The following is a 144,179-nucleotide window of genomic DNA, read 5'->3' on the forward strand; positions in this document are numbered from 1 at the left end:
TGAAAGTCTAATATGAGAGAAGTTCTTTCTCCTTGTTATATAATGTGAAAGAGCAGATTTCAGGGCTCATGTACCTGGATGGATTCCCAGACCCTGGAAGAGCTCTGAAATATGGTTTCTTGCACTCTCCTGTCAAACTTTTTCTGCCCAGAATGTATAAGATGCAGAAAACACCATGTTATCCTGCCCTGTAGCAGTTTCTAACTACCGCAGTAGGGAAAGAGACAATGAAACCAAGTGCTTTCCCCTGGTGATAATGGTGTCAGATTCAGCTTCCAGAATCTGATTAGACTGGTCCGTTCCTTTGCTGTGGAAATCTCTGTGTCCTGGATAACACAGTGCCCAGGGCTGCAGACCAACTCAGCCTCCTCTTTCTTCCTGCACATGAATGCCCCAGTTCTCCCCCAAAAGAGCAGCTTCACTACTTCCAATTCAAAACTGAAATGCTTCTCCAAACTAGTTCAATGAAGGATAAGCTAGGAACTCAGGAAAAGAAATAGCACTTAAGATAGAGGGTCGCAATCTTTTGGGGATATGTTTAACGATAGAGCCTGTGAGCTGTCTAACAATTGCCCAGTAACCCTCACAGCAGGGAAATTTTTAAAGAAGAATTCAAGAGAAAATAATATTGTGTTTGATACAGTGTCTTCAGAATTGGTAATCATTTTCCTAGCATGAGATTTGCTTCAGATGAAAGTTGTTTCTCTCTCTTCTGTTCTGATAAGGTCACTTGTGTGAAGTTAAGCTTTCTGGTGATCACACACACCAGCTGCACTCTGTCACAGGGCTTCTCATGAAGAAAATTTCTGACATTTCACCTCTGCAGCAACCAGCTGGGATATGACTTATGGCTTCAGGTTTGGCATGGACTAAAAGAACAAAAGTTATTGTTCACACTCTTTATTTTGCTTTACTGAAAATATTCCTTGTACAAAATAGAGAATAGATTGTGTATAGTCGCAAACATGAATGGAAGATTTGCATCAGTCACTAGAGCTTTAAGCAAGTTTTAAAATACAATTTTTCAATTGCAAAATATTTTTTGTTATAGACATTGGAGAAATCTGTGCTATAGTAATTTATCTGGCTGAATTTGGTGGGTAAAAATAATCAAACCACCCAGACATGATGGCTTTTTCTTCCTAGGAAGAAGAATTCTTAAGGGCAGGAACGCTGCAGGCTGTTCTGAGTCTCTAGTATGGTGATTAAAATAATTGTCTGTGACAAAGGTAATGCTGTGCAGGCACACAGCAAGGAGAGATCATTTTGTGTAATGTTCCTATTTGCACTGGCAGTAAAATTTTGGACCATGACTGTACAGAGGCAAACAAGTGCCAGTGGCTCAGAATACCTTTGCTGCCAATTATCCCTAACTACTTAAATGGTCTATATTTTTTTCTCTAGTGTCTTGAATTATGGTTGTTCAATGCATTCCTCTTTGTGCAGATACACACACTAATTTTGCTGTAGTTCCCTTAGGTGCAGTGCCCGTACCCATGTGGGTCTGGTTTGGTTATGCCATCTTAGGTATAGCTTTGTGAAAAGGCTTTGTTTAAATCACAGACAGAAGAGGTGAGTTACTCCAAAGCAGATATCCTGACTTCTCTCTGAAACACAGATAGGACAACTTTCAAAGCTCTTATCTGTTAACGTCCTATCTTTGGATCTCATCTTCTCTGATGGTCCTTTTCCCTCAGACATGACCTCCTTTATGACCTAGTAAAACTCTCCATAAATCAGAGATGTAGCGAAGCATTTGAAGCTGCTGCAAACCAACTCTTAAGATGGAAAAGCACACATTTGATTAAAAGAAATGGAACAGTTAGATCTAGCTGTGATAAACCATCACAACCCAGTTTTCAGATACAGTCTGTGTAAATACCCCTCATCTACAGAACAAAGACAGTGTTAGTGACAGTAACATGTGCCTGAAATTCAACACTGTCAAGTTTTTTTTCTCCTTATTCTCCCCAGCTCTGCTTAGTTGGTGTGCATTCCTGTAGAATCTATTTGGAAGATTTAAATTACACGGTGTTTGCTAAACCTGACACTTGGCCAAAGAAGTACTTAACAGAACTAATACAAGGACTAGTGATCAAATGACAGTCTTGCCAAAGTGTCATTATCTATTTGATGAGTGACAATTTAAGCCTCAGTTTGCTGCTGGTTCCTTTTGAAGAACTGAGGCTCCAAAAACATAGTTCATAACTTGACCATATCCTAAAGACCTGTTAATTAGTTGTTCATGTAGGCATGGGATTGTTAAATATCACTCCCCTTCAAGTTAAGTGCAAAAAAAGGCTCCATTCCTTTGATGCAAGGAAGTGTGTGACTCACAGAGAAAGATAATGTTGCAATTATATGGTGATAAGGAAAGGTCACCAGTGCAGACTCCATATAATGTGTAGGAATCTTTACTGGAAGTAAACATTTTGATCCTGAAGAAAAGATTGGCTATGGGTGGCAAATGTGGCACTATAATACTGCCCTTTGTTATCTCTTCAAGAACAGAAAAAGGATTGGTTTATGATCAGTCAAGGTGTAGGAAGAATCTGTAATTCTCTGCCATTCCTTCTCGGTGATTAGTGCCTGCCTTTGGCAGCTGACTTCCAGTCATAGGGTATTGCTGTATGTATGGAAGCAAGGACTATTCCTCTGTAAACTCCAGCCATTCAAATGTTTTCTAGCCTAAAATCACATGCAACACTAGAACTAAGCCAGAGTAGGCATAGTTGGGTCTTGACAGCAGGTTTCCTGCTAAGCTGCAGCAGGAACAAAACCTGGCTGTTCAAAAAGCAGTACCCTCCCTTCTGAGTTGCTATTAAAACTAAAACTGGAGTTGTGGTTAATAGGTTTTTTGGTAGCCTGACTGTCATTTCAAAACAGCAATTAGGAGTCTTGGAAAAACATTTGTCAAGTTAGAGATAATACTCCGGCCAAATTTCAGCTACTTCCCCTTTTGTGTGGAGGTTCAAGAACAGTGAGCTAGGAGAAGAGGTAGAGAAAAGCTCCAATTAAAATCAACATACATCTTTCTTAAGGCCCTACAAATGCTGGCATGACAAATTTGCAGTTGAGGAGCCTCTTATATCTGCAGTACTACATCTGTGCCCTCCTTTATCTCAGTTGCTGAAATTTACCATTGCTCTGATCCTTCTGGAAACGTTGAAAACAGGCTGAGGGGTTGCCTCCACCACCTCTTGTCATCAATACTGTTTTGTAGACTCCCATCTGCCTATCAAGGAGCTGTCTCCATTTTATACCCTGTCTTTATGCCCCTGCAGTGCCAAACCTAACTGGGTCCCAGCCTACGAGCAGTGCTTCCAAGTAATGCTGGTGGTGAGAGGAAGAGGGGCCTTGCCCCTCCGAACCCAATCCACAGCAAAGTTTCCATTCCTTCTAACAGACCTCTGCAGACAGGCCATGAAGTTCACGCCCAGCTTGCCTGAGGAAGGCAAATGCCATGGCCAAGGCTAAGAAGACACAACCACATGAATGTATGGCCTCAGCCTGAGGAACAGTTTTTCCTTCCCCTCCGTCACTCTCTTCCAGCATCTCTCCCGTCCAAAGAAATGCAGTGGCACAAGCCAGATGCATTTTGCTTTTTTCTCATTGTCCCACGCAGCTATTTGAGTGAGCTGCTCAAAACACAAGGTAGCCATCAGGTTTATTATTTGACTTTATAACCTTTTTTTTTCCCCTCTAGAAAATATTTCCACGCTGCTATTTTGTGACATTTTAAAGATGGCACATGCGAACCTAAAATAATATAAACAATGTCCTGTCTCCAAAGTGACCCATTGCAGAGCGTAGGCAAACACTATCGAAGCTCTTTCAGCTTGTTTTCTTAAACTAATTGCACTTCAGTGGTGCAGCACCTTTTTTTAAGAGCATGAGCGCACATGATCCCTACTTGGTCAGAGGCCACGACTTCAAAACATAGAGAGATACTTCCCTCTGCTGGCCACGTTTATAAAATGGTGTCCTCTTCAGCAAAACAGATGTTAAAAAATAAACAAGTGGTCATCTTCTGTGTTTGACCCTGCAGGGTTCAGGTAAATAATCACAGCATTTAGCTTTGTGCATCTAAATTTAGATGCTCCCAAGTGCCTCTGGAAGCATCTACCTTTCTCCAATGGCCATATAAGGAACCAGGCTCCCTAACATTAGCTATTGTAGTTGGATGCCTCATGTAGGTAGTGCAAGCACCATCCTGTAGCTCCCAAATACTTTAGCAGGTAGTCAGCTTCATCAGATATTTCAGGCCCATATGAATATCACTGAACTATTCCATTGGTTTACATCATTATTTGCAAATGTAAGGTGGACATTGAGTTTACCTCAGAAACACAATCCTCTGTGCTCAAGATTACTATATTGAGGGAAATACTGGGAAACTGGGCCGTGATTTCTAGGACATGTCACCAGGTTATGAGGAAGATGTGTTGGTAGGTTGTATTTTGGACTATTTGCAACTCATTGTTGGGAAACTATACCAAAGTGTTCTTTCTGGACCTCCAGTTTATTTAGTAAGCAATCGTTTCACAGGTATGTTAGGAAGGGCTAGGCCAGCATTTTAGTCAGGTGGATATGGATATGGATATTTTCTTGAATGGCAGTTATTCTCATGCTGAGGGAAAACAGTGAAGAGAGACAAAAAGTGTTTGCAAACAAGCAATGGGTTAAGAACTGAAAGAGTTTTCAGATGGCTGTATAATTTTGCATATTTTTTCAGTAGAATAATTTGCCTTGCTGTTCATGTAAGAAGAGTTTAGATGATCAAGCAGTTTAGCAGCTAGGATTCACTGTGTTTCTCCATACTCAATGCATATTTTTTGATTTTTTTTGTTCATGTTGTCAGTTTATTTCATAAAGGTTGTGTTATGTAGGCTGACTGGGGATTTTGATGTAGTATAAGGATTTACATTTTTATGAGTGCTCAAGAACTTTTATTGCTAAACATTTTGTAAAGAAGCTGAGTTTATGGTGTGCTTCAGCAATTTATATTATGGTCCACAGATGGAAGAAATATTCAGGCAATAGAAGAGAATCAGACTCCCCATTTGATGTTGATTATTCAGATAGGCCTATGTCCCAACAATCTCCTGCTATCCAGGTTGATTAATTTATGATAATTTCTTCACAAATTAAAGCACTATCTTAAACTAGCATAGCTGTGTTTTTCATCTCTATTCCTTTTGCATTTATTGCAATATCATCTAGGAGTTCTTCCAAGGAAAAATTGTGCTTCTGTTTTATTGTGTTACACCTACAATTCAGGCTTTGTTTCATTATGCTACATCCAGAAGAAGCATTATCCCCAGTGTTTTTAGAAAGCTATTTCTCATTTCAATATCAACCCCAGTTCTCAGGTTCCTAAAAAGATTGACTGCAGTTCTGCTAGATCATTGTTGGTTTTCTTTCCCACAGATTGCTTCAGTCCATGAACCCCAATTCTTTAACATAATCACATTAAAAATCAGGTTCCCTCTTTATCTTGGACACTAGTACATTGACCTTGTTCTTTTGTGTCTGTTTATTGACAACTGTAGAGTTTCCCACCTTTGGCTTTCTATAACCACAATCAAATTGACATAAATTTATAAATTTCTCTAATTTTATAAACTCTTAATCATTCTTATTTACTTGTTATATGATAACATCAGATAGCAACAAGGTGGCTAGAAGTCTTATTTAATGAAATGCTACTTAAGTAGAGGGAGTAATTAAATAGTCTAGTCGGCTTACCTAGTAGCTCTTGTGTGGTCTTGACATATCCTCTATGAATATCAGAAGAGTTAAGACATATGATACCTTAACTATTGGAAAAAGTGTGTCTCCTGAGCACATGATCGGGTAGAAGAGGAGATCAGTTCACACAAAGGATCTTCACAACAGGCGAAAGAAGCTTGTGGGGTAATGTTTGGAGTTAGCTTTAGAAGAAAAACTGCTGCAGATTAAGGAATTGTGACTACAAGTTGCTATTAATTCTCTCTTACTTTATCTCCAACAAAATCTCTTAGCAATCCCCACTACTCCAGCTAATCATTTTATTCCTGTCATCTTTGTAATAGACTATCTGGCCGTAAGACTGTTCAGCATTATATGCAACTGAACACTACACCAGAATAAAATCAAATCCACCTGCTAATGCTTGACTTGTTAGTTTCAACATCCTATCACACCCTTTGACTTTTCTTAGCAAGTAATATTGGATTTTGTATTAATTATAAACATTTTTTCATGTGTTGTTAAGGTACCTTCACTCAGTTGCAGTCTTCCACTTTTCAGCTCTTGCTGTTTTCAGGTGAGTCATAGTGGGGGCATTTAATTCTGACCAGACTCTGCTCAGCACATTAGAAACAAGCATAGGAAAGCAACCTCTTTTAAATCCTCCACAGCTTCCCCATACCCTTGCACATAACAGATCCTCATCATAAACTTTTAAAAGATATTCTCTATTAATGTGCTGTATTGAGACCTAGGAGTCTGTAAAAGATAAAAAGACAAGAAGTGAAGCTTTACTGAGAGGTACCCAGAAGTATTGTAATTTTCATTTCAGCCATAGCTCCAAACTGCAGATCAGAAATTACCTACCATCATACATTGCAAAAAAGGCGGATTCTCTCTCTTGCCGAACAGGAATAATCTCTCTCTGCTCTTGCAAAGTTTATCAAATTAGATTCAGTTAAACTCCTTACCTTCACTTTCCAAACTATTCAGAAGGATAATTACTTTAGCTAAAGCACAACGTAAGTGCCCAGGAACAAATACAAAGTGGTAGAAAGAATGAATTGAATTAGTCCTCAGAGTTCAGGTATATTCTATGGCATTCTATTGAAGACCTTATAGAAGACCTATCAAGACCTTAAAAGAAATTAGAGATGTTCAAAGCATTTTACACCAGTAATGAATTTAACAACACTTTAGAATTCTGTACAAAAATTAGAAGACTTGTAGAAGGTTCATTTCTGTGAAGTTTTTCAAATTAATTTATTGGTAATATCATAAAATTCCTGTGGTTCATTCCACTGATTAACTCCTGTTCAGTCTGGCAGATCTTTCCTAGGAAGGCAAAGTTTTGGTTGCATCGTTTGAGTGATGTCATTACACAAGATTAGATTAAAATTTAGATGCCAGCACCCTATTCTTACAACATGGAGCGTTGCATTAAGCAGATTTCAGTTCCTTCACAGGGTTATCTAGTATGTCTCATGTCAGCATACAATGCATATGCATGTATTCTGGTCCCCTCCATAGATACAAACCAGTTTCACAGCACATTAAGCAGAAAAACAGACTTTTAAAAAATCACATCATAAACTCTATCTAAATTAAATATCTAGAAAGACACTGAGCCATTACTTGAAATAATAACTTTAAGGTGAGGCATGGATACCAGTTAAAATTGGATGGTTACAATGCAGGAAGATAGGCTTGTTCAGATTTGTTGCTTGTTCAGTAACTTTAGCTCAGCTCAGCCAGACTAATGTTTGCTGTCTGATGAATAACAACACTAGAATATTTATACATACCTGTCACTTTTCAAGAAAAGGAAACTTATTTTTAATATAAATAAAGATATAACTGAGAGGTCTCCAGGTAATGAAGTTCCAGATGGGGGAAAAAGTAAAAAGGGTTTTTGTTTTAAACACACTAATACCTAATAAAATTTTGTTTCCTGACACAAAGCCCTAGCTCTGAACTTGAAGATTGTTGACCCAGCCCACATGGCCTCAGGATAGCACCAAACAGTGTCAGAAACACTAATTCTCTGGGAAGACCTAACCCATGGTACACAGCCAGAGCCTGCCTAGCACACCTTGACAAGATTAGACCTTTTTGCAAAAAAGCCAGCTGGAGGACTTTCCACACCTTCCTGTTCCACCTCCTCTTAGTCTTGGCAGTAGTCTACAGGATTTTGGGGTGGCTTCAGATCCCCTACAAATAGAAAATGCATGCACACAGAGATATTCTCCTCCTCATGCAAGGAGTACTGGAGACAGAAAATCAATTGTCACCATCACTTTTTTCTTTAACATTGAGCTGTCTGCTTTGCAGTGCACTGTGGAGGCACTTTTAAGTCTCAAAAGACTTTGGAGCTCTTCAAAAAGTTGAGATTTATGGAGTTATGTGATGTGGAGTCATTGACTGATGTAGAAAACTGAGGATGTAAACAATAGGAAGTCCTATGGTATGGAATCATTTACATTGGAAAAGACCTTTAAGATCATCAAGTCCAACCATAAACCTAGCACTGCCAAGTCCACCTAAACCATGTCCCTAAGCACCACATCTACACGTCCTTTAAATACCTCCAGGGATGGTGACTCCACCACTTTCCTGTTCCAATGCTTGACAACCCTTTCAGTGAAGAATTTTTTCCTAATATCCAATCTGAACCTCCCCTGGCACAACTTGAGGCCGTTTCCTCTTGTCCTATTGCTTGTTATTTGGGAGAAGAGACCTACGCCCACCTCGCTACAACCTCCTTTCAGGTAGTTGTAGAGAGCGAGAAGGTCTCCCCTCAGCCTCCTTTTCTCCAGGCTAAACTACCCCAGTTCCCTCAACCGCTCCTCATAGGACTTGTGCTCTAGACCCTTCACCAGCCTCGTTGCCCTTCTTTGGACATGCTCCAGCACCTTGACGTCTTTCTTGTAGTGAGGGGCCCAAAACTGAACCCAGTATTCGAGGTGCGGCCTCACCAGTGCCGAGTACAGGGGGACGATCACTTCCCTACTCCTGCTGGCCACACTATTTCTGATAGAAGCCAGGATGCCATTGGCCTTCTTGGCCGCCTGGGCACACTGCCTGTATGTCACAACTGAAATTAATGCAACTCTGTCAATATTAACTGTGGATTGGTGAGGACATTTACCAGTTTAGCTGCCAGATTCAGCAAGCTTGTTGCTAAATGATCTCAATTCATTCCTATTACTACTGAGTCAATCATTCTGAGATATTGTGCTGTGCAGAAGAAATCTCCAACTCTGATACAGGAAAAGAAAAATATCTCTTTGTTTGACTGAAAACAAATATAATACTCCAGCAGACAGATATCTATTGGTTGCTTTTGTTTTACACATTGAATAATAACCTGTTTCATTTTTAAAAATCATACCTGATTCAAACTGAGGAGACTAATATGATCTCAGTAAAAGTGTTCGTCCTCAGAAGGCAAATGGAAGTATTTTACTACCTGTTATTAAAGATTACATCGATTCCTAAGACACAGAATAAAATTTTACTGTTGAAAAGGCTTAGGTTCATGCTTTACATGTTATTGTAATATTTTGGATAAAAGTCCAAGTCTGCAATTTGCTAGAATGTAGCTTTAGTTGTATTTCTTTAAAACACACAATACAGAAAATTGTACGTCCATCTTTAAAAAAATACACTGAAATTTCAGTTTCAGGAACTTTTTTTGGTTAATGAAAGCAAAAAGGCATCACAGAACAAGACAAGGCAATGTTGAAAATAAATAAAGATTGCACATGACAAGAACAATGCTAGAAACTGAATCTGCAAATTAACTAGCACATATTATCACACTTCATTAAAGCATATCGAGACCACTCTGTGCCTTTGTTTTTTTTATGTCTTGGGAAGAATATAAAAAGAAAGCAGAGATCAGGTTTAATTATCACCTTTTCATGTTAGAACTGATTAACTTTTGCCCATTTCCACATAGATTCTGTTTTGTAACAGAAACATTTGAGCTATGATAACATCATAGCGGTCAAAGTGCCTTTAAACAAGTCCAAATGAAAATTAAATTGTAATTGCCTTTCTTCTGGTTTAAGCTGTTGACAGTAATAGGCTTGGAAATTGGTATTGAATATTCAAATTATTAAAGCACATCTATATTGTTATTAATTTAGAACTTAACACTTCAAAAATACTACTGAGTAGTAATTGTGGGTGAATGATGAGAGCTTTTAAAGAATTTTATTTCTCAATAGTGAAGAAGTAGTCCTGAATTCCCCCTAGAGCTTGTCAGGGAGCTGCAGCTGAGGGGCTGCTCTGCAAGGGAAAGTGAGCCTGGAGCCAAGGGACAACAAGGCAGGCAGGGCAAAGACCCTCAGACGAGGACCCTGTCCCATGGTGCTCAAGAAAGTGGAGCAAAGAAGGTCTGGGGATCGCAACCAGGAACAGCCAATGGCCCTGATTGCCAGACAAGTCCACGGTGATGAGATAGGTCCAAGGCCAAGCCAGGAAGGCAAGTCAGCAGGTCAACATGGCACAAGACCGGGCACAGGCACCCTTACAATACAGTTCAGACAAGGACCATGGGCCAGGACTGAGCCCAAATGCAGCTCCTGAGCCCAGGGGAGGCCCCAGTGAGGCTTCTCCTGGCTCTTTCTCACACAGCTCTTTCCCAGTAGTGCCTTCCTCTATCTAAGGGTTAGGAGTCCCTTTCAGCATTTCACAGTGGCCAGTTAAGGTATCTCCCTGAACAAAAACGTTTTTGTGAATCCTATGATCAGTTCTCCTGAGAGAATAGTAAAATACGGTATATAGGGGCAATAACTTGGCCTGTGGTGGCTGAATTGTATGTGACTTGGCATCAGTGCATGCAGAAGAGGTTCAGCATCAAAGGCTGGGGGAGAAGTTTCTGCATTCATCTATTACTGTTCTACCAGGAGTAGACGTTGCAATGCTGGGTCAAAATCACCTTTGTGGATTTATCTTCCAGTTTATCAATTCATAGAAAAATAGTATTAAATCATCCTGGTTTTGAATGGTAATCTCGATCTTCCACTGACTTAATACCATTTGATTTCAGGAAATATCTTCATGCTGAGTATCAACATAATTTTTCAAACATTAATAAAGACAAGCATGAACTCGTAAACCTTGAATATCTCTGTAGTCAGTATCTTTCAGAATTGAAATGTTTGATCCCCTGAGGCTTCATTCTGTCTGCAAATGCAAATCCTGCTAATTGTATCTGGGGATACAGGCTCCCCATTTAGTGGTAATTTCACAGCCTTACTGATTATAGAAGTCATTAGCTCATGCATATACTCTGTGGCCTGTGAATGTGCATTAATGTTTTGGGTAATGATAACAGCCATGTTTTCATCCCAACAGCAGCTTTTCTCATATTAAAATTTGTGCTTGGGGTTTAATTTTATGTCAATTCCAGATGCAGAATCCTAATCTGTGGATATAGAGACTTCAGTGATGACATCTTACTGTAGTAAGATACGGGAACAGTTTCATTAAGGAAATAGTTATAAGGGCCAAGATTTTCTAGCATGAATCATAATTTTACAATCTACTTTTTAGATGCTCTATACAAGGTTTATCCAAAAGGGCTTGATTTTCAAAGGGGAGGAAGGAAGACTGCTGAAGTCCTCTTGAAAGAAGTCTTTGAAAACCTTGGCAGACTTGTAAATATATGAAGTAAAAGGGAAGAAATGTTAAAACTGCGTAGACAAATGTATCAGCAGTCAGTCAACACCTTCCTTTTTCCTTACAATTGCTTCTACTGGCATAGTAAATTTAAACCAGAATCGCATGAAAATGAGTCTAAATACAAACAGAATAAAATGTTTACTATTAGATGAATATTGCAGTAGGCACATGGTTTAAAAACTGCTTTCTAAAAATAAAAAAAAAATAATTTTCATTTAAACATAGTCTGAGAAATCCTGAAAGGTAACAGCATGAAAAGGGAACATCAACAGATCTCTGTACCTTCCAGATTAACAATATGCATTTAAAGATTAGTCCCACAGAACTCAGGATTTTCAGCATTATTAACTGCTGCACATATTTTCTCACATTTTCTTTTGTGAGTCCCAGCTACACTTTCTACTTCTATCACATGTTTTCGTTAATATTCAGGAATACTCAGCCTCATCTGCTACCCAGTTTGACTTGTCAAATGCTTCCCAGAATTATCCTGCTTTATTATTTATTCTTCTGCTCAAGCCATACATTACTGTTTGCTCTCTACATATATTCTGAAGGGCTCCTCCCCTACAGGCTTAAATCTCTCATCCACAAAGTCATAGAATCATAGAATCATTAAGGTTGGAAAAAACCTCTAAGATCATAGAGTCCAACCGTCAACCCAACACCACCATGTCCACTAAACCATGTCCCTAAGCACTGCATCTACACGTCTTTTAAAGACTTCCAGGGATGGGGACTCAACCACTTCCCTGGGCAGCCTGGTCCAATGTTTAACCACTCTTTCAGTCAAGAAATTTTTCCTCATGTCCAATCTAAACCTCCCCTGGCACAACTTGAGGCCATTTCCTCTCGTCCTATCGCTTGTTACTTGGGAGAAGAGACTGACACCCACCTCACTACAACCTCCTTCCAGGTAGTTGTAGAGAGCGATGAGGTCTCCCCTCAGCCTCCTTTTCTCCAGGCTGAACAACCCCAGTTCCCTCAGCCGCTCCTCATAAGACTTGTTCTCCAGACCCCTCACCAGCCTCGTTGCCCTTCTCTGGACACGCTCCAGCACCTCGACGTCCTTCTTGTAGTGAGGGGCCCAAAACTGAACACAGTATTTGAGGTGCGGCCTCACCAGTGCCGAGTACAGGGGCACGATCACTTCCCTACTCCTGCTGGCCACACTATTGCTGATACAGAAGTCTCGAAACTCTGGATTGTGCTACGGTTGCATATTAGACTTTTTTTTTGGCACACTTGTAATTTATTTCAGCTTTCAAAACACAGTAATTCACCCATCCTTTTCTGTATCATGTCTTGTTTATTTGATGGTCTTTTATCATCTTACTGTACACCACCAGAACAAGGTGATGTCTTACCTGAATTGTATTTTATTACAGCATTGGGGAGCAGCCCTTGTCATCATGAGTGGTGTATAAAAGCATCCATTATTAAAATGAAAAGAATTCTTAGGGTGACATTTCCTGCACTGAACAAAGACACAAAGTTTTTGTCAGTGCTGCAGGTAAAGCGAACCCGTGTGCATAAGCATATAGACACTTTAGATGAATACTCTGTCATGATGATTTCCCAGAAAAGTTATGCAAGCTTCTCCCATAACACTGTCCTCTTGGCACTTCCTTGTTGTTATGCATAGGAGGCACTGTGAGGCAAAAATTTAGCCCCATTTGAAGATTACATTACTCTCTCACAGTTTCCAATAAAAAGGAAAGGCTAATTTCCCTTAATTAACATTTTTGCTTCTAGATATTTCTTCTTGGAAATATCTTTTAAAAAGTTTTTTGAGGTATTTCCAAGTCAATATACTTTCTCCCATGTGTTAGGAATTTCCAAAGAGGTATATTGTATAAATCAAAATGAATTTAAAAATGCTCACATGCCACTGTGCTTTCATGTAGTCTATAGTAATTCAATAATTTTTACAAAACTCAGAATATTTTACAAGAAGAATCTTGCCACTGAATAAAAACAATAGCCTTTTTAAAACTTTGTAAGTCTCTGTACTTGTTTTACTGATTTTGTATCTTTTCATGGAGTCATGAAGTCTTTTCATGAAGTCAATATGTAAATAAGAAGCTGTATAATTTCTGAAAAAAATGTAAGTTATTTAGTAGACTTTTCTTACTGTGTTTCAATAAAAACACCATTTTTAATCTTGACATTTTTTACCCCACGAACGGATGAATTCAGAAAACTCCATAAATGCTTAGAAATGAGAGGTAATTATAAGCTGCAAATTTCATTTCTGATGTTCAAGAGTGCTCAGATATAAGACTGACTTGGATCAGACTACAATAGCTACCATGTTTCAGACAGTCACATTGCCTTCCATGGCTAATGAGGTGAAGAAGGGCAACATTTATCAGTACTGGGCTTTACGGTCAGATACGCTCCGAAAAGGATGAGAAGAAGGTTTGCCACTTCTATGGTGAATACAACAGAGCCATGACCTTCAATTGCTTAAGAAAGGCTCAGGTTATACCATCAAAAAGGACACTGCAATGAAGCATTATGCTAGCTTCCCAGGGAGGTTAGGGAACATTAGTCACCAGAGGTCTGAAAAGCAGGTGGGAGATATATTGCCAGGTACAGTATAATTATGGTTAGTCTTGTCTTGGGATAGACGAGTGGACTAGATGATGTTTGATATTCCCTCTAGTCTGATTTTTCTAAAATTTTTTCAAGTTATACATAATGCTTATCATTTTTTACTGCTACATCAAAGCATTTTGATCCATTGTATTTTGCAAGTCTCCATACAGCTTCACTTAGATAATCACACTCTTGAATTAAAAAAAAAAAAAGATGTTTTGCTTACTGTAATTAAAAAGTCAAATTTTTACTGCATTATTGCATTAGGACTACATCCACACAAAAAGATAACATACATCCATGTGACAGGAGTGAGAAATAAGAGATAAACATCAAGACTTGAAAGCAGACTTCCATCCTTCATCAGTCAAATTCACTTACAATTCACCCCAGAATTAATGTGTACATTGATTGTGTACACATTAATGTGTACAATAGATTTTGCTTACCAAAATCTAGCATTGTTAAAATCTAAAAACATGATCAAAACTGTGCTGACATGACTTTGTGTGGATAAATCTCCTGAAAAGTCCCACTCAGTTGCTAGATCCCTTGAGCTGCCCATACTTCAGAGCATCTTGGTCTCCCTCCTTAAATTACTCAGGAATATGGGAAGTCTGCTTTTGGTCATACTTAGAAATGGTGTACCCTTCACAGCGCTGAGCAGCTCAGCATCTCTCCAGCACCATAATCTGCAAATGGTAGGATCCATCACTCCAAATTTAGAGATTTTTCAAACAAACATCCACAACTGAGCTATTCATCTCAATATTGGGGGACATCCCAAAGCAGATTTGCAAAAGATGGGGAGCACCCTAGAAAATTCCCGTTTCTCCTCCCTTAGTATAAAAGAAGTCTAAGCTGATCAGTTCGGATGTGAAAATGCCACTCCAAATTTTACCGCTACCTGTGGAGAGCTTCAAACTTCTTACATTTTATAGGCCAGATTCCACGCAGAATGAAGTGGCAACTGCTGCTTCCAACACCCCCACGCCACCCCAATGAACACACTCCTCTATAGCTACTTTGTTAGTAGAGCATTCATTCAGGATGTGGGAAAACCTGGTTCAGTGCTCTACAATATGCCTGCGAGCCTCTCTCTGGTGAGTACCCATGTCACCAGGCTGTGGACTATGCTGTGATATCACTTTGAGGTCGTGTGTCAATGATTACAATGGCAGGGGTGCTCCTCTTTTAAAGCCACCATGATATGTAAAAAAAATATCAAAAAAACCCAAACCCAATATTTGTTGAGTCAACAGATGAGAGGAACAAGAAAAGAGGCTCTAGGCCATTGTTAGGAGTAAAGAATCCTGGGCTCTCAGTCCTCAAGGGTTTTTTCTTACATGAATACCTAAAAAACCCTTCAACCAAAATTAGAAACCACGGCTCCCTTTCCCCAGTCAGTGCCCTAAGCATTAGGAGTCATCTTTTAACCAGGCCCTTTCTCCCACCGTAGCCTCATAAAATCTTCAGCAATGGAGAAGACTCTGACTCTGTATTCCAGATAGGCTGGAGCCACCTGATGGGTTGAACTCTTCCACGAGACAAGAGATATGCATTTTAATAGTATTCAGTGGAAGAAGGCATTAAACTGAGGTCCCCTTTGAGTGGTAAGTGGTTGAAAGGAGGGTCATGAGCTGCTCTGCTTGTGAGAGAAAAGGCAAAGGCACCTTCAGAGTTTCTAGGTTGAATCTCAGAAAGAAGGAGAAATTTCCTTAAATCACTGAATAAATGTAGAGGTTTAAAGACATTTGCCATCATCAGTTCCCTGTTAGCTAGTTATAGACAGCTGCTTGCTCAGCATGTTGATGCTTCTGGACCAATGCAGAGGGACTATCCTCTTCCAGTATACCAAACTTTCACTTTATCTGAGATATCTAACACAAGGTCTTCTTGATTCAAGGATCAAGAATACAATTCAGTCATCTGGCTTTAGACATTGACAGTTAAATGTATACATTTTAATTAGGTATCTCAGAGTCCCGTTGTAGTCAAAGAATGAGATACATGTCACTTCAAGGTACAGATGCTAGCTCAAATGAACTGAGCTCTGGAGATGCCTGCTTCTCTCCACTGATTATAGGGAGAGTCTAGATGTCCTCCTCAGACATAGATATATACATTGTAGACATCTGAAGTTACATAAAATGAACAAAAAGATAAGTAATGCTATATATAAAGGTAAGTATGCATGGCTGGATGAAAACAGACATCCCAAATACACTTCCTGCGTTCTGCTGCTGGTCTAAGCTGGCTGGAGATAAGGCAGCTCCAGACTGGAAACCTTCTCGTTTATGGGTGTGATCCTGAGCTTGAGCACATGTATTTAATTCATCTGCTATAGAAATTGCTCCCTGAATGGAAATGACTTGCAGCTGGTCAGTTTTCATGACAGCAAAAAGATTAAAGGTCTGTTTTTATCCTTCCATGCAAACATGCACTTGGTCCCATCCTAGGTTTATCTGACAGCTCTGAAGTGAGACAAATTATAGAATCATAGAATCATAGAATTGTTTAGGTTGGAAAAGGCCTTTAAGTTCATCGAGTCCAACTGTTAACCTAGCACTGCCAAGTCCACCACTAAACCATGTCCCTAAGCACCACATCTACACGTCTTTTAAACACCTCCAGGGATGGTGACTCCACCACTTCTCTGGGCAGCCTGTTGCAATGCTTGACAACCCTTTCGATGAAGAAATTTTTCCTAATAGCCAACCTAAACCTCCCCTGGCACAACTTGAGGCCGTTTCCTCTTGTCCTATTGCTTGTTATTTGGGAGAAGAGACCTACGCCCACCTCGCTACAACCTCCTTTCAGGTAGTTGTAGAGGGCAATAAGGTCTCCCCTCAGCCTCCTTTTCTCCAGGCTAAACTACCCCAGTTCCCTCAGCCACTCCTCAGAAGACGTTCTCCAGACCCTTCACCGGCTTCATTGTCCTTCTCTGGACACACTCCAGCACCTCGACGTCTTTCTTGGAGTGAGGGGCCCAAAACTGAACACAGTATTCGAGGTGCGGCCTCACCAGTGCTGAGTACAGGGGCACGGTCACTTCCCTACTCCTGCTGGCCACACTATTGCTGATACAGGCCAGGATGCCATTGGCCTTCTTGGCCGCCTGGGCACACTGCTGGCTTATGTTCAGCCGGCTGTCGACCAACAACCCCAGGTCCTTTTCTGCCACTCTTCTCCAAGCCTGTAGCGTTGCATGGGATTGTTGTGACCCAAGTGCAGGACCCGGCACTTGTACATTATATACATTATCTATATTTATACATTCCACTTATACGGAACCTCATACAATTGGCCTCAGCCCATTGATCCAGCCTGTCCAGGTCCCTCTGTAGAACCTTTCTACCCTCGAGCAGATCAACACTCTGCCCAACTTGATGTCGTCTGCAAACTTACTGAGGGTGCACTCGATCCCCTCATCCAGATCATCGATAAAGATGTTGAACAAGACCGGCCCCAAAACTGAGCCCTGGGGAACACTGCTCGTGACTGGCCGCCAACTGGATTGAACTCCATTCACCACAACTCTCTGGGCCCGGCCGTCCAGCCAGTTTTTTACCCAGCGAAGAGTACGCCTGTCCAAGCCATGAGCCGCCAGTTTCTCCAGGAGAATGCTGTGGGAAATGGTGTCAAAGGCTTTACTAAAGTCTAGGTAGACCACATCCACAGTCTTTCCCTTATCCACTAAGAGGGACTAAGAAGGAGATCAGGTTGGTCAAGCAGGACCTGCCTTTCCTAAACCCATGCTGACTGGGCCTGATCACCTGGATGTCCTGTATGTCCCATGTGATGGCACCCAAGATGATCTGCTCCATAATCTTCCCTGGCACCGAGGTCAGGCTGACAGGCCTGTAGTTCCCCGGATCCTCCTTCTAGCCCTTCTTGTAGATGGGCATCACATTTGCTAACCTCCAGTCCACTGGGACCTCCCCAGTTAGCCAGGACTGCTGATAAATGATGGAAAGTGGCTTGGTGAGCACTTCTACCAGCTCCCTCAGTACCCTTGGATGGATCCCATCCAGCCCCATAGACTTGTGTGTGTCTAAGTGGTGTAGCAGGTCGCTAACCATTTCCCCTTGGATTATGGGGACTTCATTCTGCTCCCTGTCCCTGTCTTCCAGCTCAGGGGGCTGGGTACCCAGAGAACAACTGGTCTTACTATTAAAGACTGAGGCAAAGAAGGCATTAAGTACCTCAGCCTTTTCCTCATCCTTTGTCACTATCTGTTCCCCCCATCCAATAAAGGATAGAGATTCTCCTTAGCCCTCCTTTTCTTGCTAATCTATTTATAGAAACTTTTTTAATTGTCTTTTATGGCAGTAGCCAGATTAAGTTCTAGTTGGGCTTTGGTCCTTCTAATTTTCTCCCTGTATAACCTCACGACATCCTTGTAGTCCTCCTGAGTTGCCTGCCCCTTCTTCCAAAGGTCATAATCTCTCTTTTTTTCCCTGAGTTCCAGCCAAAGCTCTCTGTTCAGCCAGGTCAGTCTTCTCTGCCAGCTCGTCTTTCAGCACATGGGGACAGCCTGCTCCTGCGCCTTTAAGATTTCCTTCTTGCAGAATGTCCAGACTTCCTGGACCCCTTTGCCCTTCAGGACTGCCTCCCAAGGGACTCTGTCAACCAGTCTCCTAAACAGGCCAAAGTCTGCCCTCCGGAAGTCCAAGGTAGCAGTTCTGCTGACCCCCCTCCTTGCTTCTCCAAGAATCAAAAACTCTATCATTTCGTGATTGCTATGCCCAAGACAGCCTCCATCACATCACCCACAAGTCCTTCTCTGTTCACAAACAACAGGTCCAGTGGGACGCCTTCCCTAGTTGGCTCATTGACCAAGTATGTCAGGAAGTTATCTTCCACACACTGCAGGAACCTCCTAGACTGTTTCCTCTCCGCTGTATTGTATTTCCAGCAGACATCTGGTAAGTTGAATTCCCCCACAAGAACAAGGGCTAGCAATTGTGAGACTTCTCCCAGCTGCATACAGAATATTTCGTCTGCCTCTTCATCCTGGTTGTGTGGTCTATAACAGACTCCCACCATGAGATCTGCCTTGTTGGCCTTCCCCCTGATTCTCACCCATAAACACTCAACCCTATCATCACCATCATTAAGCTCTAGACAATCAAAACACTCCCTAACGTACAGGGCTACCCCACCACCTCTCCTTCCTTGCCTATCCCTTCTGAAGAGCTTATAGCCATCCATTGCAGCACATAATGAAATTCAAGGATTTCATTATGTACTTATGAGGGAAAGGAGGTACACTGGTGAAGATTACCCATGGTTAAGTATCCTTAAATTCTTTGATGAACTGCACTTTGCCTATGCTATTAATTACACATGACAAGTTTCAAAGCGCTTCACTAGTAAATACAAAGTTAAGGTATCTGTATATAGATAACAAACTGACATAAATGGCCTTAGCTGGGGGATAAAACTAGAGGAGCAGGTTGTTAAGGAAATGTGCTTTTTTTTTTTTTTCATAGAATTTGAGCACTGAATTTTGATATTCTAATAAAACACCATGCTTTTCTGATAAACCCACCATATGCATTGAAAAGTGACCGTATATTGGCGGTAGTCCCCTCTTGGTCTAAAAATCCCAATTGACTTTAAAATGAGTAGACATATGCTCCTTTGGTCTTTTGAAAGTCCCTGATTCCTCCTGATAATTTATCAAGGTCAGGCATAAGCAAAGATGCTTTTTTATTTTTACTGACAGATTAATATTTCCTGTCCCTGAGAAAAGAATTAAAGTTACTGATTTTTGTTTTTCCAAGACAGACTATATTTAGCTTTAATCCATCCTCTCAGGTGAATATGTGAAATGTTTCTTTTTTTGCAAGCCCATGAAAATTGTACTTGTCACTAGTTTTGTCAGCAATGAGAATTCACCCAGCTGTGGTTAGAAAGATAGATGAATCCAATTTCTTCCTTAGTACATAACATACATGAATTAAAGATCAGCCTGTAGTAGTGGATATTAAGTAAACAATATGTATAATTATAATTGCTTTGTAATGATTAGTAAAAGAAAATGCACTCATAATGAAGTACTTCTCATTTAAAAATGACTGAATTTAACAAGAATTTTAATTCCACTACTGTCAATCGAAATTGAAATGACTGATATCTGTCAGAACTGGCTGATATATTCACCATCATTGCAGAAAGGAAGTCAAATGACAGACTGTGAGGCTATGGCAGACAAGTGCATACTTAGGAAAGATAGACATCGCAAACATTGGTTTTATGTATTTGTGTCTTATAAAGAGTAATATGTGATTGATTATTTGCTGTTTAAAATTAAAACAAACACAAAACAATGACAGTTCAGATTTCTACATTGTCCACTTAGGAGTGGGTCCAATTCCTACTAAAGTAAGCGTTGAAAACATTTACTGAGTGAACTAAGAAATGAACCTATGCCTTTTAAAGAACAGTTTGAACTGTTGTACATCTCTCCTAAGACACCAAGCTTAGCACAGGCAGTAATTTCCGTAACAGTTTCTCTTTCAGAAGAAAAATGTGAATCCTTCTTTTCCTTTTTTATTTAAGAGAAAATGACCAGCACTATGAATGTGCATATATATTCCACATTAAGAATGAATGAAAATGTTAATTTTCCAAAGAAAAAGATAATACAAATTCTTAAGCAGTATGTCATGACTTTGGAAAACACTAATGCATTTCAAAAAAAAATCTGTGAAAACTAATTTCTGTTTGAACTGAATAGAAAGTGTGGGGGTTTTTAAATAAAAACAGAATTGCTGGAGATCACAAATCCTTATCTAAATATATATGTGGTTGTACAAGCTTAGAAAAGAAATATGTTTTGAATAATATCTGAAAGAGCTTTCCTGTGTTTTTCCCTAGAACCGTATATTTTCAGGCAAAATTACTGTTTTTTTTAGATTAAGGAAAACAAAACTAAAGTGTCCATGACAGGGAGATAGAGACAACAGCATATGCTGTGTTTTTGATTCTGACTCACAGCATCACAGGGAGGCAGACTCTGCAAACATTTTAAAATGGAGTGAGCCTACAGCAAAACTTTACCAGTCCCTCTGTGTAAAAGAGCCTCAATCTCAGAAAACGCAGGAAGACCTGAAGGCAAGACTAATTTCCCACCTTGTAAAAACCCCTGTTTGTAGAAACGGGATTGTTAGTCTCTATCAAGACACAGTTCACAGAGACAGCTCTAGTCTGTCTGTCTCAGGCGGTGGATTGTAAGAGTTGGGAGTTCACATGTGGCAGAGGATAAACTAGTTTTAAATTACATTCAGTACTGGTTTATAACATATAAGAAGTCCTGTAATTATTGACTTTGTTGTTAAATGTGCAGTGGTGACCATTGTAATTGATCCCACTGAACACCTGCTATAACAGGAATAAGCATCTCTAGACTAAACCAAAATAAAGTTACTGAGCACTCCACTTTCTTCCAGCCTAAAAGTACCTCACAGTCTAACCAGTCATCACATCTTGCACTGTGTTTTTCTGCATCTCCGTTTTATGTCTCTTTTTACTCTTTTCAATGTTTTTAAACTGTGAGCCGTCTTCTGCAAAGGCAGCCATGCTTGAACCTTGGGGAGAAGAGGGAGATGTCCCTCTGCTATGTGCCATCTCTGCTGAGAAGCATGTTGACCTCTGTATCTATGGCACTAAAAGGCAAAAATGCCCTTTTGAGTTTGTTTTCTGTGCTTCCTCCTCAGGAGTCTGAGTTGAGGTTTTTGCCTTTCCTGGAAAACAAGGAAGTTTGGATGCCTGATGGGGGCCTGGTTCCTCCCAAGTGTCCTGACTAGAGCACAAGTATGCAATCATTATGTGTTAAATCTCACAGTTCACTCTGTCTTTGACAGAGCGCAGTGTGCTCCATTAACTGTTTATCATCTGAAGGCTGGACAAGGTCAGGGTACTTGAAGCTGGGGAAGCCCTTTCTTTATGATAGGGAGTAGACCAGCCAACTTTGTGAAATAAAATATTGTTTAAGAGTTCAAATAAAACAGGAGAGAATAAATGAAGTTTGAAATGAACTGCCAGTAAACATTTATTCTTACCAGCTGTAATAAGACCAGGGAGTAGCTGAGTGATACTCAGGTCCTGTCTGGCCCACACAGACTGGATTTGATTCTTTCACTCCAGGTCCACAAAAATATGAGTTAACCACTAATACAGAAAATGTTTATGAATTATCTCAGCAGAGATGCATAGCTCTATTGCAGCAAGGCTGTGCTGGGTCATATAGGTTAAAGTCCTATCTGACAATAGTATATCATCTGCAATACAGTATTCAAATTCAATTAGATACATTGTATTTGACCTTAAATTAATTAAATAATCATAATTTAAATATTTGAAGAAGAAACGAAAAACAGAAAGAAAAAATATAGGTCTCTACTGATTACTAGTTCCTAACTGTATTAATTACTGAGGCTAAAGTGCTTAAGAAAAATGCATGTTGGAAAATTTTCTCAAACTGGCTTATGCTTGATTCAAGTAAACATAGTGATCATCAAAGGCACTGCAATTACAGTGTGCGAAGCACATTCAAAACTACACTGTACTGCAATATCAGTGTCTAATTGAGTATGATTCTAGGTGTTGCTTGTTGCCTATCATTCTACTAAGGCCTTCTAAGTGCTTAAGCACATGATGAACATTAATTCTGTCGTTATTCAGCAAAACATTTGCATTTGCAATGATATAGCTGCTAACCGAGAGGGGCTGTTCTCTGAAGTCTGAATGGTCCCACAGAACCAGTCTTGAAATGCATTCAAAAGAATCATGTGAAACCTGAAAGCTGGGCATGACCTCACTGGGACCACTCGTAAATTCACCAGGATGAACTGGGATTTCACAGTCTGGCCTTTTGTATCCGAACATTCCCTGTTCCCATTTCCCTCTATCAGGGAAAGATAAGGAAGGTACTAGGATGAATTAGATCAGTGGTCTGCCTCTGTAACATACACATTTCAACAGTCCTCAGCCCTCCAGAAAAAGGAAATGTTTGTTATGGCAAACCTTTTCCATCATCTTAGAGCACCTATTGTGAAAACCATTTGTCATTTTATAGAAACTAAGAGAGAATTTGAAATGAAACAATTCATTCTTTCTCCTGACATTGTCCTTCTGACATTCACAGCAACATGACTTTTGGCTGCTACTAAAAATATTCTTTTTTTTTTTTATGTCTTTGCTGCAAATAATAATCTACATATCATTTCTGCATTTAATATTTTAAGAACTTGGTTTCAGAATCTTGGAATATATTTAATCTGAGGACTAGTCTAGACTGGTCTGAAGGAAACTGTTAGATTTTTCATGTGAACAGAAGTTTCAAGTCTTTTAAACAATATGACCATTTCATGTGCACGGTCACTACCAGAACGGTCCAACAGAGTGCACTCATGTACTGTAAGAGCTGAAGCTGCATATAGTTAAAAGTCGTTTTTTGTATCTGAAGTTATTCTTCCTCTTTAAAAATAACTAACTGTAAAAGCTCCATTCCCTGTCAAGTTTTACAATGACATATAATATCTCCAGAAGAAACAAGCATCATCTTACATAATTAAATGAAGGAAGAGAGGGAATTCTAGATGAGAACAGTGGGAGTAAAACATTCATACAGAAAGTTAGGATTTAACAGCAATAGCACAGGGATCCACCAAGCTTTTTCTGTGTTAGTGAAAGTATTGAACTATGCCCTGGTGATTAATCCCACAGCCAGCCTGTGCATAGCACTGTATTTGTAGGGAAGTGATCTGGCGTGAGGCTGGAGGGACTGTAGGAGCCTTGGGGAATGGCAGAGCTGAAATGGATTCTCCTGCTGGGGGACACTTGCAAGAAGTTCTGCTGGATAAATGCTGTGATGTTCAGATATGCGGAAGCTGTTGTAGCATTGATCATTTTTTTGCCAATAAAAACTGTATTTGTGTAAATGTGGGATGGATCCCCAAAGACCACAGCCAATATTCAGCATTGGAGACAGCACAAGAACTGGGTGCAAATGTATAGCCTTCCTCGTAATGAATCTTCTTCTGACAAAGTTGGAGCCATTTCACATCATTAGAAAATCCCATTCTGTTTATAGAAACACTTCAAAATCCTGACATTGAAATCTGTTCTCTGAATAAAAATTGTGAAATAAAGATCTGCTCAATATAGGCAGGAATATGGCATGTTTTGATGTGATGCATCACATGTCTGGATCCACGGGGCCTGAATATTTTATACAGGAAAATGGAGACACAGGTATTTGAAAGCCAGTGTTACACAGCAGGGAAGAGGGACCCTGTGGTGGTAAGGTCACAGAATTTGGACTTTCTTTGCTAACTCAGTTGTCTAGTGTGAAAGTATAACTCAGACCAAGGATACCATTGGATGGCAAGTTAATTCACATTTTCAAAGTTTGGTTCCTTAGCCCACAGCAAATGCAAGGGGCTTAGATGAATCTGAAGTGCATGAAACAGCTCAGAGAGCTGATTTTGTGAAGGGCTGTTGTACAGTTATTCCCTCAGGGAAGTAATTTATTCTGTGCCTCAAAGCCCAAACTCTAAAATAAGCGTATTACTGTTGCTCTGAAGGTTGTCAATGGATAAAGTTTATTACTGATTAAAATTAGCAGTCATGTCATTACTGTCGTTAGTATTGCAATGATATGTACTTAGCTACCTAGATGAATGCTATCTACGTCATAGTACCACAGCAGTACTATTTAAGAAAACCACGTTTGAGAGGAATTGGGTACCTAGATCTGAAAAGGTAATCCCAAAATCTCCCCAGCTGGCAGCTGCTCGGTTCTGCTTAAAACATAGACAGACCCATTCTGTTTCACCTGAAGAATCCCCAAAGACCTAAATCTAAGTGTTCCTGCAAAAAGCATTCTGCACACCAAGCTCCTGCCAATGATTACACTGTGCTACATCCCTGCAGGTGAGGTCTTTCTCTCTCTGGCAAAACGCTTGCAGCGTTCTGGGACCTCTCTCGTGCACATACCATGTAAGGCTCAACCCTGAGGATTAGCCTGCTTTGCCTTTCTCTTCTTTTCCACAGTCACAATCTTTCTTCCCTGCTGTAGGCCTTAGGCCACTTTACTGCATTTTAATTTGGTAAAACTGAGCAATTTATAATAACTGAAAATGATACTCAAGAGTTTAGAAATGTATTCTAGTGCAAAGACTAGAGATCTTGCAAGATCTTACTACCTGATGTGGTTAATTTTGGAATCCATCAGCATTAAAAACAAATTCCTGCTATAAATATTACCATTCTGCATCAATTATAATCAAATATCTTTAGACATTCCTTGCTATAAATCAGAGAAGACGTCTGGTGCAGTACTAGAATAAATATCTTTGGGAAAAAAAAATTAAAGTCTGTGAACACTGAAAGATTTCATCAAACTTTATTTGAGAATCCCCCATTGTTCCCATATTAGTATGATTACAAGAATGTAGTGGATGGGTTACATTCCTCAGTTTGTGAGTCTTCAATCCTTTGTCAGCACAGCTTCCAATTCAGCTTACATTCTTAAAATGAACAGTGATTTTGTATGTCTTGGTGTTTGCTTAGTTTTAGATGTATTTGAAAAGCAGGCCACTTAGAAACTGCCTATTGCCTCCCTTAGAAAAAAACAGTTCAAAAAATGAAAAGATATTGCAAAAGGCCTATGACTTGTGAGGATGTAGGCCTTTCACTGTTTTATTTCATTCAAGTCACATTCTCAGTGATGAGGAAATTCTTTCATATTTTGAACTCAGGGTTAAAAACTATGTGGGAGCTGATTTGCTAGAAGAATTAATGGTCTCCTGTACCTATGCACACATTTACAGGTGAAATACAAATAAGCAAACCCCATGAAGCACAATTTCCTGGGATCCCCATCTTAAGGTTGCATTCCTGTGTGGCTTCCGTAACAACAGGAGCTCAGCAAATGCCACATTCATGTAGTCTGATGTTTAATTTCCCCAGCTGTCTTTTTTCTTCACGACTCTGTATTTAAGCTTGTGTAGACTCAACAAACAGGAAAAAACTGTGTAACAGTAACATTCAGTTAGTCATAAGCTTTTTGTATGTGGAAGCATCTTTAGTTCTATAACCGGACAGGGAGTGAGTTGGTGTGTTAACACTGTTGTCACTGCTGGACAAAAAAAATAATAGCTGGAACAGTTTCTGCTGCAACAGGTTATGTCTCGAGGATCAATTTGTAATGCAGGCTGCAAACCTGTCTGATTTATGAAGCAGCTGCTATCTTCAGGAGCAGATCCTGTCAGACACATTCATCTGGCCATACTGTGAAAAAAAGAGCAGATTACGCCCTTTAGACTAGCAATCAAGTATGAAACTCTCCAGTTTCTCACCAGAAATGACAATGATGTGAGGGAAGGAGAGGCCATTTGCTTTCATTGGTCTCACAAATGACAGTTCATATTTAGACACTGGGACAATTGTTTCCAAAATTAAGACACTCAAAATAGCACTTGTTTGTCTAAAATCAGCTCGCTCTTCAATATTTCATTCAATACTGGCAGTATTTCTGATATTCTTAGTTCAAATGGTAGGAAAATTCAGTTCTCACTAAAATGTTCCAAAGTTATTACTGCCAAAAAAAGTTTAGAATTAATTTTCAGGCAAATTTAAAGAAAAATATGGCATGAAGCTGAAAATGAATACAAGAAATTGTAGCTACAAGGGATGGGTTCTTCAAAGATGCAGGATACAGAAAAATGCAAGAGGCACTTATTTTCCCGCTGAAGGTCAAATAAAACTGAACTGAACTAAGAGAAATGAGGTCTGCAGAGAGCTTGGCAAACATGCAGGAAGTATCTTTGTTCCTGTGAGATCATGAAAAATATATCAAAGGACAACAATTACTCCCTGAGAGAGACAAGCAGTCTGAATTGGTAGTAATTATTGATTAAGAATCTCAGTCTTACTAATCAGTAATTAGTAAGACTTTGGAAATTGTAAAATGTACAGTATCTTCTTTTATCTAATTGTACTAAAAATGATTAGATCCGATTCTCTGAGCACTGCAGAAGTTCTCATCTGCACGAGTTGTACAGGCAAGTTCTACTTAAAATGAGATAAACTGAAAAGCTTTTTAATTTCAATTTCCTTTTGCAAAGGCTGGTTGCCAAAAAGCTCTTCTCACTATTGCTCAGTCGTTGGTGGGCAATTTTTTCCAGGCTCTTCTATCTTCCGTGGAAGGAATCTTCATGCCAGCTGTTTCCCCAGCCAGTTTTAAATCTTCTCCATTTCTGTGGGAAAAAAAAAGGAAAAAAAAAGATAGCAAGAAATGCTTCCTTTCAGTCCAAAGGCCCATATAATTCTCTGAGGCACAGGAGATCCCACACATATAGGATGGGCAAACACGTTAGAAAAGGCAGATGCATGACAGTCTCTTCCCATGTAGTTCCTCATATCTTCCCTGTGACTGCGTTATGCACTGGCGGGTCCACATAAATAGAAGAGAGACAGAGTGGAGAAATAACCTCTTATTTCACGCTTTTTCAATATCTAGGACTCAGACTGCATAAATATCATAAGCTACTGCTGCTGTCCTCATTAACATCTCTGCCTGCAAAGTTAAGTATTTGAGGAGGTGGCTAGTAGCCGGTTTTGCCAGAACTCTGGACCAAACTTTCTGTCCATGTTGCAGGGTTACTGAGACATGTCTTAATTTGTGCTGATGAATACAGAAATGTACCTTACCAGTTTCAGGGGATACTGAAAAATCACCCCCACCAGATGTGGATCGCTTCTTCACCACCAGCCCTTGAAAAAAATCAACATTAGGGTCTTGGCTAGACACCACCCTGTCCTCCCAGTCACAGTCATACAGCACTGCTGTACCAGCCGTTGGGATAGACCTTGTCTCCCACACTTGGCTGGTAAGTGCCTTTAAATGCTCACAAAAAGTACAAAACCACACCAAGACCTATGAGACCAGCTCTCCATCAGTAAGGCCAGCAGGTCTCTCTGATGACAGCAAAAATAGCCTGGCCAACAGCACAGCAGCAATTTTAACTGCATAAAAATATTTTAGCAGATGCTCGTAAAAATATATAGAATGCATCCCAGCCACACTCAGGAAATTGAACTAAAGGAGCAGAAAAATAATCAACAACTACTGTGAGATAGCACAGCCTTCAGCCCCCCTGGATCCTGACTCATCCTGCCCCTGTCTGAGAAATGCTGCTTCACTCTGCGGCTCCACTGGCCACGACAGCTGGTTCGGCCCAGAGTAAGAGCCAAGCGAGGTTCCCAGCGCGGCTTAAATCACCTTCCCAAATGCAATGTGGATAAGCCTGCAGCGGTGTCAGGGCCCTGAGGGCACCACCAGCCCTGCCTGCCCAGCCACCCCCAGGGATCCCCACATGGCCCAGGACCCCATGGCCCCCCGGGGCCACCAGCCCTTGCCACAGCAACGCCACACCAGGGCCAGTCTCCAGCTCCCCACAGCCCTGACCTGCCCAGTCATGGGACCCAATGGGACAGGCCCACCCACAGGCCCATGTCCCAGCCTGGCCTCATCCCCAGGGAGGTGCCCGATGCCTGGGTCTGCCCCCAGTGCCCCCCGGCCTGCCCTGCTCCTAGCTGGGGCAGTGGGACAGGCCCCAGTTGCCAGGCCCTGCCCTGCCGCCCCCACAGGGAACCGCCAGTCCTTGCTGTGCCCTGCAACTAGGCCGGGTGCTCCTTGCCTGGCAGAATCTGCTCAGATTGCGCCGTGAGTCCTGGCCTCCCGAAACACTCACACACACTGGGATGGCACAGACCAGGGCAGGAGCCATAAATCATACACTTTGTGCTATAAAAGTGTCACTTCGGTGAGCTGCAGCATACCTTTCATATTGTATGAGATGTTCTGAGCAAAATGCATGCACATAAATAGTTATAGCTTCGGGACACAGGAGCACCAGCTGGGACCCAGCGGAAACCCAAAGCCAAGTCCTTTGTAAAGCAGGCATGGCTAGTCTGCTCCAGAAAAGGCACAGCCACCCCCAGCACTTATGCCCAGAAATCCTTTATTAAAAGCGGATTAATTAATTTAGCATCATGAATGCAGCCATAACGTCTGGGGTCCTACTCCTTCCCTTGGCTTTGGATGTTGCATTCAGCAGGTGGGCAGACCACGGCCCTCCTCCCCTAACGCTGCGTGAACAGTCAGCTAGGGCACACCGAGATCCTTGTCACTGGCCACCATAAGTACTTGGCAGGCGGAGGTAAAACGTCAGCTGCTCCTCTCCAGGGCCTGCAGAAAACTACCTCCCTGCAGCAAAAGGGAGCATGCGAGATGGAGATACGTGGCCCAAGCTGCACTTCACCAGACAAGGACAAAAAGCACAATTCAGATTTAAATACTTCTTAGGAACTCCGCTCTGCATTTGGTAGACAGGCACAATTCTTCAGCTGGTCGGTAATGAGCTATGCCTGAGCAATGCGTGAGCAGTGGTCCAAAATAGCTGTGTCGCTTTGCTCTGCCATTACCCGATTCTGCAGCCCAGGCCTGATATCTATTTTCTACCCTCCCAGGTGCTGATAGTTTCTGAACTCTGAACTGGTATTTGCTGGGGCAGAGCGACTGCCTGTGGTTTTGTGTTCAGGCTCGATGCCAGACACAAATCTCTAATCACATTAAATCCTGCTGCGCTCTCTGCAGAGGAACTGACACCAGCGACACATTCAAAGGCCCTTCTTTTGTTTGGCAGCATTGCTCTGCCCACAGTCTCATCAATAGCAACATTAAAGCCCATTTATATGCACAGCTGGACACTCTGAAATACTGATTGGGTCTAATAGTCAACAGATGAGCGCTCTAATCATTTAACACTATTAGACATTAGAGCCCATCGGTATTTTTAATCCATAAAAAACCTTCCCTGTGCTCAAACCTCATCTCTTTACAGAATATGCATTTTACACTAATACTGTTCCTTGGGGGAAAAAAGAGAGCCTTTTTTTTTTTTCCCCCCCTTATGTAGGCGGAGTCCTATTTCCTGAGACTGTGAATCGTTGCTGACACAGGGGACAGATGAAGTATAGATGGTCAAGACCAATGTTGGTTTACATTGTAAAGCGTTTAGAAGAACTTCATACAAGACCAGAGAAACCAATTAACTCATGGGAAGAGCACGTTCCTAGGTGCATGGTACAACAGATGCACATTTTGGTGATGAAAAACAAAAAAAATGGGGTGATATGTCTAATTTAAAAGTAGCTATTTCAGCAATTATATGAAAAAGCCAATAAAGAACAAACCAACCAACCAACCAACCAATCAGTGATGTTAAAAAACAAGCAAAACTGCACTTTGTGTGGCACTGTCTTTGTGTCTCTCTGGCACCCAAAGGTCCCAGTCAGAATCAGGCTTTTTGCTATCATACAGAAGGATATACCTTTTGGGAGTCTTAAATTCAATGTGTTTTGAGGAATTAGAATATACCAATCTGCTGAAAACCATGCTTACATGGCAGTCCGCTTAGACTGTGTTCACTGCAGATCAAAATCTCTGACAACATTTATGTGTAACTAACAGTAATCATAATGAAGGACCAGGACAGGTTGCACTGGAGTGTTATCAGACACCAAATGACTCAGAAAGAAATATCTGACACGTTTTGGAAACCTGAGAGTTTTCACTGTAATGATTGTATTCACTAGCAAGAATATAGAAATATTTTATATAATGAACTGACAGTTACATTTCTTTGGCCGTAAACAAATTCTTTATAGATAGACATTCAGACAGGTAGACACAAACAGGTAGATAATGTTGAGTGATGCAAGTGTGAACTGTAGTCAGCAACTGGTTTTCAGATATAATCTATCAGCATCTAGAACATGAATACTGTAAAGACATTTCTTTGGAACAGTTTGTAAATGCTTCCAACTGCAGTTATATAAAATACGCAGTAAACAAAAAGTATGTTAAGAGACCTAACAAATGTAATGCTGAACCAGTCTGTTTAAAGATTCTTGATGGCATTAGGAAACAATACCTGTTAGAAGGCAGCTGTTCGTAGGTATGCCAGCTTCATCACTGTGTAGTATCACAGGCTGTCACTTACCTGCATGTAAACCGTACAGCCCAATGTGTGGAACTGGAAATAATGATCTCAATTTCTTAATATTTTACAGCCACTTCAAACACATATAAAGGACTATTCAAGCTGCAAGGTAGAAGAGAAACAGGCCCAGATTCTGTTTTATAAATAAAATATCTAATGCGTCAGATTGACTTTTACATTCCAGTAACTTCACTATAGCTGTGGGGCTTTTTGTTACCTGTTAAAGTAGAAATTTGCTTCATATGTGCGGTAGATGGTAATTCTATAACAAGGAATCTGGCAGAAAAAACGTATTTACTTTTAGTATTGTCATAACAGCTTGGAATATTATCATTTGTTGCATACATTAATTTAACAGAATATACCGACTGTATAAATACTAGATTGTATATCATAGCTTCAGATGTTACAGATTTTCAGCATTTGTCAGAAAAGGAGTCTAGCAAGTTAAACAGCATAATAAAAATTTAATCCATATGTGGAACTTCTATAAAATATGCTCCAATAGATTTATATATTAGAAGTACTTTGCTTTGCTTCAGTTAGTTTTCTTTCTTTTGTCTTCCTCATACCACATTTCTTCTTTTTCTCATGCAGTTCCATAGAGTTATAATACAGATTAAATTTATCATTATTTTAAAGTCAGATTTGACCTTTATATTCTAACATAATAAAAGATAATTTTATGGTGCTTAAGATTTAGTAACACTTTGTTATACTTTGATGGCTAAGCCCCTTCCCCCCAGCCTGTCACAGACATAAATAATGAAATGTTCACATGGCGATTTTCACTGGAATCATATGTAATGTCTAATTTCAATCAGAAGATATTAAACATTCGCAAAGAGAGACTGTGTAACTGATTTGCTAAATGTGCAGTATTTTGTAAAGAAAATAGTATAATTCTACCATACTTTCTATTCAAGCGTATAATCGTACCATTTTAAATTAAACAAGACACCATTTTATTAAAAAAACCCAAAATGTAAATATCTGTAATAAGGAAAAGAATCTGGAGGTCCAGGAGATCAGACATGACTTTACATGTGATATAATCACAAATGATACACATTTCCAAATATTTTGTCATGCAGCACTTTGAATTTCTGTATAAGGCTTCACTTTGAAGCATTCCCCCTCCTCTAATGTAATTTTAAGTGAAATTTCAACAGTTTTGTCCCTAATTTCTATTAGGATGTGATTTCGATCATTAGTGAAAACTGAGGCCTTATGATTCACCAGCAGAAAAAAGCATAGTTGCCCTGAAACCAAGATTAGTTAATGTCAGCTGATGTTCTGAGCAGTTGTTTTCATTCTTAGCATTGACAAGGTACTGGGATTTCAGGCAGTGAAGGGGAAAATAAAGTGTCAAGTACAGGTAGCTAGGATAAACAGTAACTATGGGACATATATTTGAAGTGCAGTCATGAAAAGGAGAGGAAGTATCTTCCTTGCACAGTGCTGTAACCAAGAGCAAAAAGAAAAATTCAGAAAATACAGTTTAAAAAAAAGTAGGAAAAATAACTTGTCAGATCTTGAAGGATATGGAAAACAGTCAATAGATATCTTTTCACCTCATGGTTTTAAAATTAATTTGATAAATAATGAGATTAGAAAGTGTACTTTAAGAAAATATTGGAGCTATAAGGCACATTTTTTGACTTAAGAGATTCTTTGTTCTTCCAGTGTCTGTAAATGATGTCCCATCTCCTTTGAAGTCAAGGGAAAACTACCTACCAAGGTCAAGAATTCACCTCATATTCCTAGGATTTAAAACACTCCTCTGCAGAGCTGTTAGAAAACCTGCTTCTGAAACCTTTTAATTTGATACAGAAAAATATCTATAAATAAATCCCTTTGTCTTTATGAAAACTGACTCTCCTGATTGAAATCCCATTGTTTTATTTCAATACCCTTGCACACACATACACACACTTAAACACTTTTTCTTTCAAAAGCTTCATTAATCTAGTCTAGCAGATTGTATATGTATTCTGAGGTGATTCAGCCTATATGGGCCATACGTAAGCCTCCTATCTTAAAACAGGCTTCAACTAAAATGTCACTGGCTTTATCAAATGCAAATAGATCCATATTCCATATAGGTTGTCACGGTTCTCCACTTATTTGGAGGGAAAACTGCAACAAAAGCACTAGGTTTATGGGTAGTACTGGAGTAACACTGCATGTGACAAAGCCCACACCGTCTCTTGCAGAAATCCAGACTTTTTTGCTTTTGTGTCAGCAGTCTTGGTGTCAGGCGGCCACCTGGTGAGGGGATGGTGCTTGTGTTGGGATGTCACAGCCTTAGGACTGCCTAACAGTGAGAGAAAGGTAAATGTGCCATCCCCACGGTGTGGGTGACAGAAGACGGATAGACACTCGTCTCATACCTTTTTTTCTGGCATGCTGACAAGTTTCTGAGAATGGGCAGCTTTTCCCAGTGTTATCCCAGAGTGTGTGTGCTCTCACCTTCTCCCCAAAAAGATAAAGTCCCAAATTTTGGCTTCCTTTTTCATAGACCCTACAGCACAATACATTCTGCTGGTTTTCCTCCGAGTACAAAACAAGTTAGGGTAGTTTTATTTCCTGGGGTCCTCGCACCCAAACAAAACAGAACATGTATAAGAACAGAGCAGCAGAGAACACAGTGAATATTTATTTTGCTCATGGAAACCAGGGGTCCGTGAAGGATATACGTAGGTATTGCTTTGTTTGATTTGTCCTGATTATGACAGCCTGCGGGAAGAAAGTGCCAAGACACAGACCATTTTGCCTATACAGGACAGAAAGACAGTGTAATACTTTTGCTTCCAAGATGAAAAAGTGTGCATCAGACCTGACAGTTACCATGAGATAGTGGCAGGTAAGGCCTTGCCTTTCTCTAACTTATCTGGCCGTGGTCCGTTAGCTGACAAAGCACTGATCAGATTACTACCCAGCCAGCCTCCAACCTGGCACTCAAGGAACGCAGCTGCAAAATCTGGGAAGAGCTCATTCCCAGCAAATACCACCCAGATAGGCCAAAACCGATTATGGCTGACAGATATTAATGCACTTTAACATGAAAGAAGTTTTACTGGTGTAAGATTATGTAATGCATAATATATGCCCAAACATATGTCCACAGACCAGTTATGATGTATTTCAGTTTGGGCAAAAGCCTATAGTTGTTTGAATTAAGTAATAAAAAGGTTTTTAAACCTTTATGAAAACCACAGAGGATGCCAAACAGATGGAACTGAAAGTCCTTCTTTGTTCACAGCACATTCGGGATAAATTCTATCAATTTTGCAGAATTCACCCAGTCTTTTACTGTTATCTGACATGATACAGCTGACCCAAGTATCTCATGCATTGTCTGTGCTGTGGCATAAGAAATGTGCATAACATACTTTCCGTGAGCACTGGCTTAAGGAAGCAAATTGCTTGACCATCAATACAAGGTATCAACCTATCATTAAAAAAAATACTACTACTAAAATGTTAAAAAAAATGAGCATGTTAAGATGAAGGCAATGTCAACCTAATATTAGGAAATCCCTCCCAGTAAATTCCCCTGAATTTAGTAAGAGCAACTGAAAACATCTGATTGCTAGCAGGTCACCTAACTTGCAAGGGAAATAAAATTTGTAAATAGGATCTTCGATGCCACAGTGTAAAAATGCATATTCTGCAGCAGTGTTATTCTTACTAAGGTAAGAATATCTTACTATTTTACAGGTAAGATTTAAAAAAAAAAAAAAAAAAAAAAAAAAAGAATGTCTATGCATCTGATTCTCTTATGGAAAGATCTAGGTACTCATCAGCTTTCGTTGTCAAGTCCCATGTTCAATGATTTTTCTACTGTGCTGTACTGCAGAATGCTAATGGCAGTTGTTGTCATTGTCCAGTTGCTGGATATGGTGCTAAGGCTGTCCAGGAGATTAAAAGATTTATCCGTGACAGCCGACTGAAGTGTCACAGGGTGGTCCTACACATTAAGCTTAGTGGAATAAAGTGTCGGTCATTTTTGTTTCCATTTATCCCTCAGCCTGCATAAAATACCTAATGGAGGAATTGCCGAGTAAGAAATCACATTTTGGTGATGTGATCATGAAATTGATTTTTAAAAGAAGTATTTTAATTATGATTTAAATTCTTCCAGTCCAAGGCTAGATGGAACCACTGCGGTATGCTGTTACTATTACCACATTGTCATATGCTGTTGATCGAATCCAGATTTGATTTGCTATTATCTTATTGTATATGTTGCTATTAGTGCAAATGTAACAACTAGCCTACTTTTGGGGAGAGAAATTTTATTCTTATGGTCAGGAGTGTGCTACGTTACTCTCCTGCAAGGCCAAAAAGCAGCCCTGTTAGTAGTACAGGCAAAGCTAAAAAAATAAGGACCTTGGGTGTGACTAACACCTGAATTACAGTATCACAGAGCTTTTGAGGTGACCCTTGCAGCTACGCTGTGCTGCTGAAGGAACACCGGCAAACACAATTTGGCACGGCTGGCAGATGAAGGCATTCAAAATAGGCAGGAGGGGAGCAATACTTCTTATTTCAGCCTTGTGGGAAATAGGGGGGGGTCCTGTATTTTTCTAATGGTGTTTTCTTGGCTGCAGGACAGAAGGGAAAAAATTAGATAGAAAAAGTATTTATTAATTCAGATTTATGTAGTATTCCCTCATCAGAAGAACTTTATAAATATGAATTATTTAATTTGATGGCATAATGAAGAGTGAGGGAATCCTCTGTAGTCTCCATAGGAACATTACCAGACTCTCCAGGGAAACGAGCACTCCATTTTCCAGTCCTCCTGTGCTGGTTTTGACTGGGATAGAGTTAATTTTCTTCACAGTAGCTAGTATGGGGCCATGTTTTGCATTTGTGCTGAAAACAGTGTTGATAATACAGGGATGTTTTTGTTACCGCTGAGCAGTGCTTACACACAGTCAAGGCCTTTTCTGCTGCTCACACCACCCCACCAGCAAGTAGGCTGGGGGTGCACAAGAAGTTGGGAGGGGACACAGCCAGGACAGCTGATCCCAACTGACCAAAGGGATATTCCATACCATATGATGTCATGCTCAGCATATAAAGCTGGGGGAAGAAGAAGGAAGGGGGGGACGTTTGGAGTGATGGCGTTTGTCTTCCCAAGTAACTGTTAGGTGTGGTGGAGCCCTGCTTTCCTGGAGATGGCTGAACACCTGCCTGCCGATGGGAAGGAGTGAATGAATTCCCTGTTTTGCTTTGCTTGCGTGCGCGGCTTTTGCTTTACCTATTAAACTGTCTTTATCTCAACCCATGAGTCTTCTCATTTTTACTCTTCAATTCTCTCCCCCATCCCACCGGGGGGAGTGAGCTGTGTGGTGCTTAGCTGCTGGTTGGGGTTAAACCACGACACCTCCAGAAACAAAAGCAATGGTTTATAGAGGGGTACCTTGGGGTGGTGAGTATCACTTCCAATGATAGTGGGTAAGGGCTTACCTACAGCTAATTTGATCAATGGGGGTCTTACTGGGTCAAGGCCCAAAAAGGAACATAACCCCAGTCCCCTCTCGGGGAATGCAAATGTGAGACAACAAAGCTTCACATCATCTTGGGGAAGGCCGTGTGTGAGGCACAGGTGCCTTCCTCAACAGGGATGCCATGTGGACATCTCCCCAGAGGGCAGCAAGACTTTCGTCACGGTGCACTGCTCTCCTATTTATCAGCAGAAAACTGCAATTCTTCCTCCTCCTTTCTCTGGCATGTTTGAAATCACTCTACTCTTCTGGTTCAGAGCTGATCTCCTAATATTTTCTGTCCTCTCTCTTTTAATGGGGAAAGGTTAGACAGTTTTTCAAGGATTTTTGCCCCTATGCTTATGTCCCTTGAACGATGGCAAATGAGAACCTTAGTCCTGTAACGCCAGGGTACAAAGCTACACAGATCTCTTTGTGCTTTAGAGAGGGTTATTATGTTCACTAGAGAGGCTTTTGTGTTTGAAACAACAGTGAATGCAGTTTGGAAATTGTTTTTCCACCCCAAAGCTAAGTTAGGAAGTGCTAGTGCAGTCATTGAAACCCTGGTCTGTATTACAGGAAGACTCTCAAATGCCACCCTTTCCACAAGGTTCGAAAGTGCATTTCAGCTCACTTGTAATGAGCCTTTGCTGCTTGTTCTAGGCTGTGTTTTATATTCCTACAGTAATTTTAACAGTACGAAGGTACAGAGCAGCAGAAACTTGGCTGCCTCCTGAACTGTATTCCTGTGATCTGACAGATCTTTCATTCTATTGATTTCACAAGCCACAAGGACTATTTCAGTTAGAGTACAAGTTTTCATTTTATTTCCTACCTAAAGTCTCTACAGATCTTCCCAAATATAAATGTGACAACCTAAGTGAGTGGAACCAAAAAGATTTTGTAAAATCCATTTTTCATTTTAAAAGTATATATAGCTTATTAAAAGACACTATATTACTACAAGGGGGCAATGGGTTCTTTTCTTTAAAGACAAGATTTTAAACTGAAGAGAGAAAGTAACAATGCTGCTCTTGAGGTGTAACACAAGAAGCATCTTTAGATTTTAAGCCAGATCCCCTGCTACCATAAAGCAGAGTGATTCCAGTGAAGGCAGTGGAGTTCTGCAGATTTATGCCTGCTAAGATCTGTCTGACAGTGGCAAGTGACTGAAGAGACAGCCATCTCTCAGCAAAAAGAAAATGCGAGGATCAAAAAGCATCTAATATGTATTCAAGAGGGATTGCTCAAAAGTAAAAGGGCAATAATAAATGCCCTGTACTGGAAACAGGGAAGAATGATGCAAGCCAGAGAAAGGAAGAAGAAAAAAAATTACAGTCAATCAGAAGTTGCAGAGAAAAGATGATAAGGGCAGCAAAATATCAAGCTGGGCTGAAGGCAGCTGAACGATGCAGCAAGAATAAGAATGTAACCCGCTTATAAAGCAAGGAAAAATTACAATAGTGAGAATAAACTCATTAATTGAAGCTGGTTGTGTGAGGCTCCAAATACTTTGTGTGCAATTTTGAGACCCACTTTGACCTCAGACAAAGTTGCTTTGAACAACTCCTCTGTTAGGGACAATTTTTTACTGCAGTTGATTGACATTTGTAGTTAGCCAGAAGTACTGCACTTGATAAAAATGGTTTTCCGTAGGAACAATTTTGTTCTACTTCTCCATGGAAGTTAATAGTTTTCTGGTTTTTTTCCCAGTGAGAGCTCTGAAGCTTTTTACATTTCATATTACACCTAACCCAATAGGTACCTATACCTATAAAATCCAAGGGAAGACAGAAAGAAAAAAAGAGGTTTTAAATGAACCAAGAAATGAGAAAAGAAACATTTTTTTCAGAATCAGCCCTTAACATAGAGTACAGAGCTCAAGACAAGGAGGTATTAGTACCTCCTAGTTATGTGTATTGTAGAACTTATTACCTGCTAGTTTTGCTTAAATCACTAGCAATAATCATTGGCAGAAAAAGTGAGTTACTCAGATGAGCTCACAGCCCGACCTGTAGGTAAATATCAGATACTGGACCGGACCTAAAATGCCTCAGCGTAAATAGAATAGGTGTCAATATGGAAGCCTTGAGCCAAAGTGACAAAATTTCTCTCACCTTTGAAGAATGAACCTATAACGTTCCTAATGTCAGACCTTTGCTGACATCTCACCAAATGCAAGACTTGTCAAAATTAGTAATTATGTCTATTACCATCTTCCCAAGGGTTAGAGGGTTTACAGTGCAGCCTGTGTATTACAGACCAGATGTGGTTTGGGTGGTAGATACGGTAGCCTCTGTTGCGGTCCTCTTCTTTCCCCCAGGGTTATGAAGGGATTCATTTTCTTATTCCAGCTCACTGTATTTATCACACTTCACATTTTGAAAAGTAGAGTGAAAATCCCCCTTGATTCCTGCTTTCCCCTCTTTGAAGCACTGATTACAAATTCAGCCCTCCAAGGGTTCTCCTTGTGATTGCTCTCGCAATTTCTGTCTTCCCTCTCAGCTCTGATTCTTTGGCATATTCAGAAGTCAGCCTGTTATTTTTATATGTTGCTGCAAGCCAGACTGAAACCTCCGTGCCACGATCTTTATCAATCCATTTCACTGGTTTTGCTATATTTATCTTCTAGGCCAGTTGCTCTTCTTTTGGGTTTTGTTTAATATTGTGAACACTATGGGGAGCATGTATAAAGGGCATGGATGGTAGATACACTTAAATATAGCACAAGAAATTGTAGCCTACCTAACACATTGCAGTTCTGACCTGGGCTCTCAGCCTCAGAGCTTTCATACATGTATATATGCCTTTAATTAGTCCTAGAAACTGAGAAAACTGACTGAGGAGAATTTGTTCTAGTCCTGATCCTCAGAGAACACAGACAGCATCTGTGTGTTCCTACGGAACTGGCCTGAATGCAAAAGTATTTTATTAGATCTTTTGTCTTATAAAACAGCATTGGTGTCAGGACCTACATTTTATTTCAATATTAGATTGTGAATTACAATGACTAATGAATTTTATTTTTGCAAGTTTCAAGTGAAATCTGAATATTCCAAGTCTTACTGTGTTTCTTTTTGAATGCAAGAAAAGATGGTTTTTTCTAAGAGTTTTCTAAAAGAGTTTTCTAAAAGATCTATCTCAAACTTCCTCATTCGGTTGGTGCAAGGAAAAATATAGTTATGTATATGTAACTTGAGCTGGTGCATAGCATGTACATGGAATATGCTGGATAATTTAAGTGCACTCTTTTCAAAGTCTGATAAAATATGGTTAGCTGGAGAGTTTCTTTGTAATACTGCACCTATTATCTGTCCTGACAGACCATATTTATTTCAGTTTGTTAAATCAACCTATTTCACCATGTCTGGATTGTTTCCACTGCATGTGCACTCTGACATGGGACCTGGGAAATCCTGTGTCTTTCAGGTAGCAATCTTTTGGGGAAGCCAACTTTGCAATCCATGGAAAAATATACCTTTTTAGAGGAGTTATAGGCTGCAGATTTTCATACCATTGTTTTAAACCTATAGAATATTGTTTGAAACATCATCTTTTCTTTCATGTTTATGCCTTCTTTTTATTTTATATAACTCTACTGAACTAGTAAAGTAACATGACCATCAAACTTGAGCCAAGCAGCACAGAATAAAAATGCAAAATCTGTATTTGGACCAGGCTAGTTAAAAAAGCTTTTAAAATTTCATGCAAAGCTGGAACCAGCCCTGGGAAAACCTGGGCAGATGGTACTTATTTACTGAAACCAGCTCTGCAGCCGTATACTGGAGCTGGCTGGGAAACTTGAAATGCAAAACGGTTGAAAATAAAATTCTTCCCAGGGATGTATCCATCACAGTGAAAGATAACTATTCTGCACTAGATTGGTTGAGTGGGACACTGTGATGGGAAGTTAGAGACCCAGGGTAAAATCCCCCTGCCTGAATTTGGAGTAAAGGTTTAACCTTTTCACTTCCATATTCCATACGAATAACTGACCTTAGTGGTTGCCAGCCACAGTTAGGGAGGTCTCAGTGCTTCTGCCTCCTCCTACTTTCCTCTAACCACTGCCAGAGTCTCCTCCTTTGTCCCACGCTGCCCTCCCACACTGAGCTCCCTGCACGCTCCGGTAAGCCTGCTGCCATGCCTTGCTCAAGCCATGGCACTTCCTTTGTGTGCTGATCTTCCCACATCCCAAGCTCTGCTTCCTCTCAGTGTTGCCTCCTCACCTTTCTCTGACCTCTGCCACTTTTGCACCTCCCTGGGCTACACCATGGGCCACCAGTGCTGCCTTCTCGCAGGAACCCTGGCTTTGGTTGGGGGTAGAACTAAGGAGCCTGGCAAAGCTGGGTAAACTGAGCTTTGCTCCTTATCTCCCCTTCATCACTGGTGTGACTCCTTAGCAGAGTGTCACCCACAGGTTGGCAAACAGTGCTCTAACCAGCAGCACATCAAAAGTATCTTCCTCTCTCCCTCTCTGAAGTGAAAACAAATGCCAAAGCTGTTTGAGATGATGTCAGGAGGAAGACGAGAAGAATGAACTCCACGCAATTTTTGGGTTCATTTCAATTGACAGTGAAATGCAGAACTGACACATCTAACTCCAGGCAGTCAGTGGCATCAATCTCTGCGGAACCGAAGCATCCACATTTTCAACAGGTTTTTCCATAAACTTTCTGCTGTGTATTATTTAAAAGGGTATCTGGACAGGTATTCACTTTTGCTAAACCAAAGCACAGTGCTGCCATTAATAACGCACACACACAAAAAGGCAAAAATAAGTTATTCTGAGTCTGGAAGCCGAGAAAGTTCAGGATTTTTTTTGTGCTTCCAACTTGAAAGCTGGATGGATCCTGGTCCTAATTAATCTATGCAGATAAGGATTGGTGAAATTAAGGAACTGAAGACTTTAAATATGGAAAAAAATTCTTACATGATGTAAATGGACACTGTCTGGTGATATCCAGAATGCTACAACAGTTTACATTTAATCTAGGTAGATCTTTCCCTGGAATAATAACAATTAAATGATGTGTCAGTAGTGACACTCACAAAGCTCAAGGAGGGAAGGTGAAACAATATGAGAATCACTTGTTTGTCTCTCCTCTGATGTTAATTCTCTGAACTAAAAGTTCTTACATACACTTGTTAAAGGGAGAGCTACAAGAAGAAAACAAAGCAGCTGGAAATCATTGCGATGTATAAATGCCTCTTGCCCTGGTCATTTTAAAGATTTTGATTGTGTAAGTCAGAACTATTCCATCAGTATAAGAAGAATACATAATAATATTTACAATTATCTAGCATAAATGGATAACTCTATGAGACCTTATCAAGTTTGCTTTTGCTCAGTATTTAACAGTATCTCAGTCATCAGAAGTTTGGCCTGCTGATCCATGGGTCATACAAAACAAATCTGCATTAAAAAAAAATATCCCTATTTTTTAATACTGCATGCTAAAAGGAAGGAAACAATTACATTGTGTTTGGGAACAGGAAGGAGTTATTTTTTTCCTTCTAGTCAAACATTCACATTTAGCAGGAAAGAAATAGCACTTCATAAAAGAGTCTATAAATAAAGAGAACTACACTTTTTAAAACAAATCTGATATTGTGGGAAAGACATGATTTTTGAGAGTCTTTTAGCATTCCTTCCTATTATTCCTTAAAGGCTGTACTGGAGACAAATTCCTGCACAGCTTAATTATATGTATAATGCAATTGCTGCAGGGGAAGTGTCTGAAAGTGGTACAGAACCTCACCTCCCCTTTACTCTAGCTAAAGAGTTGGCTGATCACTCTTCCTGTGCAATGCTCTGCTGGTCTTAGGAAGAAAAGAAATGCTGCTGGCATCGTGAAGATTTATAAGAAAATTCAGTAATCGCTGTGGATAATCACGCTGTTCATGCAGCCTTGAGGATCTGAAGTCTCTTGCTCACCAATATTTATTTTCTTGTTCAGTATTATTCATCATTATTTTCTGCCCTTCAGACTTAAGCTTTTTGTTACTTTTTAGCATAGCATGTTATTTTCTGTGGATTTTATATTCTTGCCCCACTGTCACCACACTATTCTGTTTTACTTATTAAATGTAACTCTTCCATTATTGTATTTATAAGTCATCTTGGGCAACTATGGCTATTTTTGTGTGTTTGTTATTTTCCATCTCATGCATGTTTAATTACCGTAACAGCAAGGGTATCTTTTAAATATTTTTAGCAGACACATAGCACACTTGGCTTAAATTGGACAGTTGTTTATAAATCATTATGGGAACGGCGCCTTGAGAAGCATTCTCCTCATAGCACATTTATTTGTTTTTGTTTTCGGTTTAGAGTAAAAGGAAATTTTTTAAGTTGGGCCATGTTTGCCCATCTTTGCACAGAGATGAATTTCACTGAAATGAAGGAGAGCCAGTGGCAGGTCTGGGCCCCACTGATGCTCTTGGAAAAGATCTGAAGTGGAACATGGATTGTGCATGGGTCTGCACATATCTCCCCCCATCAATAAGCCAAGGTATGTCTTTTAGCAGCGACTGTGAAATCCTCACCCAGACAAACCAGGCACTGAAAAGTGAATGGAGCTCAAAGGTCTCTCTTGCCCTCTCCCTCAGTCACAAAAGGGTTTTTTTATTTTATTATTTTTCCTACTCTGAAATAGAAGTGGCTTGCTTTGCCTTAACCACAATGGACCACCATGGACCACCATGGACATGTACACCTCTAACAAGAAGGGAATCTGTGCACAAATGTGGCACTGGTGAGTAAAAGAAGAAAGCAAAGAAACCTTGGAGAGCCATTTAAAATCTCTGTTTTTCACTCTAGCTTTTTATATTGCCTTTTATAATACCTTCCAGTGAGTGCAAATATCTCGTTCTTTCCTAATTTCAATATGATTTTGAAATAATCCCCTGCTTTTGAAGCAACATACCCATTTTCTTTGCAGGTAGCAGTCACAATGTGTTGAGTACCTGGGCAAGCCACTTATTATCAACTCCTGTATTGCACAGAGGCTCTTATTCCATAGAGCTGGTCAGCTCTAAATGAACGTTGCAGACCTTTATCAGATAGTAGATCTGGACAGGTCTTCATAGTCCTTTCCAGCATGTCTGTGTTCCTTAATAGAATTGCCTATGCTCATGTGAACTAACATTAGCATCTGAGTTTGTCTGCTCTTTATTTTATATTTCTCCATTACCTATTAAGTTCTAAACTGTGAATCTAATGTTCATATTAAGGAGCACTTAATTTTTTCCCAAGAGGGGTGCTCAGGCTGTCTTTAATGATCTGAAACGCAGGCCACAGGGAAGACTAGGCTCTGCACATTTATACTGCCCTGTGAGCATTCTAAACTTATTGCAAGATGAAATCCCATCTGCTCCTGCGGCAGTTAACAGTGAGGAGCTGCTAGGCAGCACTCTGCCCCCATAATCATGGATGCTAAGTGCCCAGAGCATTTTATTAGTCTGGAGGGGCTAGACAGAGGCTCCTTGCCCAGCAGCAGGGTGTAACATGTAGCCCATGATGCTGAGATGCACCTTTCCTTGTGTGTACTGTGGCACAATCAGCGCTGGAGGTTTCCTCACAGTGTTTCTCAGAGCCAGCCCCGAGGCTGCTGCTACAGCCAGAGATAAAACAGAAAATTCATCCCTGGTCCCTGGTCAGGGCCACTCCATAACAGCATTGTAGGAATAATCAGTGACTCCAGTTTTGCTACCAGTGGGGAGTAGCAGCTGTCTGAAATGAGCATTTCACAGCTTTACCCTCTCTTACTGGGCACCTACATGCGTTGTCTGCTTGTAATAAGATGCTATTATTCTCACTATAATTCTGCGCTACATTTTGGTTTGCGTTCTGCAAAACAGACCAACTATTTTTGTTCAAACCCAGTTCTAACCATTGTGACTCCAAATGAAGTCTTGTTTAAAAGAACGATGGTAAAGCTGTAGCCACAGATCACCAGTCATACCTTTTTTAAAAGTCAGAGAAAAAGCTTAAAAAATTTAACCTCAGATTGAGTTGTTAATCATGAATACAGGAGGTTGTTTTAGAAAGAAGAGGTTTGCTAATGCAAGCAGCATGAAAGACCAGCATGAATGCCATGTGAACAGCGGCAAACTCAAAGTAATTGAATGCAATATTCAGGGTTGATGCAGTTATTTATAGATTTGAGATCCATTTAAATTCAATGAGAAATGCAGATTTAGAGACGCAGAGAATTCCAAAGTTGTCATTTACTAATGAGATTAAATGATGGAGAAATTGTATGTGCGTGATAAATCTACGTGTGGGCCTAATTTGTGTCAATATGGATGCACATCAGTAATTGTTTGCATGCAGCCAGGAAAATGTAAGCTGTTATGGCAGTGCTAAGTATTGCTATTATGAAAATGTATGAGGAGCCGGACAATACACTAAAATAGAGTTCTGAAAAACACAGTGGAAAATTCACCATTTTCAAAAGCTTTAAAAACATATACGCTAGTGTTTTTGTGGGTTTTTTCCCTGTTAATTTTATTAATTTAGGTGTTTGGCAACAAGTTGTTAAAGCTTGCTATATAGACCCATCATTCCAATTCAATCTCATCAGCTAGTAATGACCAGATCTAACCTTCGATATACATCTCTTCAGGTTAATACAAAGAGTAAAGCATAGTGTAAAATGCAGGACTTGCTTAATATGCCCATGAAGGCTCAGAAACCCTGTTTTTGCTAAATGTGTTTTACCTTGAAATTTGTTATGCAAACATGCCAAAGATATATTCCTTGTTTAGGGACTGGAATTAGACAGACCACATCTGTCTAACGTGTCTGTAACAAACACATTCCCCTCCTACCCCCAATCCCTTTTCTTTTTTACTGCTAAACCAGCATATCTAAATTGAGCCTACATATCCTATAATTTAGGAAGGAATATGGCTTTGTCATCACTAAATGCAGATTCTGCAACTGAAGTTGAGGTCTTGCTTCTGCAGAATATTTAAGTACCTGGTTAGCAATGAAATGTCATTAAATTGCACTGAAGCCCGTACAAGAGGACTTGGGACAAGCCAGTAAGTGGGGTTGAATATTCACTAGTGTGCCTTTAAATTTGCTTCTAATTAAGTCCATGATGATACAGAGAAGTAGCATTTTCTTTAGTGCCTTAGCAGTGAGCTCAATTTTAAGATTGAGAGCTAATTTTAGAAATAAATTCTCCACTATCTCTTAGTTAAATTCTACTCTTTTTGCACTGGAGCAGGAAGCAGTATTTTATTTAGGCACGCTCTAGTTGCATGTTGTATAAGATAAATGAGGATGACCAGGAAGAGATACAGTCTAAGACTGTGACCTCAGGACATTATGTGGGAGGACGCAGCAGGCTGGCTGTTGATGGGAAGGCTGAAGTCCTCTGGCTCTTCTGGGAAATCTTAGCCAAAGTAATTGTTGCATTAAAAATAAAAAATAAAAATCGGGGGTTTAGGTTTATAAAGATTCACAGGTCTGCATACCTGAGAGCTTATCTTTTCTTCCTATTGTATTAAGTTTTAAAAATAAATTGCAGCTCCTGCTAAACATTGCCTTAGGCAAATATCAGTAAAGCCTCTCTGGAAAGACAGGTAAGAGCAAGGAAAGGCAAGGGAGTGACAACGCTTCACAAGGATGGTTGTAGAGATTACAGATGTTCAATTCTTACACATGTACCCAATGCTCTTGCTTTTGCATATTTTTTTCTGGACATATTATTGTCTTATTCAAAAGAGGATACACCACACCTTCTAGGTAGAAACTACAAGTACATTTTGCCTGTGCTTTTCTTCTCTCTCTCTGGCCTGCTGCATAGCCTGCGTGGCACAGCAGGCAGTGTCCTGCAGAACCCCAATATGCAGGAGTATCTCCCACTTCCTTCTAACTCCTGATTCTTCTGCACAGCCCTAGGAAATCTCAGTGGTTGTGATATTTAGAACAGTAATGGAGTTCTAATTTCTTAAGTATAATCAGGAGTGTAATTTGGGGAACTATCAAGTGGGTTTTTTAAGCACTCTGTTTCCCTGACTTCTAGTAACCTGTAGTCCAAAACATTGAGGGGAGGATGATGTTTTGATGAACTGAGCTGAGTGTTTTTTCTAAAACTGCTGGATGGAGTGCAAGTGCCTGGAATTCCAAGGTGGGGATTAAAGCAGCCTCTTTGGAAAGTGGCAGGGGAGTTTTCAGCCCTGAGTTTTCATCTCCCTGAAGCCATCAGGGTTGTAAATATGTAATTTGGGGCAGGAGCTGACTGAAGAGTGTAAGAACATTGAGCATCTTGAAGATAGCTGACAGAGTGCACATAAACAATGCCTGGGCTCTGGTGCAGTGCACAGCAGCACTGCATACACTTCCAAAAATAATGAAGAAATCGCTTGTTTATGCAGGAAACTTATACCCTATAGAAGCAAAGCTGATGTGGCTTGTAGACTGCAGGGAGAGTATCTCCATGGCACTTCTTAAAAGAATACCTCTATAATTTTCTGTTTATAGAAGAGTAAATTCTGATGAGTTTTAAAATTGAAGACTTTTTTCCTACCTACTTGTAGATTGGGCTGTGTCAATCTGTAGAAATACAGTTGGAGATCGATTTTCTGTTAAAGAACATTTGAGGCCAATGATCCCCAAAGATCCATACTGACCTTCACTGCACATACACACTACAGAACTTCTTATTCCAAGGGTTGCAATTCTTTCTTTGCAGTATATATGAGCAGTTATTTGTAAGAAACACTGAATTCCTCATCAGCCTCCACACTCTGGAGTCAAAAGATTTTACAATAACTAAGTAGCACATTCGTAGTGTGTGAGTTGAGCAAACCAAGCAGGCACCCCAAGGAGAAAACAGCATCGCAAACCAATAATTTAACTACCTGACCATCCTCTCTTCAAAGATGATTGCTGGGTGAAAATCAAAATCTTCTGCAGTACCTCATAGTAGGCACCCAAAATCAAAATTTCCACTTGTTTTGTAGCTCATAGCCAAATACTGATCTCTTTGATCATTGTAGAGTAATAATTGAGTAGAACAGCAGCTGGTCCAAAGAATTTTAGTGGACTTTAGATCTCGCCCTAAAATTGTGCGAAAGTTACTGAATCTAAATGAAAACAAATGGTAAGGCTCTGACACCATGCTAAGCAATGGTTACACTAGGGAAGTATTTGTGGGTTTGTTTTTTTTTCTCTTTAAATACTGCAGTGTTCTGGAAGATTTCAGAGTTCGCTGGAGTAATGCTTCTTTTTCTCCATCAGCTGCATTTATAATTCTGTTGTTTCTCTGAGCCAAAATAGGCAGCCAAGCTTACTCTTGTTACAATTACTGTAACAACAATACAGAAGTTAGGGCATTTTTCAAAATGAAGCCCATTGGAAATAAACCATTTTTGCAAGACGAGAATGATAAGAACAGGATCAGGCTGGCTGCAACCATGTAGTCAATTCACAGTCCTTAGAAAGCTCCCAGAATAAGCAGCAGTTGTCAATTAAGTTCTTTCTTAGAAGTCATAGAATCATCAGTCAGTCTCCTTTTAGGGTGTGGTTAATAAACAGAGTGGCCTGATTAAAAAACTTTAAACTAACATCTAGAACTCCTGGTATACCCACCATCTCCAGTAAACAGATTAATGTGACCCAAAGTCCCTTTGCTGATATCTTTCTATGTATTGAAGACAGTGCTGCGTTCAGCAAAATGCACAGTATTTCTTCTTGATTCAGAACACAATTTTATGAAAACTGAATTCAAATTTCCAACTAAGTAGGTGCCTACAGACGCAGGCATCTGTCAATTTTTTCAAAAACATCCAGATACTTATGCACATCTTTTGAATATCTTGCCCCAAGTTCTTTTTGTGATTTTTTTTTTTTTTCCCAATATGGAAGTTGATAGCTACTGAAAGAGTCTGTAATGAGACAAATAAGGAGCATTTACCCCAGACCTTCTTTATACCTTACTAAGTGCTGTTTTATCATTATGCTGTTTACCAGAGCTTTAAACAGAGAAAGGCACAGGGAAAGAAGCAGTTTGAAGGTGCATTCACAGAGCCTAATATTAGCTTCCAGAAGCTAATCTACCTATATTTCTTCCAAAATGAAGAAATAGGGAAGAGAGAAGAGGGAAAGAGGATTGCCAGAGCACAGGTCAGAAATGGAGTTGAAATTCAGTTGGTTTGACTTACCCTCTGGAGTAAGCGTATCTTACTACAGTAATCAGAATTTAGGGAGATTAGCTCAGGTCTCTGAATCCAGTTACATATTAATTTAAACCCTGAAAAAGCAAAGTAGGAAGACACAAGGTTAAATCCATGCCTCTTTGTAATTTTTGCTTAGCTTGGGCAATTCACACCTAATATCACTTATTAGCAAAAAATCATACAAACACCTTTGAACACTGTCCTGAGTTAGATCCTGCCAGATCCTGAGACAGTGCTCAGTAGTTATGAGCAAAACCTGTGCATGTCCTACATCGGTTGAACTGTGGATGGAATTAGTCATGCTGGTTGACAGACTTAACTGAAATTCAGTCTTTTTCTCTTTCAGCAAGTTACTGATTCACTTTGCTTTTACAAGTCTCAATTATTCATGGAAGAACCTATGAAAATGAATTTCAGCCTCTTGGTTATTTATTAAATGTCCACTGTGACAGTGTGCAGCTTGTGATTAATTACTGGAATAACTTTTGTTACTTCTCTTCTCAAAATGACCATTGCAAACTTTTCAAGCAGGAGGATAATACCATATACACTGCATTTTCAAACATCACTTGGGGCTGGGAGAGGGAAGAAATAATCTGATTTTCACTGACAGGATAGCGTACATTTATATGTACACCAAAAAATCACTGCATTTCTAGTGGAGATGCATGTACACAGATTTGAGCTTATTAACCAGATCTTAGGTGAGACCTGTTGAAAATTTGATTCACTGTGGACTGAGAAGCCAGAGGAATTTATAAACAAATATAAAAAGAATGAAGGATGAGTCTCTCCTTAACACAGCAAGCAGCACAAAAATATTCAGCTGTAATTAAGAACCAATTTGAAACTCAGAACAATTGCTGATTAAATAAAGAAAACAAAGAAATCATCTTTGAGTTCAGACAAGTGGACTGTTACCACATGCCCCAAATTCAGGCTGCTACAAAAGCTTGCCTTAATCCATGCAGCCCGTCTTGTTCATTGTAAAAGAATTATTCACATGCTTGAGAAGCATTTCTAGATATGGAAATTGAAGTCAATTAAAAAAAATATTAGCCAACACATATCAGCTTACTTTTTCTTAAACATAATAGTGTTTAATAAATTTAGGCTGCTTTATCAGAGGCAACCTGACAGAGGGTAAAAATCTTGATGCTGGTATCCAGCCCTTGAGCTGTGCACGTACATAAACCAACTTAAACCTTAAGCACCTCTACCATCCTCTTATTTGAGACAGTTAGGTACCTGCCTACCTTTCAGTGATACCATTTACACTTAATGATGTGGGTAAATGCAGTGTTTATAGCTCCTCGTGTACTGGGGCTATGGATTTTGTGTTGTGATATTGTAGGGCATAAAAGACTGAAAAGTACCCAGGATGGACCAAGAATTTACAGATATCCTAGCAAGAATGAATTGCCAAATGCTTTTTAGCCTTAGCTGCTTTTCAGTAGGTGGCACTGTAAGAGCATTTGAACTGAATTCCCAAATATGTTTCATGTATTATATTGTAGACATAAATTAGTCCTTAACATTGAAATTTGACATTTCAAGATAAAAGTCTCTTTTTTTAATGTTTTTTTGAATCAGTGGGAGAGAGGATGGCAACTAAAAAATAAAGTAATATATCACTGGTTTGGGATACTTCATTTTGGATTACTCCATATCTATCTAATAACAACATGGTTATTTTAAATTAAACTAAAATGTAATCCAGCCTTTTTTCATGTATCCATAACATTTATATTTTAAAGTAATTTGTCCTGATGCTTAAATGTATTTTATGCACTTCATGGGAAGAGATAATGTCAAACTGGGGATTACATTTTCTCTCTGGATATTTGACCAGTCTCATGTGAAAGTGAGAACAGAATTGAGCCAGCCTATCTATCATTCTCTATGAAACATTTCTCGAAAGCCTGTTGCTATACTATCTAAAGCCTTTACGCATTGATAAACACTGTGGATACGGACATTTGGCTTTGATTTCAATCTTTCAAATATTAATTTAAAGCTAAATACAAGGGCATTTAACTCCATCCTCCGAACACCGACTCAGCGGCCAGCTCATCCACTTCCTATCCCTCCTTCATGCCAGTGTCTGATCCCCTTCCCGATTCATCCCTTACACCTCTTCTTCCTTTCTCAACCATCAGTTTTCCAATTGCTTTGCCTTAAACTAGGTGCTTCCTCCACAACTCTTCCATTGTTAATTCTCAGCGAGCCCCTCATTGCCACCTCCCATCAGCTGTCACTTTGCTCTTTGCTCATTACAAGGTAGACGGGAACTACAGCACTGAGCACTGTTGTGGGATCCTAGCCCACTCTGACACTCCTCAGGGAACCAAAGATGCTAAGTGGAAAGCAGACATGTCAGGGTTAAAGGCGAAGTGAAAGAACCATCAGGCACAGTATTATAGTCACAGAACAACTGAGTATGGGTCGTTTGAAAGAAATACAAGTTCTGAGAAAAGCTGAGAAGATGTATGGTCTTTCTGAATCTTTAGCTGATGCAATTGTTACAATTTGTTAATTCGGAGTGGGTTAGTTAATTTTCTGTTCTAGAGGACAGGGACAAATCAACGTTTGAAAACACTTTTTTTCCAGGAAAAAACCCCCTCTTTTCAAATGTTCAGAGTAATTTTTCTTTCAAACCTCAAAAACACTCTTAACCTTTCAAAGTTCTCCCTCCCTCTCTCCTCATTCCCACTTCTTCTTCCAGAAAAAAAGGAAAAAAAAACTTGAAGCAGCTCAGAATTCAATACCAGCATCTTTAGGGTTACAATTCTGTATAGCATATTAGAAACAGCTACTGAGAAAGAGGGCAGGTTATGGTTACTGCTTTGAGTTAGGTTTGTCTGACACCTTCACTGACTTGTGGACTGTGAAAATAATGCTAGCTCCAGCTGGCAGAATAATGGGAACTCTTTAAATAGGAAAGCAGGCAGATAATGAGAAGAAAGAGTGACTGTCGAAGACCTGTGTGCACCTTCAACTAGTCCCCCGAGGAATATGGGAATTAAATACTTTGTTATAAAGCATTTTGGTTTTCATTTAATTGACATACTATCTATGGCTCTGATTCAGCACCGCATGCGGCTACTTTCTGTGTATTTTTACTGAGATCAGTAAAACAATAAAGATGCTTGAAGTTCATGAATCACATCAATGCTGAATTGCCTTCTGTTCTGCAAGGAGCCCACCACAACTCAGAATTCAGTGCCTGAATGGTGAAGCCTGAGTCCGAGTTCGATGGAGTATGAGGCTGAGACCTAGACATTTGTGAAGAAAGAAGAAAGACAGCTGAATATCTTCAAAGTCAAGGGACAAACCACGCAACCAAATGGCTGGACCGTACATTGGGGGATGGGGATAGGAGAGTTAGTAGAAGACTCTGTGAAGTGCCAGAAAAATTATTGCTGGTAACAGTTATGTAAACCTAGTTGCTTGGTGGGTAGATGACATGACAGGGACAGACCAGCTAATTGTCCAGCATAGGGCATAGCTGAATACAGAATGTTGAACGGAGAGTGTACGGAAATGCCTAAGAGCTCTTCGTGTGAAAAACCAAAAAATGGGAACATGTGCTCCTTACAGAGGAGTCATATTTTGAAGATTGATCACCAACATTTTTCAGTTTGGCTATGTAAAGATGCATAAAACAGTTATAGTGGCATATTATACCAAATAAATTACTTATCATTTCATTCGGCTTCTATGAGGCATCTATCAAACCTCTTAAGCATCTAAGAAAATCTGGGAATTATCTCACTAAGTGTGCTTGAATAAGCCTCTTTATAATGCAAAGAAATAAACTACCTTTAAGCTCAGATTTGTGTAACTTTCATAATTTATCTATCCCTATGTCAGGGAAAAGATGCCACCCCTCCCCCTGTCAAAGAAAATTATTATTTTTTATTAAAAATCTATCCACTTATTTCATATAAATGCATTCAGCTTAATGTTAGGAACACCAGAAGTACAACAACAGATCAGTCCAGAATTCTATCTCAGGTCAGGTATCCAAACCTACTTTTGAGAAAAAGTCCCCTTAGATGTAAGTAAATCGGATACGGTTTTGTGCTGGGCTAAAAAAGGATGAATCATATAGAAATTATAAAGGCCATATTACATTGCTTTTCCAGAAGTCATTAAATGTACAGCATTGCTTTGGCTTTTTCCCAAGGAAATAGTATATGTGCATTCATGCTATGTAATTGTCTACTGGTCTCCAACCAATAATTCCTGAAATTGTTGGTTAATTTCAGCCAAATTTGAGCACTATGAAGGGTGGTATGGGGCACAGAGTTCACATGTTTTGTGAGATAAATAGAGGAGTAGAAGACAACGACTTTGCCTTGCTGAAGAAAGTCTGCAGGGTCAGATCAGCTACGTTATTAGACTTCAGATACCTCAGGAAAGAGACCTTGCAACACACACAGTGCCAGGAATAGACTTGCTTGGAATTTGCACTTAATTGGGTATAGGCTGTTACAACCGCAGGCCACAAAAACTCAGGAAACCAAGCTTCAGTCCCCCTGCCCACAGGACTAGCTGCTTTTCAGAAGTCTTCCCCTCTCCCCCCAGCTCAGTATCTGTCCTCCTTTGAAGATACACACTTTCTTACACATTTTAGAAGCCCAGGCCTTTGTAACTAAAGTGATCTAAATATACAATTAGAATGAAAAAATCTGTTTGTAAGGTTCAAAACTGGTCTCATCTCATTGGTTTTTTTGCAAACAGATTATATTGCTTTGGCACATAATTGTGTACCAACAGATTTAAGACTGAAGACCTGTACTCGATTTAGTTATCTCTATGAAGCTGTGCAATGAGTTGTTAACAGTGGCAAATGGCTTATTAGTTACTTCATGTAGGTGAGTGAGAGGCTATTACTTGCCCAGATGTTTGTGCACATTTCCTTAAAATTTTCATCAAAAAAAATGTGAAAGAATAACTGTGCTGCAGCTCTTATGCAAAGATCTCTGTTCCAGAGCAAGGCTGCTGTGGGATTATGTGGCGGAAGGAATCTCTAGAGACACTGTGACTGACTCACACCAGCAGCGGCTGAAGAGACTGCATATTTCCCTCTAAACAAAAGAATTCAATTCAGATTAATAAGAAAAGTAGATGCATTTTTTTGCTTGGGAGAATTTCTATGCAAGCAGAGACACTGTCTCAAGACAGCTGTCAAAGTTTTAAATTTTATCATCTGTGCAGCATTTTACTGACAAAAGAAATCCCCCCAAAACAGTTCTTTTCCTCTCTGTTACTTATTCCTGCCTCCAGAATATCTTTTGAAGGTAATGCCCATTCTTCTTTCTCTGCCTTTAATGTTGCATCCTTATCTGGGAATATAAACCTTTCTTCGGCTATTTTAAATTGCTTGTCCTGAGAATAGAATCACCCACAAACACACTGCCCAAACTAGTAGATGTAACTCTAGTAGCAGTAACTTAAATAATTTTATTATTTCCAGTGCATTTTAGACACATTGAGGTCAGTTCTTATTGATCACGTGCTTTGCGGACATTCTCGCATTCAATAGGGACATGAACAAAGTTAAGTACATCATCATCCTGAAAATGTATTAAGTGATTCTGACATTTATGTGAGGAAAGATGGGGACAACTGGAAAAAAACCCCAGGTATCAGAACATGTCAGAGCAGGGGCCTTGGAATATGAGCCGCATTTAGACTTGCAGCAAAGTGTAGCTGTGGAGGGGGGATCAATGTGGCTTCTAAGCCACTTTGACACCTTATTAAACCTCCACTGTTAAATGTCCCAGGGTAGTCTTTGACCCTCGATCCTGCTTCTTTCCAATACTGTTTAGCTGGTGGTAGAGTCTTATGTAGGTCAATCTACACCAATTAGACATTAATGAATTAAGCTTCACATTTGTCCAGCATCCACCCCTTTGCAAATGCAGGAAGGATTTTGGCATCAGCAGTTCTCAGCTCCCTTCTATCTGCCAGCAGATCTCCCGTGCAGAAGCAGAGGGGTTAAATATGGACAAATACATATCACACTGTAAGAAAACATACGCACAGGAGGAAAAAAAAATTTAAAGAGCCCTGTAATGTTCTGGCAGAGCAGTGATTCACCACTGGAAAACTGTGCTACTTGCAGGAATCCTCACCCACTGCAAGCAAGAGGGAGACCAGCGTGGTGGGAAGCTCAGGAGGGCTTGGGGAGGGGAGCACAACCGGCAAGCACTGGCTCACTGCTTGGCTATGTCCCAAGCTCTGCACTAAGAAAAGTGGGAGGAAGGGAGGGGGAAAACCACCTGGTCTCCTGGCCGGCTTAGGTGTGAACAGCCAGGTTACTAGCAGTGCTGCAATGGAGCTGCTTGCACTGCTGCTGTGATTGCTGCCCGGAGGCTGGAAATCAAACATTGCAATTGATTTTTAGGCCAGCTAGAGACCTTTGCCTGTGAGGATATGGCATTTTGAGGAAGGATGTGAAGTCTGACAGAAGGTCAGGCTACCTGTATTTATGTAACCTATAAATTATAGCAGTTTCCTTCATGCATGGCCTGGGATCTTGTCTCCAAAATGCCTCTCTTCCTCATCCAGTCTGTGTCTTCAAGACATTTTGTAAGTCACGTATGCGTATGAGACCTTTGAAGATTTCTCTTACAGCTGTCTCCTATAATGTCTAGTAATTCTTGTCCCCAGCTAAACAGATACCATAAATACTGCTTTAATCCCTTTACCCACAAACAGTAAAAGGACCACCTTTTACCCTACCTACGACAGGGAATAGAGACCTCATCCAAGATCTGCAAAACTCTGCAGTTTCAGTTCATAGGAATTTAGGTGACAATTTCCTTTTATTTCAAACTGTATGGATATGCAGACAGGTATCTTCGAACATTCAAAATTTCAGAGTAAAACTCAGTTTCACATATGTCCCTTTTAAACCCATTTAAAACCCCTGTTCAAACCTCCACCTCTTATTTCTTTAAGAAGTAAGAGAATAGTCTGAAAAAATAAACGTTTTGATATAACAAAGTCTTTATACATGTGCTTAACTATACACACAGCATTTAATCTCAATTTCAGTGGAATGCACAGTGGTGTGTAAAGATATACATAAATCTGCAGGCTTGAGGCTTGTTTAAATTTCAGTTTTGTAAGAAAACTGTAAACTAGATAATTTCTATGAGTCACAACCTTTTTGAAGCTCTTTTTAGAAGAAGGGAGTGGGCTTTATGTCTGTATATGGGGGGGAGCTCTGTAAAGAACAGGTAGAATTTTTATTACCAATATGCTTGTAGAAGGCAGGGTCAATTATCTTTGGTGTATACAGGGGTTTTACTTCCCTTACGCCTGCTAACACCACCTGCTGCAGTGTCTGGTCCTGTAATGGCAGAGAAGTTGCATCGTTACAGAGCCGTCGCATGCTTTTCATAGCTTGCAGACCTGGCAAACCAGTGTGGGTCATTGCAAATAGTTTCTTCCTTGACCCAGAATCATATGGAAGTGCAGCTTTTCATCTGGTGTTTCTTTGAGAGAAATGCCCAAAAGCTATTTTTATCGGTTGAAGACAAATTTGATCTGAATGTGAGCTGGAATGCTAACTCCAAGTACCTTTCAATTTTTGTGAGGATCTGGATTCAATGCCATTTGGGGCATTGACATGAGACAAATTTGTCAAAGGCTTCTAAGGCTGATCCCAGCTTAAGAATACCTAAAACTGTGCTCTTAAAATTAAACATGGACTGTTTAGCAAGCTCGTCCTTTCTTTAATAAAAGCAGGCTACTGACTTCTTAGGGGCAATCTCTTTCAGCACATATTCAGTAATAGCTTGCTTCAGGACTTCTTTTTTTACTCCTTCTCTCTACTTTGGCCTGTTCCCAAGTGCCTGGACCTCTCCCTCTCAGGCTCTACTGTCAAATATCTCTGATTACTGCCAGAAACTTGTGGCTCACTTTTATTTTAACAAGGTAATTTTATCTTGCAGTCACTGATGCTTTTCTTGACCTTTTCTTCTTTCCTTAGGATGGATTAACACGTTGCTCTAAAAAAAAAAGAGTGAATGGAAGATGGGTACAAATAACTGTAAAGTGTGTAATGCGTCATATGATTTAGTCAGCACTGTGCACTTTCAAAATTAATTATACCTAACAAGGAACTAAGACTGATGGGGTTCATGTGTGGGACTGAAGCTAACAGATATAAAAGCAATGGTTTCTCAATGACGTGAAATTTTAGTACTATGACTTATTTGAGAGTAAGGTCTAAACACCCCCACCCCCCTGCAAGGAACAAAAGTGAATGCCGTTAATTTGAAGAAATTATGCCTTTGGCTGCTTTTTCTGGAACGTTTTTATCAGAGTGCCATTATATCACTATTTTCTTTCTGAAATGGGCCTGGGGAATATAGGATTTTTATTTGCTATTTGTGTGGGTTTTATATGGAAAGATTCAATATGAACTGAGATTGACATCATTAAGCCCCTTTTGTATCTAGGATACCAGTACATCCTGAATATTTGTGATTGAAAGTACTCACTACCCTGAACAAAATTCAGTTAATAATTTATGTGGGTATACAAATTGATTCTTACTGGCTACATTGAACTCCTCTAAATCCAGCCTGTGAGTCATGAGGGTAGTGTTTTACATGATATGTAGGAAGGATGGGCCAAAAACATTACTACCAGATGCAAAATAACACGTTTCTTCAGAGCTGCAAGCAGTTGTAACAGACTCAGTAAGATTTAAAGATGTATCTATCTCAGCAATGGTTAATTTGTGTGCTGTTTGCTAAAGACCACTGTAAAGTAGTGAAGAGAAATACTTTTTAAAGTAAGCAGCCTAAACTGTTATACTGCTGGACTGAGAAAAGCCAGCTGTACCTACTCTGTAAACTATAGTGACTTAGACTAGATGAGACCAACCAACAAGAATTAAGTTAATACAGAGATAGCATTCTTTGCTTACAGGCTGTGACAAGCACCCCCGGCTCCTAGATTCACGGTCCACTCTCCAGCTTGCCTAGGTTAGTGGAGCCAATGAAGTCAGAAGAGGTTGCTGAAGATCTGATGTTTTGTCTCCAGCCAACTTGACCTACAGCTGACAAGCCTGGGAAATTTTACCCACCCGCAACACTGCAAATTCATGGCACGAAATAGAGTACAATAAACCCAAAACAGATTGAAAGAGAAAAGTTGGGGATGAATTTAAATATCTGAGCCCAGATAAAACCTTATTTATATCTTAAATTTGTGTCTCAGCTGAATGCTAGAGGCATCTGTGCTCTGCTTCCATGTTCCTGTGAGGCTACAAGTCTGTTCAGAACTGCCCCATCTGAGCACCTCAGTCCTAGCTCACTTTCAAACCAAAACCTCCTTGTTTATTTAATGTCTTAATCCACCAGATGATTTCCAAGGACTCTTTATATGGAGTGGCAGGATCAAGGTCTGCAGTGAAAATGGCAGCAGATTCTTTTTTCTTTTAAAACTGATGGAAGACATAAGACTCATAATTTATATCACAGCCCTGACCCAAGCAGTGGGGTACTTGAGTTGAAATCATAATTTAGTTCATAAATTCAAAACTATCCTTTTGAACTTCAAAATAAATGAAAGGTAGCTTGAGCAGCACCCTAATGGTTTGAACACTCACCTGGGAGAGAAAAGCACCAGATTTTGTTTTTCTGATCACATTATACATTACAAATTATAGCACGACATTGTTTAAAAACAGAGAATGAGTGGTAAGTTCCATGCTCACAAGTTTGTGCATATGCTCGAACTAAGAGGAAAAACCAAAACCAACCAAACAAAAAAACCCCAACCAGCAATGTTCTTGAACTTCCATTTACCAGAGGTTTAACCACGTGGGGAACAAACACTTGTCCCGTGAGGACAGAACCGTATTCCCCCAAAGAATCGCCCACTCATTTGGACAACACAGAGGAGATGATCCGGTCTGCAGGAGTGCTAAAGAAAGGGACCCCTTTTTCTCTCTTTGTCTCTTACTAAAACCATGTCCTAAGATGACATAGAATTCCTGCATGTCATCATATGAAAACGGAGGCTTCATACTAAGTAGGGTCTATTGTCTTAGCAGCTGAAACTGCAGAACAAAAAAAAAACCCAACCCCCACATCAAAAGAACAAGATTAGACTCACAAAGCCGAGTATTCAAAAGCAGGGAAGTGACAGAATGAAGACTGCCAGAATTTTCTTTTTAACAATTTTGTCTGTAAGTATATGACTGCATATTATTGAAAGGTCACCAGCCTTCATTTCTTGCACAAGAGTGAATTGTTACTGTATTCAAATTAACGAGTAGTTATGCTTATTTTCTTCTTATTGTTGCGTAGATAGCTCCATGCCCTAATACAATACATTTTGAAAAATTCAGAGCAGTAAGTGGTGATCTTAACCTCAGTTTTATGGCTCTGGAACTAAGGTATGAAGAAAATGAGATGCAATGTTTTCACTAATTTCGAATGACAGTTTGGAAATAATTAGAAGCTCATTTTTCAGAGCATATGAGCTTGTACGACACATTATATATGCAACATGACTTCATTTGCAGTTGCCATTGACTTACTCTATCTGAAAATCAGACCTTAGTGTCTCACATTAGATATACAGAAAATGAAAATCATGCAGTTTGTAGTTTTCCATTAAAAGTTTAGGTGAAATGACTTGCTCAGAAATTCTCATGCACATTATGGAAAAGCCAAGGATGATACTACATTTCAAGGGTAGCACCAGGAAGGTCTGGTTAATGCTGGGAGTAATTAAGCTAGAGGATGGATCCTTTGGAGATTTAACTACTAAAATCAGTTTCTCTTGATCAGGTATGAACTGTGATTTTCAAACACCCAATCAGGGGAAAAAAAAATCTTAATGAATGATATATATCAAAGTATTCTGGTAACATTTTCATTTTATGCACGTAGTGTGTGAATTTATGCTAATTATACACAGAGAAAGCTGCATCTAACAGAAAAGATTGGCTACAAATTTTCTTTTTTCTTAAAAAGGGAAACACCCTTCCCATTACTTTTCTAATACTGAAAGTAACCTTTAAAATAATGTTTTGTTACATAAAGTAGAAATTGCCTTTCTCTCTTTTTTTTTTTTTTTTTTTTTTAATGACGGTGTTGCATTTACAGATTCCATCTCAAGACAGGAAGCTGGAATCCTTTATGACAAAGCACGCGTGAGAGATACAGAAAGCAAATGAACACTGAGCTGGACACTTCTGGCCTCCTTATATTGTTCCCATTTTGTACTGTTGCAGCTGCACTTGAGTTGAATATGGAGCTATTCCATGATGACATATATGAAAGTAAGAGGAGAACTGGGCTCCTCCTCCATGGTTTCATTCCGTGCTGCCGAATATAATGGATGCGGACATCAGAAGCACATTAACTGTAAAAGTCAGTTTACTGAGAAAATATTAAATAATTTAAAAATCAAGACTTTTTTTGTCACAACAAAACAGCTAGTAGTGTAGTTAGATCACTCATGCAGACCTGAGAGAGTGCATGTGCTATCTGGTAATGGTAAATGTATTATTAATGCATACAACTTGCCTGAGTACATAATAGCTGTCACCTTATATTTAATCTGTGTCATCGGTAGACAAAAACACACACTGCTTTTGAAACAGCTAATTCACGTTAGCTATCACTATGGAAAACTGTAGCCAAGGCAAAAGAAAATCAATTTTACCTCCATGTCAATAAACATAGTAAAGCTTAGACTTTTCCCTGACATGTTTCCACAGCTCCTTGACCAGCCCGTGATGCAGAACTACCCAGTGTGCTAGTTTCATCTCCAGACTTATGGTAATTCAAGAGCACCTGCTACATATCTTGGTTTAGCTAAAAGAAATGACCTTTTGTCTTGACAGGCGAGCACCTTGGTCCTGAAACAACGTCAGGAAATCACGTATATGTGGAATGAATTCCTGACACACCACATTTTCTTCCAACACGCTGAGGTTTCCCTAAAGGCATTTCATTCTAATCCTGGTGGGAATGTGCCTTGTTAGCAATGAAGATCTTAGATGGTTACCATGTAGATGACTATATCTGAGCTAGTCACTACAAAGTCCCTCTATAATTAAAGAAAATAAAAACGCACTTCCATAAGTGTCGATTTTTTCCTCCACTGACAGAGGTAACCTAGGGAAAATAACTCAGATGTTATATGTTGTAGATGGCTGAAGTTAGAGAAGATGAATCCCACCCACAGTGATGAGATTCTGAACAAATCATTTATATCTGACAGAAGTTTTTTGTTCCAATTACCTGAAAAACACAGGAAAGGATTTACTCTGTTAATAAAGTTATCCAAGATGAGAAAAAGCACCATTAAAAGTCAGCTGTAGATTTAATGAGCGTGCAACTTCCTATTTTCCCAACACATATATATTGAAAATAAAATGGGAAATTTATTGATCATTTCAATCATGAGCTTCTTTCCTAATACAAAAAGAGATAATAGCATTTTATTACACTGACAACTCCTACGGTTACATAATCTTGCAAAGAGTGTCTACCTGGACAGTATTATGACATAGTTTCGATCTTGAAAGCAGTGACGTCCTTCTTCATTTTCTCAAAATATCTGAGACTGCTGGTCATTTGGGTTTGAAGGTACAGAATATTGCCAGAATTTTCTAAAACTAAGATTTCTGTTGGTATAGCCCTGAGCTCTGACTACAGATATACTGGTCATCAAGCTTTTCATGTACCACCTTTCTTAGTACCTTCTTCTGGTGCATTTGTATAACTAAAGGTGGATACCCACAATTTAAGCATAGTGTCCATATGGGAGCACCTACAATAATCAGTGGAGATCTAGGGCAGAATTTAACTGCACGAGTATAGGCATCTGGCATCATTTGAGGTGCTACAAGGTATTTTATCAAGCTTCCAGCTGCAAAAGGTCTCCCATACTCCTAAATATCTAACTCATAGAGTCAGCAGAGCTCAGAAAGTGACTAAACTCATCTTAAAGTGACCTATATTTAGGGAGCTGACATGCTCCCCAGGCTACTACAGGCATAAGTATTCGACAGGGAGCTAAGGCAAATCTGGGTAACGGGTAAGAGGAGGCTGAGGTACAACCTCCTACAATGGTATGGCTCACCACTGTGACCACTAACCGTGAAGCCAAATTCCAGGCTTTCACATGAGTAGTTTTTCATTGGCATCTGAGTTAGACACATGATGCACTTAGAGCTAGGTTAAACTACCACTGTATAGATGTGTAATGGAACGGCTTGTGATTTGAATCAGTAGACAGACGAATGAATCAAAACGCCTGCTGTCTTTGGCAGCCAGATACTAGCTATCCGTACCATCGCTGGATAAAACGGTGACTATGTTGTCAAAGTTAGGATCTTAGAACAGTGGAAAGGTTAAAAGCTTTCAGACTCCTCTGAAAAACCCATAGTCCTCTGCTTATCAATAAAATGACAGAACAAATGATAAGATGAAGCAGGATAAAGTATTGACAGAAATATTCTATTAACTACAAAGAAATCCTATCTTGTAACATAACTATGTTTGATATATGAAAGTAAATGTATGAAAAGAAAAGCCTTACTGAATTCTGTGGGGTTTTGGACTAATAACTGTTAAGAATTCAGGATTTTTTTTTTCTACTAGCTGCTGTTTTATTGCATAATATAAATAAAGGAAATTATCTTTTAAATTCCATTCTTCTTTTTGTGTGGGCACAGAACAAAAAGTAGGTTGTAGGATGTGGGTGTGGAAATGCTTTGGGGAATGAGGCAAAATGATATAAAATGAGATTAGTTTGGTAGCAATACCTGTATTATGCAGTAAAATCGTTCTCTGGTTAAGACCTAGCTGTTCTATGTCCGAGATCTGAACCTTATAGATTGGTATCACCAAAAAAAAAAATTTAAAAAACTCGTTTAAGAGGAAATGGTGACTAGAATAACTCTTATAGAACTTACTTATCATTCTTCCTGTCTCCTCTAGAAATATAGTGGTGTCTCATGACAGTAACCAAGATCTTACTTATTATGGACATTATGGTCTATGGAACTATGCAGGGGTCTTTCCATCTCATTTCTGATATCCTGAGAAGTACAAGGAGACCTCTGTAAGCATGTATTCACTTTAGTACCTCCAAGCCCCAGAGTGGTCAGAGGAAACAGAAATGGATTTGGCACAAAAGCAGGGATATGGTGTTCCTTCGTCTTACCTTAGCCTTAATATGAAAATGCTTCTCATCTGTGGGATTTAAGCCAAACTTTGAAAAAGGTCGCCTCTGAGCCCAGCTGAGCGGGTCTATATCCATAGCTCATTATGAGCCACAGATCTATTTCTCTTTCCCATGTGCACACTGTCTCCTCTTCTGTGGTTGATATGCTTGTATGATACTTTTATCACACTTCAGAAATATCACTGGATGGGCGGCTGGAATCAGATTTCTGCTGTCATTATCTTATTTATGATGTTTCTGTTGAACCAAAAGTATAAAATAAGGAGTCCCAAATTAAGTAAACTAAAGCAGAAACCAAGTAATTCTGAATCACTAGAAGCGTCTGCAGAAGAAAGTCTAAATAACATTTCCTTGAAATTAGGTCTATCAGTCTATGGAACAATCTCCCAAACCAAATGATTAAAGTCTCCTCTCTTGCGCTATTTAATACCAGGTTAGGTGAAACCTCAAAATCCTGTAAAACCAATTCAACATTTGCAGAAGAATGAAACTGGTAATTTGACAAGTCTATACAAGACTCCTCCTCTGTACAAGTAAACACTGATCCTAGGTCTGACCCTTCAATGTTGAGTGCTTCTTTTATTACTTGGATTTTGCTCTGTCCACTTACATATTGCTTTTGTTTTACTTATGGCTAGATGTAACCTGACTTTTTTAAAGCAGGCTATGTTGATCATCATTCACTCTTTTCCTCTAATATCTAAAGCCTTCTGCAGTTCCCATTTGCAACTGCTTGAACTTCAGCCTTCATCCTGAACAGTAAGTGGTTTCATAATCAGACTGACTTTTCATTTTAAGGTTTATGATAATTAATTCTAAGGGGAACTTCACTCTCCCTATTTTTTCCTCTCAGGAGTAAATAATGCAAGACAAATTATTGGTAACACGACAGCAGCTCTGACAGCTTGTTCCAAAAGGTGTGCTTTATAGTTGAATATAAGATAGTGGTTACGTACACAATTCTTACCTACTGATCTCAAAGCACTTTACAAAGAAAGCATAATTTCCATACTGTGTTTTAAAATACCCACTTATTTTTTCTCTTGCTTCTAAAACATTTTTGCCTCTTAAAGAAAATGCTTTTCCAGTTCTGACCTCCAGATCTCCTCTGATTCATAGATAAGGAACATTTTCTCTTTTGAGGGCACAGATATGTTTGGCCTCCCAGATATTTTTGGAAAGACTCTTACTAACATACATCATTGCAAAACTGCTCCAAGAGGACAATTGCACAGGATGCAGCATTCCCCCCAGCTGTCCCTAGAACATCACTTTCCCCATCCTCAGCACATTTACATTGCAGTACCTACTCAGTTTGCAACACCTTACAGGTTTTTCTTTGTAGTTCAATTCCCAGGATTTGATCCAGAGCTACCCCACATCCTCTGAAGACACAGGAAAACACTCTCAACCTCTGGCTCCTCCAAGAGCAGATGCAACCCCCTGGAAAGCCTACAGCTCTCTCTCCATCTCTCCATCCCTCTGCCTGGTACCTGAGTAAAGGAAAGCAAGAAGAGATGATGGAGAAGAGGGAAGGCAGAGCAAGGGGGGCAGGATGGGCAGTGTGGGCCAGGGGGGCCATGGGATGCAGGATGGAAAAGGGTGGGAGCTGGAGCAGGACCAGTAGAGAAAGCAGGAGGAAGAGGAGATGATGACAGAGGAGATATGAACAGCTGTGAATGATTTCACAGGACTAGCTAACCAGGCAACAAACTCCCCTCTTCATTTGTTCTTCAATAATTACAATATGAATTGTTCTTGTCAAGGACTTTTTTCTTATTCTTTTGGCCTCCTTCTGAGAGATTCAGCTGATCTGTCTTGTTTTTAATTTCTGTAGCAAAGTCTAGCAGTGACACTTTTATCATTTTAGTGATTTACTAATATTATATGTGAATATAAACTGCCTGGGTGTCAATTCTTCCTACAGCTCTTTTTCAATAACACAGAATTTCTCTTCTTTTTATCATATTCTTTCAATAATAGTGAAAAAATGTTTCTCTTTCATTCACTCATCTTTCACCTCTCTCCCAATATACATAAATAAATCAATCGCCCCCAAAATATAAATAGAACCCCTCAACAAAGCAGAATCCAAGAAAACTGTAATATTTTGGATAGCTTTTAAATCCTGTAAACCAGCACTTCTCAGAAGTGTCTTCAAATAGCCGGCTTGCACTTTCCATATGTTTTACTAAAAATGTGAGCTGGTAAGAGAGAAGAGGTTTTAGCAACTTGCAGTGCTTAATGTTATCTGCAGAGTATCTTGAAACATCTTCAGCCCTTTCCAACCTTTCTCTTGACAAGACATGTCGAGCCATGGCACAAGCACAGAGAACACTTAGCAGAAACACATTGACATAAAATGCAACATTTATAAGTACCTATAAAACCTAACACAGGACCTTGGATCAAAAATAACTTTTCTGTTTCAGGCCCTCAGACCGTGGAGGGGAAAACATGTACCTTGTAGTGGTGTACAGTGGAGACCAGTGCCTGTTTACACCGCAGTTTCTGCTTTCCCCATCTGCAGACATCTTCCTTTGCTGTGGTGCCATTTGAAACATGAAACAACCCATTGTCTATGGCACTGAAGACCATGGGGGTTCCTTCTTTGCTAATAGCTGAAATAGTGTTGATTTTTGGCTAAATTGATTGATGTCTTGAAGAAAGGTGCATGTGCATAGCTGGGAAGGTTTTGGCAGCAGGAGGCTGCAGGGGGCCCTTTGTAGGAGATGGCCATGAACAGCCCTGAGCCAATCACAGCCACTTCTACCCAGCTGCAAAACTGCTGTGAGCAACCTGTCACACCCCAAAACTGCAGCTGTTGCAGGAGCACAGGGTGCCTCTGTGCAAACATGTTAAAGAAAGGGCATCAGCTGCTGGGAGGAGAAGAAATGGAGGGGACACATAAGGAGCACAGAGGAGATGTGGAAAGAGACATTGTTGGGAACATGGCTGAAGGTCATGGCAGGAGGCGCTCCACAACGGAGGAGGTATGGGAGTCCATCCATGCTGAGGGGACAGTGGTTGTGGCAACATATGCCACGGCAGAGACACCCCTGAGGGGCTGCAGCCCTTGGGCAACCCACACAAAGGTGCGGAAATCCCCCAAAAAAGTGCAGCATATGGAGGAACCTATGCCAGAGCTGAGGAAAACAAATAAGAAGCAAGGAGCAGCAAGAGGATACTGTTATGCACATGATCCCAACCTCCTGTACTGCCTGCACCTCATCAAAGGGATTGAGAGGGTCTGGGTGAAACCTGCGGCAAAAATAAGGGCAGCTGAGACTAGAAAGAGGAGGAAGAAAAAGACTTGCCAGCAATTCTTGCCAGCAACAAGAGGAGAACAGGTGAGGACAGTAAAGAATGTAAAGGAAGCAGGAAAAAAAAGTGTCGCAGAACAGTTGCATTAAACTCTTGATCTTCTGTTGAAAATCCTTGTTTCTTCTTTCTTTTCTGAGGCAGCACAGAGTGGTACTGTCCTGGTACTTACTGAGCAGCAAGGACTAGAAAGGACTGAAGTTTTGACTCCAGCATAAATGAGTTCTTACCTGACCATCATACAAGTTTCCATGTATGTCACTATGCAGATAGATAAACTCCAAACATATAATACTAGATACTATAGCATCATAGTATCAGCATGGGTGTTTGATATACTGGATAGAACAAAACCATAAATTTGACCTCTCCCTTTTGAGATCACTTGCATGGAGGGAAGAAATAGTAACCGTGGATGGGAAGATGTGATGCTATCCCTTTTCCCAAATACTTTATTAATTCTAGGAACAAGTGTCGTAACAAACAAGAAGAAGAGAAAAGAAAATTGGCACCACTGATATGAGTCGTTTGGGAGACTAAAACCAAATAAGATATTAAAATTTTAGGTAAATGTTTCAATATAGTACGTCTTGCATGTTACACTGAGGATTGTCCAGTTCAGGCGCAGCAATGAATACAAACAGTCTGTGGACACACATACGTAGCCCAAAAGAATAAAAACTTCTATGAGTATCATAGAAATAAACCCAAGACATTTCCTAAGACCTTGGACTGTTGCAGAGGGCAAGAAATTGTTTGGGGAGAGTATGGTTGGGAATTGCAGTTCTTGCTTTGAAGCTTTAGAGCTACTGAGAGAGAAAAGAAAATTTCTCAGAATCTGTTTTGACTTCTAACCTGCATTTCCCTCTAACCAGATTTGCATTCCTTTTTCTTTCCTGATTGTAGAAATACATCAGGTGGTCATGGTGCTGCTCCTACAAATACCACAGTACAAAAAGAAATATAGGTATGTGGCTGAATTTAGTTTTGTGATTAAATAGACTTTCTTTCCAAAGAAAATTGAAGCGGGATATTAGAAGTATGATGTTATTTCTCCAGTTTATTGCCAAGCAGTCTGTGTGCAATATAAAACCCAATTGTGTGAGGAATGATATTTAACTACAATGATCAAGAAACATCCTCCATCTTAGAAGCAGTGCATCAAAACAGACTGCAGAAAGCGCGAGGCTCTACTCCCTCTTGTGTGACTATTATGCAAGCACTAACTGGTAATGATTTCCTAGCTCCAGGCCGTAACACGAAGAACACCAAAACACAAGAATTATTCTTGATTTTCTCCCTAATCATACAATTAGGTCACAACAGGAAATACATAGTGTTGTGCATGATCAGGTCTATGTTCTAGAAATTACAGCCCTCATACTGGGTATGTATGAGAGTAGAATAGCTGGTTTGGGACTGGTCTGCTGGTGTTCTGGATCAAAATATCCATGTGTGTGAGACTGTCCGTATTCTTTCTTTCAAAAAAATTTCGCACTTCTCGTTGAACTTCATGAGGTTCCTGTTGGCCTATTTCTCCAGCCTGTTGATGTCCTTCTGGATGGCAGCACAACCCTCTGGCATATCAGCCACTCCTCCCAGTTGGGTGTTGTCTGCAACCTTGCTGAGGGTACACTCTGCCCCATCATCCAGATCATTGATGAAGATGTTAAACAGGACCGGACCCAGTACTGACCCCTAGGGTACCCCACTAGTCGCTGGCCTCCAACTAGACTATGCCACTGATCACCACCCTCTGGGCACGGCCATTCAGCCAGTTTCCAATCCACCTCACTGTCTGCTCATCCAGCCCGTACTTCATCAGCTTCTCTATTAGGATCTTACGGGATATAATATAGAAAGCCTTGCTGAAATCAGGGTGGACAATATCCACTGCCCTCTCCTCATCTACGAAGCCAGTCACTTCATTGTAGAAGGTTATCAGGACTTCACAGATCCTAAAACGAAATGGAAGCTTTCTTTGCCCACCGTTACTGTTTTGGCACATTTCAAAAGCATTAGAGCCACTGAAAAACCAAAAATAACTAAAAAGAACACAAATCAAATGCTGGATCATTTTGCAAGAAAAATTTGTAAATATTTTAAACACTAATTAAAAAAAATGACCAGCATAACAAATCTAGTTGGATGTGGATTCATAATTAATTGTGGTACTTTCTGCACTGTCTAGATATCCAGCAAGAAATTAATTGAACTAATAATTACAATGAAACAATACACTGTATAACATTTAGAATTACTGTAGTGCTATATTAGAAATATTAAAGGTGTATTGATCTAAATCCCTTAATGTCAATAGCTTAAATTACAAATCTGCAGCCTGACCTAAGAATTATGTCAAGTCAATAGGATTCTATAGCAGTATAAACTAATTTAAGTATGAAAATTTTTTCAATAACACAAAAAAAATTGTAATATTTGACAGAAGCGTCAGTCTGTGGAGTAGACTCGATCCTGTGCAGATTTTGTCAGGGAGCAGCGAGGGCCAGTGTCTCCCTCAGGGACGGGGAGCCAGGAACTGGGGAGGGCTCCCCTGGGGCAGCAGGGCAAGGCCTGGCAGCCGGGGCCCATCCCACCGCCCCGGCCAGGAGCAGGGCAGGCCCCAGCCCTGAGCATCGGGCACCTCCCTGGGGACGGGCCAAGACTGGGCTGGGATGTGGGCCCGTGGGTGGGCCCAGCTCAGCGGGGCCCATGGCCAGGCAAGGCTGTGGGGAGCTGGAGACCAGCCCTGCTGCGGTGTCGCTGGGGCAGGGACTGATGGCCCTGGGGGGCTGACATGGGGTCCTGGGCCATGGGCAGGGTGGAAGGAGGCCCAGGAGGACTGGGCAGGGACAGGCAGGGCTGGCAGTGCCTCGGGGCCCTGACAGATTTTGTGATACGTGCAATCCTAAATCACAAATGAAATTCCATTTTGTGAAGGGATTGCTCATGGGAGTAAGGCATAAAATTTTATGGGGTAGGAACTGGAGTTTAAAAGCAACAATCCAGAAATATTAGCTCCCCAAAGATTCCCTAGTCTTTAACATGCAAGGTACACACTTCCACGCACGCCACAAGGACAGGATAACCCCTTCTTTGACGATGGACAACGGGAGACATACAGCATACTGCACAGAAACTTGGGATGGACAAAGCTATGCTGGCAAAAACTGAGCCTCAAGCAAACTTTTATGAAACTTTAAGGACCAGAAGAATGTTTTAAGGTTTCATCCCAAAGAGTTTATTTTCAAAAAATATTGTCTGTCTGGAAGTTTGAAGCATCCTATCATCTCCACTGCAAACACACAGGACGTTTCATCTGCATTAAGTTAGTCAAAATATGTTTGAGATGAACGTAGTAGAGTCAAAGTAGGGAATGCCAGAAGTAAGACTGTTTATGCAACCTGTTTCTGCTCACACATGTGTTACAAGATAGCCTTTACAGGAAGGGAAACCATTTCCCTCACATATCTCTGTTTCATTTACTGCATGGGTGAGGGGATCCAGATTACTGAAAGTCATCTTCAAATTGGGATGGGAATTCAGACAGAAACGTAATCACTCTGCCCCAGTTACAGGAAAGCATTTAATTAACAAGCCAAACATCTATAGCAGTTGCAGATAATGGTCAGGACTGAGTACAGATGTCATAGGTGCCTTCTGAATCTTCAGCAATTATGTTGGTTTGAGTGTTTATTCAGAAACATGGGAAAGCATCAGCTTGTGTTCTTACTGCCACATTCCCAACTGCAGTGGACAGAGACCTCCGGCATCAGCATGCCTGCTTCTCTGTTTTTACAGACAGACGTATTTCATTTTCTACTTCATAAATGATCTGACTCTATCTTTAAATTACAGAGGTACTTTGTTGTCACTTCTTTCAGACGTGCAGTGGATGGTATCCATTGCACTTACGTCTTTCCAGCTGAATATTACGTTCCTTTAAATGCTGACTGGGAAACTGTAACCTGGAAGGAGGGGAAGCTTGCACTTTCCCAGGAGACCTACTGCTTGGGTAGAGGGAGATGCTCCGGGGTGGGAGAGGCAAGAGCTGGCAGACTGCAGTGAGGAACAGGAAGACGCCAGGCCAGCCCCAGAAGGGAGTAAAAAGCCTCCCTGAGACCAGAGGGATGGAACGGAGGTTTCTGCAACTCAGAATGTCATTGAGCTGGCTGGAAACAAGGACCTGCCTCACTAGGATACAGCAGACAAGCAAGACAATTATGTACAAAGCCTTTTTTATTTTTCGTTGGTTTACTTAGTGTCTTTGTGTTTTCAATATTTCAAAAATAAACTATTCTAGTTTATAAAAATAAATTATTCTAGCCTTTTGAGTTTAAAAGCTTTTCAGTCTTACTTGGGAAGCTCCCAGTAAAAGAAGGTCTAGGCAGATCTATCCGAGAGCTCCAGCTACTTTGGTTCCTGTCACACACGGTTGTCGGAGACCTTCTTATTCCTCTCAAGATTAGAAGCCACCTTCTAAATTCTAACCTACGTTTATTCGTGGCAATTTTGTATCCATTTGTTCTTGTACCAATACTGACTTTTAGCTTAAATAGCTCATTTCCTCCTTAGTGTTTGTTGCTTTCATATATTTATAAAAAGAAATTATATCCACTCTTAGCCTTCATTTTGCAAGAATGAACAAGCCCAGCTTTTAACATTTCTGTTCATAAAACAAGCTAGCCATTTCCCTTATCACTTTAACAGTTGTCTTTACATTCTTCCCATTAAGATTCATCTTCTACAATTGCCAAAACCTGCAGTTGTAGGGAGTGTTCTCAGGCAAGGTCTCAGCAGTGCCCTGTATTAATTCTACATTGTCAGATGCTACACGGCAGATGACATTTGTTTTCTCCTATGATGGTCCATGATCCAGATGTTTTGTGGTGGACTGCTAAATTAATGTCTGTCTTTGTAGCATTTCACCTTTTCTACAATGCATGTCTTGTATAGGAAACAGGAGTCTGAAATCTGCCTTGGGGTCAGATGCCCAAACTGCTGCGGTGATGTCCCAAGTCTTTTATCAGATTGTGTCCTGGGGATACCCTTTTTATTAGCCCTGGGTGACTTAGTAAGTCCCTTAAATTCAGTCTTTCACAACCAAATGCAGGTATTCAAACAAGTAATATGTTACTTTTTTTGATCTGTACACTTTGTTGAATGCATGATGAATTTGTAAACACAGTTTTGTTCGAAAGAAATGGGTGTAGCGGGAAAAAAAATACAATTTAGTCAAAAAGGGTGGGATCCACATTCCCCAAAGTGGAGATACTTGTACCTGAACTAGTCATTCAGGCCCACTCTGTTGACAATGGAGACGAATCATTCCTATTCCTCACTCCTGTTCCTCATCCTAAACCTTTGCCATCCTGGATGATGTCTCATCACAAACAGAGGACTTACTTTTTCCTTACTTTCTCTATTTTTGTCTGGATTCCACTATATATCTGGGACAGACTGATCTGTTTAGGGCAGTTCCTCAGAAGGGAAGGATAGCAGGGAGGTCTCGTGGCCTGCATGAATGCATCATGTGATGTAACAAATATGACAGAAGAAGTTTGCCATTGCTTATCTCATGGATTATCACATAGCAGACATACAAGATGAGGCCTTGGTCAAACAATGATGCCACCCTGTTGCCCATGGATGCTGGCAGAGAGCTCCGTCCACAGTTTTAAGAAAACTCTTTTCCATGTTTAATGCTTCTGCCAGCAAGAGTCCGTAGCAAGCCCTGTGCTTTTAACAACTTCAGGGATTAATTTCTGTTAACAGAAATTTATTCTGGATTTCTAGATAATAATCAAATTTCCCAGGCATATATAACTAATAATAACATACTGTATCAGAAAGTTTTGCCTAGTCCTTACATACACACATTTTGTAATTCTTGCTATGTCTGTCTCACTTAGAATTGCTATTTTACATAGTGCCAAAATGTAAAATTTATGTTTTTAAGAGACAGATGAAGCAGCAGAGGTATACTGAGTTTGTAGCCATTTAAGGCATTTTCCTTCACAGAGAGCTACAGCATGAAGCATTCGTTTAAACTCTCACCTGCCCTCTGCCACATGAAGAACTGTACTGAGAAAGCAGGCTTAATAAATCAATAAAGTTTGATTAATTAAATTCTTCTGTCTTGCTTTTTCTTAGGAACGTAGTGAATGCACTTTTATCCCCTTCTGGAGTCACAGATCTGTACAAATAAATCCTAGTATTTCCAGAGGAATAAAATAAGTTCTTCCTCGACTACTTTCCATCTTACAATAACATGCCATACCTTCCATACACAAGTGCAGACACACCAGTTTTTGTCATTTGAAGCATTTTGTTCTGTGCGGTGATTTTATCCCCCCCCCCCCCCCCCCCCCGAGATTTTAAGGAAAAGGTCTTTCCATTTCATCAACTTTGTGCTTTTTCTGATGGAAAAAAAAAAAATATCAAAACCAAAACTGCTCCCAAATCTTACCTTAAAAATGTATGAGCCAACAGGAAGTGCTCACTGAGGAATTAGAAACTGAATATTACTGTCGTCTTGTTGACTGATGTGCATATTGCACTAGAAAGGCAATTTGTATCGGCTTCATACGTATACTGTTCTGTTTGGTTTCTCACCTGTATATAAAGTACATCTATGCTTCCATTATTGCAGGCTCTCCTATTTTATATTATTACCTACTTTCTACAATTATGTCTCCTGATATAACACGTTCCTAGGCCTTCCACTACTGGCATAGACATTTTGCCAAAATAATCTAGCTCTCATTTCTAGAACGAAAGTGTCTGGTGGTAGCTCAGTTCAGTCCTTGAAGGGAAACATGCCAAGAAAGAACAGAGGAAATCTTCCAGTGTTACCACATCTTTGGAGTCAGAGAGCCCTTATATCACATTTACCCCATTTTCTGGGGAAGCACTTATTCTCTTGGGGGCGGGGGGAAGTTTTACAGTTTACAGTCCCTCCTCTGTGATGCGCAGAAGGGGCCTGCACTGGGAATGTTAGAGATGAAAGGAACAGAGCTGGAAAAGAACCAGCTGTAACGCGTCCTTCTCTCTCTTTCCTTATCCCACCTTATGCATGTTGGTTTATGCATGAGACAAGGGCGGGTATTCTACGTGCGGCAGATGGGAAGAACCATAACTAAAGAGAAGACTTGTGTATTAATTCACTTTCCTGTAAGCTGGATCAAAATGTTAAGTTAGCATTTCCTAGTGGCAGACAGTTTAATTGCTAGAGAGTTTTCCTGCAACAAATCAGTCACTCTCAGTTTGAGCTAGTCAGCCACAAAGCTAAAAGTTAATACTGTCACAAGTTGCTTTCCACAATCCACTAACAACAGGAATGCTGCTATTCAACAAACTACACAGATTTGCAAATGGTTTTGTTTAACGATAACGTGAGTGTGTTGCAAAGTGGCAAGATCCAACATAGTAAGAATCCAGCAATTTGTGCAGCCCTGCAAGGTGCACACTGGATGAAATACATGGGCTTGTACCCTCCAACAATGCAAACCCTGTATTAACTTCCACAGTCCTGTGCATCTCCCAAGAGAAGCACCTCAGCGCTTGAGAAGAGATTTTTAATAGCCTCCATTAACAAAAAATCCTGTTACTTAACTGAGTAAAGACTATTTTTTACCTGAACTAATTCTCCCAACCAACATAATTTTTATAGTCTCTTACTGCAGTTAGGCTTATTTTAAAATGCCTGAAACATTTTCTCATGCTCTGTTTATTGTGTTTTCATCTCTCTGCATGCGACCTGGCCATACTGATTACCAGCTGCTGTAGTTAGCAAGGAAATAATGGTGTATGGTGGATTTGTAGGATAATGGGATTAAAGTATGAACTATTCCAGGAAAAAAAAAAAAAAAGAAAAAATAGAAGATAACCAGACCAAAAAGTTAAAAACAAGGACCCAAAAGAAAACTAGAGGAAAAATAAGGCACAAAAGCAATTTATGGCTTGCTCAAAGTCACTCAAAGTAGCTTTGGCTTGCCAAATTGCATGCCAGATTTTTTCTTCTTTTTCTTTTTTTGGTGAACCTGTATTTGGTGTAGAGGAGACTTTTCCAGCTATATACATTAACATTCCAGCACCTCCTCACACACCAAATTAGCCCTGGGGCCAGGAAGAGAAAAAAAATACAGTCAAGGCATCAGCTAGACTGGGGATTAAGAAAGCAAAACAGGCAGGAGGGTTGTTCAGCAATTCAGAACAAGCCAGCAACATAGACCACTTTAATTGTGCTACATTAAATAACAGAAATGAAGACTGTGGAAAGGTCTCAGGAAAAGAAGAAGAGAAAAATGGAATTCAAAGAGCTGGGATGGAACAAGACTCAAGCTAATGATAGACAATCTGAATTGGATTAAAACAAAGGAAGAAGGAAATTATAAAACGGTAGCTGGGAAGAGAATTCTGAGGAAAAAAGAAGAATGAAGTGTGAAAATGGCAGCATTAACTAAAGTGAAAAAAGCACCTTAGTGAAGAAAGATTAACATCTTTAAATGTATGATGCAAGAAATTAATTGAATTGACAGAGCTATTTATAAGATTGCAAATTAATTTATTGCCTTAGCACCTCTGACAGGAGTTTAATTAAAGCAGAATCCACAGGGTTTTTTTCAGCTTAGTTTCAAACAGCTTTTTAAGCTGCCTAAGTTTATGACCAGTAATACTGTGGGTAGCTAGGAAGCTAATAAAACCAATGATCTCCGGAGAACAGGAAGCATCAACTCCCACATCTGCGCTGTTCATTAGATGCATTAAGGACGTGTTTGTTTTCTGTAAAAGCCTCTCTGACTGGAATCCATCTTACCTGTGCTAGTAGTCCCCTTAGCCTAAATTTATTGACTAGGCTTCTCCTACACTCTGTAGAACTAGGCACCTGTCATTGGTCCCAGCAGTTGTTCTAAATATACAGCAGGAAAAGAGGATAAACCAGGCTTAATTTTCACAAATTAAAACGGAGTTTGGGAAAAACTTTCTAAATATAAGTGTAGTAAAACACTGGACTAGAAAACCTCCAGAAAGCGTAGCATCTTTTTTACCCGTATTTTAAAAGAAGAACACGTTTGCGGAAACACTTTGTAGTACAGTTAAGACTTATTCTTGCCTTATTCTTTAACTATTCCGGGACCAATAGTTAAACCAGATCAATTGCATTCAGCCTTCTTCAATTTTAGACCCCTAACAGTTTTCCAGAACAGCTGTAGATTCCTTTGGAAATTCCACATGTTGATTGCATGTAATTCATGTGAGCCTGTTGACAACAAAAATAGTTGAAGAATTATTGTATTAAAAAAGTTACAATTCTTTGTACTTTCAGTTTTCTGCATTAAATCAAATAGAATGGTGCTGACACTGGTTTTGGCAACCAAAATGAAGAAGAGACAGTGCATTTCAGTTGCAGATCTTCCCTATCCAACTTATAACAATATTTCACTTTTTCATACTAAAAGTTCACATGAACTTAGGTAGATGATCATACATATTGATACCATAACTACTTATTTGTCACCTCACAGTTGTTGTTCTTTCTTTTTTTGGACAGAATTGATGTTTCAATCCACCACCATTGGATAATGGAAGTAATTATTTGTCTTCATTTAGCTTTTACACTGGAACGTGAATTGCAGTACAATGCAGAAGATTTAGTATGCAGTGATATACCTTGCTCATATCAGGGGAGCGTTACTAAAACTAATATTTGAGCACTAATAAGCAGGAATTTATTTTGCATTTATCATCATCAAATGTCAACTCTTCAGACAAAAGCTGTCAAGGGTTTCATTAAAATCATTTCCACTAACTAGATAAACCCTGAGTTAAAATATCTTTGCAAACATCGTGATTTTGTGATGAACACTGGAAGCTGTTACAGCCTTTCCTTGCCATTCTAATTTGACGTCATCAAGCAATGCAAGCGTATCAGAGCAGCAATTTAATGAAGCTTTGCTTTCCAGGTGATCTCACTGTTCAAACTGAAAATAAAATTTGCTTTTAAGGCACAATATGAAAAACTGAATGCATACTTTCCTTTGATAGCTGCCACTTTCAGTAAAAAGTGGTAAAGTTACAGGTTTTCTTCTCATTTTATTTCAGAGAGCTAAAAATAGCTGATAACTTTAACTATTTTTAGAGTAGGGCCCAAGACACTTTATGTAGAACCATAGAACAGAATCATGGAATCACTTAGGTTGGAAAAGACCTTTAAGATCATCAAGTCCAACCGTAAAATGTATTTGCTATGTTTCCTTAGCTGTGAGGGCTTCCCAGTGTAAACTGCATTACTTTAATAATTTAGAGATAAGATAGTCTACACTACTTTGATGACAAAACACATGTTGTCTCCTATGGAAGCATCACTGATATCAGACAGATGACCGTCCTGAATGGTCAGAAGTGAAAGACGTAGAGTGTTTTTTTAGAAATGCCTAGAGACAATTGCCTCTTCAGTTCATATTTGGAAGAGTTTGGAATCAGGGCAATGGAATAACCACAGGGCAGTGGTCACCAATGAAAGTTTGGAGAGAACTGCAACAAAGAAATGGGATATCAAGCCTCATCAGTCCCTGCAACACTCAAGTGCTCTTGTTTTTAAGACCTTATAGAGATTTTTTTTTAACGCCCCCCTTTCTGTGGCTGCAAATTTTTCTGGCATTGTAAGTTCCTCTGGCATTTCAGTAGGACAGAAGAAATTTAAAAGTCACAGGCTAATTCACAAAAACACATGGTTAAAATTGCTTTCTGCTGTCATTTGCAGATGTTTAGATATGGTACATAAATCTTCAGCAATCCCTGACCCTAAAGGTTGAAAACCAATGGAAGATCTCCATCCTAAGTTTCTATGGCCACAAGATTACAAATAAAAATGAAATGGGTAAACTTCAGACCAGCTTTTAAACAACATAATCCTGAACCTGAGGCCACATGGCACTGACTGTCCTGCAATCCCTCTCTGGAACAGGTCTGTCTTGGAGAGAGTTGGAGTTGTCCAAAACAGAGCCATGAAATAAAAATAATCAGTACCTGAGCTCACTCCATCCACTCTTACTTTGTGCAGTATTTAGGCAAGAAGTGGGAATTAAATGAATCTGACAAAAATAATTGGACCATTTTGATTTCCTTGTCACCCATAATGGATAACATCGACTGCTGTACAGTTGGCAAGACGTGCTGTGCCCTTGTTCATGTACTAATAATCTGCTCTGCATGGGTGGTGCTTATTGACACTGAGTGCTTGTACGATCTTTCACTATTCATGCCGGGGGTAAAGACGCCTAGCTGCTGTTATTGTTAGCCGGTATTATTTGTAACCTACTCAAGAGCCCATAGCAATAGAACAGAACCCTGTCACAAGTTAATGGGTCTCTACTGCTAAATCACTACTGCTAACTGGAAATGTCAATGTAAAAATGAATTGAAAGATGTTAATTTTTCAAGCAACATGGATCCTCTGACAGCATTTTATTACAGTAATGCTATTTACATTCCCTCCCCCACCCACGTGAGGAAAATGTGGTTTAGAAAGTTACTGCAATAAACATTAGCTGATTAGCTACATCCAACATTGTCTTTTTGTTTTCAATTTAAACATAAAAAAACGTAATTTACAAAATGGCTGATATTAACATCATAATGAATACACATGCATTTATATTTCATCTGTCAGACTCCAAACTTCTCATGCAACTGTCACAGCATCACAGCTTCTCCACAACAGTAGAGGATACTAAGATTTTGACCGTTCCCTCTGGTCAAACTTTGACTGCCATGCCAGCAAGAGGCCAAAGGCTGTAATCCTTTATAGGTATTCTGAGAAAGTACAGGTGTGCGGAGAGCAAAAAGTGGTCAAGTAGGAAGAGCTGTGGCTCTGCCATGTCTCCACTATCTGGGCAGATACCTAAGGTAAAGCAAGATGTAGCTCCTTCTCTATCAAGAAAAAGTTGGGAGAGAGGGATTAAGGAAAGAAATGGCCAGGGACTAGCTCAGGTTGGAAAGGACCTCTGGGGTTTATCTGGTTCAAGCCCTGCTCAGACCTGGGCCAGCCTCAGTTACATCAGTTCTCAGGGCCTTATCCCATCATTTTTTAAGTATCACCAAAGATAGAGACTCCACAGCCTCTCTTAGCAACCAGTTCCAGTGTCCAAGCACTCTATGAATTCTTCTTTCCTTATAATTAATCAGAAATTTCCATGCTGCAATCTACATCCACTGCTTTCACTGCCCACCTCTAACTCAGTTTTGTCTTCATCTTCTATACAACCACCCCTTAGATGTTTGAAAGATTCCCCCTTACCTTTCTCTGCTTCAGGCTGAATAAAGCCAGCTCCGTCACGCTCTCCTCCTACATTATGTGCTTCAGTTCCCTAACTATCCTGGTAGTCCTCTAGTGGACTTGCTCCAGTTTGTCAATACCCTTCTTTTGTACTGTAAGCCCTGCAAAACTCTGCTAACCACAAAGACCTCACTCTGATGCTGCCAGCTGGGAGTCGGGGCATTCCCCCTTACCTCCTAGGAGTTTGGTTGCCTGGGCTCACCTACAGTATTAAGATGAAGATCCAATTTTCTCCTTATCCTGAAGAACAACCTCTCTCTCATTTCTCAGGAGAATACTGAAAACAGTAGGCTACGCGCTATCCTGACCTGAGGGCAGTCTGCACACATACATAGGCAGCTGTAAAGAAAGGTGTGTACCACCAGAGAGAAAATGAACAGATACATATCAGTATTTGGAGCTGTCTCTCTGGATTTGCCTTAGAAGGCCAGTGTTGTTCTCCCTCTACTCATGACCTCTTCCTTGTTTTAACTGCTGGCTGTTGGATGGACAATACAGACACCATTCCCAGAACAAGGGCTGGAATCCCCCTCTGTCTGGTTCAAGGCACTGGGTTGTCAACCCAGATGTCGTTCTGGATTCCCTCCTTATCATGCAAGAAGCCATACAGAGAGCACAGAAAAAAATTACTTTCATAAGGAATTCACATGTTTAGCAAAAAAGCCCCACAAATCAAATTGGAGGTGTGAATCTGGTCCCATATGCAAAACTGTCTAATTGTTAGGACCAGTCCCTTCCACTGCAACAGCAGTCCCCTTCATTTCAGCAGCATTTTTCCTGTGATACGGTTCTATGTCATACATATTAGAGCAGCAGGCCACATTTCCTAGATTTTATTTTAATGCTTTCTAAAGAATTATCAACTGAAGAGTTGGTAACTTACTAGCGGGCAACATCCAAACGTGTCTCAATAGACTCCACATAGGGGAACCTCACTTTTCTGGAAGTCACTAACCTGAACAGGTCAGTCAGTTCAATGCTGACTGCTTCTACTGAAATTGTAGCAGCTGTAAGAATATGTGCTTAACATAGCCATGCGACAGTAACAGTAACCTGGTCAGGTAAAAGCAATGGATTTGGGGCAAGAAATTACCACGCTTACGTGACAGAGCTTTGAAACAGCTCTTGTGCCTAGCTCTACACAATAAAAATTTCAAGAAATAGAAAACTAAATTAGCAGCGGACACATTTGAGTGGCTACAAGAACCGTTCAAGCCACTCTTGAACAGCAACCTGCTGACAGTTATTTGCTTACTTTGCACAGTTAGCACTGTAAGTTTGCAGAATCCTCACTATTCATTCCCCAAGACAGACAGTGAACAACCTCATTGCTTTTTTCATTGGCTTGTAGTAATTGGCTAATAGTCAATGATATTTTGAAACAGCCATTAAAAATTATTTTGTGCCGTGACATAAAATCAAGTCTACATTATCAGAAGATATGACAACCGCTTAATGCCTACACCTTTGATCTCGTTTTGGTAAATAAGCAGGAAACGGGTACTGCACTTCTAGTTACGGTACTGCAAAGGTTTCTTTTGCAAATAGGGGCAAATTGTTGGGAAAAAATACCAACAACTCTGTATGCAATTAGTTTTAATTCAAAATAACTAACATTTGCTCCTTTCTTGACTCCTGTAACTAGACCTGGAGTCCTATATAAAAAAGTACCCAGGAAACAAACCTATATCTTTTAGAGCAGCACCCAACAAGAACTGATACAATGGCTGAAACCAGCAGGTAATTCTAATAGCTATTTCAGGAAAGTAAATTGGTCAGCATGGTGCCTGTGAAAATTCCAAGAGCCTGATCATACCACTTATACCTGGGTGACAAGTCCCTCCATACCAACAGTATTTCCAAAATAACTTGTGTAAAAGTGAGAAGCATGACAAGGCCCTTAAGATCAGACTTGACTTTAGCTCTGCCTTGAACAAAAGGCGGGACAACAACTTTGTTGCCCAGAGAAAATCACAAAGACTCCATGTATGTATGTATGGAATTATTCTTCTTTATAGTTTCTCCATATTTAAAGGAGGCTGCCATTATTATTGGCATTCATCAGGCATGACTTACCACTCCATACTCCACTGCAGCTCACTTATTCTGGTCAACTATTAAAGGTAACAATGTCATGCTTCCTGAGGGAAGGAATCAGAGAGCTGCACAGGCCAGTTACTTACACAGGCATATATATTTAAGGTCTGCATAAACCCAGCTCGGTGCGGAAGAAGCATTTCTATTTCTATACTCTACAAAAGTCATAGCAGTAAGTTTGGCCCATAGTAAAACCTAACAGCACTTTGGCAAAGCTAGCATGCAATCTACAGTATTAGAACCATAGAATCGTTTAGGTTGGAAAAGACCTTTAAGATCATCAAGTCCAACCGCTAACCTAGCACTGCCAAGTCCACCACTAAACCATGTCCCTAAGCACCACATCTACGCATCTTTTAAATACCTCCAGGGATGGTGACTCCACCACTTCCCTGGGCAGCCTGGTCCAATGCTTGACAACCCTTTTGATGAAGAAATTTTTCCTCACGTCTAATCTAAACCTTCCCTGGTGCAAGCTGAGACCATTTCCTCTCATCCTATCGCTTGTTGCTTGGGAGAAGACAGCAACACCCACCTCACTACAACCTCCTTTCAGGTGGTTGTAGAGAGTGATGAGGTCTCCCCTCAGCCTCCTTTTCTCCAGGCTGAACAGTCCCAGTTCCCTCAGCCGCTCCTCAGAAGACTTGTGTTCTAGACCCTCCACCAGCTTCGTTGCCCTTCTTTGGACACGCTCCAGCACCTCAATGTCCTTCTTGTAGTGAGGGGCCCAAAACTGAACACAGTAGTCGAGGTGCGGCCTCACCAGGGCCGAGTACAGGGGCACGATCACTTCCCTACTCCTGCTGGCCACACTTGTTCTGATACAGGCCAGGATGCCATTGGCCTTCTTGGCCGCCTGGGCACACTGCCGGCTCATGTTCAGCCGGCTGTCGACCAGCACCCCCAGGTCCTTTTCCGACAGGCAGCTTTCCAGCCACTCTTTCCCAAGCCTGTAGCGCTGCATGGGGTTGTTGTGGCCGAAGTGCAGGGCCCGGCACTTGGCCTTGTTGAATCTCAGACAGTTGGCCTGGGCCCATCGATGCAGCCTGTCCAGGTCCCTCTGCAGAGCCTTCCTACCCTCGAGCAGATCAACACTCCTGCCCCACTTGCTGTCATCTGCAAACTTACTGAGGGTCCACTCGATCCCCTCATCCAGATCATTGATAAAGATATTAAACAGAACTACTTCAGAAAAAAGAGACATGAAAAGCAGTTCAAAGTAATGCCTGATGCTTACAAAGCATCAGGAGCATGAATCAGCGCTAATACCAAGCTATTTCTGATCATCCATAGCAAGAATGTTCACTAGATGTGGATGATATGCTTCAGATATACATTTCCCTCATGTTTACTGTCTTATAAATAGCCCACAGCTCTTTAGTTGAATTTCTAAGATGTTTATGATAGCCCACAGAATAGCCCACATCTACTAAAATCTTGTGGCTTTTGCTATGAGAAGACATACGGTGCAAGCCAGGAATTGCAAAATGACCACGTACCACAACAGGTAAGACAAAGCATATCCTCCACTTTTTTTTTTTTAAACTTTTCATCAGACAGCAATGAATCTTTATCACAGCCAAGTCTTCTGAAGATAAAGATGTTGCACTTTTCAGCTGGCACTTCACTTGAGGCAGAATTCCATAGGGACAAATCCTGAACCTTTTTTAATGCTCAGACTGTCCCAGACTTATTTCTTGTCAAGTCTCATAAGCAGTGAAAGGGATTGTGGATAGTGATCTTCCCACTCGCACTACACAAAGATTCCTTTCAAGGTCTATTAATAGAACTCGATTATAGGACAAACTTATCTATTGTTCAAAATCAAAGAGTGATTTTCTCCATTAAAATGATCAAAAGCCTCTAAGGTTGGTATAGTTCTTACATGCAACATCTGGTATTTCTCATCAGTGAAAAGACACTGACAGTTCCCACTCATAGCCTCAGGATTTTCTTCATAGTAATAAACAGGAACACCTGCACCTGGTCTTTCTATTAGTGGCTATCTGTAAGCATTCCAAACCCTTTAAAACCTGTTTTCCAGAAACATTGAACCTCTTCAGGGAGATAAAGGAGACCAATTCTATTCTTTGAAAAAATGAAGTAGTATTTTGCTTTCTTCTTCAGTATTCACATTTTCTTCTTTGTTTGTAGACATGTATTGGGTTTGTGTGGCAAGGTTTTGGTAGTGGGGGAGCTGCAGGGGTGGCTTCTGTGAGAAGCTGCTAGAAGCTTCCCCCATGTCCGATGGAGCCGATGCCAGACAGCTCCAAGACAGACCTGCCTCTGGCCAAGGCCGAGCCAGTCAGCAACGGTGGTAGCGCCTCTGTGATAACATATTTAAGAAGGGGAAAAAAAACCTTGTGCAACTGCAGCCAAAGAGAGGAGTGGGAAAATGTGAGAGAAACAGCTCTGCAGACACCATGGTCAGCGAAGAAGGAGGGGGAAGAGTGTGAGGAGGAAGGAACAGCAGAAACAATGTGTGACGAACTTACCGCAACCCCCACTCCCTGTCCCCCTGCGCTGCTGGAGGGGGAGGAGGTAGAGAAAATCGGGAGTGAAGTTGAGCCTGGGAAGAATGGAGGGGTGGGGGGAAGGTGTTTTAAGATTTGGTTTTATTTCTCATTACCCTACTATGATTTAATTGGCACTAAATTAAATTAATTTCCCCGAGTCGAGTCTGTTTTGCCCGTGACGGTAATTGCTGAGTGATCTCTCCCTGTCCTTATCTCGACCCAGGAGCATTTCATTGTATTTTTCTCTCCCCTGTCCAGCTGAGGAGGGGGAGTGATAGAGCAGCTTTGGTAGGCACCTGGCATCAAACTAATTTTAACCTGACAAAGCTTTCTGTAAAGAACAACAAGCCTTCCCGACACTCCCACCAAGGCTGCTGAACCTGCTGTAAGAAGAAAGAAAAAAAAAAAAAAAAGATGCATTCAACTAATTATATCACATAAAAAAGCAGGTTTGTTTTCATGCAAACAAGTTCTTGTAATTTTGGTTTTGAACAAGTCCCTGGGAGCTTTGTACCATGTGCTAAACATCGAGATCAAACAGCAGCGAGTAGGTAGTACAATGCTATAACATACAATATTGACAGGAGAGGGAAGTGCCTGTTGGGGAAGGTATTCACAGAGGTTAACATTAGCCCCTGCAGGCTAATGCCTGAATGGCTTTCTCTAGTCAGTAAAGAGAGAAAGGCTCCTCCAGAGGGCGATTCAGAACTGAAGATTCATTTAGCTACTCTGAATCTCTCTCTAGAGGAACCTCACTTCCATTAACTTCAAGAAACAGCCTGCAGAGATTAGCCTCAAAAAGATCATGCTAGCCTTTGTGAATACTCCCCGGTATTTGCCTTCCATCAGTAGGAACAGTGGCTGAAATTCACCACTGAGATGTATAGTTGGGTATACTGTATTTAAATCTGAACACCATGTATTGTACATGGACTGAGTTTTACCCAGCTGGAGCTTAGTGCTCCTGCCAAAATCACTGAAACAGTCTCCAGAGCACTACTAGGATGACTGCAGGATTTAGTTTTTTTCCACTGCCCTATTAAAGTGCTCCATTTGACGGCTACCCGCATGCTGCTGTACAAAGGACTGCTGTGCCCCCAGCACCTTCAGAATCCACTAACATTCTGCAGTCGTACTGGCACAGCTCCTTCTCTTGCTCCAGCTGCTCATTGTATCGCTGGAGCAGCAGCAGGAGCTGGGTTTTCACCATCAACCTAAACACAAAGAAGAAAAATTCTCAACTTTTGAGACCTGATGTCAACAATTTTTATGGTTATTATTTAGTAGCAACAAGAGAGGAAAATGGTCTTTTAATCTCAAACACAGAATAAAGTCGGATTTTGTGGCTTGGGAACACAAGGAAGAAAGCCATAGCACTGCCAGAACCATTATCAGGGCCATTTCCTAAGTCTTCCAGTTCTTCTATACTTCATCAGGTCATTGTGCTTCCCTCCCTGAAAAACTTCCATGACATCTTCAAATTCTATCAAATAATACATTTGAGAAAAGTAAGACTACTATAATATTGTATAAACCAAAAGAATGATTACAGCTCTTAAAAAGTTTTGGTGGAACTTTTCACATCAACGCTTTATGATTCTGCCAAAAATTCTCTTCACAGAGTATCTTTGTAATATAAACCAGCCATCCTTTTTCAAATGTAAAATACAGGAAAAAAAGACCCTTTAAATTTACTTCAGCAAAGGCGTGACAAAGTTAATCACAAACAATGGAAGTCTTTCATTTAACATCAGTCAAGTCATAACCAGAGCCAAAGACAATACAAACTCCAGGCAGAGTTGATGTCCAAAGTACACCTTAAAGTATGGTTAGACAAACCAGTACCAGTCTGAGAGTACAGCCCTCTTTTCACAATCTCATGACAACTCCCAAGCCCTCGGAAGTCTGGTTCCAAACTTAAATTTTTCCTTTACAACCATGTCAAACATGAGTTGGACATAACAAAATGAACTTGTAAACTTCAAATCAACTTGCAAACATCTGCTAAGTACATCTTACCACTGAAATCAAGCCTCTTTACCAAACAGAAAAGTTGTGTTCAGATTTGAGACCATGTTGAGACAAAGGTGTAATGAATACAGGAAGTACTATAAAGACGAGTTATTGTGCCAAATGAACAGATCCTCTGCACGTCACATAAACTACTTGCAATGCAGTATGTCAAGCACTTTATGCTATCTGCGTTATTACCTAAGTAACAGCGTAAGAAATGTTAGCCCCCATCTGAAATGCGGCTGAGGGAACTGGAGTTGTTTAGCCTGGAGAAAAGGAGGCTGAGGGGAGACCTCATCGCTCTCTACAACTACCTGAAAGGAGGTTATAGCGAGGTGGGTGTCGGTCTCTTCTCCCAAGTAACAAGCGATAGGACGAGAGGAAACAGCCTCAAGTTGCACCAGGGGAGGTTTAGATTGGATGTGAGGAAAAAATTCTTTACTGAAAGAGTGGTTAAACATTGGAAGAGGCTGCCCAGGGAAGTGGTTGAGTCCCCATCCCTGGAGGTCTTTAAAAGACGTGTAGATGAGGCGCTTAGGGACATGGTTTAGTGGGCATGGTGGTGTTGGGTCGACGGTTGGACGCGATGATCTTAGAGGTCTTTTCCAACCTTAATGATTCTATGATTCTATTCTATGATTCTATGAAATTATTTTTACATAACTCTCCTTTACATAAACATCAAAGCATATTAGTTTCAAAATGCATTTAACCATGATGGCCTTTTGAAAACTATAGTGCACCTTTAGACGGCGGGGGGGAAGGTTCCTGTTTGTTATATTCCAGTATCAGGTTGTTTTTCAGGTATTCAGTCAAGAGATTTGCAGACAAAAATTACAAGCAATTAATTTGGCTCATCCTAATTATATTGTGGCATTAGATTAATAGAAACTATGCACTCTGCCCTTTAAGGGCAGTGTTCTGTAGAATTCTGCATAATAAGAATCTTTTGGCTTGAAATGAATCTCAAAGCATGTTGATTAGAAGGTTAAAGGGCAGAGATTTTAATTATTGTCAAAAATCTAATTAAGAATATGAGAGAGGAACAAAGTTTGTTCTTTTTTCATATAATTGTTTATTAAAATAAAGGAAAATCCAGAATTTTACAATTCATCTTAGAGTTGGAAAATGTTTATAGTCAAGTATCACTTTCAGAAGAGTTTTCCTCTATATACTCAATTTACACCCACTCAGAATGGCATTTTGTACTTCTGCACTGACACATTATCTGAACATCTTTCTAGAGCATGATTATTGCACGGGACAGTTGTATTTGTGACAATACTCATTTAACCAAGCACTACATTGCCCATTGTTCCTTCTGTTGAACTCAGCAGGACAGAAAAAAATGCAACAGGGTAAGATTTTGCCAGATATATTAAATCACAAAGTAGACTACCAGTTCAAGAAAAGCAGCAATTTCTCTAATTAAAATACACAACTGATAGTTTACCCCTGGCAATTTATAAACAAGAAGCATATAATCTGAACAGAAACATTTAAGTGAATTCTACGCTGTTTCCCATGTAACACGCAATAACAAAACAAGACATTTGGAAAGAACCAGTATTAGTTTACTGAAAAAGGAATGACATATTTGACCAGTACCTACACGTTCCCAAATTACGCTGCAGTCCTTCTCAGCTGATGGCACTTCACGCGAGATTAGGTCTCATAAATTAAATGCAGTTTCAGAGAATTTAACTTCACAATATGCCAAATGAAGTTTTAACACATAGAAACCTCTGTTTTCTCCTTTATCTAAAACATTTGCAGCAATTAAATCTTACAATTACTTTGGAACATTTGGCAGTTATTTACTTATTTGAGTAATAAACCCCTGAAATTTCCCTTCTATTTGAGCTTAATACTTGAACTATGTGAAAACTGTTCCTCTAAACATGGAATTTAGAAAAAAAAAAAGAAAAAAGTTTTAGCACTCAGTAGGAACAGTTTCTTTGTAACAAAATCATAACACAGTTCCCCCTTCCACAAAGTAGGTTCAACAATATCCAATAATTTAAATATCTATTGATCGTGGCTGTGTGTTTACCCTTGCAGTGTCAGTAACACTTATAGAGAAATCCATCTTTCTTTCAGGAACATAACATGGAATCAGCCCGTTCTTCTACCAGTCAAGGAAGAATCAGTGCATGAGTTAATATGTTTTAACAAGAAAATGAAACCTTATCTTTGTTTTAAAAAAAAAAAAATCCTGGGAAGTCATTTTTGCTAGCTTTAAAAAAGGCCAATTCATTAGTTGCATTTTGGAGTTCCAAAATAAATAGACCTTTGCTGCATGGCAATGTCACTTATTCCAAAGCTTTCAGTAGATGTTAAGAGCTCCCAACTCGATCTCTGGGAATAATCCGTAGATCTGAACCATGCTTTAGAAATACATTTCCTAAACAAGCAAACAAACAAAACAGAATGTGTTACCAACCAACCAAATAAAATGTTATCTAAACAAGCATAAACATTTAAAGGATAATAATGTTAGGTCAGTGTTCAACTTCTTTGTAGTAATTCCTCTAATATACCAGAAATATATTTTTTTATGTTTCCATAGAATTTCATCTTATCCCTCTTACTCCAAAGAGGTCTTATTTTTAAATAAAAATACCAGACCCAAAGTCATCTAATAAAACTTGCAAGCTATCACCTTTCAAACTTTGCGGTTCCATACTTGAATGTCTGATTTCACTTATATGAAAGTGAAAAAGGACAAGGAGGAATGGCTTTAAACTAAAGGGGGGTAGATGTAGACTAGATATAAGGGAGAAATTTGTTACGCTGAGGGTGGTGAAGCACTGGCACAGGTTGCCCAGAGAGGTGGTGGCTGCCCCATCCCTGGAAACATTCAAGGTCAGGTTGGACGGGGCTCTGAGCAACCTGATCTAGTTGAAGGTGCCCCTGCCCATGGCGGGGGGGGGGTGTTGGACTAGATGACCTTTAGAGGTCCCTTCCAACCCAAACTATTCTATGATTCTATGATTCTGTATACCATCATAATTTCAAGACCAGGAAATGAAGTTTTACTTCTCCATAATTATTTTTTTTTATCTTGAGGTCATTCATGCATATACTCCTTTTTAATTCTCTCCCTGGTTCAGTATTTATCTGCTTCTAACTTCAGAACCTCAATGGTACTTTTCTTTTAGGAAGACTCTCCACATACCCAAGCATCAGTCAGTCTCATTTTAGCATAAAAGAATCTTGACCTTCATATTTATTACTGTATAGTCTTAATCATGATAGTCTTTTAAAGAGGACATAGTATGAAAATTAGAAGTTTCTAATACTTAGACATCTAGAATATTTTCTGCATGTATTCAGGATTGCCATTCAGGTTGCTATTTTCTTCTATTAAACATAACATTTGAAAATGAAACCACATTGCTAAAAGTGATGCATTCTTTAATTACTATATTGAACTTTTCTTTTTAACTTCATACTGCTACTGCATGAAACAGACTATATGCAATTCTACAATATCAGGTTTTAATAATAGCTACCTATTCTTATGCATCTTCGTGTTGACTTGTAAAACCAGAATAACTGTATTTCTCTCCTAAGCACCCCATTTCATGGACGTAGAGTGCTCTTATAAAAAAGATTAAAATATTTAGCATTTGTTCAAGTTATTAGCATATTGGAACAAAGCTACCCTTTTTCTAACTTCACTTTTCTGGCACATGGATCAGGATTGAAACCATTCTACTTATTCAACAAAACAAGTATTAGAAAATCAGTTCAAAAGAATGTGTTATCAGAAGATGTTCTGTTTTTAGAGATCTGCCAAGACCACATACTGAAGAGATCTGTAAAACCCACTGAACACAAATCTGTCACACCAGCAAACCAGAGGACTAAGCTCACCAATCTAGATGAAAAGTATCCGTATTGCAATGGCCACCATAAAACTCTAAATTTTTAAAAGAGGCCACAGCTGCATCTCATGCAGACAGCAGTTCACCCCACGTCTCAGTCTGTTTCCATCATTAATATCACAGTGGTTTTATTAAAGTTATGGCATACTATTCCCTGAACTAGCGAGGATTTAAAATTGAAATCAGTACAGGAATAAAGTGCTAAGCCTAGCTTTTTCAGCTTTCATTTCCCCTCCTCCATGGAATCATGTAGGGAGAATGAGAGAAAGTCATACTTGAGGAGTACTTTTATTCAGAAAGTTGGGGAAATAGTGGAACAGTACAAAACCTCTGAAATCCCCAAGGATTACTAAGATGTTATTCCTAGATCATCTTATTTTGGGAAGTTTTTGAAGACTAAAGTAACTGTTCAATCTACAGGAACTTTAATATGTGCAAAAAAAAAGAAAAAAGGAAAAAAAAAAGTACATTTTACCCTATCAAGTTTCTGAGATATCAATTAATAAGGCTGAACATAAGATTATATCTAAATTATATATGTTTACTTGTAAACTGAGGAGGGATTTTTGTCTGGGCCTTGGGTTTGGTGTAGGTCATTTTTTGGTTGGGGTTTTTTTGGGCGGGAGGGTTGGTTTGTTTTTTTTTTCCAGTTTAAGGGCAACATCACACAGCACTGTCAGGGCAATGGTACCTTCTGTGTTAAAAAAAAAAAAACACGTGCAATCCATGTGCCTAATCTTACATTTGCAGATAAGATTAAGACTGTGATGAAAACATTTTGCATCTAGATGCTTTTGATTTACCTGATCTTTGATTATGAGATGCTGTCTTATACTACTACTGAATAATTCCTCAACATTTATAAGAACTTATGAGAGGTAAAGCAAATCAATTGGATATGTGAATTCAATATGCATAGCTGCAAGCATGATGAACTACCATATGGATATTTTCATTCAGGAGTCAAGTAGTCCTAAATACATTTACTTTGCAACTTTGTACTAAGCTACAACTAATTTGAGCTACATAATACAAAATGAAAGTATACTTCTGAGGAAGAGAAACAGCGTTAAGTATACCTTAACTTAAGCAACTGACTTTAGCTGTTTTGCCTAAGTATTCTTCAGTGGTCATGTGAGAATGTGGCTTTACATGTGGGTGATAATCTAGTAGCTAAACTAAATTATTAGTTTTATTATCTGTTTTTAATACACTTGGTCATGGGATCATGATGAGCACAGCATCAGCTGAGGAGTCTGCCTGAGGCAGTACACCTGTCAAACCATAATCCAGATGTCCTAAGGCAAGCCCAGGAAGGACAGAAACCTCCAGTGGAGCAGAAAGCCAAACGCTCACTTGATCTTCATTTTGAAATGTTGTTGATGCAATCGCAGACCTCAGAAATGAGTCACTACACCTAAATGGTTCCTTTTACAACTCCAAGAAATTCCCCAAACTAATGTCAAGCAATTGCTCTTCTAACCATCAGATACTATTATATGCTCTGCAAGGATTTACTTTATACTATTTATCTTACATAGCTAAGTATGCTGATAATACCTTGGCTTTCTTATTCACTTTTTAGATCAAAAAAAAAAAAATGGTGTGGTATCTTCAATAATGACTGGCAGACAAAGGGCACAAATGAATGAGACCTGGCAGAGATTTCATGCCAAAAAAACAGAGAAGCGGCAAGTCTCCATCAACTGTTCATCACGTTTGCAAGCAGGAGTAAAATTAGATTCACAGTTTTCACTGGATGACTGTGTTCCACAAGCACTAAAGCCATTTTTATTATTATTTAGTATCATAGAATCATAAAACCGTTTAGGCTGGAAAAGACCTTTAAGATCATCGAGTCCAACCGCTAACCTAGCACTGCCAAGTCCACCACTAAACCATGTCCCTAAGCACCACATCTACGCATCTTTTAAATACCTCCAGGGATGGTGACTCCACCACTTCCCTGGGCAGCCTGTTCCAATGCTTGACAACCCTTTTGATGAAGAAATTTTTCCTAATAGCCAACCTAAACCTTCCCTGGCACAACTTGAGGCCGTTTCCTCTTGTCCTATCGCTTGTTACTTGGGAGAAGAGACCGACAACCACCTCGCTACAACCTCCTTTCAGGTAGTTGTAGAGAGCGAGGTCTCCCCTCAGCCTCCTTTTCTCCAGGCTAAACAGTCCCAGTTCCCTCAGCCGCTCCTCAGAAGACTTGTGCTCTAGACCCTCCACCAGCTTCGTTGCCCTTCTTTGGATGCACTCCAGCACCTCAATGTCCTTCTTGTAGTGAGGGGCCCAAAACTGAACACAGTATTCGAGGTGCGGCCTCACCAGTGCCGAGTACAGGGGCACGATCACTTCCCTACTCCTGCTGGCCACACTATTTCTGATACAGGCCAGGATGCCATTGGCCTTCTTGGCCACCTGGGCACACTGCTGGCTCATGTTCATAGGGAAGAAATGTTCATAAATTTCTACTAACAAGATACTCCACTCCACCATAACTCTCGTCTCAAATGGGTCGAGATGAGATTACTGTAATAATTTCCAAATTAATTTAAAAGTATAGCGTTCCAAGAACAAGACCACAGAAGCCTGCTTCCACACAATAGACCACACAATAGACCATAATTATTACAATTCAACATCTGTACTACGTTTCCATGTATTTCAGGAGGTGATGGGGAAAGCTTTACACTTTTCTGTGGCAGAGATAAGCTCTTGTCTCATAGCAAGCCTCCACAGTGGAAATCAGAGATTTCTCACCTGTAATCCCTTGGTGAGAAAAAGAGGGCTATCGGCAAGAAGATCGTCTCTTCTTGAAAACATGCTTTCCAAAGTACCTAGAGTTCCTGCTTTAAAACTGAGTATTATTTTTTAAACATCTCTCATCAGAAGTGCTGCTAAAATAGCAAATACTACTGACTAGATATAGTGAGGAAAAAATATAGCTATTACTTGTTATTTCAGTAACATGTAATACAGTATTGCTCTTTTAAACTGCACACTAAATAGCTAAGCCCTGAAGATCAGAAGTGCCTCATTTTTTCACAGATCTAAATAAACAAATGTTGAACAATAGTTTGTGGATTTAACCTTTTACACACTACGCTGACCGTAGTTTCCAAATACTGGGTAATGCTTCTCCCATTTAAGAAATCAAAACTTAAAATATAAATCAACCCTGAGTGCTATGCATTAGTTTACAAGAAAAATAACAGGTTTTTAATACTGGGCTTCAGAAATAATAACTTACCTGCTGTCTGTGCAGGGTTTATTCCTATTCCATCTAGGAAAAAAAAAATTAAAAAAGAGGGAAAGGTGAAACAGACATAATACAATTTACTACACTAAACCTACAGGTCAAAAAATATAATATACCAACAAGATATAATTATTACATCAGGTCTTCAAGCAGCTATTTCCTATAATCAAAACTAGTCTTATCACAGGAGCTAACAAGAAACCTTCAGCACAGAAAATCCACACTATATGTTAGGACAAAACCAAATTAATAATATTAGTGGTTTAATACCTTCATCCCATGCATAAGCAATTTAAATAATGCTGCAATATTATTAAATTCAGTTTGCAGTCTGTAGAGGCTGTGAAAGAAAAGACACTTTTGCTTTTATCAATATCCCTTCACTGAAACAACAATCCAAAAACTATTAAAAAATATATATAAACTATATTCTTACCATTTGTTATAATGGCACTTGTTGCTGCAGGAACTTTGAACTAAAGGAATTAAGACATAAAGGGAATAAGACTAAAGGAAATAGGACAAAATAACATAAAAGACATAGTTAAAGCAGAAAATACATGGGGAATATTCAAAGCAATTATAATTTTAGCTGGTTCAGGTACAAAAAAAAATATGAGAAAAGATTCCCCTTAGATTTATAGATATAGCAAAATAAAGGTTTAAAGTCAAAGTTAATTAGACACCTCAATACAGAGTAAGAAATTTACAGTACTAATCAACTAAGTAAATGCAATTATTATTACTCATTAGATAAAATATAAAAGTTGGGCATCTGCAAAGTTAAGCAATATTAGTTCTTATTATATTAAATAAAGGAATACCTAAAACATGTATGGAAATGAACTTCTAAAAAGCATACCTGTTATGTCTAACAGGAGTTAAACAGGAATTAGCTTGAGCTAATCTTGGTTAATTCGGACCAATGTCCTAGCTTTCTTCCTGACTCTACTGGGACCTCTCCAACCGCACTGCTCCAAGAGGAGACTTCACTCCAGGATTTGCTTACAAAAGGAAGCACTAACAGCACTGCATCAGCCCTGGGTCCCTCCTCAGAGGGAGCCTAAGCAGGCTTTGTACCCCCAAACACCACCACGTGTCTCCATGGTACCCCACCCCCATGCGCATCATACGGGGTCAGTTTTACAATATGAAAAGCCCTACTCAGGTGGGGTTGCATCGCATACAGGCTTCAAACTATTTCAGAAGATCTGAACTGAGATGGGGAAGCCAAAAATAATTATTTCTCAGGACTAGAGGGAGCCAGGCAGGGCCAGAGAAAACTCCTGCACTATCTAATGTGGTTGAACCACACAGGACAGAAAGGGAAGGGCGGGTGCAAGTCGATCAGTGGTTGGTATGAGGACCGAAGGTTGCTCCTTGGGCTTCCTTTATTACTTAGCACAATGAACAACCTCTAAGGTAAAAGGCTGGTGTCTCAGCAATGAGCAAGTATCAGTGAAACCTCCTCACAAGGCACTTCATCCTCCTCCCTATATTGCATAAGAAGAAGGGCTAACTATGAATGCTAACACTGAGTGCTTCCCTGGAAGAACTGCAGAGCTCTCCCATCTGCTGAACAAGTCACTTCAGCCATGCCTTTCAATGGCTGTCACTACTTGTGCTTTCCTCATTTTCTGATTGCTCAGCTTAAGATTTCCAGGTCTGATTTGCAGAAATATTAATGCATTAACAGCAACAGCTAAAGCTCACAGAAACCATGCTTGAATACAGTACTTTATTAATATACTGAAAAACTGGCTCTTTTTATCTCCAGACACACAAAATGAGCAGAATTTTTTTTAACTTGTTCTCTCTTAGCTTTTTATCCATAGCAGGTAAATCATGTCACCTCCTCATCTTGCAGGGTGACATGAAAACAGTAATTTCTGCAAAAGATAATAAGTTAGATACCAGTGTCATTGTAGAAAGGCCATGAGGAAAGTAACAATTTGTCTTCAAAGCAAGATTTGAATAATGAAGTTGATAAAAGAGGAGCTACATATTTAACAGTAACAATGTAAAAAATAATATGCCATCTCATAACAGCTAATGTATACGTATCGTATGCTGAAGAAAGCAAGCCTTCATTCTCAAGTTTGCTAACTTTGGGAATCTTGACTTAGCAGTCTAAGGAGAAATCTTTTGACAAGTTTGGGTTTTGTGGGGTTTTTTTTGTTTTTTACATAGTAAGAGAAAATGAATTTATAAGGTTTGAACAGTGGGATTAACGTCAATCATATTAAGTCCTGCCTCCCAGAATGAGTGCATCTCCAATTCAAAGTAAAGGAATAAAACACAAAAAAAAAATCCTGAACAAGCAGGAAATATATGTTTAACTTAATACTTAAGTTATTTTTCAACAAGCAGGTTTCCATTATAATTAAGTGATACCCTGGATCTGTCATCCTAAGTCATCTGAAAAAAACCCCAAAATGTAAATTCTAGAATGTTAAGTGCCTCTTCTCATTTCTTCTCTGTCTCTTGCATCTCCCAGTGCATGAAAGGGATGGATCATTCACAGGAGGATGGATGTCTCTACTCATTTTGTGTCATTTTGCTTTTCAGTAGGAGAATCTACCTGATGCCGATACACTAGGTGCACATGAGAACTGTGTGGCAACCAGCCAATGAAGCACCAGTTAAGATTCTCTTATTGCTTCATATTGTACTGTGTTAGAAGAGAATAAACCACTTTGTTATCTTAGCCCAAAATACTGGGCCAAACAGCAATAGTTGTCGGCTATATACTCAGCACATGAAAATCATCACAAGTATAATACAGAAAGGGAAACTACCATTGTAATTATACCATACATAATTACACATAATTTGGTGCAATATGGTTCACTATTTAAATCAAAAATCCTTCCTGTGGCTGCTAAGCATATGTTTCCCAGTCTGAAAATATACAAGCTTTCTGTGATACAAAGTCAAATGGATACTCAAGTAGCAAAGAAGTTCTGTATTCAGTAGATAAACCCCGGCTTGCTTTGAAACCAAATTGGGTAACATCCAGCCCCAAACTCACACACTTTAAAGAAAGAGATTGTTTGCTTTAAAAACCTTATAAATTGATAACTGAGGCTGCCACAAAACTCATTTCCTCCAATGCCAGGAAATACATTTGTCAATATCTACAGTCAAACTATAAGGAAAAGATGACAATCATATACCAACAATTATATTCCTTTCTCACTTTTTACAACGATGACAAAAATCCTCTACAGTAATAAGCTCATCTCTTTTTTGCGCAATGAATAGCAGATAAGTGCATTAAATCATAGTATTTTAGCACCAATCTATCGAGAGTAATATTAGAATAACAAAATAATAGTTTCAAAAATATACATGTTTATGAAAGAATAAAGTTTAACTTTAATGGAAATGGATGACTATTTCAGTAATAATTTCACAAATGTAAGAGAGGTTTTTTGTAAATATTGTACAAATGTACACCTGAGATATGTACCAAGTAGCTCTACCAGATGAAGGAAAAAACCCAATAGATACCACACATTGTAAATGAGAACATTAACAGTCACAATAAACTGTGACAATTGTGGAAAGAACTATAAATAGATAAAAACTTGAGAGTAGTGTTTCCAATAGTCTACATTTCAATTTACATTTTTTATATATAGTCTGTAAGACAAACAGAGAAAATAAAAAATAAGGGAAGAGTTAAATTTGCATTATCCAAATTATCACTGCCAAATGGGAAGGGCTGAGACTGCTACAAATGATTGAGACTTCTCGAGACCTCCCCATTTAATGATCCAGTTTTCTTTTACTTCCAGCTCTGCCAATCATGCATTGCATACAATGAATTTTAACATGTTTTGTGATGTGCTAGAGATGACAGAAAAAAAATCCGTTATGTATTTTAGTTATTTCCAAGGAAAAAAAAAAGGGAACACATCTTGTTTAGCGCAATGAAAGTAATTCAGAAAACTGTAATCTTTGACAAAGCACCGTGACTGAAACTTGATATATAAGATGACCATTCTACATCATGGCTACAGTTCTGCTGTTCCAGGGGAATTCTTGTTATGATTTGGCCAAACTTTAAGGCTCTAAAAAACAACTCAGTAGAAAGTTGCTAAGGCTAAACAGCCAAAACTGAAATCCTTCTCTGTCCCAAGAGCTTTAATCACTGAGGAGATAATGCACTTCCCCTGGAGACCAACTGACATCTTTGTCCAAAATCCAGGGCTATAGTTCAATCCTTTCCTTACATGTTTCATACAAGGTACTGTGAAACTGGTATCTGAATCATAATATGTAGCATAAGCTAATGTTAAGCTATGCAGTTCAAGGAACAAAAACCATTTATATAAGACAAAAATTCTCTCTCATTCTTTTCAATGCCAGTTCACAGAGGATCAAAGGAGCTTCATTCCTGGGGAAGAGTCTAACAGTCTTTTTTGCTCTCTGTTTACAAAGCATTTAGTTCTGCCTGGTCTCATAGAGATGTTTAAAGCTTCAGTAACACATCAGCAATGACAACTAAAAACAGTGCCATATTCTGAAAAATCAATCATACGTTCATGTTATTAATTTCTATTTAACACTGACACAGGCTAATACAAACATGCTTCACACTGTTTTGGGGAGGTAATTAATAAATTGTTCCTTGTATTTTCTATTTTCTTTAAAAGAAAATGTTTATTTTATAGGCATTTAGTGGAATTACTCTAGTGAGCGTTAACAACACTGGGCTCTTTTACATTCCATCACATATCTTCAATCTTTCTTGTGAGCCTCCAAAACACGGCTACAATTACTCTATAAAACTGTGCTGATCCAGAGCGGTCTGAGGTCAAACAGCAAAACTCCCACAGATGCTCAAAATACTCGTATCACCTAAAGGAATGGTTTACTTAATGTGAATATTTAAGTAATTAATTCTTCTCTAAATCCATTTCACAGAGGACCCTATCACCGACTAAGACTGTGGTTCCACGAGTAGGTAAAACAGGTTTGATGGCAACCCTCCCACCAGAAGTGGCCCCTTACTCCTGGTGTCTCCAACTACTCAGTCCCACTCCAATCTTTCCTGGTCCCTCATACTAGTCTATTAGACTTTTCAGTCTAGGTCTCTATGTATGGGTTGTGTGGGCAGAGCTGCATTAGTTCAGATTAAAAATAACTGGGAAAAAAAAGCTAGTTTAAAAAGAGCAATTAAATCAGCAAATATCTTTAACAGCATTTATTATTCTGTATATTGTTCTGATTAAGCAAAGTTACAACAAACAAACAATCCACAACCTCCCCCTACAAGCTGTGTTTCCACTAAGAACTGCTGCCACATAGTGGTATAACACTAACAACATAAGGAGACTCAAAACACATAGTCCATTATCCTTCCTAATTATTTATTAAAATTCCAATGCCTGAACAAACGAAATTGTCAATAACCCAAAATTTCCCAAGTTTTCCTAAAAAGACAGAAGGGGCATTGCAAGAACAGACTCTCAGCTGAATCTGTTTGTTGACTAGATGAAAAAAGACATCATGCTTTTGAGCACTTTATTTTACTGTTTACACCCAGATGGACATCTCTTAGTCTTTGTACGCTTAATCTGAAACAAACAGGATACATCTCTTCAAATACATTATATAGGCAATTTAGGCACCTGTTGGTTTTGGATTCCATGTGAAAGGTCAAACACCCAGAAGCCAAAGAACACATCATCCAAGTCTTATTCACTTAAGTCTGTTTTTTAAATCTAGCCCCTATGCCTAACCTTAATACCCTCTATAATAAAAAACTGTATGTCTTCCAAAGACAGAGATTACTGGAACTGACTGTGAGAATAGTTGAAGAATTTCCTGAATAATTCTAAAGAATTTTCTGGATATTCTACATAAGCAATTTAAAATATTTAACAGCTGTACCTTTTAATTATGTTCACTGTCACAAATTTTTACGTTATTGATATAAAATGGTTTAATTTAATCGCAAAGAAGAACAGGAAGTGTGTCAATACCTGCCGTTGATGTGTAAATTGTGCAAGAATTGCTAAGTTTAGGATTCTGAAAGTTTTGGCAGGCCCACACTGACACCAGTAAAGCTTGTGTTCATGTGTACCTAACGAGCATTCTTTGTGCTGAAATAACCATTGCATTTTACAATTAAAAAGCTTTTGCTTTCAGGAATGTTCAGAAAGTTAAAAACCGACGTCATCACTTTCTACTTACTTCTTCTGCAGCAAACTTCAAGACAGCTGTGAAAGGTGTACTTTCAGGCACACTTAACCTGAAATTACAATGCAAGTAAATACGTGACTGCTAAGACAAACTGAAAAGCAACTTGATTTGCTATTAATCTACTAATTTAAACTTTGCTTTTACCAACGGTAATACTCTTGCCAAAGACGTGCACGTACTATTTATTTAAGGTCTAGATCAAAGCCTAAAAAGATATGCGTGGCAGTAGCCCAAAGTAGGAAAGCCCTGACAGGTGAATTAACAACAGAAAACCGCCTCTGGTTTCACACGGAGTAAGAAAAATGCCTTTTCCACTCGGGGGAAAGCCCTGGCAAGATGACCATTAAAAAGCCAGGCGGCTCAGGAGCGCCTATGTTTGCGCTGCCGCCGCAGCGGGGTCTCCTCGCCTCACACGGCGACACCGGAGCACGAGCACGAGCACGGCCACGGCCACGGCCCGCCACACCACTCACACTTTGTAGGGCAGCCGCGGGTCCGAGGTGAGCGTCACTTTAAAGGTGACCTTCGACCTGGGGAGAACGAGGAGAAAGCACCGGGTTAGGGCTGGGGGGTCGGGAAAGCGAGCGGGGGGCAGCGGGGTCGCTCACTCACATGATGCTCCCGGGCGCCGCCGCCGCTCCCCACCGACACGTCAACCGCCGCCCGGCGCCCGACGGGGCCTTCGCTGGCCCTTCCGCCTCCTGAGCTGCCCGCGGCGCGCCTGACCCCAAAGGAAAACTAAAAATGTCCTGCCGACCGCTACGGGGGAGGGAGCGGGGGCGTTCCGTCTCGGTGTCCGACTGGCGCGGGGAGGGGAGAGGCTGGGGGGCGGACGAGGTGCACCGGAGAACGGCGGTGAGGTTTTCTAATGAGGCAGTGGCTCTGGCTGTCCCGCGGCGGGGGCAGAACCCAGGTACCGGGACCCCCGCGTTTCCGTAGGCGTCGTGGAGTGACGTCCGGGCGGCACCGGAGGGGAAGTGGAGGGAGCGGGGCCGGGCCGGGCCGGGCGGCACCGAGGGCTTGGCGGGCGGCGTGCCCCGGCCGGGCCGGGCCGGGCGGCACCGAGGGCTTGGCGGGCGGCGTGCCCCGGGCCGGGCACTGCTGCGGTGTGGGGTTGCGTTTGGTTACCCGAGGTTTCGAGTCCGTGTGTTGCTCTCAAACCGAAATGTTCCGCGGGTGCTTGTTGAAGTTAGGCAGGGGAAGGTGGATGCAGGTACACACGGGTTCCCATCCCTTTAATATTCAAAATCATTCACATCTTCCTTGCGATGGGGGAGCCAGCGTTGGAGTTCTGTTTGGATAGTGACAGATACTTTTGTGGCAGAAAACCACCAGTTTCCAGTTTTATTCGTCTGTGACTTTCGACAAGCTAATTTCTTTTAAAGGCTAAGTAAGGTTGCATGGAAATGCAAAGTAATTTTTGCCTTTAATGCTTATTCATCTGTTAATGCAGGTGATGACCACGTTTCCAACTCTGGGTATGTCAGTATTACCATTGTAGGAAATGTTTTGCCAAACGGCTTTCATATTTTCTCCAGTCTCTACCGTCTGCAGGAAGGACAGCTTGCACCGTGGACTGAGGTGCTTGTTACCATACACTGCTTGCCAGACTGCTCATGGCAAAGCACTTTGTTGTGTTCACTTTAATTGGGGTCTCATTAGGGTTAAGGTAGAAGAAATGCCTTACAAAAGGCCATTGACACATTGGAGTCACTAATTTCTTACCTAAGGATTGGCTCAGTGCCCAGACATGAAATTCAGCTTTTCACTTTTGTGTTGCTCTTACGTGAACATAGACAAAACTAAAAAAAAAATCAAAAAAGAACAAGGAGAAGAAATTCACTAGCAGCTTCTACAATGGCATTAATATTTCCCTGTATCTCCTGCATTTACCTTTATGTTATTGTGTCTGCCTTTCATGTTGGTGGCTCACGCTCATTTTGTAATCCATTAGTGATCTCATGGCTTTTTCATCCCCCTGCTTCTAAGAGATCACACCTTAAGTTAGAAATAATTAATAGTCATCTCTGAGCATGTAACCTTGCATTTTGTGTAGCTAAATGTCATCCCGTATTTATTCTTGCCCTCTTCAAAATCAGTTATTTTTGTATGATGTTATGTCTTTGATTTATACAACTCCGTGTCATCTGCAGTTTTCCTTAATGCATTGCTGTTTTCTGTGCCAAGGTCATTAATGCAGATGTGAAATAAAAGGCTGATTCTTTTAGCGCTTCATTTCTTGCCTTATCTTTAAGGACTTCCGCTCTGAGGAAATAAGCGCACCCAAATCTCCGTGCTGTTGAAGCTGGACTGCTTTTAGTACCCAGATTTACTTGGTTAAATCTGGATTGAGCATATGTGTGCTGTGATGCTGCTGAGAACAGTCTAAATCCAGGCTAGGGTAGTCCTCTGTTCTGGCCACATGGTCTTGTCCTCTGCCAGGCAGAGGAACCAACACTGATGACGAGGTAGAGAGTCAGTTCCGGGAACTGATTTGGCAAATAACCTAAATTTTTCTTTTAGCTGGTTTTCATCTGGTTAGCTTCCTGAACCAGCACAAAGAAGGACATGAGGAAGCATGTCTGGTTGGCAGTGATACCGCACTGCAACTTAGGTCAGCTTAAGATGCTGTGGAGGTGTATCTTAAGCAGGTGTCAAGAGTGTGATGGTATCCTTATTTGCTGGTAACTTCAGGGTCAAGATCTTTGAAAGTAGATTTGGGAATCCAAGTGATTACATAAAAATAAGACCTCTCCAGTGCTGGAAATTTATAATTTTACTATGCTGTCTAAACCTTTTTTGAAAGCTAGCCGGGTTGTTTTTTTTTTTTTATGAGAATTTACAATGAATAAAGGAAGGAGAATATGCATGATTTTTCTCTTTCAGCTGGGAGAGTTAATGGGACTTGGTGTCCCATCTGCAAACAAGCCAGGGATGGATTAGAGGTGACTGTATCTCACTAATGAGTTTATACACAACAACATTCTCCTCAGCTCCAGAAAAACTGGTCTATTCCCGGCAAAGTCTGCCTTCCTTTCCCCGTGAGTGAAACCAGAGAAGAAACTGGAGTTCTTTATTCAGTTTGTTTTCCCTACAGCTCTTTCTTACCGCCACTTAGATATGTTGTGTGATAGCAGTGAGACATAGCTTTGGCTTTTCTAGCTGTGTAGATGACAAACAGAATGACAATTTAAGCAATTAAAACAATTGGGATCTTTGGCAATTTGTAAACACATTAGTACAACAGAAAGCTTTTAAGTCAGGAAAATGTAAAAAAAAACCCCAGAAAATAATAAAAAAATATCCCTTTCGATGCTAAGATGTGACTGAGGTGAACTAGAATACCTCTGACAACACTTCAGGGAAGTCCCTTTAGTTGTAAATAGCATTACAAGGAAGAAAAGTACTGCAATACATAGGAGCTATTCTTCCCACGTGCCTGTATTGTATAGGTAGCCACCTGTCTGGACCCTGTTTAATTGTGTTGAGAGGGGCAATAAACAGAACAATAAGAAAGGAAGTGGAATTTAAAAAGTACAAAAAAAATAATCTTACCAAGATCTATTTATCAGTATTTAACGGCCTGAGCAAGACAATTACTTTTCATAGCAAAGGTGCAGCTGTTCCTTGAAATAAGTTGGAACATGTAAAATTACAGTGGAGGTTGGAGGGAGGTGTTTGTTTCTCAAGTAGTTACATCCTATATGGAGGCATTTCCTTACTAGACACTTGTAACCTGAAGCCAGTTTCCTAATAAACATTTTCTGAGTTGCCATACTTAATTACCATAATAATTTTACTTATATGCAATGTGGGGAAAAAAAGCTCCTTGACAGTATGTTCTACCTGCTTTCAAAGGAGTAAAGGACAATGTAGAGTACAATATGCTGGAGAACTGTGTTTAAAGCAATGTTATTTAGCCTGGTTTTTCTTCCCTCTTTGCTTCCTATTCTCCCTTATTGTAGTCTCTGTTAGATAAGATATATTGGTGAGCATTTAATTAGAGCAGCCCTGCGATACAAAACTGGGAGTCACAATTTGCTGCTCGTCCAGCAACAAGTAAACATGGCCACAGTTCAGAGTCTGGTCATAAAAATTAAGCTGCAGTGTTTGTGTTTTTGAAAGATTTCTCCTTTGCTTCTGAAGCACACAGTGTGTCTTAAAATCTTTTAACCTTCGTATGTATTTCTAACATTCGTGAGTGCATGTGGCATTTGAAGAACACCATTTTTTATGCTACAAAACAAGTGCCCATGTGGAGGAAGGTTACCACACAAGCATCTGTCCGAAGGACTCTATGGAAGTATCAAATCTGAAATATTAAGAAATGCAGTGAAGTATCTCCCACCTGCAAAATGTGCTTTTAGCCGTGTCAGTTTTGGGCTGAATAAGGCACATTTAACTTCCAAGAATCTGCTGAAAAAGCACTGAATTAAGCTTTTTAGCAGGTACCCAGAAAATTAAATCTTGGCACTCGGCAAACTTTTCTTCTGTGCTTGCAAGCGATGAATTAAACAAATGAGCATTGCCAAGCAACGTGATACAGGAGGGAGAGAGGGAGGCAAAGGAAACGCAGTGTTTCTCCAACCAACCACTTCCATATGGACCACATGGATAACAGTCCGATTCCTTCTGCTCGCAGGTTGTGGTTTCACCAGATGGATCGAGCAGTGCTAACCCCCATGAAAAAGGAGAGGTCCTGTTTTTTCCCCAACTTCTGCCTCACTCTGTTCCTGGTCTCCTGCCTGCTTGCTGCTCCTTGCCCTTGCTTTGTTGCTTAGTGGATCTACCTGTGAGTCAAGTCAAATCAGCAGAACACAGGGATGTTTCCCTGCTGGCTCAGAGCATTGAGTCAGCTCAGGGAAGGGTCTGAGCTGACACAGCAGAGGAAGCAAGGAGATCTTCCTCTTTTGTCAGTAGGGAAACATGGGATAAGGTTTCCTCTTGATACCGTTTCCTATACTCAGAGGGCTGGGGTCCTCCTCTGGTAGGTACATCCCCTTAACTCTCCTTTGGTTCAGGGTGGTGGTGTGTCTCTTGGCTCTCCCCCTAGGTCCAGGTCAAGCTCATTAATGGTGACCCCGTGACTCTTCCCAGTGGGTAGAGGCACCTCCTTGGCTGCAGAGTCCTGCTATATCGGCAGGAGTCAGCTGCCTTTCTCAGATAGTCTGCTCCTGGTTGCTCTGGTGGGATTTTCCTGTAGGAAATTCAGCCCTCCAGAAAGGAAGCAATAGCACTGCATGATCTCTAGGTTATTTTTGTTGCAGAACCTGAAAATCTGACTTCGTGCACCTTTCTTTGCCAGAGTTTCTGTACTCCAAGGCACGAGCTGCAGCATTAGGCTAGATTGACTGCTCTGTCTGAGCACATCGGCTGTAGCTGGGTTGCCCTGACTTTTTACTCACAACAATTACAGATTCTATGTTTTCTCATTTTTTTTAAACAGAAATAGTGGTGTAACATGCAACATAAATTTAGCCTGTTTAAACTAGCCTGTTGGTACCTGCCAGTGAGAAAACTTTAACCTCCTTTAAACAGGGAGTTTCCACCTTCATGAGTCTGCAGCCTCTGTGAGACAAAAGCAGTCTTCTATTACGTACTGTGTCACTGGGTTTCTCTGTAAAAACATAGGCATAAATAGGATTTTTAAAAATCATTATTAAGCCAAAGATAGAAGAAGATTATAACAATTTAGGAATGCAATGCAAAGTTAATAATCAGACAAGTTAGCACACCTTCATAATTTTCCTTCAACAGAATAATAATTAAAAACCTATCATAGTTCCCTTATGTCACAAACATTTTACAAAAATAATCTGTCAAAGTGAGAAGATTGCATACAAATGTCATATTAGTCATATAGAAATCATCATGCTAGGCCTCTAGACTTCAGAACTTCTCTTATATGTGCGTATTAGATAGTACAGATAACTGTACACCGAACCAAGGATTAGTCTTCTGAAGCACCAGCACCGGGTGTATTTGTCAGCTGTAGTTAGTGCTCGTTTCTCCATATATGAAGGTCTGGAGGCTTGGTAGGGGGTTTTCTTCAATTGCTTTGGAAAACTTACTGCTAAGAAATCTTTAAATCAAAGGGGTAATAAGCATTAAACAGGAAAAAATGTCTGGAAGAAGCAAAAGTGGGTCTTCTTTCTTCTTCTATCTGACATTTTTTTGTCATGGAATTTGATTTAAGTAGTAACACCATTATATAGATGTTTTGTGTCCTGTTTCCCAGAATTTATTTGAAATCACTTTACCTTGGAATAATGTTCCAGGTGAATAATTTTCCAGGTGTCCTATTCATCTTTAAAAGCAATTTGATTTATATCTCTTTTGTCATGGTGACAATGATGACATTTTTGTTAGTGATATCAGTGCTAATGTGATATTTTGGTTTTATGTGCAGGAAACGTTTCTAAAGTAGTTTCCATATGATCTATATCCATCATAATTATGTTTTAATTGGGCACCAAGAAGCAAAATACCATCTTTTGATTGGAGAGTGTCTAATCTTCATCTTAAGGGCGCTCACAAAGCATGTGCGGGACAACCAGGGGATCAGGCCCAGCCAGCACAGGTTCATGAAAGGCAGGTCCTGCTTGACCAACCTGATCTCCTTCTATGACCAGGTGACCCGCCTAGTGGATGAGGGAAAGGCTGTGGATGTGGTCTACCTGGACTTCAGCAAGGCCTTTGACACCATCTCCCACAGCATTCTCCTAGAGAAGCTGGCGGCTCACGGCTTAGACAGGTGGACTCTGCGCTGGGTCAAAAACTGGCTGGACGGCCGGGCCCAGAAAGTTGTGGTGAATGAAGTTCCATCCAGTTGGCGGCCGGTCACGAGCGGTGTTCCCCAGGGCTCAGTTTTGGGGCCGGTCTTGTTCAATATCTTTATCGATGATCTGGATGAGGGGATCGAGTGCACCCTCAGTAAGTTTGCAGACGACACCAAGTTGGGTGGGAGTGTTGATCTGCTCGAGGGTAGGAAGGCTCTGCAGAGGGACCTGGACAGGCTGGATCGATGGGCCCAGGCCAACTGTATGAGATTCAACAAGGCCAAGTGCCGGGTCCTGCACTTTGGCCACAACAACCCCATGCAGCGCTACAGGCTTGGGGAAGAGTGGCTGGAAAGCTGCCCAGCAGAGAAGGACCTGGGGGTGTTGGTCGACAGCCGGCTGAACATGAGCCAGCAGTGTGCCCAGGCGGCCAAGAAGGCCAATGGCATCCTGGCCTGTATCAGCAATAGTGTGGCCAGCAGGAGTAGGGAAGTGATCGTGCCCCTGTACTCGGCACTGGTGAGGCCGCACCTCGACTACTGTGTTCAGTTTTGGGCCCCTCACTACAAGAAGGACGTTGAGGTGCTGGAGCGTGTCCAGAGAAGGGCAATGAAGCTGGTGAGGGGTCTGGAGAGTAAGTCTTCTGAGGAGCGGCTGAGGGAACTGGGACTGTTTAGCCTGGAGAAGAGGAGGCTGAGGGGAGACCTTATTGCCCTCTACAACTACCTGAAAGGAGGTTGTAGCGAGGTGGGTGTCGGTCTCTTCTCCCAAGTAACAAGCGATAGGACGAGAGGAAACAGCCTCAAGTTGCGCCAGGGGAGGTTTAGATTGGACGTGAGGAAAAATTTCTTTACTGAAAGAGTGGTTAAACATTGGACCAGGCTGCCCAGGGAAGTGGTTGAGTCCCCATCCCTGGAAGTCTTTAAAAGACGAGTAGATGAGGCGCTTAGGGACATGGTTTAGTGGGCATGGTGGTGTTGGGTTGACAGTTGGACTCAATGATCTTAGAGGTCTTTTCCATCCTTAATGTTTCTATGATTCTAATAAACTGTAGTTCTTCAAATCTGGAGGGCACCAATCCCTCTGGTGAGGAAAGGAAGACATTTTTTGGGGAAGGTATGGATATAAAGAAAGCGTGTCCAGATCTGCAGATTTAACCTTTTCTCATAACTGCTAACTATATCAAAATCGTTTTTGCTTGTACAGACAGCAAACACGGTTAGCTTAGGGTTTTATAGAATATTTTATTAACTATGTTTTGGTGAATTGTGAAAAGATTGTATTTTGTCAGCTAGTCACCAGTCTCAGGAAAAACATCTGCCTTTATTAACTGCCTGCTGCAAGCAGCAAATTCTGTGACCTGAGCATGCTGCTCTGAGATAGCCCAATATGTATTTTCATCTAATTATGCAGATTCTTTTATCCAGTAAGCTTTCATGTGTGTTGATTTCCTTGCGTCCATCATCAGGCTGTGCAGTTCTATCGTTTATTTTTACTACCATTATGTACTACAGCGTGTTAGCTTGCTACTGGAGATAAAATCACCTTGTTCACAAGATGATTCAGAGACTAGGACAATATACACAGATGTACTGCAGACTCCTATAGTGAAACATAAGAGTGTATACAGGCATAAATTTGGGCTAAGAATGTTTTTATTGTAGTATCCTTTTCTTCTGTAGAGCATAAATACAGTTCCAACCGAGGTGCTTTTCCAATACTAACTGGGGTAGCTTTCTTATGTTCTGTTTCACGTCTTAAGCAGGTTGTGCTTTATGTGCAGAATTAAATCGTAACTAAGTCCATGAAAATCCATTGAGAGACCAACATTTCATCCTTTATGTGCAGCCATGATAAAAAAACCAGCAGGACTCCTGACTCAGCTCCTACCGCAATTTAATTATTCATGAAGCACCTAGCCTATTAGATTTTTTAATGAGGGATACTTTTTTTTTTTTACTTTAAATAGGTTATTCTAGTGACTTCACAGTTAACATTTAATTAAAAAAACTGCACAGATTCTTGCTGAAGTGAAGCAAGAAATTAAGCCAAATTATGTTTCCATTTTTTAATGTAAAGACTGGCAAAGAGAAGGAGACTAAAGAAGAAATTAATTTCAGGTCCAGGAAATTGTGATTCCGACAGGCTCAGTACAAGATGTCAATTGTGATAACCCTCACAGTTCTCTAAACAAGGTTGTCTGGTATATATTTTCTTTATTCAGTCGTTTGTTATGAAGATACCTCTCGTATTTTTCCTCTTCTCCTTTTTGTTCTCTTTGATGGCAAGCCCAGAAGAGTTTATATAGTCTGCAAGTATTACTGCAGGAGGACAGTTTTCACTGACACAAAGGTGAGGTTACACAGATCACTAGTTTAGTGTTTGAAGGGATTAGAAGAGAGATTTACTGAGGTGGCAGAAGGCAGTGCATCTCTGTGGAAATGAAAGAGAAGTGAAAACCTATGTTCTGTTTGCAAAGTCTGGACTTTTAAATTGCTAAAGCTTTGTTTGTCAAAAAGGTAAATGTGACCTTTAATTTTCTTCATCTAGAACAGGCCTTTGTAACCTGCTGTGGTTCAGGACACCAGCCTTCAAATCTTGACTCTGTTTATCAGGCTTTGCCTTCTAACTTCTTCGGGTACAAAGCCAAGAATTTCTCCGCATGTCGCCTTCCTGTGGACTTCTTAATGGATCAGAGGTTTAGCTGGAATGTTCTGACCCGGGAAATATGCCTCCTCGTTCGGTGCTTGCTGTAGCACAATGCTGAAGATTTGTCTGAGCATTTAAGATGCTTTTGTGTTAGACATGGTGAGAAACTTCTTGTTTCTGGACCATTACCCATAAAGCAAAATTAATTCTAGTAAGTGCAAAATTATATTGGCACAAGGGATTTTTAAGCTTTAAAGTGTAACACTGTTAGAAATAATCAAGAAACAAGCAGAGAACAGAAAATGACCCTTAAATAGCAGATGAAGACTTGAGCTGTGTTGTGCCAAATGAGTTTCTGAGTAATGTGTAATTCCTTTCAGTAACTTTTTGTTTGCTTTCCATTGCAGGTTGTTTTATATAGCGTATTATCTCATTAATATATCTTTATGCCATCTCCTAAAGGCTATTGTGTAGCAAGACTGAAGAAAATATACGAATACCTTTAAGTCTTCTGATTGCAATAAATTTTAATTACAGATCCAACACTACCAACAGAAGGGGTAGGGTTCAGCTGACCAAATGTTGGTGCCAACTTGTAAATATCTATACCTAAGCTAGTTCCCTTAGGCTGCCTTTATATTCAAAGCAAAGAAGGTAGTTCTAGTACACAATTTGTGTCATTCTGAAGTAGATATCTGAAAAGATGAGCTATTCCCTCAAAGTGCCTATTTCTTCCCAGATCGACAATAGGGAGAGACTAGGCTGACTAGCTCTGGTATTGACATCTACTATAAACAATAGGGTTTGGTGAGGTGAATCCCACCCCACGTTCATGCCCCTACGCTGTTCCGGAGCTTCATAATCCAGATCCCCTGTTCCACTGTTCCTCTCTTATAACTTTAGGCACACAGTTGAACTCAGCTCGATTTTATATGGTTCTCTCGTTAGAACACGGGGAGAGACAGGGAACTTCAGGTTGTAACCCACCCAATGTATGAATTGCTCTTTCAAGTTGTTCTGATTTTTGTAGGTCCAAAAAGAAATTATTTCTGGGGTCTTCTCTTTATACAGTATTCTTAAATTTAAAATAATACAAAGCATAACAGATGATACCAGTCTTTAATAAAAAAAAAATCTTAACGATCATGCCATGCGTGAAGGTAAAATCAAATTAAGATCTGGAAGAAGAAGAAAGTGCAAATAGGATTTCAGTGGATAAATACAGTAATGGTTACCATTCTCATGCAAGAGCAAAAGAATAACTACATTTCACATTTCAGGAGCCATGTCAGTTGAGGCTAATGTGGTGTCTTCACAGAAGAAAGCATCTTCCATCTATCAAAAGCTTGCCTAATTAAACACTTAACGTTTTCCTGCTGTGAAAAGAGAAAAAACTAAAACAATTGTTTTAGTGATGATTTAAATATTCACTTAGATGTCTGTCCTTCATGCCCTCTATCCTGCAGTCCTCAGGATATCCCTCCACTCGTACTGGGATCAATTGTCTCACCCCATGGAGTCAGTTTGGGCTATTATACCTCTAACTTTACCAGATAATTCTCTTTTTCTGAAAGCTCCATTGCACTTATTCCCTTCAGCAATTGCTTTGGGAACACTCCCAAAGAGAAATCAGGATTATGTATGTTAGAAGGGCAGAATGATATACAGAGAATATAAAACAGAGTAGTAAATGGTAGCATAGAACTGAATAAAAGAAATTAAATGGAAAAAAGGCAAAAGGAAGATTGAATACATTCATTGGAAAGAAGACATCATAGAATCACGGAACGGTTGAGGTTGGAAGGGACCTCTGGAGGTCATCTGGTCCAACCGCTCTGCTCAAGCAGTGCCACCTAGAGCAGGTGTCCCAGGACCATGTGCAGATGGCTTCTGAGTATCTCCAAGGATGGAGACTCCGCCACCTCCCTGGGCAACTTGTGCCAGTGCTCGGTCACCTTCACAGTGAAAAAGTGTTTCCTCATATTCAGGAGGAACCTCCGGTGTTTCAGTCTGTGCTCATTGCTTCTTGTCCTAGTTCAATACAGTAATTCAAAGAAATGGGCTGTATAGGAAAGTGATGACAGAAAAAGGAAATACAAAGTAGATTGGAAAAGAATGGAGAAAATTTGTGGGTATCACCTGTCTACTGCCCAGATGGGAGGAACCAAAATGATAAAACCACAAGGATTGTTAATGAAGTAGTCAGATAATTGAAACTACATACGATGGGCAAATGAAATGGGAAATACGGGATAACATCAAACACATCATTAACTTGCAAAAACTACCCAAAACTCAAATGACAGAGGAAAAGAAAAATCTCTGAATTTTACATTTATTCATAGTTTCATTCTTGATTACATGTGTACTGTCTCCATTTGGACACTCTTTTATTGTTGTAGTCTGGCAAAAACTTCTGGCACCACGCTATTGGGTATTTTTCTTCCTCTTCTTTATCAAATTAAAGTTTTTTATCCTGTATAATTCCAGCACTGTTTAAATTTTCTCTTTGCTTTCTAGTTTATTTTGCTGATCCCTACCTTATTTGCACTCTGTGCATATTCTTCCTCTTATCTCTCTGCCTTCCTCATGCTGCTCTCCCTGTACTCAATCATGTTGTTTGTATTGCACAAATTACCAGTTCTTCACCAGTTCTCACCCTCCATCTGTTTTTCCTTAATATATAAGCCAAGAGATGGCTGCTGCAAGATTGTTATGTAACCTTAAATTCATAGTATTATCATCTATTACATTAAAATATTTAAAACGTGCTGTCTGTTGTAGATAGTAAGCTCCTGGGTCTGGTTTGTTTTCCCGTACAGGGCAATCAGTGATACAGATTCGATGTATTCCAAATGAAGAACCTGTATGGAGGAGCAAATGCAAATGTTGCAAAAAAAGAGGTTTAGCGTCTTTCCTCTGTATTCAACCTACTGTAAAAATGGCAGATTTCCCACCAGAGAAGACCTACTCGAAAAATTCAGAAATACCACATGGAAAAAACAGAACCTATACCTTACATAATAAAATATATCATATTAACAAGTTTCCTTATTTTTATATGATGCACAATAGAACATGTTGGTTTTGCAGGAACTTCAGAAGCTACAATGGTAATATGCCGTTCGTTATGACATAATGACCAATCTTAATACACAAGTTGTAATAGGAATCATGTTCTTACAGAACTGAGTATTCAGAAGTTAGTAGGTTCCAAAATCATAATAGTGTAAGTAAAATAACAAATAAAGACAAATTCCCTCACAAATAAATTAAACTAGTTTGTTAGACTTACTGTTCCTACTAGATTTGTACCATAGCTTTTAATGCATATTCTCTCTATATCACAAATAAGCTGATCATCTTCAATAAAGCTATTGTGGAAAAACTTCTGTAAAGGAACAAATGTTGTTGGTTCAAGGAAATACTGTGACTCAAAATTTCCTGCAACTTGTCATTTTTATAGGAAATTATTGTTTCAGATGATTTAGAGGATTTGGGAAGGGTTTTTTTTTAATTTTAATTTTTATTTTTTTAATTAAAAGTATTCATCTTGAAAGGGAGAATGTCAGAGAGGTATTAGTTAAGCTTAGGTTTTTGAGGAGTATTCGTAGGTAGTAATTGAAGTCCATGCTATATTCTACAGATTCAAATTAGCCAAAAAACCCAAGATCAGGTAAGAGTGCATTTGCTCTGTTGTTTTCTTGCACAGTCTGTGCTGTATTAACGCATGAGGTAGAACATGTTTTTTTCAGGTAAAGCTCCTATTGACTTCCTAGACAGAAAGAAGAGTGTGGAAACTAATGTTCTTCTGAAGTAGAACTTCCCATGATTGTGTTTGTTCAGTGACTTGTCTCCACATACAAAATGGTCCTGCTTGCTGTTGATATTTTGTCAGACTAAACTAGTCTTTTTCACTTCAAAGAGGTTCTTATTAACTCTGTTTCAAAGCCCGTGAAAGTTTATCAAGTGCTTTATTGGCACTGTGGAAGTGGATTTTCTAAGAAACCAAATTGACTTCTTGAGTCAATTATTCTGTTAAAGCTGTTTGTATGGTTTTCAGAACATGAATGTTATAGGAAAAAGGTAATCTTGCAATTTTCTGGCATGCTGAAGATTTTTATGTTGTTACCTACATTACTGTTTACAGATTGCAGAATAGTTCAGGCTGGAAGGCACCTCTGGAGATCACCTACATTACCTCCCCTCCTCAAAGCAGCGTCACCTAGAGCTGGTAGCCCAGGACCTTGTCCGGTTAGGTTTTGAATATCTTCAAGGATGGAGACTCCGCAGCCTCTCTGGGCAACCTGTGCCAGTGTGTGACCGCCTGACAGTAAAAAAGTTTTTTCTTACATTTAAATGGAATTCCTTGTATTTCAATTTGTGCCCATTGCCTCTTGTCCTGTCACTGGGCACTACTGAGGAGAACCTGACTCTGTCCTCTTTACTCACCTCATCAGGTTTTTATAGATGTTATTAAGATCCCCCTGATCCTCTTCTTCTGCAGGCTGAACAGTCCCAACTCGTATGTCAGATGCTCCAGTCTCTAAATCGTCTTAGTGGCCCTTCGCTGTACTTGCTCCAGTGTGTCCATGTTTGTCTTGTACTGAGGAGCCTATAACTGCACCCAGCAAACAAAATCTGTCTCATCAGTGCTGACTGGAGGGGAAGGATCACCTCCTTCAACCTGCTGGCAATGCTCTTAATGCAGCCAAGGAGGCAGTTGGTTTTTGCTACAAGGGCACATGGATGGCTCATGGTCAGCTTGTCCACCAGGTCCCTGGGGTCCTTTTCTGCAAAACTGCTTTCCAGCCAGCCACTCCAGACCTGTACTGGTGTGTGACTTAACAGAATCAGAGTTTATATCCTGGAATGATGTGAAGACAAATGGATTAAACATTTAATTGTGTTGCAGATGTTATGTCTAGATGAACAAAATACTCTTGCTGGCTGAAGGCAGCAGTAAAATCCACTCCCTTAGTCTTCTCTTGCCTGAATAAACCTACATTACCAAACCTTTCTTTCTATGTTGTGTGCTCTAGCTTCCTAATCATCTTAGTGGCCCTGAAGCAGGCTTGCCCGATTTCTCAAAATCTTGTGTGTGTTAGGCATCCCAAAACTGCACAGAATACTCTGGATGCAGTATCAGGTGCTAAACACAGAAGAATTACTTCCCTTAACCTGCTGACCTCACTCTTTCTAATGCAGTCCAATAATGCACTTGACCTTCATTGCTCAACTTATCCACCAGGCCCTCCAGGCCCTTTTCTGCACAACTGATCTCCCCAGACAGTTTTGTTGCCTGACACCCACCCCAGGTGCAGGACTTTGCATTTGCCCTTCTTGAACTTTGTGAGGTTCCAGTCAGCCCATTTCTCCAGCCTCTTGACGTCCCTCTGAACAGCAGCCCTGCCCTTGAGCATGCCGATTTTGCTGTTTTCCACGGGCTTTCTCATGGTACGTTCTATCTCATTGTCCAGATTGATAATAAAGATATCTTCCCCCATAGTGACCCCCAAGGAGCACCACTACCAGCTGGACTTCATACCATTGATCACAACCCTTTAAGTGCAGCACTCCAGCTAATTTTCCATCCACATTATAGTCCACCTATTGAAACCGTATCACCACTTTGCTTAAAGAGACCATCCTGAAAACTTTAGTAAAGACTGGGTAAATGACACCCACTGCTTTCCCATCAGCTGCATAGCTGATCATCTCATCACAGAAAGCTATCAGGTTGCTCAAGCAGGGTTGCCCTTTGTAAATCCATGCTGATTGCTCCCAGTCACGTCCAGTCCATCATATGCCCTAGATAAAGAATCCAGGAGGATTTGCTCCATAACCTTCCCAGGGACTGATGTGAGAATGGCTGGTCTGTAGTTCCTCAGAGCCTCCTTCTTACCTTTCCTGAAGATCGGTCTGATGTTTGTGTTTTACCAGTCATCAGGAACTTCCCATGATTGCCACAACCTTTCAAAGATGTTATAGTGTAGCCTTGCAGTGACACTGGCCAGTTCCCTCAGCACCACCTTTATATCAGAAGTTGTTTGTTAAAAAAATAATCTTCATCTTAGACACTGTGCTTTAACATACGTATTTCTGCTTCTTTCTCGCTCCCTGTACACCTATATGTAAAGAAAGAGAGAAACATATAGGTTAATATTTATGTAGAGAAATTCCAAGCCAGTGGTAAGAGAATATAGATTTTCAAGAAAATGTTAGAAGAGAATAGAACTTAGATTCCTGAACTTCTTGAAGTCAAAGGGAGTTTTGCAATTTACTTCAATGAATCCAAAATTTCATTCACAGTATTTATGACTTCATAAAATTTGGAACATAACCTGCCTTTGAATCAAGTGTAGAAATTTCATTGAAACTAGTTCTAAAGTTTTAGAGAGAAAAATTAATATGAATTGGAATTGTAATTAAAAAAAAAAGAACTGAAAAATTAGAGCATTCACAGTTGTTTCCATAAACTCTTGTCAGATTCTATGAAAAAATAGGGTGTGACCTTCATGAAAATTCATTTCCATTTTTTTGATTGACAGCAGATCTTTATGTTGGGTCAATGTTAATGCATTCATGTGACTCCATTCATGCAAATTCTGGACATAGGACCCCCTTCTGACCAAGAATGTGTATTTTGCATGTAGCAGGCAAGAAGCTGACCAAAAGTGAATTCAGCTAAAAAGACATAAAAATGATTATGCTTGAGCAACTAGGCTCTTCATCCAGTCTGTTTAACAGAAACTGAAAATGAACACATCCTACTTTTAATATTTGCAGATTTCTTAGTTGGGGAGAGTTATTTTTGCTGTTGGCAACAGTTCAGTTAGGGTTTGAGGTTTTTTTTAAACTTCAGTTCTGCAACACATATTTAGAACCAATTTGTTAACATTTGCTTTGCTTGTTCAGATAGTGCTTGTTTTACCCCATATTAATGCTTGCCTGATCAACCCAGGGAATTTTTTTTCACCCTGTACCCCAATATCATAAAAACTAATAGCAATGGTGTGACTTTCTCATCAACTTTTCTTTAGGAAGCAACAGGTCCTGCTTTGTTACCTAACATGGAGGAACTAGGCAAAGTGAGTGAGGCAAAGGGCCTTTTAGCATGGAGTAGTGTAGCATGTGCCATCTTCATGTCATCTCATGTCTGCATGGACTTCCTGCTTGTGGCTCTCAAGTATGTCTGGTCAGTCAGTCTGAAACCCCTGCTGAAGATCCTTCTTGGAAAGCCAAATTTCTTAGCTATGGTATGTCATATAGAGGTGGCTCCAGACCTTTTCCAGAGTCTCAAAGAATTCATCAGAATGGTCCAGCATACACACTTCTTTCTCACTGTAAAAAGGGTGTGAAAACCACTGAAGCATCTGATTTTGCTACGTTATCCTGTGTTCATGTAGTCAGATCCCTGCAGGGCAGTGGCATCTGGGTAGGGCAGGATTCACTTTCCTAAAAGTATTTTCGCTAGTGCCATTTGAAACACTCTGTTGATCTAAGCCAACTACATGGGGCTGGCAAATATGACACACTTCAGAGAGATTTGTACCCTTCTTGCTTCTCAGTGTGATACCCAGGATACCCAATGATGGGTAAAATGGCGCTAACTGCCAGCATTGGGCATCTGAATCCTGTATCTAGTGGTTGGACAGCTCAATCACTCTTTAGGCACTGGCATAATGTCTGCATCTCTGCAGAGTAAAACAGCTCAAGCACCTAGATTTAGGTGGTTATAACCTCTGACTGGACCCCACTCTGGTTGCCTAGACTTCCATTAGAGAAAAGACAACTCTTCTAAAGTAAGATTCATCTGCACTATTTGAAATGTTTGCCTTAAGATAAGTTACAGCCTTAAAATGTCTGTTTCTTGTTACTCGCTATGAGGGATGCTACATGCAGGTTTCTGTGTCTGATTTCTGGGTATTCCACCCCATTTGTGTTTGGTGGCTCAGCAGTGTAGCTTAACAATGCAGACCAGTTTTGGTGTAGAAAGTATTGAATCTTGTCAAACTCTCTTTGCATGCTACATCAAATTAATTGTCTTCCAAATAATGAGTAAAAGAGAGTCTGTCATAACCTACCTGCATGTTTTGTAGATTGAAAAGTATTCCGATTATTTTTGGTAATTGCCTTGCTATGAGGCCTGTCAGCCTGACCTCGGTGCCAGGGAAGATTATGGAGCGGTTCATCTTGAGGGCGCTCACAAGGCATGAGCAGGACAACCAGGGGATCCGGCCTAGCCAGCACGGGTTCATGAGAGGCAGGTCCTGCTTGACCAACCTGATCTCCTTCTATGACCAGGTGACCCGCCTAGTGGATGAGGGAAAGGCTGTGGATGTGGTCTACCTGGACTTCAGCAAGGCCTTTGACACTGTCTCCCACAGCATTCTCCTAGAGAAGCTGGGGGCTCACGGCTTAGACAGGTGGACTCTGCGCTGGGTCAAAAACTGGCTGGACGGCCGGGCCCAGAGAGTTGTGGTGAATGGAGTTCCATCCAGTTGGCGGCCGGTCACGAGCGGTGTTCCCCAGGGCTCAGTACTGGAGCCGGTCTTGTTTAATATCTTTATTGATGATCTGGATGAGGGGATTGAGTGCACCCTCAGTAAGTTTGCAGACGACACCAAGTTGGGTGGGAGTGTTGATCTGCTCGAGGGTAGGAAGGCTCTGCAGAGGGACCTGGACAGGCTGCATCGATGGGCCAAGGCCAACTGTATGAGGTTCAACAAGGCCAAGTGCCGGGTCCTGCACTTTGGCCACAACAACCCCATGCAGCGCTACAGGCTTGGGGAAGAGTGGCTGGAAAGCTGCCCAGCAGAGAAGGACCTGGGGGTGTTGGTCGACAGCCGGCTGAACATGAGCCGGCAGTGTGCCCAGGCGGCCAAGAAGGCCAATGGCATCCTGGCCTGTATCAGCAATAGTGTGGCCAGCAGGAGTAGGGAAGTGATCGTGCCCCTGTACTCGGCACTGGTGAGGCCGCACCTCGAATACTGTGTTCAGTTTTGGGCCCCTCACTCCAAGAAGGATGTTGAGGTGCTGGAGCGTGTCCAGAGAAGGGCAACGAGGCTGGTGAGGGGTCTGGAGAACAAGTCTTCTGAGGAGCGGCTGAGGGAACTGGGACTGTTTAGCCTGGAGAAAAGGAGGCTGAGGGGAGACCTCATCGCTCTCTACAACTACCTGAAAGGAGGTTGTAGCGAGGTGGGTGTTGGTCTTTTCTCCGAAGTAACAAGTGATAGGACGAGAGGAAATGGCCTCAGGTTGCACCAGGGGAGGTTTAGATTGGATGTAAGGAAAAATTTCTTTACTGAAAGAGTGGTTAAACATTGGACCAGGCTGCCCAGGGAAGTGGTTGAGTCCCCATCCCTGGAGGTCTTTAAAAGACGTGTAGATGAGGCGCTTAGGGACATGGTTTAGTGGGCATGGTGGTGTTGGGTTGACGGTTGGACTCGATGATCTTAGAGGTCTTTTCCAACCTCAATGATTCTATGATTCTATGATTCTATTATTACTTATCGTACCTTATTTATGGCTACTTATATATAGTGCCTTTCCAGTTTCTGTCTCTCCAGTCACATTTTGCATGTATTATTCTTCCCTGGGTATTATTGATATTGTACAGCATAATAATAAACTAAATGTGGATGTTCCAGTAAAATAGCCCTTCCCTCTAGCTAAAGAGGACTGAAAAAGAAGTAAAGAAGAATAGAAATCGAAAATTGAAAAGTCCTTGCTCAAACACCAAACGTTAAGAACCTGAATCTTCACTGTTAAATTTCTAGATCCAGAGAACTGGGTGTAAGATACCTGCATTTAAAAACTAAAACCACCTTAATAATCTAGAAGAGTGTGAGAGGAGTCAATTTCCCAACTTTTCTTGTTCTTTATAAAACAATGTTAAATATCTAGATGTAACTACATACTCCAGTTTTGTTTAGGATTTGTAAGTTTCTTAATGTGCAAATGGATTCTAAATTATATATAACTGCTGTAGTTTTTATTCAGTTTAGTAATCCTACTCTGAAGTAAAAGCTTTTCTTTCTTTTTATTAGTAAGGACTTACATTCTCTGGGTGGAAAGCCTGAGAAAGATATTATTTCTCATTAACTTGATTTTATATGAAACCAAATTATATTAATCACCCTGCAGATATTCTCAGCATGTGGAAAAGTAATTAAAATAGGTTGCTACCTTGTGATATGAAGTTAATTCACAGGTTTTAATGTAGCAACTTTGCCAGTAGTCAAAGGAGCAGAACATCAGTATGAAGCTTAAGAAGAAAACGCTGTGTGAAGAAACACATCCTACTCTATTAGAAATTGAAAACAAGTAAGAGTGAAGACAGAAAACACAGATTTGTGTTTGGGCCTAATTCATTTCCTTAGCCCATTTCCAAAACCAATCTTCCCCCACTTGCCAGTGCTAAGGATCGTTTAACCGATACATGTTTAAACACTCAGACCATTTAAATCAGTTAGCATAACAAGTTTTTGGCATAATTCTTCTTGAACGCTGTGTATTTTTCTTTCCTTAAATTTTCTAATGGAAAACAGTATCGAATCTAAATAAAATTAGAACAAAACAGACTTATCATGCATAATGCCCTATATCTGCTATGGAAATGGAAAAGGCTCATCCAGAACTTCATATAGGAGTGGAAAATGATGCAGTTCAATTATTCATTAAGAAAATAAGCAAAACCTCACAATGCTGAGTATTTTAAAAGTGAAATGAGGCTTTTTCTTGTAAGCTACAGTGGTGAACATGTAACAAAGGAGCTCTGCTGCTACCTTTTTATTCTGTAGATGGAGTTGGAAAAGTCTCTCCCTCTCCCAGGGCCCCGTTTCACTGGCTGCTTTCCCAAGGACTCACTGACCTTGGTGAGAATGTGATGCAATATTTCTGTAACTGCAAAGGAACGGGACATCAGGTTGTTGGAGCCACACACACATGGTTTATTTTACTCTTGTGTCGTGGTTTAACCCCAGCCGGCAGCTAAGCACCACACAGCCGCTTGCTCCTGGTGGGATGGGGGAGAGAATTGGACTGGTAAAATTGAGAAAACTCGTGGGTTGAGATAAAGGCAGTTTAATAGGTAAAACAAAAGCCACGCACACAAGGAAAGCAACACAAGGAATTCATTCACTGCTTCCCATGGGCAGGCAGGTGTTCAGCCATCTCCAGGAAAGCAGGGCTCCATCACGCGGAACGGTTACTTGGGAAGACAAAAGCCATCACTCCGAACGTCCCCCCCTTCCTTCTTCTTCCCCCAGCTTTATATGCTGAGCATGACATCACATGGTGTGGAATATCACCTTGGTCATTTGGGATCAGCTGTCCTGGCTGTGTCCCCTCCCAGCTTCTTGTGCACCCCCAGCCTACTCACTGCTGGGGTGGTGTGAGCAGCAGAAAAGGTCTTGACTCTGTGTAAGCACTGCTCAGCAATAACGAAAACATCCCTGTATTATCAACACTGTTTCCAGCACAAGTCCAAACCATAGCCCCACACTAGCTACTATGAAGAAAATTAACTCTATCCCAGCCAAAACCAGCACATGTTGACATCTAAAGTAGCTAAGAACCTAACTCTTAAAGATCATGCTTTGTCTCAAAAGCATGTTCTCTGGCTGTGACTTTTGCCTGATCATGCTAGCAGCAAAGAAACCCAAGAGGATGTTTGGACCACGGATCGTAACAGCCTTCCCTTCTACATATTTCCTTGAGTTGTTAGATATCTCTGTCTTGTAAAAGTGCAGATAATAGGCAATCTGTTTTGCCTGTGTCTGAAGTTTTTGGAAATTTGGGTATGGACAACCCAGGTAAGAAGCAAGAAAGCATCAAAGCTTAGTCGTTATAGTGATATGACCAGACCTGCCTCCTCTTTCACTGCATCTTGAATTGTAAGAGAGAAAAACATTTTGAGTATCCGTAGAAGCCCTTGGATGATAAGAACATCTTCCTCAACCTTGTTTTCTTCATTTACAAATGCGTGGCATCTCTGCCTTGTCTGTCCCATTTGATCTTACTAAGGCTCCCCACAATCATGGACTGCTTCCTTCATGTCCCACTGCTTGCCCTTTGAGAAATCCAGTAACAGCTCATATTCTTTCTTTGCACACATAGAGTTAAATAGCTGTGTCTTTTTTTCATTGACAACTTATTGATCAAGAAAATGTCAAAACAGAGAGCAAGATATGACATTTTAGTACAACAAAATTCAATAGTCCTTTTTGTGATATTTCCCTGAGCTATGGAATACTAATATGGAATGGAGGTGGAGGGCAGAAACTGAGATATGGCAGCAGAGTATAACAAATACACAGGAAGAGCTTAGTTTTACTAAAATTCATTTATTATATCTGCAGTCATTCTAAACAAAGTCACCTAAGGAATAAAATTGACACCAACACCATAGCTGCTCATTATGAATCCGAAAATTCATGAGCTGAGACTTAGGTTTGTTCCAAAAGCCTGAGACTGGCAATCCTGAAAGTGGTAGTTTTATATGGCCTTTTAAAAATTACTTCTTTTTTAACGGCAGAGAAATTTGACACACCTTTGAATTCAACTTCTTACTCCAGTTTGACAGAAAGCATGTGACCAAATATCAGCTGCCCTGCTCTTGAGTGGCATTCTGTGACACAAAGACAAGAGGAGAACTTGCCTGCAGATCTAGCCAGGCATCTGCAGAGCTGGCTAAGGCACAGAACCCTGCCGCCTCCGGGTACTGCCAGTTCAGCGGCTCTGCGGATTACATTTGGATAGTTAAGGATGTCCCCCACTGAACCTCTTAAAGTTGGAGTTGTCCAGCTAATTAGTTCTGGTGAGGGCCTCCAGGGTCTGTTCTAATGTATTAAAAGTCAGAAAAGACCTTCCCAGCTTTTGTCCCATTGCCTTGCTTTAACCTAGATGCTTTAAGCATAGATAGTTCCAAGGAAAACTCTGGGCTGAGTGGTGCATCATTCTCTGCAGAGCTTTATAAAAAAAATCTCCACATTTGTGAATTGCAGAGACTGCTTGCTCATTTTTGATTTCTTCATTCCCACTGGCAATACTGAATTTGTTAGGTTAAATGAAAAGCCTTATTTTTTTGTAGTGGCTTATTTTTTCCAAGTTATTTGCATAACGGGGACTATGATTTCTTTCAAACCTGCAGCAACACATTTATTTGTTTATATATATTGTTGTGACTGAATATAAATGTGTATTAATTAATTTAACTGCATTTAAATCCTGCATTCCTGTTGAAATATTTGTTTAAATAGAAGTGAAGAAAATTCAGTGGTCATTCAAATTAGAAATGTTATTTATTCATCATCGGAGTAGCAATTAACAGGGTTAGGAGCTGACAACAAAGGTAGTCTATTACCATAATGAAATTAAAATGACCTTATTCATTTTGGTGATACCACACCTGAAGTTACATGCAAGATGCTACATTTTGAAACTAGTTGTGCTGGACAATACGTAATCCGTCTTTTTGGTAACTATTTTTGAACGTAGAAAGTCAAACTTTTTGCTAGAATGTGTTACGCTGGTTGAAGGCTTCACACTGCTATCGTATCTTTGTTTCCTTAAGTTCACAAATATTATCAAATCAGGCTGAATATGTCCTGAATGATCAACTATAACATGAATTATTGTTTTATTGCATTGTGGAGAGTGTACGTAAACACAGTGTGTCCGCAGTGCAATGTAACTGTAATTTGTGTTACAACCACTTTCTCTGAGGTATTTCAATTTCACAAATTATTTTACATTAAAAGTCACATTCCTAGTAGGAATAAGCATGAACACTCTTCTATTATTTTTCTCATTCACGTGATGATTTTGCCACTGGAACTCTGTTTTCAAATTGTGTGCTATTACAAAAATGTTACAATGAAAACTTCGATTTGGTGCTCTATCCACCAAAGCTTCTCTTCCATTAGCATCCTCTGAGTTTCACCTCTCCAATATCTCCTCTTGTATCAAAAAGGTAAGATATAAATTAAGCTAGTCCAAATCATTCTGGAACATATCAGCTCTGAGATATGGTTTCTCCCATTCCATTTCTTCTCTCTCTTTTCTGAGTTTTACATTTTGAAATGTATAGCTCATCACAAAGATTTGAATATTGCCATCAAGCACTTCATTTTTTCTGTGGACACACATTGGCCACTCACGTATCAGATCCAGGTATTTCAATATAAAAGCGTATCCCATTCTTAAAATCATGAGACAACTGTTACTTAGAACATTTTTTTTGAAATTTGGAAAGGAAGAATCATTAAACCAATTTTATAGAAAGGAAAGAAGGAAGTGTTGGTGCTGTATGAGCAACAGTATAGCCAGCAGGTTGAGCGGAGTGATCATTCCCCGCTGTTGAACTTGTGTGAGATGGCAATATTTTGCTTTTGGGCTCCCTAGAACAAGAAAAATACTGACCACTGGAGCAAGTCCAATGGAGAGCTGCCAAGATGGTTGGGGGCTGGCAAGGAGAGGCTGAGAGAGCTGGGTTTGTTCAGCTGTGAGGTGAGAAGGTGAAAGGGAGACCTTAGAATCATAGAATCATAGAATCATTAAGGTTGGAAAAGACCTCTAAGATCATCAAGTCCAACCGTCGACCCAACACCACCATGCCCACTAAACCATGTCCCTAAGCGCCTCATCTACTCGTCTTTTAAAGACTTCCAGGGATGGGGACTCAACCACTTCCCTGGGCAGCCTGTTCCAATGTTTAACCACTCTTTCAGTAAAGAAATTTTTCCTTGTTGCTTCCTACAGCTACTTAATGGTAAGGTGTAGGGGAGGTGGACCCAGACTTCTCAGAAGAGCATGGCTACAGGACAGGAGGCAATAGCCACAGGTTGCAACAAGGGGAATTCTGACTAGATATTAGAAAAAAAGAATTCACCATGAGGGTGATTAAACACTGGCATGGATTATCCAGAGAGGCTGAGAAATATTCATCATTGGAGATGCTCAAAACTCAATGGGGCAAGGCCCAGGGCTCTCCGAGAGAGTTGACCCTGCTCTGACTGGGCTTTGTACCAGATGACCTCCAGGTTCCTTTCCAACTTCAGTTGTTCTGTGATTCTGTGTAGTGACTTACCCAAGGTTAAGCTAATCCTATAAGCTTTTCTTTACTGGCTTATCTGCCCTATCTTTTTTGGTTTTGTTTTTGTTTTTACAGTCTAGTCAAAATAGAATACCTAAAATTTGTACACAACTCTTGTGCTTTCTTCCAGCCTGAAATTCAAGCTTCTTGTCTTCATTGTTAAACGTCTCTGAGGTCTTATCCTGTTTATATCATCGTCTCTGTCAAGAATTAATGCGGTCCGGTTCTCTCTGACCTAATCCACTAGATTTATCCCACATAAAGTACAACGGAAAATAATTAAAATCTCTCTGTTCAAAGGAACGAAAAGCTGTTTCTTTTATTTCAGAGAAAGGCTTTGATCTGATGAACTGAAGTCTTTGAAAAAGTTTGCATAGGGCAAAAACTTCCAAACATGATTGGAATAGTTTTGGTTTATTGCAAATGAATGAGTCACCATGAAGAAATGGCAATAGAGAGACCCACAGAGCTTGGTTTTGCCACTGGTGTTAACAACACAAGGAACCAACTATGGTAGTAATGGAATAGGAGTATTTTCTATATGAATTTCACAATGAATGAATATTCAGTGAATATTCACATGAATGTCACTAAGCCATAGGCGACCTTTTCTAAAAATCAAGAAAATCCAAAATTAGTAAAATATAAAATGTAAGATTCAGTGTGATAAATTCACAATGTTGCGTATAATAACAAAATGCCATAGAACATATTATGCAGACTGGAGTTACAGCTGAGTGGCAGAAGGGAATAAAAGACTAGGGGATTAGAGTGAATAAGGAAGAAAATAAAATTGCCTGTGCAGCAAAATGGGTTCTTCAGATACTGTATGGCTTCCTGGAAACTACTGCAGTAAAGAATATAGACTAAGGGAGAGCAGCTTGAGTGTGTGTGTTTCAGTCAGACATATCTTAGCAACCATGATTTTTAGGAGAGAAACATTAGACTGAATCAAAGGAGCAGTGAGTTTTGAGTATTTAAAAGACTTTTTTTATGACAGAAGATTTAAATCACTTGTTTCAAAAAGCTAGACCATAGTGGGGAAGTTTGTGAAGGACTGAATCGGTAAAAAAAGTGTTTTGTTAAAATGTTGTCTTCCAAAACATTCTGCTAAAGGTAGGATGGGCAAACCTATTAACAACGGAGCGAACGCATCCAAGGTCACGTTTCAAGGGACAGCAAATTCCCTCCCTTGCCTGTTAATCTTGCTGTGTTGCTAGGACCTGGGAAGATACTTAGCCCCTCTGAGTATATTCTGTGGGGAATATTGCTTATCTAACAGACACTAGAGTTGTTTATCCAAGTGAAAGTGAAAATTTGTGAGGTAGCTAGATTTAAGAGTAAGAATAACAACACCCAGAATGATTGTTATAAAATTGCTGTTTGTAGTGCAATAAAGCTTGCATATAAATGTAATCATTTTATATAAGGAACCTGGTTTTGTTTTGTTTTCTTGAAGATCATTACATTAAAAGTATTTTATGTGAAAAAAAGAGCGGGGGAATGATCAATCATACAGTTAGTGGGGGGAAAGTAGACCGACAGTGTCTTTACTTAAGTGATTTAATGTCCAGCTTTCCTGCTGCTGTTAAACGTGATAGTGGAATTTCAAGTATCAATTAATTACTCAGCATCTAAAGTATGTGCAAGTAGAGTATATTTTAGTAAGCTATTTTTTAGTGGTCAGTTCAATATCTACGCTATATACAGATATCCAGGCTCAAAACTTTTCAACTACATTTTATTTCTTTGCAAGAGATTGTGGGGAGAGGAAGAGAGGGCAGTTGAATAAGACATTATCTACCATTTCATATCTGTCCAGGATTTGCTTTCTTGAACCTCATAAAGATATTGCTTCCAGTCTTTTGAAAATTACCACCTCCCAAATTCGAGGATTGTCGGGGGATTTATTGAAACCATTCTGGCATGCTGTTGTTCACAAACCTGCAATGGCTTTCATAATGAAATGTATCTTTTTATGCTATAGTGTGGCTCCTCCAACCCTGTGATTTTGCAATGGGAGAATACTTCAGGGCAAATAATCTGGCAGATCTCAAGAAGGAGGTCAGTGTCTGGATAGCATTATGCTTTTCTGTCGCAATAGTTTTGCACTTTTTGAGATCTGATCACAGGTCCCCAGTACATAACAGCCCTTTGAAAAAGCTTGCATTTAGAAAGAAATATGTCCAGGACACGGTCAGGAAGTTTCTTCATTAGGTGGTTCTCTGAGAAGGATAAGTTACTGAAGGCAGCAACTGCCTCACTGAGAAGCATTTTAATGATGACCAGTTTTAACCAAGTTTTGGAAGACAAATACAGAGTTTGTCAATCTATTTAAAGAGCTTCCCAGGGAGAGGTTTAGAGTGGGTGTTTGTGAGAATTTAGTTTCTGTTTTCACAAGTAAATGCTGTAAATCCTGGACACAAAGCCACAGACAACAAGAAATGAATAGGTACGTTATACTTTAAATTATTAGGTTGAAGGTTCCACATCACTTAGAAAATAATATTTTTGTTTAATGGGCATATTACTGAAGATACATAAAGATTGTTTTATCCTACAGTTACCACTTTGATCATTGGTATGCATGAACATTGAAAGTGTCTTTCAAACATTAATCTTTCTGCTTTTCTCCAGACAAATCTTACTGGCCATCTCAAGGTGTAGTCAGGATAAAATCTTGGGAAGGGATTTCCAAATTTCTTAGACAGTTTTTTAAGAATATATACTCTCTGTAGTTTATATCTTCAGCTACCTCCTCAAGAAAGACCCCTCAGGAGCATTGGGGCTGAACCTACTTAAAACAACTTGCACAGAAATGATAAAGTATTGTGTAGCTGCTTTGGAAGAAACGATTTCCCTCCGCAATAGGTCCGGCAGCTGACCTGGGGAGGCTGTATGCATTTGGACTGGTGCGTTAGTCCTCTAGAAAAGGATTTCTGTGTCTTTCTCTGTATTTCGCTGGCATTTAAATGCTGCCTTTTCCCTCCTCAGTTTCCTCAGAAATCCTTGTGACTTGCAGAGGGTTTTGCTTTTTCCTGCATCTGTGCTAACACGAGCAAATTGAAGAGAGGAAGATTTGTTCTTCTGCACTTTCAGACTTTTGGGGAGGCTGTAGATTATTATTTATTTTTCTAGCCAGGAAGACCAGAAAAGGGCCCCAAACTCTTTCAGGCTTCTGTGTGCAGCCAGCTGGGTGATACAGGCTCTCTGGGAAGGAAAGGGTGGTAGGTGTCAGAGGTGGGAGAAGGGCAACCATTGTGTTGAGTAGGTTGGGCTGTTCCACAGCTAGAGCCACAGCTGTTTTCAACAGGAGAGAGCTCTAAATGCATTAGTGAGCCATTTGGTTCGGAGAGAATAAAAGATGTGAAGAAATTGAAAGAGAAAAACCAGACCCCCTTCTTTCACATTTGAACACACTGGATTTTCAATATAAGCCATTAACCTACACGTAGCCTTTCATTAGAGCCCTTGGGAGACTGGAATATTTTTGGCAATGTACTGTTACGAAAAATACAAGTAAAAAACCCCACATAACTGCCCCCTCCCCAGCAATTGAAGGGGTCATAGGGAAATTCAAATCTTTTCTCTGAGCATACCAAGAAGTGAGTGAAATTACATGCACATCAGATACGTTTCACTCCATGTTTACATGGTTTTTGTGAAGAAATAAAAAACCACCCATAATTTACCATAATTTGTCTACTTAGTAGACTTACTAAGTACATAAGGCATACACAAAGTCTTTTAAATATGTGTAATTAGGAAAAAAAATACTTACAGGTTGGGAGAAAGAATGCGGTTTTAGTTTCGAAGGTAGTTGGAAAAATAGACAGGATTAAACACTGTTTGAACTGGTAAATTCTGATTTATCACAGAACTATTCCGTTAGTTTCATTGAAGGCATCTTGGGTGTAATACAAGAACTTGCTGGTCATTCTAGTTGACATGGTAGCACATTATTTTCCACTTTCAGCCTGAGTCACTGCTATGATGCTCTACATCATTTGCCTTAGTGTCTTTTAAAGGACCTTCAAGATGCCTGCTTCATTACCTTAGCTACTATCTTCTTATTTCGTGTCTGGGATGACATCAAGGGTGCTTGTGATTAACTGTGTGACAAACAATACCATCAATATTGTACCAAACATTATTTTAAACAGTTTTTGAAATACAAAGTTCTAATGTCTCTGATCAAAACCTCTTTGAAAAGTGGAGAATAATAATTCCTGCATTTTTGCTAGAATTTTTTTAATGTCAGCGTTATCCCATAGATGCTTTAAAATTAAGAAATTATATTAAATATCTATTCCCATTTCTGTGCATTAATCTAAGCAAAGAAGAAAGCATAGTAATCCTGCTGGAGTTTTTTTTTACAAAATACTCCCTTCCAGATACCTGTTTGAAGGCCATACAGTTCACTTGGAGAAGGTGCTGCAAATTTGTGGAGAAAGTAAAACTGGAAACATTTTCAATTTTATATGTAATACATGAGATTTTGCTTCTGCTGAAATCATTCTGATTTCTCTTGTGGAACCTGGATTTTCATATAGTCAATACTTTTTAAATTTAATACTGAGATTTTGCATTGTTTAACATGTAAACTATCTATGTTCAATGTTTTACCAGCAGATTATGTTTGAGGACTAATCAGACATTGCAGAGGAGCAATACAAATATAATAAAAGATATCTGAGTGATGTTAGAATACTGGTACCGTAATTATGGTTTTAAAATACTATATTCAAAGCTTTATTTTTTCTTGAAAGCTACCTCTTATTAACTAGATAAACACATTTTCCTCTATGGCCATTGGTTAAGAATGACACCTTTTAACTGTTTCAGCTGTGAAGTGTGTTTTGGCCACATTTAAAGAAATCCATGATGAAAATATGCTGAGAGGAAGCCTCAGACAGAAGTATGTGCTATTTTTTCTATTCGGTTATTTGTTGTAGCTAATAGATGCTATACAAATGTATTATCGGCAGCTATATCTTGTGGAGCAATATTTTATCCTTCATTCTAATAGCTATTTTTATAATTTCTGACAGTTCTTTGTGAGTTCAGAATTTCTAGTATCAGCTGCTGGATAAGAAAATTTCATTGATTTTCCACAAGGTGGCATGTAAGAATCAGTCTGGCTGTATTTTAATTAATATAATTCAGTTAATATACATTTTGTATATGTCAAATGCATGTGCATGCTCAGTGAAGAAGGAATACATTCACAGGACAGAGTATACTGTGACTGGCTATTTAAATACAGCGTAGCAAGTGATGCTCTATCACTAGCTAAGTTACAGAGTTGACTTCTATTGTATAATTTACAGAATAACTTATCACAATAAAATCTAACCTAAGCACCTCACAGTTACTTGTATCATGAAATGTGATTAAAACCTGATTCACAGAAAGAGATTCTGTGGAATTGTCCAGTTACTTTAGGAGAAATTATTTATTCATTATTATTTATTCATACTTACATTTTATGAAAGACAAAGAACAGTATCAATATATGTTTCTTCAATGTAGATAAATCATTTTTAAAGCAGGCAATTAGTTGTTATTAAAAACTCTTAATGCAGTCATTCAATTTTTGAGTTACTGAGCGGTTTCTGTTCAAGAGAACTTCCTACTCAAAACAAGAAATAGTTCTGACCGAAGTTGCCATCCAAGCACAAACTAGTCATGATTTTGCAGCTCTAATAGTGCTCAGCTAATAATTGGGTTCTTCCAGTGCTGCAGATCTCCACATTCTCTAAATTTCCTAGCACTGCAGTAAATCAAAGAAATAAAATCTGCTAAACTACCACCAAAAAATTGCTACTATAGTATTTTTTCCATCTTATTTAGAAGCTGAGTGGACAAGAAATCTGAGAAACTCTGTGCTTATAACAGATTTTCAGCAAAAGAGCCTTTTGGCATCCGAAAAACTGGGCACTGATCAGAACTGAACGATCTTCTGCAGCTTGAATGGGGTTCATCCTGGGCTCTGTCATGATGCCAGTTAGATGTTTGAATCTGTAAAGCATTATTCCAGGGACACAAAAACAGGTATAAATTTGATACTGTTGGTTGGTAAGGAGCATCTCATGTTCAGCCATCTCCGGGAAAGCAGGGCTCCATCACGTGTAACGGTTACTTTGGATGACAAATGCCATCGCTGCAAACGTCCCCCACTTCCTTCCTCTTCCCCTTGGCTTTTATTGCTGAGCGTGACATTATACAGTATGGGATAGCCCCTCGGTCAGCCAAGGCTAGCCACCCCGGCTGTGCTCCCCCCAACCTCCCGTGGCCCCCAGCCCACCCGCCGGCAGGGCAGCGCAAGAATCAGAAAACGCCCTGATGCTGTGCAGGCACTGCTCAGCAACAACTGAAACACCCCCCTGCCGTCAACACCGCCCTCATCACAAATCCAAAGCACAGCCCCATACGAGGCACCACAAAGAAATGTAACTCCATCCCAGCCAAAACCAGTACATAATCCCAGCTCTCAAAATGCGCTTTTGAGAACTGCAGACAACCCAAGGTAGTTGAACACGGTGCCTTCTTTCACAGTCTCCGCTTACTAACATGGGGTAAACCCCAATGTCAGAAGGAAATTAAGTGATTTAAAGCCATCTCCTGGTTTTCATATGGTTCAGCTTTGGTCCCTGAGGCTCAAAGACCTGCTTATTCATCCTAGAAGGTTGGTGACAAGGAAAAACCTTCAGATTTAGGCTCTTTCCTGAGATCCTTAACAATGTGCCTGAAGTTTATTTTTTTAAGATGGAAAACTTTGGAATATTGCAGTAGACTTGCAGATCAAGAAAATTGGAGGAAAAGTCATTGTCAAAGGTTGTATCTCAGCTGAAAAAATTATGCAATTTTTTTAACAATTGACTGCAGTGCAACTTATTGAACAGTTTATTAATGTAGTTTATTGAACAATTAATTGCAATCTATGCCACTTATGCAATAAACATAGGTGAGCTTTTCAGTTACCTTTAGCCCTGTTTGCATATGGTTGAAAACTTCATTATTATAGATTTCACATATGCGAACATGTCCAAGAATAAAGAACAGGATACAAATACTAAAGTCAAAAACATCTCACCAATTTGACTTCAGTTTCAAAGCCCAGTCGGTCATCTTGTATTAGTAGATTCATTGGCAAGTAGTAAACAAACTCAGTCTCTTTTCTCTTTTGTGTTATGTCCACTATTCCAGCTTCCCATTAAAAACAAAACAAAACAAAAGGCTTGTTCTGCCCCCGTGTTGCTGTTTGGCGTGCAGTCGAAGCCAGAGAAGATGGCTGAGAACTTCTTAAGCCACGTTTGCTACCAAGGAAAACATACTAGGGAACTGTTCTCTAAAGTAGCCTCACGTCTGGTACAGCCCATTACTTTTGCCCCTCGTTTTATCTTTTTGCATCTTTTGTATAAGGCAAAAGTCATGCTTTTCAGCCTGCTGAGACATTTGCCCACCTGGATCCGCAACGGGAAAACAACTGCCTTTAGTACTTGCCCCTCACAGTCTCTCTCTGGACCCAGGGTGACAGATAACTCATTTTATTCATGGCAGTTGGAGAAAAAAATGCGTTCACGTTGTGGAGAATAATCTCATTCTTCCCACAAATATCAAATTTTGTGGCCAGATACACAAAGTTTTCATAAACACAATATTAACCAACTTTAGAGACATTTCTCATTTTTAAATATGTGGAACAAATCAATCCATACGGTGATCAATACAGTGAATAATAAACTGTGGGCCCAGCTGAATCATACCAAGAAAGAGAATGGCATTTTAACCAGACTGCAAACAACGTATACAAGACATCTAATTTTGCAATGACTCTGCAGCGGATCTCTGCCTCTTTCTACAAATGTGAAATACAATCTAGCAGTACATAGCAATGTTCTCAAGTCCATATCAAAGACGTATAATTGTTTGCCATCTGCTAGAAAAAGTTCCCTGAAAAATATCTTGCCTTTCTAATTTTATTACTCAGGAAGATTATTTTCCTATGGGTGGTGGAACAGCAACATCATTTTAAGTGAGCAGGGGACATCTATACATCTATGCCAAACGTGGCTTAGCAAAATATGTACAAGGGATGAGAAGGAAGAAAATAAGCAACATGCCTTTGGCAACCAAATGCTAAATTCAGAGTCATTATCATAAGTAACAGAGATAATTAGCATTGTGTCTGAAACACTTAGAAAGTATTCTTAACCCAGGAGAATGTTAATGCTGAAATGTTGAACTTGATCCTTGATCTGAGATTGATCATTTCTGGAATTGATCATCACTGAAATTAATCCTTCATCAACTAAAATTCTTAGAAAGCCACAGAGGTGTCTGTACTTGAGGCCCTAAAGGAAAGGACTTTCCAAGTTTGCTGTTGGCATTTTCCCTACGTTTTGATACAGCAAAAAATAATGTTGGAAGTTCCCACATGCTGCCATTTTTGGAAACGAACTTTTCAGGCAATGTAGAAAAGAAGGTGGAAGGTGATGGAGGGGTAAACAAGCAATTAAGAACTGTAATGACTTCAGGCATCGTGCACAGAGTCCTATGTTCACATGCAGCAATGGTGAAGAGTATCCTGAATACTGCAGTTACTGATCTGCTGGTGTTAGTGATCTGGAGACACTTGACTCCTTACCCAAGCAAGTCATATTGACAGCTGAAGGACAGTTAACATCATTGGTGGCAGAAGGATTTATAATTTTATGCTTGAGATGACTGATACTTGCCACTTTTCACTGAAATTGCTCCCTTAAGCTGTGATACAGAATTTGAGCATCCGTTCATTTTTTCTCCTGAAACAACTGCTGCTCTAACCCCTCCAGTGTGCCCACTTGCACTTCGGGAGGTGAAGGGTTCCTGGATTTCATCAACTCACAGAAGACTCCATTTTATTTCTTTTTTTTTTTTGAGCAACCAGCTCGTTCACTATCTGTCTCAAGATGTTCGAAACTTTAAAAGGCGAGCTAAGAACTGTTTTAACCCCTTATTTCCTCCCTTTCTCTGTGCAGGACAGACTGAAGCTGAGGCAGCAGAGCTGTGTGATACTGCAAAGCATGAACAGGTTGTTTTTAAAACTCTTTCTCCACAGTATGCCAGAGACTGCATGTGCCTCCTTGGAATGCTTTTACTACAATAACCATGCACCCTCCTTTAAGCAAGGGAAGAGTTACTTTCCTGTTACTATTGCTAAAACAGTTGCAAACAATTGCAGCCCCAAAAGGGTTGGCTAGTGTGCAAAGCAGATCACTATCTTTCTGAAAAATTCTAATTATCAGTAAATATGTAATTAAGCCAACCATCTGAAGTTCTTGAGTTGCTGTTCGTCATACATTTTATAACTGTATGAACACGGCTCTTCAATCTATATGAAGGATTTCCGTCCATGTAGTGATTATTCCAATGACATTCCAACAAGAATTATACTACTAAATATGAAAGTGTAGAAGTCTAGTTAATGTAATTCCCTCAAAATCTTATAACATTCTTATGGTACCATCAAAATATTTGAAATAATATTATCCATTTATACGCTGAAAAAGAAATCCAGGATTGCAGTTTAATTGTCTATTTGTAATTAAATAGACGAACAGTGTGCTGAATAAAATTTAGGTGACAAAATTTTAAGTGACTAAAAAAGTTTTTCAATTTTCCATCTCCATGGAAAAAGGAAACTTCTTTATTCTTAATAAAGTGGTCATTCAGTGAATTTATAAGAAGAACGTAAACAAGCTGACTATTTTGTGCTTCATTATTGCTACTGGCATGGCTCCAAAGCAGGTCAAATATTGTTGACATACTCCCCTGAGTTTATTCATCAAACAAGCTGACTTGTTTCTTCTGCTTTGAAGAGACAGATACAGGCAGACTGAAATGTAATGCCCATTTTAAGTCTCAAGCATAGTTAAGTATAAATAATGTTTGTGATGTCAAATAATTGTTACTGCTAACCCACCAAGACATCAGTAGCAGAGTGAGATTTCAGAAAAAACAATTTTGTTTCTCTCTGCCTTTTCAGTATTGTTAGTCCTGTTAGTTAGATTAACTGATTTTAAAGGCCCCTAAGCCCATACCTGAGGAAATACCCCCAAAATCAGATTTCCTTTCTTGATGTGAAAAAGGCAGAGTTAGAATGTTTATTCTTAATAAGATAGCCTTCTGTTGACATACAGCATGTTTTTAAACAAGCCGTAATTTTCTGTCTTCACATTGCTAGTGGCTTGCCTCTGTGGTCCATCTCAAAATATCTTCACCTTTCTTTCACATTTCATCAGGCTTCAGCAAGATGGAATAGGAATTCTGACACCGGTCCTTTTGGTGCATTTGCTACATCTGGTATTTGAATTTCATTTGCCTCTCTAACACCAAAATACTGGAACAGAGGTTACTTTGTGAGGTCCATCCATATCTTCTTTCATTCTCACTGTGTCAGTGTGTCACCCTGAAAACACTTGCTGGGATTTAACTAAATCTAAAATTAAAATAAGGATTTTAGTACAATTGTACTAGGTTAAAGCACATTCTTGGACTTATGAATTCATGGCCCTGGTCATTCTGACCAGGAAATGATATTAAAATGCTGTCTGCCTTGATATCAGGAATCTAAAGCTGGTTGGTTTTTCCTGCTACAACTTAATCTACACAATGTTAAAGCTTTAAACTGGGCTGATTTTAAGATACTCTGTCTTTGATATTGATTAAATTCTTTCTAGTAGTTCCCAGTCATGCATTTACTGAGTACGCTTATTGAGTTTTTAATAAAGTTCAGTGTGTTCCTAATGGCAAAGTCTGTAAAATTCATATATTGATCCAAACCTTATTTTGGTGGACTGGCTATGGGGATTACTAGAGGTACAGCTATCTTTTTTTTCAACCAGTACTACAAAATCAACAAAATAGAAATTCTCCACTTCAGTAACTGCACATTTCTGCCTGATGTGGGTAAACTCAATTTTGTTTTTCTTAGCTTTGTACACATTCACATGATGGTCAGTGGAAGTAACGTCATGTCATTCTTTACATTTTATCTAGAGGAAAATGCATATATTACAAAAAGGAGATTCGTAGAATAAAGGGTTCAGACTGCAGGGTTTTTTTTTTTCAAATTGTCTCTTTATCATCTCTTTATCTGGGTCCCTATAAATCCTCAAATACTGAGCTCTCTCCTCTGCTGCTTGTTAAAACCTTTGACTTCAGTGAGTTTTTTCACTCAAACTTGGTATGGTGTTTATCTCATCCAATCATGTCTACAGACATGGCCAACATCTGAGCTACTGCCTCAAACTCCAGTTATTGCCAAAGGAGAATAACAACAATTTTCTAAGACAAATCTGGCCTGTTTCAGAAGGTCATATTAGAAAGAAATAAGCTATGCCATTAAAAAGCTTATTTCTCTCCCTTGACTATAAGAGGGATCCCTGATGATACCTCACATGTGGAGGTCTACAGATGGTCTCATCCTTTGTGTTAATAGCCTACAGCTACACCTTTAGTGTTTGAAGGAAGAGAATTCAACAAAGTCTTTGGGCACTGTAGACCATTGACTTATGTGGCAGTTATACTTGATGAGTTCGTCATTTATTTCTGGGCCAAAGTGAAATCTCTCAACACTGCGCTGCAAAAGCCCAATAGCAGATGCTTCATCAGAGGTGCCGCAGCTTGCTGGCCTAGACTGTCTCCTGGACAGGGCTCTCATGCGTATCAGTGCTCTGAGGCTGAACAGATTCAGTGGGTTTTGACTTGCCTAAATGTAGATGCTATGTCTGAACCAGGTATCCTTATTGACAAGGGAGAAAAAATAGGCATTTTCAGGACATGTTTCATCAGCTCTAGTTAAGTGTCTACCTTAGGATGAAACAAATTCCCCAGAGATGCCTGTATCTCTCCACATATAAAAGGTATTTCACTAAGTAGTTCAGCGGTGAGGGAAGTCCTACGTTCCAGACGTCTATAGGCAGGTGAGATGAATCCTTCTTCTGCAATCTACGCAGTACAGTGAGGCAGATATCATCTTGACCTTAGTTTCACTGAAATTCTATTTTCCCGAGTCTTTGCCTCATTCTTTTACTACATCTTTGCTTTGCCTTATATATACCCTATGAGTCTTGACACCCTGACATTGCTTGTTTCCTCCAGGCTACCCAGGTCCTGTGTCATGGGTCACATAGGAACTGCAATCCCTCTACAGAGACTTTTGCAGTGTCCTCTTCTCTATGACAGTTAAAGGTTAACTCAGTTGAAACGTGACCTCAAAGATGCAATCATTTGAAAGAAACAGTAATATGTGGTAATGTTTTTTCTTTATGAATCCTCCACTTACTGGGCATGGGGAGGCTACTGACTGCACAGCCATCCTTGGACATTGTCTGCAAGCCTTAATCTTGAATTCAGACAAGCCAGAAAAGTGTACTTACTCTGTTAATGAGATGCTGTCTATGACAGTGTAAGCTTTTGAAATGACTCTACAATCCCCTCGCTGGACAGCCCGAGGCAGATTCATTGCCTTGATTGCTGGTAAGAAAGGAACATGAAAGGTGACTCTTCATTGAAAATGTATACTATATAAAAGTATAAAAAAACCTCTGAATTGTTACAGGTGTTTTACTTTAGTGCATAATCTTTTAAAATACATCATGGACATTCAGTTATAAGATCCATATTGTTGAAGGAATGAAACTTACTACCAGTTCTAAACAGAGATCTGACAAATTTGGAACTGGCAATATATTTGGATTTAATAGTTCCCAAAGCTCAATGTGGTACATGTGGGGGACACATCTTTCACAAGTAAGTTGAATCTTTTGCATTGTTTCTTTAAAGGAGAAGCAGCCACCTGATAATATGTATTCGCACTGAGTCTCTAGGTAGTGCCTCACACAATTTCTAGGCCAGATACTCTTGATCATTTCTAAGCTCACATATTGTTCCTCACCATTCCTGTTCTTCAGCTGAAAGCTTTGAAAATAAATCAATCATAAAAGCGTATGATTTATTTCTCAGTGACAATTACGTTAGATATGCAAGATATTTATTTTTGAACTTACCAATAACTTCAGTTATGGCAAATATTCATTAGTGCTGAACATACCAATGTAGTAGTATTTTTCTTTGATTTAATGTTTTAAAACTAAGCTATTAGTTTTCTGTGCAATCCATTTCGAATGATGCTGACTGTCTTTCTATAAAGACAAAAAGCCTTGAAGAGCATGTTTTAGAAATTTCATCATGACAAGAAAGATGTGATCAGTACTGGGGTAATTACATTTCTTAAAAGCTTTTCCATTCCAGTATCAATTAGGAATATTGTGGCTTTCTTCCACTGTCTCATAACACTTACCCAGATGGTGGTTTGTCTTTTTAATGCTTTCTGCTGTAGAGTTGTGTATTTATGATTACATTCCTGAGTGATTAAATTCTAAGAATTATCTGGACTCCCTTGAATACTTGAAAACAAGCATAGTAATATACTTGTTGAAGCGTGGAGACTGTAATCCATTGTACCTCTCATCTCCCTAGCATTTGTAATTTTCAAAGGTTAAATTTCTAATTTGTAAACTTTGTAAAATCCATTTTTGTAAATAAACAAAGGACTACTATGCAAATATACGCATTTCCAGAGTCGGCTACTATTGTTGTCAACAGAGAAAGCTGAATTGCCTGCCATAGAAATTGGACCATTGAAACACTAATATGTATGAAACACTAATATGTATGCAAGCACCTGTATGGGTCATAAATGCTGAATCCTTATGGTGAAGCTCTGTGGAAAACTTTATCCTTAGATGATACAGCTTTGGAACAATGTCTGATTACCACCAAAAGTCATCAGATCTTCATTCATGATGGAGAACCCCAAAGCAGGCCCAGATTTACTGGTATGTTGTGCAGAATATGTACACCTTTTGTAAAGCCCATGAAATGGCAATTGCAGGATTTTGACTTTCAAAGGTACTATTTACTCAGTCTTGTCCTTTTGCGAGGACACATGTTGCCTCTGTGACCCATATAGTCCCAGATCTCTCTGTTCTTAGCTGATTTATAGTGGTAACCTCTAGGAGTAGTTCAAAATAATAACCTGTAATGTGTGGACCAAACACTACCGGCATCAGGAGCAGAGCCTTGGGTGTACAGCCTTGCTATAACAGTAACACCTCTAATTTTCAAAAGCAGAGAGCCCCATGCACTTTGGTAACAGTGTTGGTTTGTAGATCAATTATGCATTATTACAGGGCCATTATAATGTTGCAGGAGATAAAGGCCTCTAGAACAGTTGCCCCTACCCAGCAGGTCAACTTTCATCGAGGCAGGGGTAAACACCTGTGATGTGATCACTCAGTTAAGCAACAACCAAAGATTTGTAGAGGTATGAACTGTGGCAACAGGACACCATTCCTGATTTTTAGCAGCAATCCTTCCAGAGTGTGAGAGGGACGTAAGGAGGACAAACTATAAGAATATATTGAGAATTAAGACATTAATAGAAAATCTATGGAGGCCTCCTCCAACAGGATCAAAAGGTCAATGGAGATGTGAGGCAGCCAACCCTCCTTATCCATAATACCTCCAGATAAGCTTGTCAGGAAAGGCTATTAGTATATTATACTTTAAATTAGCAGTGATTTATCAGAGCAGGAGCATGATTTTGCATGTACTTTGTCTTTTTGGAGCTGAATATTATTTATTAGTTTTCACCCATATATTTAAGTAGGTCACTAGTCATTATCTGTTTATGTTATGTCAGTTCAGAATTAATAACTACTACATTTCACTGATGGAACTGTATGCTTCAAATACTCTAGAGTTAGATACATGAAAGTACTTAATTATTTGGGGAAGTAAATTACCTATGTCTAATTGAAATGTCAAACTGTTCTGCATCACACTTCTGATTGATCTAATTTCTTTAAATACACAGCTGCGTTTAAAGGTGTAAATCCTATCTTTTTTACTGTCTAGGTATGTATATACGCTCAGCCTTTGCTGAGAGGCAGGTCTAGTGTTTGGTGCGTTGGTGATGATCGGAAGCCTAGGCTGAAGCCTAATGCACTGTTCAAAACCTGAGCCCAGGTTCAAATACCCCTTCAGTCAGAGCTTAAAACTTGTAATCCCTATCGTGAGCTGAGCTTGGCAGCTGAGTCTACCTGTGTTTGACATGTAAGGTGAACTCCAGTGCGGTAGCCAAAGACTACTTTACATCATACACCCATGTTTTGGGACCCTTAAGGCTGTTTTGACTGTGAATTTTCTCACCTCTCCTGCTAACATGTTTAAAGGTAATTCCGGTTTCTCAGCCTCCTCTGCACTCACCTACCATCTCACAAGCTGTCAAATGCTTACTCAAGTGCTAAAATATGAATACAAATTTGACATAATTAAGTTAAACTTAGAGCAATTGTTTTTCACTTATGCTTTGCTTGGAATTCGTTTCTGGTGCATGAAGCCTGAAGATAGGCCTTGCTTGCCTGAAAGCTAGTCTATCTGCCGATATAACTCAGTGTCATAAAAGACACTATTTTTCCCTACAACTCATACACCACTTAAGAGCAACTCTGGAGAGTTTTATCTGAAGTGTTAGCAGGTAGCTGAATATTAGCAATCACATGGTTCCCCGTCAGTATTTAACTGACTACTCTCAAAGACTAGCTAGAAGGTTTGCTAGTTGCCCTTACCCTACTCTTACTGCTTGTGGTGGGGCTGTCTGCGTGGTGGCCAGTCCTCTGAACTCAGAGAGCTGTCTGCTGGCACGGCAGATAGCTGAAGGGCACAAACTGGCCACACGAATGAACAGCACCTTAAGAGCTCTCTTCTCTTTCTGTTGATTAGAAATCGAGCCGCCTGTTACTAGCAGAGGTGTAAACATATATGTTAGCAATATCTAAAATTAAGTGAGGTGAATCACACCCAGCTAAATTGTGGTTGTGTGACCTCTTCACTTTCCCTCGTGGCAATCTAAAAAGGGACAAAGTGTCCCTAAAAGCAAAGGCCAGTTCGGGTGGTGTGTGCTAGACAGTTATGGCAATCAAGAGGAGAGTGAAAGAAGTTCACCTACTTACAACAAAAACACAAGATGCATGTAGTAACCTTCATTTCTCATTCCTTTACAAGTCTAGTCATGCAGTTCTTCAATAATTCCTGAAGTCGTATCTGACCTGAACAGATTTGTTTTGTGTCAGAAGTTTTGGACAGTCTGCTGCCAGTTTCGTTCATGATATTACATCTATAGAGCAGCATTTTGTGTTCTTCAGCTTTTAAAAACAGGCAATTGCAAGATGCATTACCTTAGAGTAAGTGGCTGATCTGGATTTCTTCATATTTAAACACGATGAACTCTTTTTATACTAATGTGAAAAAATATGTGAAAAATTTCATGGGTGTTTCGACAGTGCCCATCAGTTTATTTCAGAAGGCTGAGGAAGCTTTTGATCTTGTCTGAAAATTAATGAACTATTGAACAGAAAAGAAGCAAGCAAGAAAAAAAAATCACCCTCATTTTTACTCTGCAAACAGAAGAATTTCCCATAAAGAAAAATAGGTATATGTGGTACATAGATACAGCAGATTTATTTCTCAACCAGAAAATTCAAAGCCAATGAACATGATGTGAAACACAGAACTATACAACAAATGGAGAGCAGATGAACTCAGAGGAAGGGGGCTGGGACCGGCTTTGCTGCAGCGAAGCTTATAATGCTAAGTTACACATTTGCTTAGCAATACCATAGTCATCTTCCACTCTGTTTTTTTCCATATGGTCTTAATAACTCGTCTGATCTTCTGGTAGCTACCAGGCATGGCCTCAGAATAACAAAAAACATGGTCAAAGCTATAACTTCTTGCTTCTTTGCTGAACACATTATAGAGCATTCCTTTTCTTCCATAAGATTTTGGGTGAAGACTACTGGTTATATATAGTGTGTTCCATGTTTTCAAAACCAAAACTGACTTTTTAGAAAACCTCAGAAAAACTCAGGTCAACCCTTGCTTTCGTGTTCTAATGAAATGTCAAAAGTTAGCTCATGCAATTGGCTCAGCCAGGGCTGACTATTTTCTGTACCAAAGGCAAACAAAGCAGGGCAGGACTAATTTCAGACCTGGCAGCCTTTCTTTCCTCCATTAAAGTGAATTAGGTCAACTGGAGAAGTATTTATTTGGGGCTTAATTGGACTACTTGTGGACTTTCAGTTTGAAATGTGAAGCAGTCTGTTGAGCTGGGACCATTTTGTGCCTGACTGAAGTCTTTCAATTTAGCACTTAGATTATATCGGCATTGTACACTTAACTCTAATTTTTACTCAGGCTTTGCCTGATACTGTTCTTCCTCTGTCTTTCAGCCAGGAAAAAAGGCTGACACAGATTCTGGAGATCTTTAAGCCTAGTTGCTAAGGCAAACGCCCTTCAAATCAGGCCTCCTCCTGGGAGGGGACACTGGGAAGCATCACTCAGTTCCTGTAGTCTTCTAGTGTCTTTCTCACCCTGCCCTCTGAAGGGATAAATAAGGATTCATGTGCTTGCTATAGCTATCAGGAAGAAAACCTTGGCCATCTCAGTTCTTGCCTATTCCTGTGCTACCTAGAGTATGCAGGTAAGCCAGGAGGCAGGAAGGTCACAGTAATACATCCAGGGGTCTACATCGGGCACTGCAGAGCAGATGCCAATGTTTACTGACAGAGAATAGGGCCAGAGGGATGTTACCCAGGGACAGTGTTACTTCTAGGTACCACTACAGCTTGAGTTGTTCAACACCAGTCCAAATCTTGGATTTTAACTTAAACGCCACCATCGTAAGATTTCTTACTGTGGTGGCATAATCCCAGTAGTCAAAGGATATAAGGAAGATGTAACTTTCTGGGTGATGATACCATCAGACTAGATAATAGTTAAGAAAAGCTCCAAACAAAATGTTTGTGTGTCCAAACCCTATCAGTTTTTACCAGCCATCCTCATTATTACCTCAATATTAAAAAATATTCTGTCTCTCTGCAATTTTTAGGAAATATACATGTTTGATACCTTGTCAGTGACATCAGTGGGACAGCAAAAAGAACATTGACAGATTTTTTTCCTCTCTTGTAGGACCAAATGATCTTTAAAAGATCTCAGGATAAATAAAATGACTGACAATTATAAGATATGTATTGAGTTGATGACATGCAGAATCTCCCAAGCTCAAATGGAAGAAAAGCAGAAGAAAAGATCAAACAGTGATTATGTTCAAGGAGAAGTGCTCATAACTTTGAGACAGGTAATTCAACCTTAAATTTGCAAGAGATTTTTTTTCCCCTGAGTTGTATACAGAACATTTTCTAGAACTCATCTTTTCTCCTGTGCATCATTAGTTATCTTTATTTATATACAGCAAGAATATTGAGACCTACAAGAGACACTCAGGTCAAAAAAAGGGCACGCTTAAGCATTTACTTCCTGTCAAAACCACTTATATTTATGACAAAATCTAAGAATTTTGAAAAGAAGGATCCGTATGTAGTAGCCCTGGGGTACAAAGTGCTTATGCATTGCCTTCATATGCTAGTCTTGTGTGTATTTGCTTTATTTAATTGTACCCTAAGGGTTGCACAGAAAAAAAAAGCCTTTTAAAATACATTAAACATGACGGACATACCATCCGTAAGATACCAGGCATGTTAGGAACATGTCGATCTGTTGTAAGGAAGGAAATAAATCTGCTTTGATAGTTTTCAGCATTGTTCAACTCTGGATCTTTCAGGGGAGCAACACTCACTTGCCTAACAACGATCGTACTAAGTAGGTCAGCTAAGTAGACCCTGTGTCTCACAGCAGCGTCACTTTCTGCCCTGAAGTACTTAAGAAGATCTTTGGAACAAGACACAATGTGGAAGAAACAAGAAGATGAAAAGGGAGAAGAAAGTTATAACAGGCAACCCAAAGGCAGCGTGATTAAGCCATGCCACTTGAAAGGATTGAAAGGCTGGTTAAATTGCAAAACCAAAAACTGTGAAAGATGAGGTGGGGTTATCCTTATTTCAGGGAAGGTGCTTGTTTAGTCAGACTTCCTTTCTGTGTTGAGTGCATCACCTCTGGGGATTTGTAGTCTGCCCTGGTCTGCGTGAGGGTGGAATCATAGTCCAGCAGTAACATTAGATCCCCACTACCAATCATTTTTCATTTTGGGAATGGGTGGCAGCCTTCTTCTGACAAAGTGTTCTTTCTTTAGCAATTAGAAGACTGCAATAATGGGGAAAGAAAGATTTAACAATCAATGATCTTTACCAGTGTTTTGACATGCCAGCTTGGCAAATAAATACTGAGCAGCTATACGTGGGAAATAGGTCAACAGAAAGGGAGAAGGGCAGTCGCCCTGTTCTGAAGATGTGTGACGTGTGGGCCTTGCATTGGGAAGAAGCGGGACAGATGAGACAGCTGTATATATGTAAGTCTCATGACAATGTTCAAATAATGACACACACGGCATGACAGCTCACGAAGGCGTGTTATGATAGGCCTGTTCCTCATATATCAGGGTGAATTTAATTTCCCTCAGGCAAAATGTTTTTCATGTTTTCTTGTGCTATACCTTTGAACATCTTTGCTGCATAGGGTGCTGTGGCTGTAAGCCAACTCTGATGCCTGCACAGTCCTGCAAACAGATGATGGTGCACAGAACAAGGAGCTTCTGCTTTGTTTCTGAGTAAAACTACTGAAGTCTTCCTCCTCCCATCCCAATAAATGCACCGGTTAAACTTTCTTTATAAAATGACAAACCAGCTTTGGCAAGCATTATCTTAGCAAGGAAAATTATTCTTAAATTTTTTTGGTATTTTTAAATTTCATATCACTAAGGTGATTTTTAATATTAAATTTTAAAAAATGTATTTGCAGAGAAGACATTATCTAAAATATTTATGTTAAGACCTTAGTTATTTCTAAGATCTGTCTAATGACTAGAAATTGCCATGCAAAACTTATATGAATCTGCCATTATGAAAATATGTCATATATATATTCAGTCTAATTATTTTTTTAAAACTTGATTCATTCAAATTACTTTAAATTTCAGAATGTGCTTTATTATTGACATACTGATACATACAACTATTTTCTAGATCATATTTGGTTTTGTCTGACTAGAAAGCAAAATAATTTCCTATTAAAAAGTGCATAACATTGAGAAAAAACAAACAAACTAATTCTGTATGTTACTACATCTTTCTACTCAATGTGTTTCCAGTTATACTGACCCATTTGATTTAATGACAATATCTCAAAGCAGCATTTGGAATAAAACGGTCATCAAGGCCTGCAATGAACAAACAAATTGAGAACGCATCCCTGCTAATCCACATCATTATTGGGAGAACTGTGCCACTTCTGAAGAATTAGGACCCAAGGTCACTTTGAGTTCAAGTGGAGACTCCCTGGAAGACCAAGGATCCTCGTTCAGTGAGGAACTGGTATCCAAAAAGACGGTCAGGAACAGTATTCAAGCTTCAAGAGAAGTATTTCTTTTCATATGTAATTCTTCATGGAACCATTTTTGCTGGACCTTTCACTTTTAGAAATTATGGGATGTTCTCTAGCTAGAAATGCATGTCTTGGGGGAGTTTCCCTATAACTTATATAATGTGAGGACCTTTATCTCCTCAATTCTGCAGCCCACCACACATTGTTTCCGATGCACAAGCCTTGTATTTCAGGCAGAAATATGACTTACAAATATGCAACAATTATAATGGCATGGGCCATTATTTTAGAGCATCGTTTTTTACAACTCTTCAGTTTTTTGAGATCTTTTCTCGGTAAAGAAACACAGGTTAGATCAAACTGCCACTGAGGTGATTTAAATCGTGATTAAACATTAAGGTATACCCATCATATTCCAAAATTCAGTGGAGGAGGAAAGTGCACACCAGCAGTTACCAGTCCAGCTGTATAGATGATGCATAAAACTGTAGCTTTTTAGTGTATAACACTT

The 144,179-nt window shown here is 39.8% G+C and overlaps 1 protein-coding gene across 3 annotated transcripts; it reads right to left on the bottom strand.

Moving 5' to 3' along the window:
• Positions 1 to 26,439: 26,439 nt before the first annotated feature.
• UFM1 (ubiquitin fold modifier 1) lies at positions 26,440 to 99,353 on the bottom strand. 3 transcript variants are annotated; one of them, XM_076364207.1, is made up of 6 exons: positions 99,302 to 99,353; positions 99,163 to 99,219; positions 98,681 to 98,738; positions 92,913 to 92,952; positions 92,468 to 92,500; positions 26,440 to 27,293 (listed from the first exon to the last, which is right to left on the bottom strand). In XM_076364207.1, coding segments are annotated over exons 1-6 (207 nt in total). In that variant the 5' UTR covers positions 99,304 to 99,353; the 3' UTR covers positions 26,440 to 27,276. The 3 variants fall into 3 exon arrangements, with proteins under 3 accessions (XP_076220322.1, XP_076220320.1, XP_076220321.1); XM_076364205.1 differs by lacking the exon at positions 26,440 to 27,293 and adding an exon at positions 74,905 to 75,614; XM_076364206.1 differs by lacking the exon at positions 26,440 to 27,293 and adding an exon at positions 86,678 to 87,722.
• Positions 99,354 to 144,179: the final 44,826 nt, after the last annotated feature.

This window comes from Aptenodytes patagonicus, chromosome 1, assembly GCF_965638725.1.
Source record: "Aptenodytes patagonicus chromosome 1, bAptPat1.pri.cur, whole genome shotgun sequence".
NCBI lineage: Eukaryota > Metazoa > Chordata > Aves > Sphenisciformes > Spheniscidae > Aptenodytes > Aptenodytes patagonicus.

Bases quoted from the DNA above. Each gene is read 5' to 3' on its own strand.
- UFM1 (XM_076364205.1), bottom strand. The intron at 98,739-99,162 runs GTGAGTGGTGTG...TTGTAATTTCAG, and splicing joins CCGCGGCTGCCCTACAAAGT to GTTAAGTGTGCCTGAAAGTA. The intron at 92,953-98,680 runs GTAAGTAGAAAG...TAATTCCTTTAG, and splicing joins TGAAGTTTGCTGCAGAAGAA to TTCAAAGTTCCTGCAGCAAC.